General features: G+C 36.3%; 3 protein-coding genes, 1 long non-coding RNA gene and 1 pseudogene across 6 annotated transcripts in view; 4 read left to right on the top strand and 1 right to left on the bottom strand.

Moving 5' to 3' along the window:
* Positions 1-2,191: 2,191 nt before the first annotated feature.
* LOC120426828 (superoxide dismutase [Mn] 1, mitochondrial-like) lies at positions 2,192-5,367 on the top strand (annotated as a pseudogene).
* A 1,345-nt stretch (positions 5,368-6,712) lies between these two features.
* LOC120426818 (terminal nucleotidyltransferase 4A-like) lies at positions 6,713-71,716 on the bottom strand. 3 transcript variants are annotated; one of them, XR_005606761.2, is made up of 8 exons: positions 71,240-71,716; positions 50,180-51,048; positions 17,590-17,768; positions 17,075-17,524; positions 16,873-17,010; positions 12,708-13,336; positions 11,179-12,643; positions 6,713-7,206 (listed from the first exon to the last, which is right to left on the bottom strand). XR_005606761.2 is itself a non-coding variant. In XM_039591601.2 (7 exons), the coding sequence occupies exons 2-7, from the start codon at positions 50,728-50,730 to the stop codon at positions 12,065-12,067; spliced, it is 2,526 nt and encodes an 841-aa protein (XP_039447535.1). In that variant the 5' UTR covers positions 50,731-51,048; positions 71,240-71,716; the 3' UTR covers positions 6,713-12,064. The 3 variants fall into 3 exon arrangements, 2 of the variants coding, with proteins under 2 accessions (XP_039447535.1, XP_052565990.1); XM_039591601.2 differs by having other exon boundaries at positions 6,713-12,643; XM_052710030.1 differs by lacking the exon at positions 71,240-71,716 and adding an exon at positions 62,496-62,985 and having other exon boundaries at positions 6,713-12,643.
* Positions 71,717-76,232: 4,516 nt separating this feature from the next.
* Positions 76,233-79,034, top strand: LOC128093469 (uncharacterized). Its single transcript, XR_008212512.1, has 4 exons — positions 76,233-76,548; positions 76,605-77,182; positions 77,243-77,787; positions 77,845-79,034. It is a non-coding gene; the product is annotated as an uncharacterized LOC128093469 (long non-coding RNA).
* Positions 79,035-79,584: 550 nt separating this feature from the next.
* Positions 79,585-100,953, top strand: LOC120426827 (glycerol kinase). The gene is made up of 11 exons (XM_039591614.2): positions 79,585-79,941; positions 80,017-80,362; positions 90,296-90,554; positions 90,624-91,168; positions 91,233-91,400; positions 94,372-94,463; positions 99,348-99,461; positions 99,530-99,621; positions 99,910-100,006; positions 100,073-100,218; positions 100,291-100,953. Exons 2-11 carry the CDS (start codon positions 80,294-80,296, stop codon positions 100,383-100,385), a joined length of 1,677 nt encoding a protein of 558 aa, XP_039447548.2. The 5' UTR covers positions 79,585-79,941; positions 80,017-80,293; the 3' UTR covers positions 100,386-100,953.
* A 9,585-nt stretch (positions 100,954-110,538) lies between these two features.
* LOC120426822 (uncharacterized) overlaps positions 110,539-123,178 on the top strand; it is a 23,848-nt gene continuing 11,208 nt past the window's right edge. Inside the window, exon 1 of the mRNA XM_039591609.2 lies at positions 110,539-111,194. Within this exon, the coding sequence (XP_039447543.1) occupies positions 111,056-111,194 (139 nt within the window). The 5' untranslated portion in view covers positions 110,539-111,055. The remainder of the gene's footprint in view (positions 111,195-123,178) is intronic.

Genomic DNA, 123,178 nt, shown 5'->3' with positions numbered 1-123,178 from the left:
TTTAAATTCTTAACTTCTAAAATTCTAATATTCTTAACTTCTAAAATTCTAAAATTCTGAAATTCTAAAATTCTAATTCTAAAATTCTAAAATTGTAAATTCTAAAATTCTAAAATTCTAAAATTCTAAAATTCTAAAATTCTAAAATTCTAAAATTCTCAAATTCTCAAATTCTCAAATTCTAAAATTCTAAAATTCTAAAATTCTATAGTTCTAAAATTCTTAAATTAAAATTCTTAAAATTCTAAAATTCTAAAATTCTAACATTCTAAAATTCTAAAATTCTGAAATTCTTAAATTCTAAAATTCTAAAATTCTAAAATTCTAAAATTCTAAAATTCTAAAATTCTAAAATTCTAAAATTCTAAAATTCTAAAATTCTAAAATTCTAAAATTCTAAAATTCTAAAATTCTAAAATTCTAAAATTCTAAAATTATTGAATTCTGAAATTCTTAAATTCTTAAATTCTTAAGTTCTTAAATTCTTAAATTCTTAAATTCTTAAATTCTTAAATTCTTAAATTCTTAAATTCTTAAATTCTTAAATTCTTAAATTCTTAAATTTTTAAATTCTTAAATTCTTAAATTCTTAAATTCTTAAATTCTTAAATTCTTAAATTCTCAAATTCTTAAATTCTTAAATTCTTAAATTCTTAAATTCTTAAATTCTTAGATTCTTAAATTCTTAAATTCTTAAATTCTTAAATTCTTAAATTCTTAAATTCTTAAATTCCTAAATTCTTAAATTCTTAAATTCTTAAATTCTTAAATTCTTAAATTCTTAAATTCTTAAATTCTTAAATTCTTAAATTCTTAAATTCTTAAATTCTTAAATTCTTAAATTCTTAAATTCTTAAATTCTTAAATTCTTAAATTCTTAAATTCTTAAATTCTTAAATTCTTAAATTCTTAAATTCTTAAATTCTTAAATTCTTAAATTCTTAAATTCTTAAATTCTTAAATTCTTAAATTCTTAAATTCTTAAATTCTTAAATTCTTAAATTCTTAAATTCTTAAATTCTTAAATTCTTAAATTCTTAAATTCTTAAATTCTTAAATTCTTAAATTCTTAAATTCTTAAATTCTTAAATTCTTAAATTCTTAAATTCTTAAATTCTTAAATTCTTAAATTCTTAAATTCTTAAATTCTTAAATTCTTAAATTCTTAAATTCTTAAATTCTTAAATTCTTAAATTCCTTAATTCTTGAAACTTTTATTTTTTAATTCCAGAAATTCTTAAAACTTTTATTTTTTAATTCCAGAAATTCTTAAAACTTATTACTTATTATTTCTATTATTATTTTTATTATTTCTTATTATTATTTCAGAATTCTAAAATCCCTAAATTCTTAAATCTCAAAAATTACAAAAAAAAACCCTTATCTTTAATTATGAAATCCTCTAAGTCCTTATATTCTAGGATTATAAAATTCAGATGTTGTAAAGCCTCGATTATCCGAAGTTTCGATTATCCGACGGTTTGTATGAGACTTCGGATAATCGAATAACGAACAAAACATTTTTTTTTCGTTTTATTCTTTCTCTTGTATTTATCATCAAATTTGAATAGTCGATTGCCTATTAAATAATTAAATTCAATATTTCTAGACTTAATTTTCAAAGGGTCCTTTCTGCATAAGAAACCCTAACTCATAGGTTGTTTTGAAAATTTACTCTTGATTTCAATATTTCGTTACCACCATATTGGCCGCCATCTTGGATTTGATAATTTCTTAATCACTTTAGCGTAGTTAAGGAGCTATACTATTGATTTAAAAAAATAAAAATCAAAAAATTTAAAAAAATATGAAAAATAAAAAAAAACTTTAAAAATTGAAAATATTTGAAAATTGTGAAAAATCTAAAAATTACCAAACTTGCAGCTATCCAATACGTCCAAAATTATACAAATATTCTAAAAAATCTTGAATTCGAAAATTCTGGAATTCTAAAATTATTTAATTCTCATATATTGTAATAATTTTGTAAAGAAATGTAAATTTCTCGTTGGAATGCAAAATTAAAATGTAAATATTCTCGTTGTAAAAGTCAACGCCAAATTACGAAAATTGGTGGCGCAATATCCTTTACAGTTGGCGCATTTTATGCGCGTTAAAAAAATCACGTAGTGAAAAAAATACGACTAGCGGGTTGGCATTGCATGCAACATAGGAAGTTTCGGTAGTTTTAGCACGAATGAAAACGAATTGTAATTTTTTTGTGTTTTTTGGCTTAACTGCCATGTAGGTTTCGACAATTTTTTTTTGTTGTTTCTCTTTATTTACAGCATTTTATTTTAACGTTTTTTTAGCTTTTTTGTTTTAAGTTAAATATCATATGTTACAGATAAATTACACTGCGTTGCTTTGCTTTTCACTTAGTTTTAAGATTTTTTTTTGTTTGTTTTTGTACTGGAAATGACTGCGTTTTCCCATTCATCAACTGTCTCTGTCTGTCTGTCTATCTGTCTGTGTGTCCCGTGTTTCTTTCCCACCATCGACGGACGCGCGATCCGTCCTTCACTTCCAATTGCTTCATTCTCGCGGTTGTTTGGTTTTCTTTTTGTGTGGAAGATTTGTATTTAAAAATAGGTCTATTCCCGTACTGCAGAATTCTGCAATTCTGCACAAAAACGGCAGCAAAGCGTTCCCGTACTTTTCTGCAACAAAAGTAACTTTTCTGTCAGGCAGAATTTCTGCAATGAGAGAGGTAGAAGTTGCAGCAAAACCGTTCCCGTACTTTTCTGCAAGCTCTCTCTTCTCTTTCTTGTTGAAAAGTTACTGCAATTTGGTGTGATGGATGTTGAGTACACGCTTACGTGAAATTTGCAAGTTGGGTGAAATCAACCTTTTTTTATTATTTGTAATAATAAATGATTTTGGGGTTGTTTTTTTTTGTCTGGATTTATTGAGAACGATTTTTTTTATGTTAGCGATTTCAGGCTTAGTTCATTCATGTAAATAATAAAGCGATTTTTTTAGTGTTAATAGTTTTACCTGATAAAACTTAAGCCATAGTGTTACAGCATGGCTAGTACCCCAACAAAAATGTACTAAAAAAACAAATAGTTTTTAAAAAGTTTTAAATACACATTTCCTTTGAGTTTAATAATTTCAAATAAATATTAGTTTAGGAATTATTCTTGATCATAAATTGATTTTGAAGATACTCAATATGTGTGTTAAAATAATAGGTAAATTTAATTGGCAAATCATAAATTGTACCTTTAACGGCGCTACCAATTTGTATTCTTATATGAACCAAAAAAATGATGTAATTTTGTCGAAATTAAAATTCTGAAATTCTGAAACTCTGAAATTCTTCAATTTTTAAATTCTTAAATTCCTAAATTCTTAAATTATTAAATTCTTAATTTCTTCGCCATCTTGAATCATAAAAATACACATTTTTTGGAGTCATATTTTAGGTTAGAAACACAAATTTAGACGATTTAGAGGTTGGAAATTTTGACTGTTTCTATTTTATTTATATTTTTGTTTTAAAATTTTTGATTGACAGAATTTTTTAATTTTACTTATTTTTGAAGTTATAATTTCTTTAATTTTCTATCTTATTATTTTTAACTATAGCTTTTGAATTTTTGGTGTTCTGCACTCATAAATATTCAAACTTTTGTTTTTTATTTCGATTTTATTTCGAACTTTATTATATTTATTTTGAAATTTTAAAATTAAGATTTTTTGAAATTTTAAATATTTTGAAATATTTAGTTATTAATATTTTGAATTTTTAAATTACGAATTTGTTATTTATTATTTTTTGATGTAATTATTTGCATTTTTAAAATTCTCAAATATCTGATTTGTGTTTTTTTTAAGTTTCTCAATTTGAAAATATTAGTTTTTTATATTTTTAATTATAGATTTCTTAATTTCCAGATTTCTTAATTTACGATTTTTGAGTTTGTGATTCATTTTTTTTAATTTGCCAATTTCGCTGCGACACCGTTGTTCTCTCATGTGACATCCAGTCATAATTTATTTATGCTAGGGGTCGGACAACTCCGTCAATAGGTTAACAGTAGCTGGTTAACATGTTTATATTTCGTCAATATATTAACGCGACCTTACCTTGTATTATGGAACCTTGATCCAAGAACGTTGTCAGGTTGAATTGTCAAAATAAATGTAAACACAACACAAGCACCTGACTCAGGGAGTGAAATTACGGAAATTTTTACCATTTGCGTTTGCCGTTAAATGCACACTCTTGCCGAACTTGCCGTAGGATTCCGATGCCCTGGAGCCGGGAGATCATGGAGGTTCGTCACCAGAAGAACCACAAAGTCTACGTCACGAATCTGCACCTCTCTAACGATTATTATCCAACTGGACGGTGCCATCAAGTTCTACCGCGGTGGTAACATCATCCACTCGATCTTCCGGAAAGACTTCTCGCTCGCGACCAGTCGGATTCGTTGGCCAAGCTGAAGAATACCCTCGAGCGGGACTTTCATAGGCTGGAGATTACCAAGAAGTAGACGGAAGTCACCGCCGTGACCGTCGAGGGTTTGAGTTGGGCCTCAAGAAGACGAAATCTCTTTGGTTATGGCCTGCCCAAACCAGGATCCACTGGAGGCCACCTCTATTCAGAACCAACTTCGCCGATTCCATCTGGGACGTGAGCAACTTGAAAGATGTCTCCGAGTGGTTCATATTTTGGAGCGTGGAAACGCAATCATTTAGTTTAAATTGTTATTGTTCTATAAAAGTCGGCATGAAATCCTCAAATAAAGTGTTGTTTTTGGAAGTTAAAATTAAACAAAATAAATGTGGTGTTTTTTGAAGAAACAAATGTAATGGATAATTTGGATTTTTACTGTGACCGGAATTGGGCATGCCAACATAGACCGGTACAAGTCATGTCGCTTTTGTCCACCTTCATGGCGAAATCTTGCCAATCCTGCACTGGTCGAGAGACTACATCCTGCTCCTGCTATGGACCTTCCTCCTACTGTGGACGTTTTCTTGCGTGGCCCTGTGCGAACCGTTCTGCAGTCAGTGCATTCTGGCCGTCAGCTGCGCGTGTTCCGGCACGTCAAGTTAGACCACGATATGCGTCAGAGAACGCCGGGTTCTACAATTGAGGGCACAGACGCGGAAAAGAAGAAAGTTGAGCTTGCGCTTTCCTATCCTTCCCACAATATTGAAAAGAACCTGAGAAATCCTGCCGACCGAGAAACCCGTTAAAATCCTGCCTCCTCCTTCGCAAGCTGTACTGGAGGTGCTTTTTTGCTTGCTGCTCTGAAACATTCTCCCGTTTTAACTACGTTTAACCCGGCAGATTGTACGATGCGATACGAGCTCTCTCTTCCGATGGCCGGAGTTGACCCAACTTTGGAATAAGCAAGTCTATTTTCCAATAATTTTAGAATGTTGCCAAAGATTGCTCGAAAACGCAAAAAAAAATTCTGTTGTCAAAATGCGGTTGTTATTTTTGTCTGTCATCTGTCAAACCAAGGTGTCCAAATGCAGGTCGAAAAGTTTTTCGTCAATATATTGACCAATAGATCAATAACAACGTCAATATATTGACGAATGGTAAAATTTTTTACTCTGTCCAACCCCTAGTATTTATGTTATCCTCAATAATCTTTTAAACATTCTGCTATTAAAACATGTGTTTTGGTCCCTTCTATATTAAACCTTTGTTTGTCTTTTTTTAAATCATATTTATTAAACGTACCTGCCACTCTCATTTGTAAAATTGTTCACCTATGGTAAAAGTTTTGAGTTGTTTCTAATATATAATTTCTACCTAAGCATAATAAGGCTTTCTAGTCAGAAATTTACCAACACATTCAAAGTATGTTTACATGACAGCTGGACGTTTGTTTGCATCAGGTTTCCTATCTCTTTCTAGCATTTTTTTTGTCAAGCGACTTCTAGCTGGTTTATTTGACTGACTGCCCGATATGTCAGCCAACATACTTCGCAGGGCTGTGACAGCTACAGCTCGATCATTGTTTGCATCAGGACACTGTGACGAGGAGTTCGTCATTTTTGAGTTAAATTATATTTTTTTCACTGGGCCTAGAAAGCCTAATTAATTTCTGGTTACTGAATAAATAATACATCCTTGATTTTTTAAATAAAATGTTGTGCTGCATAAACAAATAATTTCCCTTTCCTAGAGGTGTGTTGTTTCAATTACTTTTTTGGCAAGCATTTTTTTAAATATTTTGAAATAATAAAAAAAAACATTAATACCCAATTTGAGTAATTTCACTCAACTGTGTACAATATTGCAGAAAAAGTACTGGAACGCGCTACCCAGGCAAAAGTTTTGCCGCTTCTCTACTTGCAGAGCTTCTGCAAAAGAGAGAGATGAAGAGAGCGAGCTGAAAAGTACGGGAACGTGCTGCAAAAAAGTGACTTATGCTGGCTGCAGAATTCTGCAGATCCTGCAGAAATTCTACAATTCTGCAAGTACGGGAATAGACCTAATGATTCGCTCTGTTTTTTAAGTAAGTAGAGCAAGCCATGTCAAAATCAACTTTTTGTTTTGTATTGCAAATTTGCAGAGGAGGAGGAGGAGGCGGAGGCTTTTGGACTTTTTTTTAACGTTTCGATACTACTACGAGCAATAATAAAAGGGTAGCAATGTTGAGAACGATAGTATGGTAAATTTATACTAACTGGTCGGTTTGTGTGTGTGTCAGAGTAGCTAGTTCCACAAGACGTTTGTTGATTTTTTTTTTCGCGTCACACAAAGGGCTTTATTATTTAACCGATAACAACTATTTTGCGAATGAAATCCTACTTAAAAAAAGAGCTAGTGTGAGTAGTTGGTTGGTTTTTTCCTAGGGCAAAAAGGCATCCTTTAAAATACACATTAAAAGTCTAACAGAAAAAAAATCATATACATACAGTGTGCCGCGATTTAAATATAAATAATTCATCTCATATTGTACTTAAACTTAGTGGATTGTTTTACATCGTGTGTACGTGTGTTTGTGTGTTGGTGTAGTTTTCAAGTTTACAAAAACGTTAATAACTTAGTGTTTTTTGAATGCTTTCCTGGGTACTTGTTGTTCTCTATAGCTACGTATTTATAGATTTTTTATGATTTTTTTTTTTGCTTATTTTTGATGTTCTGTTTCATTGCTTTCTAGGGGTGTTTTGTATCATGAGTGAAACGAAACGCCAATCGATAATGTTAGGATGTTGTCGGTTGTTGTTGGTCTGGAAAAAGGTTAATTTAATCTCTTAAGATGGAATTCGTGTTCCGTTTTCGTATGATTCCGCACTTGGGCAAACGAAAATTACCTCCAAGGATTCGCACAAGAAAACTGTGTAAAACTGAATAAATTGCAAATAAAATATTGCACATCGAGTTGACGATAATTGGTGCCTTTCAACGGGTGGATTGGATGTTACAAAAAATAAAGGAAAAACCCTTTTTCCTTCATCTACAAAGTAGTTTTCAGTAGATTTGATTTGATTCCAAAACAGAATTAAATTTATGATTTTTTTTAATAAACTTTTTTCATCATTTTTTAATGTTTAAAACGAAAATCAGTATCTTTAAACCTATTTTAAGATTTGTTGGTATTTTAAACAAATTTGTAACCTTTAAACCATTTACAATTGTGAAAGATGTTTTTACTATCCTTTTTCTAAAAAAAAATGTCTTCATTGGTAGTCATTTTAAATAATGCTCCACTTTTTTAATGGGATAAGGGAAATTTTCCGTGGTATCTCAGAGTAAGTTTCGCTTGGAAGTACAATTTTGGCAGCTGTCCAAACAAAAATCTGTATCTGTAGTTGTAGGTACACTTTTTTCCACAAAATCAGTATTTCTCTCTTTTATTATATTGATTTTTTTAAATGTTATAAAGGGACAACAACTCGCAACTAGGTAGTGAAAAAAGAGGTCAGTTTTGAAGACATTTTCTGAAGTTTTTAAAAATTAATTTTTTTTTATAAAGCCAATCACTATTTATAAAAATAGAAAACTTATGTTTAAAATTGAAAATGAATGTTTAGGGAACTTTATTTTGAAACGTCAAATTTTATCCAAATTTCTGTACAATACTTTTTGATACGTAATTTATAAATTGATGACACATCAAATGTTTAGTAAAATTTTTTTAGACCATAACTCGGCGGCAAAAATGTTTGTCCGTACATTTATTTTGCTCAAAAGTTGCATTTTTTACGGTTACACAAATCCAAAAATTAAAAAAAAACAAAAGTAAAGATTTTGGAAAAACAAATGCATAAAAAAGTAGATTAAAAGTCGGCAACATCGGTGTATTTCAATTTTCTGAGTATGTCTCATAATTTTGTATGGACAGCTTCCAACATTGTGTGGGGCCCTGTATGGATGAACCCAAGACACAAAATGGCTTTTTTTGGTCATATAAAAGACATCCACAAAGTTTGAGCCACAAAAAATTTATACAAGTAAAATCCATTTCCGAAGTTTGGGGAGAATTGGGTCCTAAAGCCCCATGTCAACGGAAAAAATACGATTTCTGATCACTTTTTTTTTCTTTAAAAACTCATTTCAAATTCTTTGTGGCCGTACAAAGGGTCATTGTACTCAGAAAAATGTGTGAACAATAATATCAGCAATCTGAACATAATTTTAGGACCCAATTGCTCATTTAACTAGTAGTCTAGTTCGATTCTTAGGGTCCATTTTCATAACTCCAGAATTCTTGTTTCTTGCTGCTGAATTCTTGTCAAACCGGTTCCGAACCGGTGCAACGTTGTATGCAATTTTATAGCAACGCAGCCAAAACGCGTTGCGTCTTTTGTGAAAACTGCTGAGCAATGTCATGCTCCTGTCAAGACCAGCTGGTGAAAAAACAAACACAAACTCAGAAAATGTTGGAAAATAGGCCTCACTTTGATGAAATATTCTTGTAAATAAATAATGTTACTAAATTTTACAAAAGTTCCGAAATAGGGTCTCAAGGGGCAGGTCTCAAAACAAAAATCCACTGACTTTGTCATGATTTTGCTTTGTTCGGACCAGCTTGTGGTCGGAGTTGGATAATCTTGGCCACTCTACCTTTTATCGACCGACTCCGACTAAGAACCTGCGGACAGCGGACTATGTCCTGGATGGCGGCAGCAAAAACAAAAAACTTTATTCCGGTGGTCAAGACAGATGAAACTCTGCCATCCGATGTCGAAATAATCGGGGAGACCATCCTCGTGTAACCGTCCTTCCGCGCGACAATCTTTCCACCGGACAAAACTCTGCTCACCTTCCGAGTCGAACCTCAAATCGTCACTTCCACCCAGTTTGTTTCCCAAATGGCCGGCGGAGTCAAACCACTGATCTGGACCAAAAAGACGAAAAAATTTCAAACCCGATGGAAGCTTCGAACTCGCTTGACCCCTCGGAATCGACAAACGACCCAATTCTTGGTCGACCAGCCCAAGCACTCCGCATCTACCGCGGCCTTCGTCGACTATCCGGACGCTCTTCACGAGTACTGAAACGGCGTCCAAAAAAGGAAAGATCGCCAAAAACTGACCGTCGAACAAAAGATGGAAAACAGCCGGGTGAATCGCCGTATGGAAGTGATGTCCTACGCGATGCTGGGGGAGATGGGGCCGAACGGAACACGTTCCTGAAGAACACGACCTTATTGGGGCGCAGATTAATTTCTACAGGAACATCATGCGGCGTCTCGAGCTGGCGCATAGGCATATGTCCTGGATGGCGGCCAGATGAAAAAACTTTTCCGGATCAGGATCGTTGTAATTCTGCCATCCGACGCGAAGTGAAAGGAACTTACTTTGTCTGTGGACCAGAACTGGCCAGGAAGGGACGCCGTAATTAGGCATCCACAATATTTTGAAACAAAACGAATCAAATGACAAAATGTACACAAACATCTGTCAAATCGATTTATAGCACGAATTTTTGTTTGCTATAAACTGATTCTTGCTCGACAAGAATTGAATTCTTGTACGACAAGAATTGATTTATTGTCGAACAAGAATTCAATTTTTGTCCCGCTCACTTCGAATTTTCAACATCAAATTTTTCAAAGATTTCATTACGAATTTATGAAAAAAGTATGTGAATCACTTTGTTTCAAGTAAGCAAGCATTTTTCCGAGTTGCTTCATCAAAAATAAACGGAAAATGACTGAAAAATAATTTATGTTAAAGTTGAACCGGTAACAAGAATTCAAGAACATGAATTCTGGAGTTATGAAAATCCACCCTTATATTCAGCATTAGTTTTTTGCTTACCAATCGACGCCCCAAAAAAGGAGGTATTAGACTATGAAAAACGCTTGCTAGCATTGTTTTGTCATAGTCTAATACCTCCTTAAGATATTTTTTTTCTCTAGATTCTAGAGAGAAAGAACATCGATATTTATATTGCAATCTATTTAAATCGAAAATGGTTTTTTAAGTAGTGCCAAATATGCACAGTAAGACTAGTTTAGAAGATGTTTTCATCATAATTAAAGATTACGAATATGACAAATTATAAAAAAAAGTTAAATATTGATAAAATTTGCTAGGGTTGCCAGATCTTTGACATCTTTTTACCATTCCAAAGTGCAATATTTTGAAATTATTTTTGTTGAACAGAGCAGAACATTTCACAGAAATTTCACCTTTAAACATTAGTTTCCGAGATATCTCGAGTTGAAAAAAGGACTAATTAGATGACACTGAGAAAAACTCATTTTTTCACAAAATTTAAACTTAAAGGGGTTGTGATACATCAACCAGCAGTCTGATCAACATAGTCAAGAAAGAAATTGCAGAATTTTTTTTCAGATCATCGAAATTTTTTGCAGGCCCCCTCTTAGAGTTTTTTTATTTAAAAAAAAAATAAACATTTTTCGCAAAAATACATTTACTCAAAAAAAAATGTAAAGCAATTTTTAATGGTTTTGGCAATTTTTTTTCGCGTTTTTTCCAAAAATGTGTTGCTTTATTTCGCAAGAGATACTCTTTAATAGTCCCTAAAACATATAAGAAATCATTGGAAATTAAAAAGTAATTAAGAAGACGGAAATTTTGAATGCTCCCATTTTTTAATGGGGTAAGGGAAAATCTATTTATCCCCCGCCAAAAGACACCGCCCATCGCACATATAAAACCAGACCAGCTCAATCGAGCGTGTATAAAACCAGGTGAAACAAAAGTTAAATATTGTGAAAAAGTACTTACATAAACCGGAACTTTAGACCTTCTCTTGTTGGGGGGGATCCGCCCTGGGGTCGACGCTTGCTGCTGCTTCTTCCTGATTTTCAAACGTTCTCTCGCTCTGCGTTTGACTTCCTCTTCTCCTTCTTCCATGATCATAATTATTGCCTTACGTTATTGGGAGCTCGCAAAAAAACCAACACTTTCCCTTTTGTTTTCTCTCGTCCCTCTTAATAATTGGCTACACGACGTGTTTTTGTTTCTTCTTCTTGTGACTACAGCTGCTGCTACTACTCTATCAGTGATTTAGTTTGTTGTTTTTTGTTTGTTTTTTTTTTGTTTGTTTTTTTCTATACTCAATTAAAATCAAGACGACGAAAAGTTTAATCACACGCACACTTAACAATCGCGGCGTTTTTTTTTGTTTTGTCAAATGATCCAACGATTTCCGAAAAAAAAACTCAATTCCCGGACATGCGAGTGCGTGCGTGCGGCGCGCAATTTCTGGGTGGGGGTGTGAAGATGACGGCGGCGGCGCCGTCTGCGACGACGACGGTGGTGGCTTTTGCGGAAACGAAACAGCGCAAAAATGGTGAAGAAAGCCTTACCTAATACTTCTACCTTCTTTCGTGGGCGCCTTCACACACACACATGCTTAGTTTAAGCCTATATAATGTATATAGTTTTAAATCACTATAACTCTCTCTTTCTCTCTCTTTTCTGCATGTACTAGCCAATGTTCTAGTAACTTTTCCGTCTTAAATGTAGAGTGCGCGCGGTTCAACCGGGACAAATATTTACAAAGAAAACGACGCACACACACACACACTGAATGAGAGAACGTGTGTGTGTGACTTTAGAAGCAATAGTGCACGTACCGCGCACAGTGCTGGTGCCTCGCGTGCAGTCATCATCGGCTGTCCATGCCGCTGCCGCTGTTGCTGCCCCCACCACCGATCGGGCCGCCCTTTTTGTCCGTCGGCGAGATGGTCTTCTTGCGCTTGGACGACGAGGACGAGTTGGCGGCGTTGTTGGCGGCCACCGTCGAAGCGACCGCCGCCGACACCGTCGTCACCAGAATCTGCGACTGGGACTTTTTCTGGCTCATGCTGTACAGCGGTTGGCTCTGCTTCCGCTCCGGACCACCCGGACCGTCCTTGATCACCACCACCGTGTTGTTATTGTTACTGCTGCCGTGTTGCTGGTCTTGCACGTCCTGCTGCTGCTGCTTGGCGTTGTTGGCACTGTTCATCTGCTGCATCGCGCTCTGCGGGTTGATGATGTAATGGCCCAGGTTGTTCATCACCGACCGGCGGGGGTGTTTACTGTGCTGACGGATGTTGCTGGACTGGTTGTTGTTGTTGTTGCCGCGATCGCCGTGCGACATCCGCTCCGAGCTGGCGCGAGGCGTGTAGATATTCATCAGCGCTGCCTTGCCGCCCTGGCCTACGATCTGATGCGGGGAAGAGGCGCTCCGTCGGTTGTTCATCTAAAAATCCAAAATCCATCATTCCCAATCCCCGAAAATCTACCCACAACAACAAACCACTTACATTATAGCTAATCATCTGGTTCTCGTTGATTCCGTCCAGTAGTTGTTGCTGTTGCTGCTGCTGCTGTTGTTGCTGTTGCTGCACCAACGCAAAGTCCTCGATCAACACCTCCGCGTGCTGGTGGGTCGGAATATGCGTCGTCAGCACAATAGTTCCGCCGTTCTGCTGCTGGTGATGCAACTCCGGTGACCGGTTCATACTCGTCGGCGAAATGTCCCGCGAGGCCGAGTTCGAGTCCCCGTCGCTGTCTATACTATCTTCGGACGTGTCTACGCTGTAGCTGTTCCGCCGCGAGCTGTACTGTTGCTGCTGCTGTTGTTGCTGCACGTGCTGATGCTGGTGCTGTTGGTGGTGGTGGTGGAGGTGCTGCTGCTGCTGCTGAATGTGTAGTGAGAGGTGCGGGTTGAGCGGGTCGTTCAGTATCGTCGGAACGATGGCCTGGGCCGCAATCAGTCTTGACTCGAAGGTTTCCTTGATCCACGTCCGGTAGTCGATGACCTCGTCCGTGACGCGGATTATCCGACCGAGGATGCTCTGGCGGGTGCAGTCGTTGAAGTATTTGTTGAGCGAGACGGCCTGCATCAGCACAATGTACGCGTACTCGAAGGCCTGCTTCACCTGGAGGGCACCTGCGGGGAGGGGGAGAGCGAAATTAATCCAATTGATTTGGCGTTGGCAGGCAGGTCAGAGGGCTGATTCAGACTCTCTTTGAAAATATGACATTTAAAAAAAAATAAATTTAAAGAAAACACCGCTCAGATATTTTCAGCGTTTTTTGGGTAGCGTTGTTCTTTCAGACGCGGTACAAAGAGGTTCAAAAGGTCCAAAAAACAAAATTTAATTAATTTTTTTTGGTATTTTTCTAAAGGCGGTGGTTTCAAAAACATCCAAAAAGCAAAAAAAAAAATATTTTGTTTTTGTTTATTAAACCTTCTATACACATAAACTTTAGATATTTGCATTCATAAAATAGTTGAAGTTTTTACTACAGGAATACAAAGGTATTTTAGAATTTTCAAACCTCAGAACTTATAAATTTTTTACCCTTACAACTTTTAAATTTATGAATTTTTAGTATATTGAATTAGAATTTCATAGGAAATTTAATTTTTAAGCTATTGATTAATCAAATTTATGAAGTCTTTAGAATATTTGAAAATATAAATCTATAAGTTTATAAATTTTATTATTTTTAATTCATGAATTAAAAAATTATTGAATTTTAATTTCATTGAAAATTACATTTTTAAGTTATTGATTTTCAAGATTTCTAAAGTCTTAATTGATTTTAATGTTTAAAACACAGAATTATTGAGATAATTGATTTATTAATTTTAAAATTTTATTTTTTTGAATTCTTTAGTTACGAATTGTTTGATTTTTAATTTTTAAATTTTATTGATTTTTCAAATTTCTAAGGTGTGACTTTTTTAATGTTTGAAACTGTAAGTTTTTTGAAAACTTTTTCTTATTCTTGTCTATTATAGTTATAAGTAATAATTTTTCGATTAAATTACGATGTAAAACACAGCTGAAAGGAACACCAAAACTCTGTTGTGTACTTAAATGAACTCATTGTAACTTGATTATTCACAAATAAAACCGAATTGAAAAAATTAATGTTTGAAATTTAGAAATTTTTAATTATTAGTTTACAGGTTTAAATTTTCTTCGTTCGTTTTTCTTACGAAAAACCAATATCAAAAACACTTGAGATTGTTCATCTACACGTCCTTGAAATGCCCTTAACTTAAAATAATTAAATTTTGTTTAATTTTGGAGAAAACCGAAAATTAGTGTCAGAGATCACGGTAGCTCTTACGGCTTTTTGAAAATTCACCCGAGAATTGTTGAACTTGAATTTCTTCAAAAAGTAAATTGTTAAGTAAAATTTTATAACTTTAGATTTTCAGAAATTTTTAATTTAATGGTTGTCTTTTTAAATTATTTTAAATTGCTTTATTAGGCTGGTCCAAGTTTTTGTCCCCCCGCGAAATATATAAAAAAACATTTTTTTAAAAAAATCTTTTATATTTCAATGAAAATTTAAGTGCAATAAGATTAAATCTGTATAAAATGCATTCCCCTGCGTTTAAAATAATTTTGAGCATGTTTGGGTTAATTTAAACATCTTTTGAATTTTTGAAAATTTTCGATGTTTAGTACAGTCCAGACTCGATTATCCGAAGGCCTCGGAAAAATTTCACTTCGGATCACGAAAAAAAATTTTTTTTTCGTTGTCCAATTTTTGATTGTCGAGCTAAAGTATGACCCATAAGCTACTCTAAAATGATTTAAAATTTTAAAATCCAAGATGGCGGCCAAAATGGCCGGGCTGAAATATTGAAAAAATGCATTTTTTGATTTAAAATGCAATCAAATATTCAAATTTGACTAAAATGGGGTCGCAGAACTCAAATTTCAGGTTAAAAGTAAAAAAATAAAAAAAAATATGAAAAATATATTTTTTTTCATGATTCGATTATCCGAAGTCCCATACAAACCATCGGATAATCGAGTCTGGACTGTATCGCAAAACGTTTTTTTCGCTATTTTTTTTTTTGTTTTCGTCAAATCTTACTTTTTTTTGAAAACTGTTGATTGCAAAACAACTAGTGTAAAATGCATTTAAAAACACTTTTTGCATTCAAATGTTGAGATTATGGCTTGTTATTTCAATTTTAAAAACTTTGAAAAATGTTTGCATCGGAATAAATTAACACATTTTATATTTTCGAATTTTAAAGTTTTTGATTTTTCGAGTTTTCAAATATGAATGTCTTCAAAAATTTAATTAATGAGTAACCTTTTATTTTTTTAAAGAATTTGCTAGTTTAATATCTTAAAAAATAAATTGCTGTTAACATTTTTTGAATTATCTTACATTTAATTTTTTTTTTAATTTTGTTTTTTTATTTAGGAATGCATGATTTTAAGTTTTTAACTTTTTGTTTTATTAAATCTTGAATTAAACAATTTATTGATTCTAATTTCTTCAGAAAATAAAATAATGAGTAAGTTTTCTAGATTTCTTTTTGATTTCCAGAAATTTTGAATTTGAATTTCATTAAAAATTAAAATTTCAAGGTTAATAATTTTTCAATTTGAATTGCTGAATTCTTAACATTTTTAAATGACTGGATTTTTACATTTGAAAAATGTTTTTTTGCATATTATTTTTTTCAACATTTTATTTTTGTATACAAGTTTCAATTTTTCCATTTTTAAAATTTCTGTTTTGTTTTATTTTTAAAATTAAGAATTTAAGATTTTTGTATTTTTGATTTTTTGTTAGGCAATAAATACTGAGTATGTTTTTGTCAAAACATTTGCAGAACAAATTGTTTAAACATTGAGAATCTGCAAATTGGACGGAATTAGGACTGAATTCTTAACCTGTCAAAAATACGAGAATTACCCCAGTTGATTATATTAATATATTAAATTACATTTATATTATTTATTTCGTTACTTATTTATTACACTAACCAACATTTTCATAACAATAATTCAATAATAATCCGGACCGTTTGACACGGTATGTCCACGAATCTCTCTTCCCCTGTAAATTCTGTGTTATTTGATCGGTTCACTGAATCCTCTCAGCCGTAAACACAACGCAGAAGGATAACGTAGAAGGGATTTTTTTTGTGAAAATATAATTATTCAGTTGCAAAAAATCTTTAACAGTGAAAATGCATTCAAAATTAGTGCAAATTATGAAAATTTGAGTAATTTAAAAAATATTTTGTGAAAATTTAAATATTTTGCTCTAAACACTCAAAAATATTGAAAACGCATACAAAATTTCTTACCGTTTGATACCCATATTGCAAATTATGAAAATTTGTGTATTTTAAAAAAGAGTATTTTGTAGAAAAAAGGGTATTTTACTCTAAAAACACTGAAATATTGTAAATGCATACACAATTTCGAATCATTTGATACCCGTATTGCATTGTAATTGTTATCGTCACGACGATAACTATAACAACTTTTTTTAACCTTGGACGTTTTCCAGCAATGTTAGGTTCTTTTGAAAAGTTACCTTGGAAATGATGGCGTCGATTTTACGTTTTTTTTTTTGTTTTTACTTTTTTTTCAAGCTAACAGGGATAAAATGGGCCGTCGAAGGATGTAGGCACTGCAAAGGTCGTAGACTTACCATAGGATGATCGACCAATGTCGTTGCCGGGCGTCAGTGGATCCTCGATGCAGAGCAAGCTCGGCCGATGACCGTCGATCATCTCGCGCTGCAGCTCTTCTTTGGGTATGTATCGGCCACCATTTTTAACACTAATTCCTGCAACGGAATAAGATTGATGTGAGTTGTGAGTTTGCATAGCAAAGATAACAAAACCATTTACCAGTCTTCATGTAGTTGAACTTTCGTCCGTACAGTTCGAGAAACTCGAGCAGCAGCACGCCCAGGTTGGTCGTCTGGCTCTGGTTGGCCCGCGGGTGCAGCTGCAGAAAGCTGATGCACATCAGGATCAGCGAGTACGACGAAATGCCACCGGTGAACACCTCGTTCAGGTCACGCTGCAGCAGGAACTGCTTCAGCACCAGCACCAGCTTGGCCAGCACCGGGTACTGGCGCTTAAAGTCCTTGATCAGCTCGGCCGACTGCACCCCGGACTGCATGTTGAAGGAAATGTCCACCTTGACCTGGGTCTCGCGGTCCGTCAGCTTCACGATCGGCACCGATGCCTTGTCCAGGACGCGCACCGACATCGGTTCCGCGATGCCGCGGCTGATCAGTTCGTTCTCGAGCGTCCGCAGCGGAAGCTTCTCCCACCGTCCAATCACGACCAGATCTGGAAGAAGTCAGAGAACGTTGAGTCAAGCGTTTACTCAATCAATACACCGAAGATCAACTCACCGATATCACTCGTTGGCAGGTACAGTCCGGTCCGGAACGAACCGAACATCTCCACCCGGGCCATCGGCCAGAGATTCAGCACGATGGCCTCTATCCGGGCCACCACCTGTACCCGCAGGGTGTGCTCCGTCCCCGTCGGTATCATGTGGGCGTAAAATTGCTCAATCTCCTCGTGAAGTCTGGAAGAAAACGTAGAAGAAGAAGAAGAAAACGGTCAAACCACATGTTGCGCTCGACTCGCACACACAAACGCGCGCGCTCACGAAATGAATGGGAAGCTGCCTGCTGCACGAAAATCTCGCACGCGGCGCTCCTCCGTAGCGAATCCGTAATTACTATACAATAAACACTTTCTCTTCCCGGCGTTCGTCCGGCGAGATTTGCTGCTTTTTTTTATCTTATGTTCATGCAACGCAGAGAAAGATCGAAAAGTCTTCCAAACTGGTCAAATGACGCGGTAGCGGACGACACCTGGACCTGCCAGCGGCGGCCGTCGTCGTAACTGTCGTGAGTCATGCATGACGTTTGCCGTGAATAACGCGACGTGCGTTCTATTTTTGGGGGACTGTCCGCGTACAGCGATATATCAAACCGCGACTTTTCCATCGGCAGAGGTGGCCAGCATCCGGCGCAAACAATGGTGTGGAGGGAGCAAGGAATACAGCACATTTTGAAAAATTTGTCTAGTATAAACCTCCGCTTGGAAACGCTGATGATATGACGCATGGCCGGGAGTAAAACGTGAACATAAATGGTCAAAACTTGAGCACTGGCTTCGTGGGGGTAATTGTTGATGCATACTAGGGTGAAATAAAAACTCCTCCTGGCTCAATTCATTAGACAATGTAATTATCTGTTAAAGTTTAGGGGTCGCTGTAGAACATTAAAGTTGATGAAAAAATCTGTTCATTCAAATACGTCTTTTTAAATTGATTAATTTTAAGGATCAACTCGGATCGATTTGCACCCTTCGACAAAATTGAAGAGAGTTAATTTTCACTCTAGAAACTTGCTCTAGACAATATGTTCACACATTTTTGCCTTTATACATTTTTTTTCTAAAATTCCCATACAAACTGCACTCTCAACAACCCCTAAACCTTAACTGATTTAATTCAAAATTTACCCACATGCTTAATGTTGAAAAAAGCCAGGGGAGTCCAAATATTTTTTTATCCAAATTTCAATTTTTCTTTGCCACTTTAACGCATACAAAATAGCTCACAAAAAATGGGGAACACACATCATTTTTCAGCCAAATTTTATAAATATAAAATTAATATCTCGCTTAACTTGTGAGACAGCTTTTTAAACTTTATTGTAAGAAGGGGAGTCCACACAAGTTTCCATACAATTTTGAGGGATGGCCATTTAAAGTACACAACAAAAAATCCGATGGTAAAATCGCATGCACATCACCTTCGTCAAAATAAACACTTAATATTACACACTGCATGTACAATTTTTGCAAACCCAAAAAAAAGTTGCAATCGGCGGGATTCAAACCAAGCACCAACAGTAAGGACTGGCGCCTTAGCCCATTCAGCCATCAGATTGATGAAAAGCTGTAAGGATAAACGCATATATGAGCTTGACATTTCGGTCAAGTAGGTTTCCCATACTGATGGGCTACATATTTTAGGGTGTAAAATCACATAAAATTGCATAAAATAATGCAATATTTATTTTACACCCAGGCCTTTTACACGCAGCTGGATTACTACTTTTTTAGCTGTGTAAGGTATTATAATATTCGAAAATCTGTATCTTAAGAAAGAATTCTCTGATCGATGTCAAACAACCTTTGACAACATTTAAATATTGTTAGAATGGGCAAACAGATACAAGTTTAATTACATTACTTATAACTGCAAACAGGATATTTTTCAGTGTAGTTCAGTGCATGGATGGGAAACAACCTTACCTCAATAAGAATAACAAAAAGAAAACTTGTAATGCTTTCAAAGACAAACTTGTTGGAAGTTTTTTTTTAGATACTGTAAAATCAATGGCCAAAAAAGCACCACAAAACGGCCACTGTTTTTTCAACACTTTTATTTTTTTAGGCTGCTTTAACTTCACAAATTTCCTTCAATTTTGTCTTTAACCACTTTTTAAAACGATGCAACAGCTTCGAGATACATACATTACGATACAAAAATATGTAAATAATATACAACCTTCTCAAATGTCACTCCCTAGTGCAGCTGGCTTCATATACACAAAAATGGCTTATATCACAAAATTAAAAAAAAAAACTTCGAGAAAATACAAAAAAAAAATCGTTACGTGACTGTTAAAAATCATGCCATTTTATGGGAAATTTAATGTACTTTTTTTGAAAAACCCGCAAAGTATTTTTTTTTTTCAATTTAAACAAAATTTAACACTTAACATTTTTTAAGTAGCGTTATTCTCAATTATTTTGTGTTTTGAGTGTCAATGTTCAACGAATTTTTTGACCAAACAATTGCACTTGAAACTAGAGGTGGGTAAAACCGCTCTTTTAAACGGCTCTTTCGCTCTTTTTTAAAATATTGATGAGAAGGCTATTTTGAAGAATGATGTGATTTTTTATGTTTTTATGTGATTTTCATAAATTATTTGAGCAAGAACTTTTTTTATAAAACGTACTTAATCCACCTTTAACTGGTTGGTGCCTTCCTCGCATTCATAAAGTGAGCCTCAAAAAAGTGTACAAATAACTGTTTTTTATCAAAATATTTGAGATCCGGACTAAAAAAGTGTATTTAAAACACTAAAGTACTTGTAACTTTTGATAGAGTTGTCAGATCTTCAATCTTTTGGATCCGTTGGAAGGGTCTTTAAAAACCATTCTAACAATATAAAGCATGGCGGGTTTTCTTACAAAAACCACCTTTTTTACAATATTTTCAAAAATTTAAGATCAAGACTAACATTTCAAAAGGGCGTTATATTGAATGTTTTGAAATGTTAGTCTTGATTTAAAAATTTTGAAAATATTGTTTTCGTAAAGATCGGAAAATTTCACGAATGTTTCATATTTTAACATTGTAAATCGGATCATTAGTTGCTGAAATAGCGACATTAGAAAATAGTGGGTTTTTGCGACCAATATTTCGATTTTTTTTAAAAATCTGTATTGATTCAAAAAATCATAACTCGGTCAAAGATTTTTTGCCCATTCTGGAATTTTCTGAAAAGTTGGCATTTGATGCCTCTAAAACAATTCAGAAAATAAAAAAAAAGTGTTTTTTTGCAAATCAAGTTATAGTGACAAAAAGTGAAATTAAAAATCACCAAATTTTTTACCGTGTATAATTTTTGTTCAGTTACTTCAAAAGATACAGATTTTTGAATTTTCACAAATCATTTTTGTATGGATATTTGCCAAATTTGTATGGAAAGTTGTATGAAAGAACTAGCGATGCAAAATGGCTTCTTTGGGCATACCGAAGGCACCAAAAAAGTTTCAGCCGGATTAAAAAAACAGAAAAAAAAATTTTGTCTGATCTTTTCAATAACAATAATTTTGAGATGTTAAAACCAACCCTAACATTCAAAAATGTCCAAATTTAGCAGTAGAGCAACTCTCTACGAAATCGGCCGATTTCGATCATTTTTATTTTTTTGTATTTTTTGATTTGGCTCAAACTTTGTGGGGGCCTTCCCTATGACCAAAGAAGCTATTTTGTGGCATTGGTTCACCCATACAAGTCTCCATACAATTTTGGCAGCTGTCCATACAAAAATGGTACGTAAATATTCAAATAGCTGTAACTTTTGAGTAAATTTTCTGATCAATTTGGTGTCTTGGGCAAAGTTGTAGGTATTGTTGAGGACTATTGAGAAAAAAAAGGTACACGGAAAAAATGCAGATTTTTTAATCAACTTTTTTTCACAAAAACTCATTTTCCCAAAATACGTATTTTTTGATTTTCGAGATTTTTTTGGTATGTTTTAGAGGACAAAAATCCGCAACTTTTGAGCCATAGAGAAACATGGTCAAAAAATCTGCCGCCGAGTTATGAATTTTTGAAAAAATAGTGATTTTTGGAAAAAAATCGAAATTTCATGCAAAAACAAATTTGACGTAATTTTTAATGTAAAATTGAATTTCCAATCGAAAAGTACTTTACAGATTTTTTGATAAAGGGCTCTGTTTTCAAGATATAGCCACCGAAAGTTTGATTTTAGCGAAATATTTGCAGTTTTTCGACCATGAGTGACCATTTCTGAAAAAAAAATTTATGCGAAAAGTTCATAAAGGCATACCGAAGGAACCAAAAAAGTTTCAGCCGGATTAAAAAATACAGAAAAAAATCGATTGACCGAAATCATAGAGAATTGTTCAAGTATTATTTTTGTCTGATCTTTTCAATAACAATAATTTTGAGATGTTAAAACTAACCCTTACATTCAAAAATGTCCAAATTTAGCTGTAGAGCAACTCTCTACAAAATCGGCCGATTTCGATCATTTTTTTTAATTATTTTTTGATTTGTCTCAAACTTTGTGGGGGCCTTCCCTATGACCAAAGAAGCTATTTTGTGTCATTGGTTCACCCATACAAGTCTCCATACAATTTTGGCTGCTGTCCATACAAAAATGGTATGTACATAGGGGAGAGTGGGGAGACTTGATCCCCTTTTTTTGTATCGCACATAACTCTATCAATTTCTCACAAAACTATAAACTTTTTGCATGAATTGAAAGCTTAAACATTCAACTATGTTTGGCTGATAAGGGTATTTCATCAGATAAACTCTTCGAATCATGCCAAGCGTTTTAAAAAAATATTTTAAACCGGCATTTTCAAAATGTTAGGGGTAATTTGATCCCCCTTTCAACATTTTGAAGAAATCTTAAGCAAAATGTTTCTTATTCATCCAAACTTTTAATTTTCTATAAGTTACAGCAATTTCACATTAAACCTGTACGTTTGTGTTCAAAATATAACAAGTTTAGCATGAAAAATATTTAAAAACTTAAAATTTTCTTTTTTAGACCAAAATTGAGCATGTTTACAAAAGCTGGTAATTTTTGTTTACAAAACTTTTGAAAAATGGTTCAAACTGCAGTAAGTTATGTACAACTATACTAAAGGAAACTATGTACGAAAACCCAGCCCAATTATTTAATCTTAAGGCTGATTCCAGTGACTGTAAATATGCAGGGATCAAGTCTCCCTAAACGCACTTTTTTAAACAATTGATTGTAAAAATAGTATGACGATAAATTTAACGTCAAATGCGTAAGGGTTTTGGAGTTGATATGTTTATCAAACAATTTACGTATAAAAAATATTTTTTTGAATAATTTTTGAGTGTTTTCTATACTTATCAAAACAAAGAAAAAAGATCTCTTGGAAGTTTTTTGCAGCACTTCTTAGAAAAATGTGTGTAACTCAATCTAAACATTTTTTAATTTTTTTCTTTGTTTTCTACAATGAGTTTTAGTCAATTTCGCACAACTTTCTAGAACAAAGCTAATTGTTTTACCCACATGCTGACGAGATACAGGCTTGGGATCAAGTCTCCCCGGGGATCAAGTCTCCCCACTCTCCCCTAAATATTCAAATAGCTGTAACTTTTGAGTGATTTTTTAATCAACGTTTTTTTCACAAAAACTCAATTTCCAAAAATACGTATTTTTTGCTTTTCGAGATATTTTGATATCTTTTAGGGGACAAAAACCCGCAAGCCATAGAGAAACATGGTCAAAAAATCTGCCGCCAAGTTATGAATTTTTGAAAAAATTGTGATTTTTGGAAAAAATCAAAATTTCATGCAAAAACAAATTTGACGTAATTTTTTAATGTAAAATTGAATTTCCAATCGAAAAGTACTTTACAGATTTTTTGATAAAGGGCTCTGTTTTCAAGATATAGCCACCAAAAGTTTGATTTTAGCGAAATATTTGCAGTTTTTCGTTTTTTTTTAAATAGTGACCATGAGTGACCATTTCTGAAAATATTTTATTTGAAAAGTTCAGAAAATTTGCTATAAAATTGTCTAAGAGACATTGAAGATTGGACCTCTGGTTGCTGAGATACAGCGGCTTAAAGAAATAGAAACAGGAAAATTGAAGTTTTCGAAGTCTCTCCTCTTGTCTAACCCACCATTTTTTTGATGTCGATATCTCAGCAACTAATGATCCTATTTTCAATGTTAATACATGAAACATTCGTGAAATTTTCCGATCTTTTCGAAAAAAATACTTTGAATTTTTTTAAATCAAAACTAACATTTTAAAAGGGCCAAACATTGAATATTACGCCCATTTAAAATGCTAGTCTTGATTTAATTATTTTCAAAATATTTTTTTCGAAAAAAAAGATCGGAAAATTTCACGAATTTTGGGAACATCGTTCAGATGAAAAATGAGTGCTAATTAGACGGAGAAAAACTGAAACAAATACACGATGAAATTAAAAAAAAACAAGAAAAAGAATAATTCTAGTAGAAAAAAATGTTTAACCCCCCGAAAATGTGCAAAGATGTTTTAATTGAGCTGGAACCTGAGTGCTGCCCATTCATCAAATCGAATAAACTAACGCCAATCGCATACATTGCGGTGCTAGAGCTAGTGCACTGATGTGTGAATTAGAAGAAGATCCACAGACCCGGAACCTCGCACACACTGCCGGTTGCCGGTTTGTTGCACAGTCGTGTTGCTTGGGCCGAAAGAAGACCACGTGGTTTCGATTTCGAGTTCGAGCAGCAAAAGCCGGCGCCGTGAATTGATTAACCCTTGAGTGTCGGGGAGGGATTTTTTCTTTTTTGATTTTGTTGATATCTTTTCATGGTTTTGGGGATTAAGTGACATTGTATGACGAAAAACAACATTTAAAAATGTGCGTTCTTTTCTATTGAATGGGATTACATATATTTAGATATGTGTGTATCTGTAATGTTCGGCCAAATATCATCACACGCCGTCTCTTCATAATTCTGTGCACACAATGTCGACCGCATTCCACCGCATCGTGCGTGGCGAGATCGAGCACCGTTTCGTTGAATGGCAGCGAGTTAGAATTATATGTAAGTGCGAGAGAATCATTCGAACAGGTTGGCGAGAATTATTATTTAAAACCAGGGTAAAATGGTGTTGGAAAGTTTTGGCATTGGCTGCGGCCTTTACGACTTAATGGACTCTTTTTTTTTGTTTGATACAAAAGTAGTGTCAAATTATCGTTCAAATCGTGAGGAAGGTCTTAATTACTTTTTTTTAACTCGATCCAATCCCAGAATACGGGGTGGCTTACATTTACCACATGACTGATTCTTAACCATGGTTAGTCGTCCGTCCAACCAACCCTGTGGTCAACCTTGATCTCCAGCGTGACTTGGGAATGCGATCGATGAACTGAACTCCTTTCAAATTTTTGAACCAGTAGCAACTCTGCTGCGGTTTACTTGAGGTCATAAAAATGAACCCTTCGAAGCGTTACGAGGACGTCAATGACGGGGAAGTCGATGGCTGTTTGGTGGTAGAATTTCTCATTGGGGTAATTCCATCGATTCGCTTAACATTTATGAATGACCCACGTACAAATTAATGTAAACAGATGAGCAACTCTCTACGAAATCGGCCGATTTCGACCATTTTTATTTTTTGTATTTTTTTATTTGACTCAAACTTTGTGGGGGCCTTCCCTATGACCAAATAAGCTATTTTGCGTCATTGGTTCACCCATACAAGTCTCCATACAATTTTGGCTGCTATCCATACAAAAATGGTATGTAAATATTCAAACAGCTGTAACTTTTGAGTGAATTTTCTGATCAATTTGGTGTCTTCGGCAAAGTTGTAGGTATTGTTGAGGACTTTTGAGAAAAAAATAGATACACGGAAAAAAAATTTGCAGATTTTTTTATCAACATTTTTTTTACTAAAACTCAATTTCCCAAAATACGTATTTTTTGATTTTCGAGATTTTTTGATATGTTTTAGGGGACAAAATCCGCAACTTTTGAGCCATAGAGAAACATGGTCAAAAAATCTGCCGCCGAGTTATGAATTTTTGAAAAAAATAGTGATTTTTGGAAAAAAATGAAGTTTCATGCAAAAACAAGTTTGACATTACTTTTTAATGCAAAATTGAATTTGCAATCGAAAAGTACTTTACAGATTTTTTGATAAAGGGCTCCGTTTTCAAGATATAGCCACCGAAAGTTTGATTTTAGCGAAATATTTGCAGTTTTTCAATTTTTAAAAATAGTGACCATGAGTGACCATTTCTAAAAATATTTTTTTTTGAAAAGTTCAGAAAATTTTCTATAAAATTGTCTAAGAGACATTGAAGATTGGAGACCTCGGGTTGCTGAGATAGAACCGCTTTAAGAAAAAGAAAAAGAAACACGAAAATTTAAGTTTTCTAAATCTCACCAAAACAACCCACCTTTTTCTAATGACGATATCTCAGCAATTAATGGTCCGATTTTCAATGTTAATATATGAAACATTCGTGAAATTTTCCGATCTTTTCGAAAAAAAATATTTTGAAAATTTTTAAATCAAGACTAACATTTTAAAAGGGCCAAATATTGAATATTACGCCCATTTAAAATGCTAGTCTTGATTTAAAAATTTTCAAAATATTTTTTTCGAAAAGATCGGAAAATTTCACGAATGTTTCATGTATTAACATTGAAAATCGGACCATTAATTGCTGAGATATCGTCATTAGAAAATGCTGAGATATTTTTAGAAATGGTCACTCATGGTCACTATTTTTAAAAATTGGAAAACTGCAAATATTTCGCTAAAATCAAACTTTCGGTGGCTATATCTTGAAAACGGAGCCCTTTATCAAAAAATCTGTAAAGTACTTTTCGATTGCAAATTCAATTTTGCATTAAAAAGTTATGTCAAACTTGTTTTTGCATAAAACTTCGATTTTTTTCCAAAAATCACTATTTTTTCAAAAATTCATAACTCGGCGGCAGATTTTTTGACCATGTTTCTCTATGGCTCAAAAGTTGCGGATTTTTGTCCCCTAAAACATATCAAAAAATCTCGAAAATCAAAAAATACGTATTTTGGGAAATTGAGTTTTAGTGAAAAAAAAGTTGATAAAAAATCTGCAATTTTTTTTCCGTGTACCTTTTTTTCTCAAAAGTCCTCAACAATACCTACAACTTTGCCGAAGACACCAAATTGATCAGAAAATTCACTCAAAAGTTACAGCTGTTTGAATATTTACATACCATTTTTGTATGGACAGCAGCCAAAATTGTATGGAGACTTGTATGGGTGAACCAATGATACAAAATAGCATATTTGGTCATAGGGAAGGCCCCCACAAAGTTTGAGCCAAATCAAAAAATACAAATAAAATCCATTTCCGGTTTTGGTAGAGAATTGCTCAGATTTTTTTTGTGGTTAATGCACTTAGTCAAAAATGATGCCTTTTAATATTGTTATCATGCTATTCCTCACTTTCCCTAAATCCTCTTAATCTATCAACTGTCTGTGGTACATTTTCCAATTTGTGAAGCCAATTCAGATGACGTGATTTTGGTCGGTCCATCGCTGCATCCGACACCATTAACGAAATTAAAACAAAAAAAAACGAAAAACGGAGCGCAGCATAAAAGTAGGGGAAATCTACCCATTTTAATCCTAATAAGCGGTCGTGTTTGAATGATGCTGGATAATCTAGAGTCTCCCTTGAATTTTACTAAAACCAAGTACACCAACGAGTAGAGCAAGTTTTTGTGAACACTTCTGTTTATTTTCACTTTCACTAAAAGTTATTCTATTTCTTTACCAAGCATTTAACAAAAAAAAAATCCCAAGGGTATTCTAATCGAGGCGAATGCATTGGGCCACGCCCATTTTTCTAATATCGGCTTAGTTCTTTTTTCTTCCAACACTCTGTCGAGTGTTGCCATTTGCGCTGACAGTTCAAACGAACACTCACGAAAAGTGGCATTTATAGGGAAAGTTTCCTGGCATCGCTGGCTGTGCTGCTGGTGGTGTCGAGGGTGGTGTTGACGGCCAGCCTTTGTTCTTTTTGCCTTCGTCTCTCGCTCGGTTTTCTTCAGCCTTCGATTTTAATGCAAAGTGAAAATTGAAACGTCAAACGACTTGGCGCGTTTGTTTTTTTGATGGCGCTTGCTAATTTATTACATTTTTCGGGATTATTCTTCAAGTGAGTGCCTTACTAATGATCAAAAGAACATTTTGCCGGTAGTTGGAAGCAATTTCATATCTTAAGCGCCATGAAAAAGTAAGCGAAAGTGAATAGTTAATTTTGGCGATATTCATTAAGCGTTTGAAGGATTCTCGTGTGTGTCACTGTGTGTGCCAACAAAATGATGAGAAGTGGTCTCGCAAAATACAAATTATGATCAAAAGTGCATTAAACTCTCCATATGACGAAGATAGGTGTTTGATTGGAAAGGGTAGATTTCCCCTAACAAAAAAAACCAACAACAAGGTAAATATAATAATCTCAATAAAATGCTGCCGCTTTTCCTTTTTTGGTCACGTTGATTTGATTTCGGCTGTTGGTGTTAATTCACGTGTGGTGATGCAGCTGCTGCGCTTTTTTATTATTATCGCGATCAATCAACGATTTTTTTCAATTTTTGTTTCTCTCCCATCATCTATCTCTATCTCATTTCTCCCACTGGAGTCGTCCCCTCTCTCTTTCTACGTTTTTGTTTCATTAGCGCAAATTACCACCCCGCGTGTCCGAGCTTGCCTGCTTTTTTTTGGAGTTGGAGTTGTGGTGGAAATAACCACTTCCGAACGATTCGTTAGCTGCAAATTGGCCTAAAAGGTTGAATCGATCGATCTGTGACGCAGTGATCTTCATTTTTCAGTTGTTTTGGGGGCTCTCTCGCTCCAGTTGAGGGTCCAACGAAATAGCTTAAAATTAAGGTTACATTTTATTTTGAATCAATTGTTGGCTTAGTTTTACCTTTATTTAAAACATGATTGAATTAAATTTATTTTTAAGATATTCCGACAGATTTTTTTAACGATAGGCAGTCCAGTAACTGTGATAGACTGTTAAGGAGCTATTAGACTATGGCAAACAAACAAACTCTCACTTTTCGCGTTTGACAGTTTGCCAAAGTCGCAAACTTGTTTGCGGCAAACTCGCAAACAAGACAAAATGTATGCAAGCTGACGTTTCTGCTAGGGCGTCCAATTTTACCGGGTTTTGAATTTCCCGGGAAACGTGAATAATATTTTTGAAAATCCCGGGATCCCGGGAAATTTTCAAAACAGCCATAAATCTATGTTTTTATTACCGTAAACTGGGGTGACTTTGATAGGTTTTTCAAATGCCCGTCAAATTAATATCTAAACATTTTTGAGAATTTTGAGTATGCAAACATTAAGGGATAGCTTATTATCGAACATATATGCAAAAATATGACTGTTACATTGGATGTATCAAAATTAGTGGCCAAATCAAATTTCTATCAATGTCACCCCGGGCTATCAAAGTCACCCCAGTTTACGGTATATGCTTTAAATCATAGAATTCGCTCAATAAGGTCAATTGGTGATAATCTACACTTCAATCTAAAATAGGACACCAGTTTTTTGATAGTTTAAAATACATGAAAATTGTTTTTTTTTTTGTTCTTTGATGTGCTTTGAGTTTAATTGAGCCAAAAATTTTAATCAAGTGAAATAAGTTTGTTCTTGAAATATTTATTTTTTACAAAAGCTTAAACAATTCTTCAAAACTGTCTGAAAAACAAGAAACGAATAAAAATATACCAGACAATGTACAATTTTGGGTAAGTTTATGTTTTATATAAAACATTTTTTTTTAAATAATCTTTTTTTAAGTCACTACCGCCAATTGGGGAAAATCGGAACTACGGTCTGTAAAGGTACAGCACATTTTAGAGCAATAAAATTAGAAATCGGTGAATTAACACAGCACAGTGGGCGAAATGGAACCCAAAATCGGACTTAATTGAACGCGGCTGGTTCCCTGGTATGAAAAATAATGTTTATTATGTAAAAAAAAAATCCTGGGAATCGGTTGGTGATGGTTTCATCCACCGCACGAAACGGCAAAGGGTCCATTTTGCCCCAATTCCCCATTTTTTACATTTTTTCTTAAAAATCAGTCTGTATTTAGAGCGGAGGCTTCATGCGGCCATCCAAAATGCACTTAACTTATGTGAAAATGTCCCAGGAATCCAGTAAAAATAACCACTTGCACCGCAAAAATCATCTAGGGTCCATTTAACCCCAATTCCGCTATAAAAGCATTTTTGGCCGTTTTCAAATGTTAGGTCTGATTTAAAAAATCTGAAAATATTTTTATCGTAAAGATCAGACAATTTTACATAAGAATGACGATTTGCACTTGATAGTTTGATACATTTATGTTGATTTAGAATTTAAACTAAATAAAAAGATTGAAGAATCAGTTTTAGACCAATTTTCCCAAACGCAGAATAAACTGCCTTTTACATATTTTTTTATTTTTATCAACATAAATGTGTCAAACTATCAAGTGCAAATCGTCATTCTTATGTAAAATTGTCTGATCTTTACGATAAAAATATTTTCAGATTTTTTAAATCTGACCTAACATTTGAAAAAGGCCAAGAATGCTTTTATAGCGGAATTGGGGTTAAATGGACCCTAGATGATTTTTGCGGTGCAAGTGGTTATTTTTACTGGATTCCTGGGACATTTTCACATAACATAAATTAAGTGTATTTTGGATGGCCGCATGAAGCCTCCGCTCTAAATACAGACTGATTTTTAAGAAAAATGTAAAAAAATGGGAATTGGGACAAAATGGACCTTTTGCGACACTATTTTTCATGCCAGGGAACCAGCCGCGTTCAATTAAGTCCGATTTTGGGTTCCATTTCGCCCACTGGGGATCGTCCAGGAATAGTTGTTTAAAGCAAATAGAATCAAGGAAGAGATCCTTCAAGCAAGAGAAAATATCGAGGAATAAAGACAATCGAAGTATGCAGTTTGAAGGGACTGAAGAATTCATCGGTACATGGAACAATATTGATATCAAGAAGATCGACAGCCAGAGAGTCGACTGCATAACCTAAAAAATGTGTAAAAATGTGAATCTGATGAACCAGAAACTGATGTAAATTCATCATCTTTCGATGTAACATTACACTTTTTTTGCCACAAAATCTGTCACCATTTCCTGAAGAATATTACCATCATTTTTTTTCTGTGCAGCTGTCTTAACTCGTTATTTTTGTCCAGATTCGCTCCAGATGCCGTTGTTTCAAGAAAATAATTAAATATGTTTTTAAAGTAAATATACGTAAATACAATACGAAGTCTTTTTTTATTAAAATTTAAAAAAATATATTTACAGCGACATTTTGCGGATCTTTAAACTAAAATTTTAACAAATTTCCCTAATAATCCCAAATTAATGCTGATACATGCCGAATACAAATTTTAATATTTTAAAATTCTTTTAGATTGTTAAGTATTTAACTGTTCAACTATTTCCACAACCAAATCTGAATTTCCAGACCGAAATTTCATTTTTTCCAATTTCGAGAATTCCCGGGACAAATTATTAAAAAAATCCCGGGATTCGAAAATTCTCAGTTTTGGAAAATTTCCGGGATTTTTGTCCCGGAAATTTCCGGGATTATCCCGAAAATTCTAGGGATAGACGCACTTGTTTCGGCAAACAAATGTTGGTGGAAAAAAACACAGACAAGCTGGCAAACTGTCAAAATGTGCGAGTTTGTTTGTTTGCCGTAGTCTAATACCTCCTTTAGTTTACAACCAACGTTACGCTCTTTCGAAAAGTTGGTACGATAAGAAACTATACAAAAATATGATCGGATCAAGGATCGGATTGAATTATACAAAAAGACTACCAAGATAGTCTCATTATGATACAGTCTAGACTAGATTATCGAAGGTTTCGATTATCCGAAGTTCGATTAACCGAAGTTTTGTATAGGACTCGAAAAATCGAATCATAAACAAGGCCTTCGGATAATTGATTCTGGAATATCTAGTTTGGGTTCTCTGAATGTATTTTCGACAGAATATTTCAGTTAAAATATAATTGAGGTACTTCTCTTAATATTGTGCTGAAATTGTAAACTAAACGGATATCCGGAATACGATTCGCAAAGCTTTGTGAAAGTGCCTTTTAATTTATAATTATTAATTCCCGACAAAAGTGAAGGGTTCACTCTAGTTCGACCTGAAGCAAAACCAAAAAAACAGGTTCGAAAGTTGTCCCTTCCTCAAATATAGGTCAAATATTGCCGACAATGCCTTATACAAGTTACTTCTTCATTGTGTGATCTGACATTCAGATCGCCGAGTATCACATATAAGTGGTGGCCAGGAACTAGCGGCAAACCTGCTAATATCTCAAACTTTGCGCGAATCCTCAAGGTTGTTCTGACTGCTGACGAGAGATTACCGCGCAGCACGCGAAACAAGTTTCGCCGATCATAAGTTGCTTTCAATCGGCGGTTGGCAACACTGGACTGGAATCAACTTACTGCCTGAACTCACTTTCGCTTCGTTGGTTCCGTCCCTTTTTTTAATTGACGTGTATTCCTTCTTTAACTTCCTTGACTTTTTCGTGAGTTTTGTTGTCCCCCTCTCACGAAGCATAAACTCGTGCCAAGTCTTGTCTTTTAAACATTTTTACACAAACACACAGACACAGTCAAGTGTCTCCGGTGAAACCAGAAAATGGAGCAACATAAAAAAGTGTCCGCAACCAGTTTTGGATGCATTCACTTGTTTAATGCCTCTTTTTTTTTGTTTTGTTTACATGTTTGACACTGCAACGACAGGTAAGCAAACATGTTTTTCAGAAGAAGAAAAAGCAAAAAAAATCCTTCAGAGAGGTTGCTCTTGACGTTGCCCACTTTTCAAGGCTCAATTCGCGAATTATTGTATGGCAGTATGATGATAAACAGCCGATTTAAGCACGCCTGAGCATGTGTGAGCGGACAATTTTCACACACTGCTGTTGTGCGCACCATTTAGTATACCGTGGCGACACGATAAATTAAATTGAACAAGAAGTGGCAAAACATGGGACAATAGGGTGTAATATGGTTGTATGGAAAAAAATAAAGTTGTTCAAATTTAGCGAGCACAGCAATTTTTCAGTTCCTTTTGGGGTCCTAAACAACTCCCCAAAGTTTGGGAACGATTGGTTTAGTCCTCACATTGCGCAAAGCGATTCAATTTTCCATATAAATTTGTATGGGAAAAACCATTTTTTTGGATTTTGATATTTATAAAATCCACGTTTCACACTGTACTAAAACCGGATTCATATTCGGATGCTCTGGAAGGTGCTCTACAACTTTCCCGAAGAGAGTATGGTGCTAACTTGCTCCTATAAAAAGATACAGCGTGTTCAAAACTCGTCTAAAACGTGTTTTTTGCTCGAAAATCACGTTTTAGACGAGTTTTGAGGACGCTGTATCTTCTTTCAGGGACAAGCTAGCACCATACTCTTTTCGGAAAAGTTGTAGAGCACCTTCCAGAGCATCCAAATATGAATCCGGTTTTAATACAGTGTGAAACGTGGATTTTATAAATATCAAAATCCAAAAAAATGGGTTTTCCCATACAAATTTATATGGAAAATTGAATCGCTTTGCGCAATGTGAGGACTAAACCAATCGTTCCCAAACTTTGGGGAGTTGTTTAGGACCCCAAAAGGAACTAAAAAATTGCTGTGCTGGAAAATCGATTTTGATATTACACCCTAATGGGACAATGTGTGAAACGATGACTGAGCAAAAAAAAGCACATTTTCTCCTGGTAGAAAACAAGATCGAACAGTTTGTAGAGTTAAATCACTAAGTCCAAGATGCTTTTATGACCCAAAAATGGCACTTTTACCCTGCAAATCCTATATCGGTACGCGCTAATAAAGATAAGAATAGAAAACGCCGCAGGTGTCCCGTTCTGACCCCGAATCCCACGCATTTTCAATGGCATTCCCAAATGGTCCCCCACGCATCCATCTCTACTATAGGCTTGTATTCCGTATTATAGCTCTGAACCAGAGACGCCATCCGGGCCGGCCATGTCCACAGTCCACGTCCCTCCATTCATCGTATCCCGGCGAGCGAAACTCGAAATCACTCGTCGACATCCGACGCGACCTCGTTTTTTTTCTTTTCGAGGGGAATTTGCAAACAAAGTTTGCAAGCTGCGATCTTCGCGACACTTTCGTAATGTCTCATTCATATACTGACCGTGCTAAGTACGTTTGTAAAGATGTATTTGTTACTACAAAGGTATATACGTTGAATATTTGTGTTTGTGAATTTTCAAAAATTCTTCTGAAGGATACAAACAAACGAATATATCTGCGAACTTTACAATGGTTTTAAAATATTCATAGTAGCTCTTCCCATAACAAATCCATCCTGGTGCTTCCGATGGTATTTTTTAGGATCCCCGGCCAAAAACACTACTCTACTAACATTCCGTCCGATTACCCTACTGATCAGCTTTATGGGATAGTGAGGATGTTGGGAATACGGGGCTGTTCAGCAACACACTTGACATGCGCATTTCGCAGGATGTTTAGTGCTTCCTAGCGTCGCAAAACTTCAAAATGGGTTGTACAGTACATTATAAATTATGTATATAAATCTATGGCCATAACTGAGCAATTCTTCACGAATTCTGGAAATGATTTTTCTTTTTATTTATATTATTGGTTCACCCGTACAAGGCTCCATACAATTTTGGCAGTTGTCCATACAAAAATGGTACATAAATATTCGAATATCGGTATCTTCTGTAGGAATTTTCTGATCGCTTTTGTGTCATCGTCAAAGTTGTAGGAAAAAAATGCTAGTTTTCCAATTAATGATTATTTTGGTATGTTTTGAAATACAAAAATTCACAAGTTTAAGCCAGTATGGAGAAAAAATTAGTTTTTCAGAAATATTTAAGAAATCTTACTAAAAATTTAGTTAGACGTCAGTTTATAATGTAATGTAAATTTGTCAAATCAATCAAAAAATTCTGTACAGAAATGTTGATAAAATGCGGGATATACTTAGATTTCAATTAAAAAACTAACTTAATTCACCTTCTTCGCTACTTACCTAAAAACGGATCACACAATAGATACGGGAAAATTTCATCTAAATTATTTAGTAATTTAAAAAATATATAAAAATTGAAATAACAAGCCATAGTCTCAACATTTGAATAAAAAAGTGTTTTAAAATGCTTTTTACACTAGTTCAGTTGTTTGACAATCATTAGTTATCAAAAAATTTATGATTTGATGAAAACAAAAATTTAAGCGCAAAATATTTTCGATACCGTACATCAAAAAATTCCAAAAGTTCTAAAGAATTTTGAATAAACCCATTCTTAAAAAATATTTTAATGCTCTTTTAATTGCTTTCAGCTGATTGCACATGTATTTCAATTGAATTTTTTTTTGTTTTTTTTTTGGAAAAATATTTTTTTGCTCGAGACGTTTTTGAAGTTTGAGAAAAACTTTTAACAGATTGTGTCACGTTCCCCAGAAAACCATTCCCCAGAAATCCATTCTCCAGAATGAACCGTTCCACAGAAAACCATTCCCCAGAATGTACCGTTCCCCAGAAATATTTATCGTTGTAATTACTATTATTTCTAAAATTTAAAAAAAAAATCAAAATTTCAAAAAAAATTCAAATTTCCAAAAATTTTAAAATTTTCAAAACCATAAAATTTTTTTTTTTCAAAAGCTTCAAATGTTTCAAAGTTTTTAAAATTTCTCAAATTTCCAAAATTTCCAAAATTTGTGAATTTTTTAAACTTTTCAAAATTATATAAAATTTTTAAAACTTTCAATATTTTATAAAATTTTCTAAGCTTTCAAAATTTTCAAGATACTAATAAAAATATGTATTTCATAAATTTGGATTTATTTTAATTTCAAAATTTTAATAATTTCTATATTTTGTTTTTTTGATCTTGATTTTTTTTTGAGAATTTTAAAAATGTTAAGACGTTTTTGAAGCTGTGAATATTTTTTGAATTACCATTGACAAATTACGATCGTAATATTAAGATCGAGAAATCTCGGTCCTGATGCGTGAAATAAAGATTGAAATATTATGCCCAAGTGCAACAATCACTCGGGCGTGATTATTAAACTATGTTGACTGTCTCGAGTTGAATTTTAACTTTAAAAGGGAGAAGGAGAGTTTTCCCTTCGTTAAGGGATACAGATATAAGCTGAATACATTACTCATAATTGAAAAAATAATATTTTTTCCAGGGCTGTGGAGTCGGAGTCGGAGCCGGAGTCGGAGTCGTCAAAACTCGAACAGCTGGAGTCTGAGTCGGAGCCGGATTCAGCTAAATTTTATTAGCTGGAGTCGGAGTCGGAGCCGAAAATTTCTGATTACCCGGAGTTGGAGTCGGAGTCGGAGTTATCTTAAATTCAACAAAAATTTTGTTTTTTTTTTATTTATCAGTATTTGCTCTAAATCAGCTTATTTTACAAAACTTCTTTTATTTTTAATTGTTTTTCAATGCGCTTGCGTTGCCATTTTTCATTTTTTAGAGATCTATGATCACTAAATAATAACCTGTTAATCAGCTCTAACCCAAGTATGTAGTATCATCATAACTCAAAAAAATTAAAACAATATTGGTTTTGTAGTCAGAAATATTTAATTGCTTTTTGACTGCATCCTTTTGCCGATATTTATATACCCTGTAAATTCAAATTTAACCAAATTTAATCCAGTTCTTTCTGAAAAAAGTTCACACACAGTGGAGGTTTAAAGTAAATCAATGTTAAGGAAAAAAGTTACGAGGTACATCAAAAGATAAAAAATAATAATCACTATTTATGAAAATCCGAAAAAAATACTGACAGTATAACTCTTCTTACAAATATTCAACGATTATAACAATCTATTACTTGGAACTCAACATGCGTATTTCGAATATAACTATGTACATAAAAATCAAAGTGTCGCGCTTAACATATTTGAAACTGACAACAAATATAAAAAAATTGCAACTGATTTTGAAATAATCACTTAATATGTTAAATATATCGATTATCGTAATGTTTACTATTTCTCTACTAAAATCTGAGAATGTTGATTCTCAGGCAAACAATTTTGATATTGTTGCAAATTATCGTTGAACAAATTTCAAGATTTCTGGATAATATAGAATTTCAAGATACAAAATATATATAGAAAAATGATAGTATTTTAATTTATATTTCGAATATTATTCAAAAAAATCAAAATCAAAATATTGTTGAACCGGTAAGAATTTTCTCATACTGTTTGTCCCACGCCAATATCACGGAAGGTGATTATCATTGCACTAAATGTATCTAAAAAATGCTTCTTGGAAAGGTAGCTTGAGGATCTTTTTGAATATCCGTGACCTAGAAAATATTTAACCTGTGGATTTTAGTTATTTATCCAAATCTAAGTTTTTTTTTCCATATATTTTGATGGTGGCGAACGCCCATTCATAAAGTTTCGTTTTAGGTGAAGATGCAAGAAGTATCGCTCGCCTCCTTTTGAATATATAAAAAAAATTAAAAATTCAAACAAATCCAAAATTCCAAGGTAAAATATTTTCTAGGTCACGGATATTTGAAAAGGACCCCTTAAGCGTCCTTACCACGAGGATTTTTTTAAGATACATTGATTTGTAATAATAATCTTCTTCGGCCATGGCGTGATGTCCTTGTACGTCTTAAAAATATCAATGGAGCTTTAAAAAATAGTTTCGTTTAAACGTGAAGACTTCCATCATTGTCATGATTTTTGGTTCAAAGATATATGCGTCGCTTTCAATATTTTGACAAAATGCCTTCAACAAGTTGTTTAGAATGGTGCCATACACATGCTGATTCCTTTTGGTAACGATTATCCCATTCCTTGTAAAGTTATGGAAATCGTCATTAATCAATGATTGCCAACAAGGACGTCAATGACTGTGCCACAAAATTATATAAATTTTGAAGCACAATTGATTTAGATCAAAAATTCCTTCAGTGGCTTCAAGATGGCAACAACCGGCACATGCTGATTCCTTTTGGTGCTGAAATTCGTTAAATTGAATTTAATACAGAATATTTTATAGTGATGATCAAATTTCTTCGAAAATGATCAACGGCTTCACCTTAAAATTGATATTTAAAAAAATAAGGTGACTATGATAGTCACTGTCCTTCTTATAAATGTCAACCTAAAAGTGAGCAAATTGAATTTATATGTTAAATCGATCATTTAATGATCATTCAAAAAATAACAATTTAATATTTAAGCTTTTAATAAATTTAATTAAAAAAAATTGAGGTTAAGTAAATAAATCCAAATTTACTTACCAAACTTTTTTTTCTGAAAATGCCTTCAAAACTGGAGATTTTTTATTGTTGTTTCAATAACGTCTAAAACTTGTAAAACTAGAAACTTTTTTCCGTTTTTTCCACTTAGAGAGTTTTGAATAATCCTATTTGTCAATGTTTTCGAAATAATTAACTAACTTTTGAAACATTTCAAAATATGTGGAGTCGGAGTCGGAGTCGGAGCCAACCATTTTTTAAAGCTGGAGTCGGAGTCGGAGTCGGCTAGAGTTGGTATACCGGAGTTGGAGTCGGAGTCGGAGTCAGTTGGATCTGGAAGCCGGAGTCGGCGTCGGAGTCGGAGTCGCTTGAAATATGACCCGACTCCGCAGCCTTAATTTTTTCAGTGTAGTATAATAACCTGGATAGTAAATTAGCTCATATCTGTAAGCCCATGCATCCAATTGAAATGTGGTCAAAGACAAACTTATGAGAAATTGGACGAGCTTTGTGTGTGTGTGGTCCAATCCAATACCCGCTAACCGGTAGCGAAATTATGGGAAAGTATAATTTGTATCAGACTGTGTACATGCCGAATGCTGATACAGCTTATCTCAGTCCCGGGTATTAGGTGGTGATAGCCCTCGCGCTGCTTCCAACGACCCATTTCAGAATGACAGAGCTCCTTGCGGTCCAATTCCGAGGTCGCTGGGCATTATTCGGCCCCGCCTAAACATAGAAGCAAGCATCTGAAGGAAACTCGATCTATATTTAGACTTCCAATCCCCTCAGGCAAATCAGGGATCAGCGCGTATTTAATAATATGAGAAGAAGAGAAGATAACATGTTTCAACACAACGGATCAATTCACTTCTAGAGTGTAAACCTTCTGATGGCCGACTGCTTAGCGTCCCAGACCACCAATCCAAAGGTGTGAGTTCGAATCCCACCTGATTCATTTAAGTTTTTATTCATATTCAAATTCCTGATTCCAAATTTCAAAGGTACCGACCGGGATTAGATCCCTGAACCTTCTGCTTGGGAGACAGAAGCCGTAACCATTAGGCCACGTAGCCGGTTGAATGGGACGTGGTTCTCTGTATGGGGACCATCCATAAACCACGTGGACACTTTAGGGGGGGGGGGGTATGGCGATTGTCCACGCTCCATACAAAAAAGATTTTTTTTGTATGGACAATTGTCCACGAGGGGGGGGGGGGGGGGGTGGTTCAGATTTCCAAAAAAGTGTCCACGTGGTTTGTGGATGGTCCCATGGCTTTTTGCGAGATGAGAGCAGAGGACAACAATCATCTCAACGTTTCCAATTTACCCGGGCTAACGACCGGCAGTTCCAGTTCACGATGTTTTCCCTTCATATGTTAAAAACCACTTATGATTTTGGCACATATTCCGTTTGTCAGCGTTTCCTGTCATTACTGGCGGGAAAAATCTACGTGGAATCAGCTGTGCAGACCTCATGTGTGACAGGAATGCAGGTTGAGCGACACCCACGGGCATGAGAAATTGGACGAGCTTTCCGGTAAAAATATTTTCGAGACTGAAAAATCAAGTCTGTCATATAGAAATTGTCAAAAACTATCAAAAAACCATTTTTTTCAGCATTTTTATTTTTAAAACCGCTGTAACTTCACAAGGATTGGACTTAGGACAATGGTCAATATGAAGACTTTTATGTAAAATTGTCTGGAGAATCGATTCCCTCTATCGGTTTTTGCAAATTTTGATGTTTAGAGCACTTTTGAAAAAAAAAATGGTTTCAGTAAATGATTTTTGTATTTTTTTAGGTGAGTTGCTCCATCCTGTATTTTTCGTGAGTCTTTTTGTAACATCTTAGGCTATTTTCACAAAAATTTTGAACGAAAAAAATCGTGGGCTCACCTTCAAATTTGACTTTTAAACTTAAAAATCAAAAAATCTCATAAAAGTGAAGTGTTTTTTTGTTCCAGTGTATTTTTCTCGGAAAGTCCGTCAAATTTCCTAAAAGTTTGTCTTTGACCACTTTTTGATACGATGCAACGGCTTCGCGATACAGTAATTTTTGAAATACAAGATACAAAAATATTTAAATAATTTACGCCCTTCTCAAATGGCATTTTCGAGTACCATTGGTTTTATATACACAAAAATTGCTTATATAAGCGTAGGATAACATGTCTACAAAGTTTCATTGAAATCGGAGAGGGTCGAGAAAAAAGTACCTAAAAAAATCCTGTTTTGGGCTCAATAGGCTCTTTTGAAATGTTAGTTGTGATTCCAAAATACTGTTTCCGAAGATTTCATAAAATTTCACAAATCTTTTTAAGTTTTTTTTCTTTTTCTACAAATCTTTCGACAACACAAAACAAACTTGAGCATTGTTTGATTTGCTAACATTCAAAATTGAACCATTAGTTGCTGATTAGAAAATGGGATAAATTTCTATTTTCCAACAAAACCACTATTTTTGTTCAAAAAATCATAACTCGGCGACTTTTTTTTGTCCGTGCTTCTCTATGGCTCAAAAAATTGCGGGTTCAAAGGGCCAAAGACCGTTCTGCTAGTTTCAATACATTTAAAAGACATTTTTTTATACATCCATCCATCAACATTTGATTCTGAGTCGATATTCATTCGTGTTTATTTTTCGAGTGATTCTATAGCCGAATATATATAAGAATTATCTACAAACATCAATATATCGTTAATTCTATCGAGAAATTAAAAGTGAGAGTGTGTGCGTGCAACATGGAGTTAAACTTTTCAAAGTGCAATGGTAATCTTCACAGCAACTTCACAGAAAGTTTAACTCCATGTTGAACACACTCTCACTTTTGATTTCCCGATAGTTAGGGTTCGGTTACGATTTCATTTTTGTGGATTGTCATAAATATCTCTTAGACTTATAAGTGTTTCAGGGTGTCATAAACCGCACTTTCCGTTACATGTATGAACTAACAAGAATGTAAGGCTCAAATCCTACGGCATACCCAACGAATATGACGACGGCGGTCACCCGTCGTCGACACGGACGTCATTTGCTAATCTTTTGTTATGGTCGTCGCCCATCGTGACATTTCATTCAGCAGTTCTGAACATTCCACCGTCGCACCACACTTCACCCCTCGGGCGCAGGTTGAGTAATCATGACCAATTACCGACCGACCGACGACTCTGCGAGGTGTTTTCCGCAGTATCCCTATACACCGCAGCATAACATACGAAGGTACCCTACATGTGTAGTTCACCTTCGGATCGGCACACGATGATTGGTGGTGAGCCCAAATTCTTCATGTACGAGCGTATTTGTTTACAACTAACTAGTTGAGTCACGTGTCCGATACATGGGGAAGGGATCGGAATTTCACGGCTACATTTAGTTTATGTTTACGTTTTTTCTCTTCTTTTGGGCGTGTGAAGTAGTTCAAATCTCGACCATCTTGGTCACGATCGGTCAGTGTGTTCACTTCCGCATAAGCTGGGAAGAACTTTACAAAAACATCGTCCTCGGTCCTTTTAAACTCGAAAGATGTATTACGTTTCAGTTGAATAATCAGCAGCATCAAACAGCGAGTGTGAATGCTGTAACACGCAGCGAGCTGGCGAGATAACGACGACGGCGTTCTTTTTTATCGGTCCAAAAATAAACAGTTTTACGTCGCCCTCGCCCCGTCAACGTCTGGCCCAAGCCCCAAGGAGACCTAGGTACGGCGCTGCTGCTGTTCGCAAAAAAAAAAAAAAACACACTGACAGAAATGTTTCGTTACACCAGATCTATACGTCTGGCAGCCGTGAGTGACGACGTTACGTTCTGGGGTAGATATTTGGGGTAGCAACACCGCGACGACCTTTATCAGTGGCTGGTAACGGTTCAACCGTTGACCGCTGAATTAAGTAGCATGTGCGTTTTGTTACAAATACCAAATAAACTCTTGTTAGTGACTGAATACTTTCTTTAACTTCGTTGTTCCACTTTAAAAAAAATACATACATCCCTATTTCGATTTCGAAATCCAAGCTCGACCATATTTTGCTGCCAAACAGTTTGTGTACTTTGTCACTTTGCGTGTGGCTTCTAACTCTCCTCTTCAGCAGTAGATTCAAGAAATGGAGCCCATATCAGAAGCGCTAAGAAATCCCCACCAAAAGTTGTTATCTCGTGTCCGGAAAGTGGCGTCAATGTGCGTTCATATTTTTTTTTGTTTTTGTTGCTCTCCACTGGGGACTTTATAGCACCTGAGTGCGAGTGTGTGTGTTTGTCCTTCGGCTAATTTATGGCTAAACATGTGGAAATTTCGGTAAATGGTTAGCAAATGGGAACGGTGACGATGCAGTCAACCGTCTTATCAAACATTTAACAACGCTGCAAGTAAGATCCTTTACTTAACAGGCAGATTTGACTTATCAGACCCTTACTTATGATACGTTTTCATCTTCTAAGATTTTATTCTAGAAGTTTTGACAGAAAAAAATGATACACGGTAAAAAAAAATTGGTGATTTTTTTTATTTAACTTTTTATCACTAAAACATGATTTGCAAAAAAAACACTATTTTTATTTTTTTTTTATTTTTTGATATGTTTTAGAGGACATAAAATGCCATCTTTTCAGAAATTTCCAGGTTGTGCAAAAAATCATTGACCGAGTTATGAATTTTTTAATCAATACTGATTTTTTCAAAAAAACGAAATATTGGTCGCAAAAATTTTTCAACTTTATTTTTCGATGTAAAATTGAATTTGCCATCAAAAAGTACTTTAGTGAAATTTTGATAAAGTGCACCGTTTTCAAGTTATAGCCATTTTTATGTAACTTTTTTCAAAATAGTCGCAGTTTTTCATTTTTTTAAATTAGTGCACATGTTAGCTCACTTTCGAAAAAAATATTTTTGAAAAGCTGAGAAAATTCTCTATATTTTGCTTCTTCGGACTTTGTTGATACGACCTTTAGTTGCTGAGATATTGCAATGCAAAGGTTTAAAAACAGGAAAATTGATGTTTTTTAAGTCTCACCCAAACAGCCCACCATTTTTCAATGTCGATATCTCAGCAACTAATCGTCCGATTTTCAATTTCAAAATATGAAACATTTATGAAATTTTCCGATCTTTTCGAAAACAATATTTTCAAAATTTTCAAATCAAGACTAACATTTTAAAAGGGCGTAATATTGAATATTTTGCCCTTTTGAAATGTAAGTCTTGATTTGAAAATTTTGAAAATATTGTTTTCGAAAAGATCGGAAAATTTCATAAATGTTTCATATTTTGACATTGAAAATCAGACCATTAGTTGCTGAGATATCGACATAAGATAATGGTGGGCTGTTTGGGTGAGACTAAGAAAACGTCAATTTTCCTGTTTTTAAACCAGGGGTGCTCAAAGTTTTTAGAGGCCGGGCCAAATTTGAAGCCCAAATGAGCTTGCGGGCCAAATTTGCAAAATAATTAATTTAATAAACGAAATTCCGTTATTTTAATTTAAAATAATTGAAAATACATCTTTAGTTGTTTTTTGATCAAAAAATTTTTTTTTCACAAAACTGGAAAATTTCGATGGAAATAGAAGTCTAATCAACTCAAAATAATCTTAAATTATGTTTTCTGCATTGATAATATTATTTAGCTTGTTTGGGCTCTTTTATGAAATTACTATGTTCAGCACCACAAAATCTTTTTTTCTTCCAAAAAAAAATTTCTTCAAAACTTAGAAATTTTGGAAATTTATGATTTTGCTATCAACTTGACAGGTATATAATGCATTTTAAAACACTTTTTTCATTTAAAATTTAAGCTGAATGTACTTGTGATTTTAATCAAATTTTTTGTTTAGTTTTATGTTTAGGATTTTATGTTTTAGGAACAAGTAAATATAAATTCAAATCATTATTAAAAAAAGGAAGATTCAACAAAAAAACATTTTAACGAAAAAACATTATGCATCGAAAATTCACTAACATTCAAATTACTTTTGAATAAATAACCCGAACATTCTCAAATGATACCAAACGCAGAGGAATGCATTTTTAATTGATTTCAGTTGATTGCACTTATATTTCTGTTGATTTTTTGAGGTTTTTCAAAAATACATTTTTGCCCCTTATTTTTTGAGCCAATTCTTAATGATTGGGTGAGGAGAGGGTTGGTCGATAAATTGTAAAATAGTTGCAACAGCCTTATTTCTTCGATTTTAATATTTTGTCTGACTTGTTATCCAGCTGTCATGAGTTCGAAACCCGAGGGAAGGTTTCTAAGTACACAGTAAGTTTAAGGGTCAGTTCATGAAAGGGTCATTATGACTTTTAAATTAATATAGAATACTATTATTCTTGCAATCATTAAAGATTTCTACGTAAGTGAAATTTAAACGTTTTATAAATATTTCCAAAAATGTATTATGAAAGTTTACTAGTTCTACTCACTTCGAAACTTGTGAAATTGTTTCAATTATTAAGATCTTTGAACAACATATTTTTGTCCTTAATTGGGTATCAAAATATTGAAACCTCATTATTTTTTACTAACAAAAAATAAAAAAAAAGATTATCATAAAAAAGTTCAAAATGAACCTTGATTTTGGAAAAGTATAAAATCACTTGACAAGTGGTCAACGGGCCATTTTACATTATTATTCAAAATGGGTCCGCGGGCCACAAAAAATCACCTCGCGGGCCACGTTTGGCCCGCGGGCCATACTTTGGTCACCCCTGTTTTAAACCTTTGCATTGCAATATCTCAGCAACTAAAGGTCGTATCAACAAAGTCCGAAGAAGCAAAATATAGAGAATTTTCTCAGCTTTTCAAAAATATTTTTTTCAGAAGTAGGCAAACATGTGCACTAATTTAAAAAAATGAAAAACTGCGACTATTTTGAAAAAAGTTACATAAAAATGGCTATAACTTGAAAACGGTGCACTTTATCAAAATTTCACTAAAGTACTTTTTGATGGCAAATTCAATTTTACATCGAAAAATAAAGTTGAAAAATTTTTGCGACCAATATTTCGTTTTTTTGAAAAAATCAGTATTGATTAAAAAATTCATAACTCGGTCAATGATTTTTTGCACAACCTGGAAATTTCTGGAAAGATGGCATTTTATGTCCTCTAAAACATATCAAAAAATAAAAAAAATTAAAAATAGTGTTTTTTTGCAAATCAAGTTTTAGTGATAAAAAGTTATATAAAAAAATCACCAATTTTTTTTTACCGTGTATCATTTTTTCCAGTGTAGTCCGTATCCAAGCCTACAACTTTGCCGAAGACACCAAATCGATCAAAAAATTCCTTCAAAAGAAACAGATTTTTGAATTTTCATACATATTTTTGTATGGACAGCTGCCAAATTTGTATGGAAAATTATATGGACAAACTAATGATGCAAAATGGCTTCTTTGGGTATACCGAAGGCACCAAAAAAGTTTCAGTCGGATTAAAAAATACAAAAAAAATCGAATGACCGAAATCCTAGAATACTGCTCACCTCAAGTCCTACCCGGGCATACGGTAATAACAAAATTAATAATATTTCAATAACAAATCCTGTTAAAATAACAAAAAGTGTTATTATTTTATCCTGAACTTCAACTTCAAGAAGAAAAAATAATAACAGTTTCTGATAAAATAACAAAAATTAGGTATTGAAGTGATATTATATTGAAAATGTTTAATAACACGCTAATAAGAGGAAATGTTATACATTTCAAAAACTCTCCTAATAACAAAATTTGTTATTCGTTCGGTATTCTGACTTAGAAATAAAATCACCATAAATCGCACAAATGGAAATGTTGTGTCCATAACACAATTTGTTATTATTTTTTCTTTTGTTAAATATGTTTAGATCTTTGGGATAATTTTGTCTAATTTCGTCTAAAGCTAAAATTATTCTAAAAAGTTGAAATTTTGAAAGTTGATTTTTTTAATTATTTGATATACGCCCTAAGGGATTTTACTAAAATTGGCTAGAACTATGAAATAATTTTGACCAATTTCATCGGGGTCATTTATTTAACCATGAAATGGGGTTTCAAGCTAACTTTTGAGAGTTCATTTTTTTTATTGTGTTATATTCCCTAACAGAATTGATTTATTTATTGAAAATTTTTGAAGTGTGAATAACAAAAACTGTTATTATTTTCACAGAGCCAGGAAGACGGAGCTGACGTTGAAGTTCGAGCTGGAGTGAGACATCGGAGACTGCATCGGGTTCAGCAAATTTTCAGCAACTTTTACTTGGAGTCGGAATCTGTGAAGTCGGGTATTTTTGGAGAGCTGAAGTCGTCATTGACGTCATATCCTGCATCCAGAGTCGGAGTTGTCTTCAACGTATGGATTCAAAGTCGCTTGGAGGTACCCGACTCTGCACCCCTGACTAGTACAGAAGAGTTATGGCAACTGCAGGTTTATTTGCAGATGGCAAATAAACCAAAACAATAACTTTTTTTGTTATGGAGACATACCAGTTCAATAACATTTTTTGTTATTTTGCTGCTCCACCTCTCCGCACAAAATAACAAATCTTGTTATTCCTTCATGATTCCTTCCTTGTTATTAGTTTGTTATTGCAATAACATCATAATAACAGTTTAAGTTATTCTTCGAACAAATCTTTGTTATTGATTTTTGTTATTTTAACAACTAATCCGATCATCCCAATAACATATTTCGATCTTCTCACAATATCAAAAACTGACCTTCCCAAGTTATTTCCGTCTGCTCGGGTTTCTTGTCAATATTCATGATTACAGTACATCCGAGTTACCCCGAAAATGTATAGCAAAAATTAAAGCGGCCAGGCCTACTGCGTTGCATTAACCGCAGAGACAGATTCTGTGAACGGACCACATTTTACAGAATCATCAGGGGAGGAAGGATGCGTGGACATACCGTACCAAACTCTCCAAATCAGTTGTGGTGTGGTGTGTATGAGTAAATTTGGCAAATAATAATATTCAGGAACAGGGGGGAGGGGGGAGGGGGAGGAAATGAGACTCCGGTTAAAACAGTGAAATCGAACGTTTTTAAAAATTCAAATTCCCCTATCTTTAGGCGAATATTTTTAGGAAAAAAAAAGTTAACAAAATAATTCCATCTCAAATAAAAATATCATTGCAATACACAGCAAAACATTGTGTAAATTTGGAAAGTGTAATTTTTTAAGGTTGAATATTACCTCTTTTATGATGTAATTTTACCTCAATTTAGACTGAAAAAGTGACATTCAGCGATGGAATAATCATCATCAATAGAAAACCATTGGACGTTCATCAAGAGAAAAAATCAGAAGGGAGCCTAGCGCACGAAAGATCGGTTAAAGGAATCTAAAAAAATCATCATCTTGATTATTCAGCAGAACATCTTTTTCACTACTACACTTGCATGTGTAACGTCACAAGTCGAAAAATGAACTGTCACTTTTTGTAGATGGGCAATGAGTGTAAACAAAGCGATACAAATAATTTTAAGTGGTGCTAACAAGGAAATTCACAAAAAATCATCAACAGAATGATTTTTTTGAGAAGTTCGGGAGCAATTTTCATTTGCGTGATTTGCCTCCCCTCTCTTTCGCGGGTGAAAAAAGTTCGCAAGCGAAAATGATTTTTTGCGATTATTCCATCCCTGGTAAACTTTGAAAAATATTTGACCTAATTGTAAAAAAAAACCTGAATCCCTGAAAAACTCACATTCAAGTTTTTGTTGTTGAAAGAAATATTACTATTCCTAAATTCATTTCTAAAAAGAATGAAACCTGAGAATCTTTTCGGATATCAATTATATCAGACTTTCAAAATAAAACTGCTGAAATTCAAGAAAATTCAACTGCAATTGGTTTTATTATAACAATGATTCGTCCAATTTGTGTTACAAGAGACTGTTTTTTTGGGCTCACCATTAATCTTTTCAATTGAAGAGCAAGTTTTCAATTGAAAAGCAACTTGAAGAATTGTTAGTTAAACAAACAGTAACATAAAATTGTTACATTTTTTCTGAGCAGTGAATACTACGAATAGTTCAATGATGTTAACAAAAATCAGTCAAAGTAAAAAATGTAATCAAGTTATCACAAGAATGATATGATCAATCATTTGATTGCAGTTATTCTGATACCAAAAAGCCAACATTAGGCTTTATTTTTAAACCAAAACATGTTAAAATTGTCTAAACAGGTTTTTTGTTATTAGTTCTTGAAGATCGCACAGATTTTCTAAAATAAATTGATTTATTTAAAAGATTAAATCAATAGTATTTTTGATCTGTTAATGCAACAAGTTGCAAAAAGAGGATTTTTTCAGCACGAGTCGTACATTTATCCAACGAGGTTCACCGAGTTAATGGAACACCTTGAAATGTGTTAAACTATTCGCAATTCAATTCGCAATTCGCAATTTTCAGTGTAAGAACGGGCCTTGACCGATCTTATGCACTAGGTTCCCGACGAACACGCACTGCCCTTACACCTACATCTCACCCTTGCTCTGAGTCAGTACGAGCAGCACGCTAGAACACGCTTTGAGTGTTCGTGCCAGGCATGCACACCTTCTTTTCCGGTTACGCATTTTAACTCGGCCGGGGATGGTACATTACGTAGGGTTTGATGTAAGTATAAGCGCCTAACCATTTAAAGTGTGCCTAACAACTTTCATTAAAGATTTTTTGATTTTTTATTTTTAGTTTGAATTCAAAAACTAGTTGTTATTTTACTGTGTTTTGTTTTCTCCTGAAATCTTTCCTAGTGTTGAGTCGTGTTTTTATGTTGCTATTTCTTTTGTCACGGTGTTTTGTTACAATTTTTGGTCCTAAGCATTTTATAAAAGTTTTTCAAAAGTACAATAGTAATATTTGTGTTAATTCTTTCATCACTCCAAAAATTGAGTTAGGGCTCGAACCTCATTTGTTTGAAGAAAAGATTGAAAACAATGGACAGTGAAAGAAATAGACTAGTTGAAGAATCAATAGTAAAAGAAAGATAGTAATTTTTGAAGTAGATAAAGAAATTAACAATAATTAATAAATAGAGGTAACAAACAAGCTTAGATTGTATTGAGGGCAATTTATAGGGCAGATGAAAAATTATTCAAATAGATAAATAAAGAAAAGGCACATGATAAACAAAATTGACATCGCTGCGAAATTAAGGGAAAGCAGAATGTATGTTACAGCAGCATCAATTGGTAAAATAGAATGAAAAAGCGTTGAGAAATAAGAGAATCAAATGAATAAAATCGAAATCAAATGGAGGATAGTAAACAGAAGCCGCGTTACAAAATCAGTGAAACAAAATAAACAGAAGATAGGTGGTAGATGAAATGGAAAGAAGAGAAACCCCGTTGTGCGATGTTTCAGGTACATCCACAGCAGTTGACTCAACATACTGCGAATCAAAACAATACCGTCTACAATCACAAATTACTTCCCTTTCCCACATTGTCGCGCCCCTTTCTTTTAGCCGTCTCGACTCTGACCCGCGGTGGTCAAAGGTTTACGATCCGTTTCCACAGGCCACCAGCTAGGTCATCATGAAAACCAAGCAAACGTGGAGGTAAGAAAATAGGACACTTGCAAGGAACCAGAGCTATACTGTCTTGACCAAGTATGATCTAACAGGACTACGGACGTAGTCAGTGACGCTCCTTCCAGGATGTTCCTCGCCTGAGCGTCAACTGAAGAGGTATCATCAGCATCATTCGCACTTGGCCTGCACCTTGAAATGTGTTAAACTATCCTGAAAAAGTCGTACGATCATTGAGACCGGTCCCACGGATTTCCAGTGAACGCATCCGAAACCGTAATTGGCAAATATCATAAACTAGATCGTCTGTGAGATACTCATTTGTCCTCTGAATCGGCCCCACGAAATCCTCAGCTCATTGGTTTTTAAAACCGACAAAATATTCTTGGATTTTGGCCAATCCCCACCATTTGAGTGTCCGCAGTTAGCACTCAACAGAACCCAGAATCAAAACAAAACCACACATTTGGGTGCGTCAATTCACTCTGCCGATCGATTGCAATCAGTTTGTTTATGTGTTTTGTCCACCTTATCAGGCATTCCTAACGCGCTGGTGCAACTCTCGTACGTGCAACCTGTAATTGCATTCGAGTTGCTCCAACAATGTTCACCAGTTCCAGTGCTCTTGCAACGCAAAAAAAAGAACTCGATTCACCCCCCGAAAAAAAAAGATCGTGCTATCAGCGCAACACACAAGTGTTTTATGTTCTCCTCAAATTCGCTTATCAGCAGCTCTCTTTTAGGGGGTTGAAATGTGAAAATTACGTCTTAACGTCCGAAACACAAAACTTACCCAACAATCCCCCGCTTGTACTTGTAGCCCGGCGGACGCCACGGACAACCCCCGTGGGCACCGATCAGCCGGTGGTGCTGCTTGTTCATGTTGAAAGTGCTGGCCTTGTTGTCGCCGGTGCTGCCAGCTTTCTTCCGCGTCGGATTGTAGTTTTTCTCGTTGTTGTTGACTAGAATGGTGCCGCCGCCGCCTCCCGTTGTCGGTGTGTTGTTGCCGTTTCCGGTGCCACCACCGTTGTTGTTGTTGCTGCTGTTGTTGTTGTTGTTATTGTTTTCCGTCAACGCGTTGCTGTGATGGTGGTGATGATTCAGATGTGCTGGATGGTGGTGCGAGTCGTCACCGCCGTTGCCACCACCTCCGGCGGCATTGATTAGCCGGTTTTCGCCCACGCCGCGGTTCGGTTTGTCTGAGCCGGCCCGCTGGGGCTTCTGGTTCTCCACCGGAATCGTCAACGGGGGGTCCAACTCGGCCATCGTTTCCCAAATGCCCATCCACACGCGCTTGGCCGGTCCTTCCTGCTCTTCCTGAAACCAAGCGACCGACGGATCCATCACCACTTGTCGTTCCACTCGGTTCCCGCGGAACGATCGCCGTTTCGATTCCTCCGCACTATTGTCCTTTTCCTCGGAGTCTTCTTCTGCACTCACACACACAACACACACTTTTCCAGATGTCCACAAAACTGCCCCCCGAGAATAACCCCTCCACACAGAACCCAACCACTGTTCAACGGGCTTGACCTTCTTCTCAATTCAGTTCAATCACTGTGACACATTCTCTTCCTTTGATCCTGGATCCTCTCAAGTCCGCACAGCCGCCGTCACATGCCAGGTTGTCCGAGACGCAATGTCTTACCGCAGCTGGTGCACCTATGAGAAAGATTGAAACGAGATAGCGAGTTAGTGTAATTTAGTTATGAGCTGTAAGATTGTCGGGAAATAGTGTAAGCTAATCAAAAATATCTTGTGGCCTCCAAATTGGAAATATTTAATACAAAAATACTCGTGCTTACGGCGAAGTTCGATCCCTCTTCCGTTGGATTAAAGTAAACACTCAAACCACCCCAAACCATCCAACTAAAAGTGAAACTTACTGGAAGATTGTGGGGAGAATTTCGCTTATCCTCTTAAAAATGTGGAACATCAACAATTCCTCTCTGACAAACCCCCTATTCTTGTCCCTTGGAGATGGGAGCGGCCGGAAATATACGGCTCTCAATAATCTATCCCCAGGCAACCTACGATCTTGGACAATCATCGCATAAACATGACGAAACCCATTATGCAATCCGCTAAAATTACCGTCTGCAAGCGAAGCGGCGAATTACACCTTCGCATAATTTAAGGTCTTTTAAAAACCTTTCTAACAATGCATAGTAGCAAGGTATAAAAAATCTGAAATATCTGAGATCTGGCTTCGAATATTGTATAATTAACACTTAGTGCTCATAACTTTTGATAGGGTTGTCAGATATTATCTACTTGACTCATTGGAAAATCCTTTTGATAATCTATTTTACGATAGATCTGGACATCATTTTCATCCAAATATCTGAGAACCGGTATAAAAAAACTAGGAATTATGCAAAATGTGTATAAATAACATTTGAGTGCTCATAACTTTTGATAATCTTCCGGATTTTCAGCCAAATAGTTTTATTTGTTTAACTTTTAAAGCAGTTAACTAAATATAATACTTTATAGCTAGTGACTTTTGTGTCGCCAAGAAAAATCAAATGAGACCAGATCGGCAAAGCCAGTGCCGAAAGAATTGAGTGTACAGACACATAGTCTTTCCCCATGGGAAGGCAAAAAATATTAAAAAAATATAAAGAAGAAACCTGAGCAGTTCTCTAGGATTTCGGTCATTCGATTTTTTTTATATTTTTTAATCTTACTGAAACTTTTTTGGTGCCTTCAATATGCCCAAAGAAGCCATTTTGCATCATTAGTTTGTCCAAATAATTTTCCATACAAATTTCGCAACTGTCCATATAAAAATGATGTATGAAAATTCAAAAATCTGTATCTTTTGAAGGAATTTTTTGATCGATTTGGTGTCTTCGGCAAAGTTGTAGGTATGGGTACGGACTACACTGGAAAAATGATACACGGTGAAAATTTGATTTTTTTATTTAACTTTTTATCACTAAAACTTGATTTGCAAAAAAAAAACAATATTTTTATTTTTTTTATTTTTTGATATGTTTTAGAGGACATAAAATGCCAACTTTTCAGAAATTTCCAGGTTGTGTAAAAAATCATTGACCAAGTTATGAATTTTTTAATCAATACTTATTTTTTTCGAAATATCGAAATATTGGTCGCAAATTTTTTTCAACTTCATTTTTCGATGTAAAATCAAATTTGCAATCAAAAAGTACTTCAGTAAAATTTTGATAAAGTGCACCGTTTTCAAGTTAAATCCATATTTAGGTGACTTTTTTGAAAATAGTCGCAGTTTTTCATTTTTTTCAATAAGTGCACATGTTTGCACACTTTTGAAAAAAATATTTTTGAAAAGCTGAGAAACTTTGGACCAGGGCTGCGGAGTCGGGTCATATTTCAAGCGACTCCGACTCCGACTCCGACTCCGGCTTTCTGAGATTAGACGACTCCAACTCCGACTCCGGCTCCGGCTTTCAGTCCCAACCGACTCCGACTCCGACTCCAACTCCGGCCTACCAACTCTAGCCGACTCCGACTCCGACTCCGACTCCAGCTTTCTACAAATTGTTGGCTCCGACTCCGACTCCGACTCCACATATTTTGAAATGTTTCAAAAGTTTGTTAACTATTATTTTGAAAACAATGATAAATAAGATTATTTAAATACTCTTTAAATGCTATGTTTTTCTCAAGGAAGAATCAACGGAAAAAAAGTTTCTAGGTTACAATTTTTATACGTTGTTGAAACAGAATTCAAAAACTATCTCCAGTTTTGAAGGCATTTTCAGAAGAACAGTTTTGTAATTAAATTGGGTTTTATTTACTTAACCTCAAATTAGCTTGTTTGTTTTATTTACATTTAAATCATAAAAAGCTTATATATTTTAATATTAAATTGCATTTTTTTAATGAATCATTAAAGGAAACCTGGCCTTAATGATCGATTCAACATATAAATTCAATTTGCACACTTTTAAGCTGACATTTATAAGAAGCACATTGACTATCAAAGTCACCTTGTTTTTTAAATAACAATTTTAAACGAAACTGTTTTTTTGCAATTCCGCTGTGAAACTTTTCAGCACTAGTATCGAAAAGTAACATTTTTCAATATTTTTTTGTTTTGAACGGTGAGTTTACTTAACACATGAATAATTGACATAAAATTCCATTCAAAAAGCGTTTTTCGGAATTGCAAAAAATGTTGTAAGCAACTCGTTGCAAAACTTGTTTTTTTGCATCACTCATCGTATTTGTCCAACTCGGTAAACCTCGTTGGATAAATGTACGACTCGTGCTTAAAACAACTTCTTTTTGCAACTTGTTGCATAAACTACTATTTAAAGATTATGATCACAAATCAAGGTATCTAAAAAATGTCTTCGTGGAAAAGATAATTAAGGGGTCCTTTTCAAATATCCGTGACCTAGAAAATATTTTACCTGGGAATTATTGATTTATTTTAATTTTAAAATTTTCAATATACATAGAAGGAGGCGCGCAATACTTCTTGAATCTTCACCTAAAACGAAGCTTTATGAATGATCGTGCGCCTCCTTCAAAATATATGAAATATCAAAATATTGGATAAAAACCAAAATCCACAGGTAAAATATGTTCTAGGTCATTTTAAAAGGACCTTTAAGCAATCTTTCCAAAAAACATTTTTTTAGGTACATTGATTTGCAATGATAATCACCTTCCGAAATATTGGCGTGGGACATACAATATGAGAAAATTATTACCGGTTGAATAATATTTTAATTTTGTGTACTTTTTGGTACTGAAATCTTGAGATTTGTTCAACGATTTTTTGCAACGATATCAAAATAGTTTGTCAAGGATCAACATTCTCATATTTTAGTAGAGAAATAGTAAACATTAAGATAATCGATATATTTAACATATTCAATGATTATTTCAAAATAAGTTGCAACTGTATTGATAATTTTTGTCAGTTTCAATTATTTTAAATGCAACACTTTGATTTTTTTGTACTTAGTTTAAAACAAAATGCACATGTTGATTTCTTAGAAATAGATTGTTATAACGATTGAATATTTGTTGGAAGAGTTATTCTGTCAGTGACTTTTTCCGATTTCCAAAAACAGCAATTATTATTTTAAATCTTTTTTTGTACCTCGTATTTTTTCCCTGAAAAATGATTTACTTAAAACCTCCAAGACATTCGCTATCAGGGTAAAAGATGACTGTGTGTGTACTTTTTTCAGAGAGAACTAGATTAAATTTGGTCAAATTTGAATTGAAAGGGATGCAGTCAAAAATCAATTAAATATTTCTGACTACAAAAAGTTATAATACTAAATACTTGGGTAAGAGGGAATAAACAGGTTATCATTTAGTAAAATAACACAATAAGAGTTTTCCAATCACAATAAATAGCTTCAAAAACATAATTACATCTGATAAATCTTTAGAAAAAAATGGCAATTCAGTGCATACGACTTAAAAAAACAGTTAAAAATATAAGAAGTTTTGTAAATTAAGCTGTTTTATAGTAAATACTGAACAACAAGATTTTTTTTTGTATTCAAGATGACTCCGACTCCGACTCCGACTCCGGGTTATCAGAAATTTTCGGCTCCGACTCCGACTCCGACTCCAGCTCATAAAATTTAGCCGACTCCGGCTCCGACTCCGACTCCAGCTGTTCGAGTTTTGACGACTCCGACTCCGACTCCGACTCCAGGTCCCCAAAAAGACCCGACTCCACCGACTCCGGCTCCGACTCCGACTCCGACTCCACAGCCCTGCTTTGGACTTTGTTGGTATGACCTTTAGTTGCTGAGATATTGCAATGCAAAGGTTTAAAAACAGGAAAATTGATGTTTTCTAAGTCTCACCCAAACAGCCCACCATTTTTTAATGTCGATATCTCAGCAACTAATGGTCCGATTTTCAATGTTAATATATGAAACATTTGTGAAATTTTCCGATCTTTTCGAAAACATTATTTTCAAAATTTTCAAATCAAGACTAACATTTCAAAAGGGCCAAACATTCAATATTACGCCCTTTTAAAATGTTAGTCTTGATTTGAAAATTTTGAAAATAATGTTTTCGAAAAGATCGGAAAATTTCACAAATGTTTCATATTTTAACATTGAAAATCGGACCATTAGTTGCTGAGATATCGACATTAAAAAATGTGGGCTGTTTGGGTGAGACTTAGAAAACATCAATTTTCCTGTTTTTAAACATTTGCATTGCAATATCTCAGCAACTAAAGGTCGTATCAACAAAGTCCGAAGAAGCAAAATATAGAGAATTTTCTCAGCTTTTCAAAAATATTTTTTTCAAAAGTGTGCAAACATGTGCACTAATTTAAAAAAATGAAAAACTGCGACTATTTTCAAAAAAGTCACCTAAATATGGATTTAACTTGAAAACGGTGCACTTTATCAAAATTTCACTAAAGTACTTTTTGATTGCAAATTTGATTTTACATCGAAAAATGAAGTTGAAAAAATTTTGCGACCAATATTTCGATTTTTTGAAAAAATCAGTATTGATTAAAAAATTCATAACTCGGTCAATGATTTTTTGCACAACCTGGAAATTTCTGAAAAGTTGGCATTTTATGTCCTCTAAAACATTAAAAAAAATAGTGTTTTTTTGCAAATCAAGTTTTAGTGATAAAAAGTTAAATAAAAAAATCACCAAATTTTTTTTACCGTGTATCATTTTTTTCCAGTGTAGTCCGTACCCATACCTACAACTTTGCCGAAGACACCAAATCGATCAAAAAATTCCTTCAAAAGATACAGATTTTTGAATTTTCATACATCATTTTTGTATGGACAGCTGCGAAATTTGTATGGAAAATTATTCGCAATTCGCAATTTTCAGTGTAAGAACGGGCCTTGACCGATCTTATGCACTAGGTTCCCGACGAACACGCACTGCCCTTACACCTACATCTCACCCTTGCTCTGAGTCAGTACGAGCAGCACGCTAGAACACGCTTTGAGTGTTCGTGCCAGGCATGCACACCTTCTTTTCCGGTTACGCATTTTAACTCGGCCGGGGGTGGTACATTAAGTAGGGTTTGATGTAAGTATAAGCGCCTAACCATTTATAGTGTGCCTATCAATTTTCATTAAAGCAAAAACTGTTTTATTTTTAGTTTGAATTTAAAAACTAATTGTTATTTACTGTGTTTTATTTTCTTCTGAAATCTTGCCTAATGTTGAATCGTGTTAATCTGTTGCTATTTCTTCTGTCGCGATGTTTTGTTACAATGTTTTGGACCTAAGCATGTTATTCAAAAGTTTACCAAAAGTACAATAGTAATATTTGTGTTAATTCTTTGATCGTTCCAAAAATTGAGTAAGGGCTCGAACCTCACTTGTTTTAAAAAAGGGTGAAGATTGAAAACAATGGACAGTGAAAGAAATAGACTATTTGAAGAATCAATAGTAAAAAAAAGATAGTAATTTATGAAGTAGATAAAGAAATTAACAATAGTTAATAAATAGAGGCAACAAACAAGCTAAGATTGTAGAAGGGCAATTTATAGAGCAGATGAACAATTATTCAAATAGATAAATAAAAATAAACAAAATTGACATCGCTGCCAAATTAAGGGAAAACAGACAGTTTGTTACAGCAGCATCAATTAGTAAATAGAGTGGAAAAGCGTTGAGAATTGAGAGAATCAAGAGAATCATGAAAGTAAAATCGAAAATAAAAAGGACGATAATAAACAGAAAGCGTGTTAGAGAATCAGTGAAACAAAATAAACAGAATATAGATGGTAGATAGAGAAGCTGGAGCCCGTTAGAGAACGGACATCTCAAATCAAAAACACCAATCGAAGCACGAGAACCGTCACAAAGGATTTTGCTCGATAGGCACCTTCGTTTGACAGCTCCGGTACCTCGATTGGCACCTCAGGCCTGAGATGTCCGTTCTCTAATAAGCTCCAGGCTCTCGAAAAAGAAGAGAAACCCCGTTGTGCGATGTTTCAGGTACATCCACAGCAGTTGACTCAACATACTGCGAATCAAAACAATACCGTCTACAATCACAAATTACTTCCCTTTCCCACATTGTCGCGCCCCTTTCTTTTAGCCGTCTCGACTCTGACCCGCGGTGGTCAAAGGTTTACGATCCGTTTCCACAGGCCACCAGCTAGGTCATCATGAAAACCAAGCCAACGTGGAGGTAAGAAAATAGGACACTTGCAAGGAACCAGAGCTATACTGTTCTGATCAAGAATGATCTAACAGGACTACGGACGTAGTCAGTGACGCTCCTTCCAGGATGTTCCTCGCCTGAGCGTCAACTGAAGAGGTATCATCAGAATCATTCGCACTTGGCCTGCAAAGGAGAATGGGCAAATTTGGTCCAAGGATGTACACGAACGGGACCAACTTTTTTCGAAAGATCTCGCCGAGACATGAAAAAAAGTCTTCTGGACCAACTCTCTAAACCCCGGGGTTCAAAAGTTACAAGTTGTTGAAGTTTAAGCATTTTGGGTTAAAATGTACAAAAAATCGAATTTTTGCTATTTCTAAAATCATTCATAAAATCTCTGTTTCATTATGGATTTCGATTTTCTTGACTTCATTCGACGCGTATCAGCAAAAACTATGAGTTCTGATATGTCTTAGCATGATTGAAACATGATTTCTCTTGTTTTTATCCGTTTGAACCGTTTGTGCAAGAGGCATCCCATAGAAACAAGTCGAAACTTCAAGGTTTTGAAACCGGATCCGACCCAGACTGCTTCAGTGAGTATGGAAGGCTTCAGTGCAATGTTGTAACAACTTATTGGGATGGTCTGAGTCATCCGAGAACTCCTTGGAGTTAAGACCGTTGAGTCTACCGCCGTAACAAGCAAGATGTCGGCGGTTTTTGACCACGGATCATACCCGCATGGCTTCAGTGAGTATGGTAGACTACTATGCTGATGTGTTGGAGTGTCCTGGGTTCTCCTAGGACTCCCTGGAGTTAAGATCTGTGGGTCTACTACCGTTTTTTTTTTTTTTTTACAAGGTCGGAACCGCAAAGATTCAGTGAGTATAGCAGACTGTATTGTTGTTATGTTGGGATGTTCTGGACCATTCCAGGGAGTCCTTGTAACAGCCGTAGACCTACAGATCATAACTCCAGGGAGTCCTTGGATGACCCAAGACATCCTAACACATTAGCAAAGCAGTCTACCACACTCACTGAAGCTATGCGGGTATGTTCCGTTGTCAAAACCGGTCGACATTTGGATTGTTACGGTAGTAGACCCACAGATCTTAACTCCAGGGAGTCCTAGGAGAACCCAGGACACTCCAACACATCAGCATAGTAGTCTACCATACTCACTGAAGCCATGCGGGTATGATCCGTGGTCAAAAACCGCCGACATCTTGCTTGTTACGGCGGTAGACTCAACGGTCTTAACTCCAAGGAGTTCTCGGATGACTCAGACCATCCCAATAAGTTGTTACAACATTGCACTGAAGCCTTCCTTACTTACTGAAGCAGTCTGGGTCGGATCCGGTTTCAAAACCTTGAAGTTTCGACTTGTTTCTATGGGATGCCTCTTGCACAAACGGTTCAAACGGATAAAAACAAGAGAAATCATGTTTCAATCATGCTAAGACATATCAGAACTCATAGTTTTTGCTGATACGCGTCGAATGAAGTCAAGAAAATCGAAATCCATAATGAAACAGAGATTTTATGAATGATTTTAGAAATAGCAAAAATTCGATTTTTTGTACATTTTAACCCAAAATGCTTAAACTTCAACAACTTGTAACTTTTGAACCCCGGGGTTTAGAGAGTTGGTCCAGAAGACTTTTTTTCATGTCTCGGCGAGATCTTTCGAAAAAAGTTGGTCCCGTTCGTGTACATCCTTGGACCAGCTCCCATACAAATTTGCCCATTCTCCTTTGTATGGAAAATTATATGGACAAACTAATGATGCAAAATGGCTTCTTTGGGCATACCGAAGGCACCAAAAAAGTTTCAGTCGGATTAAAAAATACAAAAATTAAAATTGAAGCAAAAAGACAGATTTCGTAGAGAATTGCTCACCTGTAAAACAAGTACAGTTTTTGTGAAAAAAAAAACGTTACTTAATCCACCTTAAGGTGGTTGGTGCCTTCCTCACATTCATGTTGTATTTACAAATTAATTTGTTTTTAATTGTTGATTTCACCAGAACAACAATTTTCAATTCTTTTTTTACCAACTCTCCAAAATAAAGGAGAAAATGGGGGGGGGGGGGGGCTGTGGCTGTAATTGAATTTAAAAGTGCTGATATGCCAACATTAGGTGCACGATGGAATTGCATGCTGTCCCCCTAGTCTTAGTAAACAATGTCTCATGAGTTGTATATTTCAGTAAAAAGTTCGTGTAAATCTTTGTCGAGACAAAATGATGTATTCAGCAACATACATATACATATACATATACAGACTTTTTCCAGAAGAGACGCAGACACTGCTTAAGCAGTCTGGCAAACCGCATGCTGCGCGACTCTCGCGCGTAAGCAAAAAGACCCGGACTTTGAGGTTATGCAAAAATCACCCTTTTTAGTAGCTACAAAAAAACTTTTTCATGGCATAGATTATGTTCAATTTAAGTTGTTGTCTTCTTATTCAAAAATTGTCAAACTTAAGGACCGAATCCTGCAGCAAACTGATTGTAAAAGTAGTCAAATTTTGTTGTTAACTATTTTGTAGACTGTACTTTAGGGGATGAATTAAAAATCCTATCGATAGCTTCCGTAGCTTTGAAGATACTAGAATGTCTGTAACAAAAATCTAGGTGCAACAGCTCTGGTTGATGTGCTCTATTAAAGAAGGTATTACATTATGGCAAACAAACAAACTCGCACTTTTTTGTATTTGACAGTTTGCCAAACTCACAAACGAATCCAAATGTATGCAGACTGACCTTCCGGCAAAAAAATATGGAGTTTTTTTTAAAAGGTCCAATAAACCAAATTTTCAGTATTTGCTTTTTGGGTGTTTTTTAATGCCCCTGACTCAAGGCGATTTAAAAAACACCCAAAAAGCAAAAGCTGGAAATTTGGTTTATTGGACCTGCCAAACTGTCAAAAAGTTTGTTTGTCTGCCATAGTCTAATACGTTTTTTAAGGAAACCAACTCGAGATATCTACTTAATTATCCAACAAATTACTAAAACAATATTGATTTCAATGTCTAGAAAACCTTAATCCTCTAACGTCCAATTATATTTTATTCTCGTGTTCAGGAGGTAATTTTAAGTTTACTTTCCTTGATTAAGCACAGCCTATACCCAGTCCAGACTCTATTATCCGAATAATATTCGGATAAAAAAAAATATTTTTTTTTTCGTTGTCTTATTTATATTTGATTGTTTATCTGAAGTATGACCCGATTTTGAAATTTTTTAATCCACGATGGCGGTGTATCTCGAAGCTGTTACATTGTATCAAAAAGTGGTCAAAGACAAACTTGTAGGAAATTGGACGGGCTTTGTGAAAGAATACACTGAAAGAAAAATACACGCCTCTTCTATGAGATTTTTCTATTCTTAAGCATAAAAGTTAAATTTTTAGGTGATGTCACGATTTTTTCCGTTCAAAATTTTTGAGGAAATGGCCTAAGATGTTACAAAAAGACTCACGAAAAATGCAAGTTGGTATGTATCCCAAAAAAAATAATACTAAAACTGTTTTTCGAAGTGGTCTAAACGTATTTTTTTTAACAGATGGCGGGAATCGATTCCCCAGACAATTTTACATAAAAGGTTCAGTATTGACCATTGTTCTATGTTCAATCTTCGTTTAAATACAGTGGTTTTAAAAAAAAAATATAGAAAAAATAGGTTTTTTGGTGGGTTTTGGCAATTTCTATATGAAAGACATGATTTTTCAGACTCGAAATAAATTTTACCGGAAAGCTCGTCCAATTTCCCATAAGTTTGCATTTTTCGTGAGTCTTTCTGTAACATCTTAGGCTATTTCCTCAAACAGTTTGAACGAAAAAAAATCGTGACATCACCATAAAATATGACTTATGCTTAAAAATTTAAAAATCTCATAGAAGTGGCGTGTATTTTTCATTCAGTGTTTTTTTTTTTTCAGAAAGCTCATCAAATTTCTAACAAGTTTGTCATTGTCCACTTTTTGATACGATGCAACGGATTTGAGATACAGTAATTTTTAAATTACAAGATACAAAAATATTGAAATAATTTACGCCCTTCTCACATGGCTTTTTCGAGTATCATTGGCTTCAGATACACAAAAATTGCTTAAATAGGCCTAGAATAGCATGTCTACAAAGTTTCATAGAAATCGGAAAGGGTCGAGTACAAAAAGAAATATTTCTGATTTGAGCTGGAATTGCTATTTGATATTTTTTGAATTCAAATTTTGTATGAAGTTGAATTGCAGAATTCGAAAATTGTTATTATTTTCATATCATTTTTCGCAGTCCGCGTATCATTTTTGAACCAAAATAATGCTCCACATAGTAAACCGGTTCTCAACAGAACTACTCAACGCAGCCCTTTAACTACGACGACCAAGACCATTCTTGACCATTCTCACAGACACGATCTGCGTTGCTCCCCACGTGAATCAGCCCAATGCTCAACGTGCACCAGACTTCCCCTCAGCCTCCCCCCCCCTCCCCTTCTTCACGGTACCCCCCACAAGTCCTCCTCAAATCCCCCCAAACTCGTTATTCTCTCGCTCTCTCGCTCTCACTACTAGGCAGCCAGTGTGTATTCGTTCGTGTACTACACTATCACTCCACATTCTGCTTCACACACTCGTTTGCACACATACACTAACCGGACAGCTCCCCAAATCACACACCAACACACGTACAGCGCAAGACGTACAGTCTTCGAGCGAATTATACGCTATTTTTTCCTGCTTCGTGCTTTACTTTTCGCAAATTTACACTTTTTTTTCTCTCTTCGTTCCTCTCGAGTGTGCGAATACTTTTTCCTCGTGTGTCTTTTTTTTCTTCTTCTTGTTGTTATTCTTCGCTTCTTCTTTTTCTTTTTATTTGCCCACTAGTGACCGTCATCCGTCGTGGTGACGAGAAAATTTTTCGACCAATTTAAAGGTAGTGGCGATTTTCTTTATCGAGTGAGGAACCCACCTCCCCTACACGTCTTACCTCTTTCTTTTTTTTTCGCAAATTTTGGGGAGTTTGCTCCACTTCTTCTTCCTTCTCTTGGTGCTCGACTCCACCAAGCAGCACTACGCTAGTCTCGTTCACTTTTTTATGCTGTTCAACTCGAACTTTTTTCTTCCTTCCTTCCTGGCTCTAGTCAGCAATTGGGTGCATGCAATTATCACATCAAAATCACATGGCACTTGCTCTCTCGCGCTAATCAACCGGAACAATCAACCTTTTCCCGTAGATTCAAAAAAAACAACGAGAACCACTCGGTGGTACCTCCCAACCCCGGAACACGCACAGCAGCAGGGCTAATCCTGTGGATCCAGTGGAAATCACGACGACGACGACGACGGGGAAGTTGGTCTGCGCTGCAGAACTGCCACTGTCACTGGTGGTGGCCACTGAGCACTGTGCTGCTCTGACTCTGGCGAAGGGGGGCGGCCGTACGTGCGATGGAGATGGCTTGCGAATGGTTGCTCCTTCTCTATCTTTTTCCCGTCCGTCGCGTTGACTTTGACGGAACGGAACTGTCAGTGGGAAGGGCGCGCGCCAATGGTGCCAGATTGGGGCGTAAAATGGGATTTAGTCTCTAAAGTAAATGCGAAGTTGTTATTATTTTTGTCTATTACTCCGTAGATATAAATTACATGTTCTACCAGTAATTAGGTGTTTGGTTCGAACATTACTGTTGATGTTCAACTCTTGTCACATAATGTCGATGTACATTTAGTAGGTATTAGCTGGTAGGGTGGATTTTCATGGATTTTTCGATGACCGACATCGAAAGCGGCTTTCGATGCTCGTGGTCATAATTTGCCGAAAACTCATTTTTATCAATCAGGTTAAATCGCAAAATGGTTTGGATTGATATTTTATGGTAGTATAAGCACAAACAAACACATACCCATCGCCGGAAAGTTGCGAAAATGCGATTTTCCGACTTTTCATTTTCGATGCACGAGCATCTTTAGACGATCGACATCGAAAGCATACTCACGACCATGCTTTGCTAAAATGTCCGTGCATTGAAACTCGATGCTCGTTCAGTGCGTTTCTGCTACCTCAGCGGCACCCTAGACACAAACCTAAATAACGCTTTGAAACGCTTGGTACGGGATGGGAATGAAACTTGACGAAACAAATTCTATCTGTCAAACCAGACCTTGTCAACAATCAAAACAGCTGATTTTGCATGGTGAAATGAGGTGAAATGGAGTTAATCTTCTGGCCGTTGTTTTGCATGCGGAATCCGTCCACCGGTGGACGGATTGCTTGCCTAGGTTAGCAAGAGGAACTGATCCACCGGTGGCCGGATTTCTGGACATTGTTTTGCAGGAGGAATCCGTCCACCGGTGGTTGGATTTCGGAGCATTGTTTTGCCGGAGGAATCCGTCCACCGGTGGTCGGATTTCAGGGCATTGTTTTGCAGGAGGAATCCGTCCACCGGTGGTCGGATTTCAGGGCATTGTTTTGCAGGAGGAATCCGTTCACCAGTGGACGGATTGCCTGGCCAAGTTGACAAGAGGAACTGGTCCACCGGTGGTTGGATTTCGGGGCATTGTTTTGCAGGAGGAATCCGTCCACCGGTGGCCGGATTTCTGGACATTGTTTTGCAGGAGGAATCCCTCCATCGGTGGTTGGATTTCAGGGCATTGTTTTGCAGGAGGAATCCGTTCACCGGTGGACGGATTGCCTGGCCAAGTTGACAAGAGGAACTTGTCCACCGGTAGAAGGATTTCGGGGCATTGTTTTGCAGGAGAAATCGATCCACCGGTGGCCGGATTTCTGGACATTGTTTTGCAGGAGGAATCCCTCCATCGGTGGTTGGATTTCAGGGCATTGTTTTGCAGGAGGAATCCGTTCACCGGTGGACGGATTGCCTGGCCAAGTTGACAAGAGGAACTGGTCCACCGGTGGACGGATTGCCTGGCCAAGTTGACAAGAGGAACTTGTCCACCGGTAGAAGGATTTCGGGGCAATGTTTTGCAGGAGAAATTGATCCACCGGTGGAAGGATTTCTGGACATTGTTTTGCAGGAGGAATCCCTCCATCGGTGGTTGGATTTCAGGGCATTGTTTTGCAGGAGGAATCCGTTCACCGGTGGACGGATTGCCTGGCCAAGTTGACAAGAGGAACTGGTCCACCGGTGGTTGGATTTCGGGGCATTGTTTTGCAGGAGGAATCCGTCCACCGGTGGCCGGATTTCTGGGCATTGTTTTGTAGGAGGATGCCGTGCACCATTAGACGGATTGCTTGCCTAAATTTTGCTTAAATTTCTTAATTCCAAAATTTAAAAAAAAAATAAAATTTTCTTAAACTTATAAATTAACTAAGTTTTTTAAAATTTCAAAGTATTCTAAAATTTCAAAGTTTTCTAAAATTTTTATAATTTCTAAAATATATAAAATGTCTTTACTTACTTTAATTTCTTCAATTCCTTTAATTTCTTAATATTTATAATTACCTGAATATCTTAAATTTCTTAAATTTCTTAAATTTCTTAAATTTCTTAAATTTCTTAAATTTCTTAAATTTCTTAAATTTCTTAAATTTCTTAAATTTCTTAAATTTCTAAAATTTCTAAAATTTCTAAAATTTCTAAAATTTCTAAAATTTCTAAAATTTCTAAAATTTCTAAAACTTCTAAAATTTCTAAAATTTCTAAAATTTCTAAAATTTCTAAAATTTCTAAAATTTCTAAAATTTCTAAAATTTCTAAAATTTCTAAAATTTCTAAAATTTCTAAAATTTCTAAAATTTCTAAAATTTCTAAAATTTCTAAAATTTCTAAAATTTCTTTAATTCTTTTTATTCCTTAAATTTCTTAATTCTTTTAATTTCTTTAATTTCTTAAATTTCCTCAATTTTCTAAATCACTAAATTATTTCTTTAATTTCTCATATTTCTTGAATTATTTATTTTTTCAAATTTCTTAAAATTTTTAAATTACTTAATTTTTTTGAAATTCCTGAAATTTTTCCAATTTATAGTCCACTCTATAGAGAATTTGCAGCTAAGCTAAAAGACACATGTCGCCACCAATGAACAAATAGCGTAAACCTATGATTTTTTTTGAAAATGTGTTTTTTCCTTCATAATCAACATTTTTATTAAACTTATGCCGGATTCGGATGAGAAAAATTATTTCCAAATTCCAAAGTCTGTCAAAAATCAATAAAAATTGTTGAATATACGTAAACACATCTGTTATCAATTATAAAACTGTTTTTTCATTGATATATACGGGGAAACTCATTTTTAGTGTTCCAAAACATGTTTTTTTTAAAGAAAAAGGTCACAAATTTCTGCGCGCCCAAAAAATAATGTTCATTATTTTAAAGCAAAAATATTTTCTCGTCTTTTGCAACCAGTTTCATTTCTCGTCTTTTGAGAAATAAGTAATTTTGTTCTTCAATCCAGCAGAAAGAAATACGATTTTTGGCAAGTAACCTCCTTTTTGGCGCCACCTACATTTGAAACACAGTCGCGCTGCAAAACCTCAATTATCTCTCATCTTTTTTGCATGATTTTTCGCAACGAACATGAGGCAAAAGGTTTTATTTAATTAAATTATGCGCTAGTCTAATCATACGCCTCTTTGAAAAAGATTTATTGAACAACATCAGCTTATTTCAAAAGTTGTTCTGGAGTTCCGATCGCCACGCAATGCTGCTTTGTTTAGTTAAATTATGCGCTAGTCTAATCATACGCCTTTTTGAAAAAGATTTATTGAACAACATCAGCTTATTTCAAAAGTTGTTCTGGAATTCCAATCGCCACGCAATGCTGCTTTGTTTACGTTTGAATCTGTCATTTTCCATTCTTCGTTAACTTGCATGCAAGTGTTCCTTAATCCGGAAAGTCGATTTTGGGGTTGTGTCTAAGCTAAATGAAGTAACGCAAGCCACGAGCATCGAGTTGGTTCGATGCTCGTGCTCTCGATGTCGTTGCACAATCCATGAAAATCCAGCCGTATTAGTATCCGAGCTTCAGTTCAATCATTCTAGCGACAAGTCAAAGGCCTTGGAGTTCACTTTGGCAGATTTATTGAATATTCAAGCAGGCCCTATAATAGTAGTTTATGCAACAAGTTGCAAAAAGAGGATATTTTCAGCACGAGTCGTACATTTATCCAACGAAGATCACCGAGTTGGATAAATACGAAGAGTGCTGAAAAAATCAAGTTTTGCAACGAGTTCCATACAACATTTTTTGCAATTCCAAAAAACACACACTGAGTGAAATTTTATGTCAAATTTTTATGTATTTTGTCAAGAAATCGTTTAAATCAAAAAAATGTTGAAATGTGTTACTTTTCGAAACAAGTGCTGAAAAGTTCAACTTTTCAGCACCCATTTGAGTGCTGAAAAGTAGAACTTTTCAGCATTTATTTTGAAAATTTTTGCTATTCGATTCTGTTATTTTTGGTACAGAAAAGTAGGCTATTTCGTCGTTCAAGAATGACAGGAAAAGTAAGTAATTTCACGACGGAATTGAATTGAATATTGAATATTGAACCATTGTTATTATATTTACAATCTACAATCTTCATGATTTGGATCTTGCATAAAGTTTAATAATGATCAGATCATGTTTATCAAACTTTAAGAAGTCCAGACAATGAAGTTCATAGAAAGCTCGTAGACCCACCTTCATGTAAACCTATCGAATCAGAATCGAAAACTGAACAAATGTCTGTCTGTGTGTTACCAATAATGTCACTTAGTTTTAACAGCACTGGTCGAACCGATTTAACCCTCTAATCTCGAACGCTTATGGTAGGACCAGTGCACCAAGACTTTGAGATCCAGTTTCTTGAAGATGTGATAATGTTTTCAACTGCTTCTAGGGACCCATTTTAAGCCTAATAAGCGGTCGTGTTTGAATGATGCTGGATTATCTGGAGTGTTCCTTGAAATTAACTAAAACCAAGAACACCACCGAGTAAAACAACTTTTTTTTTTTTTTTTAAAAATATGCTTTTTCTTTTACAAACATTTAAAAAAAATATTTCCCAAATGCATTCTAATCAGTCGAGTGCATTGGGCAACGCCCATTTTTCGATTTTCAGCTTGGTTCTTTTTTTCTTCCAGCGCTCTTTTGGGTCTACTTCGTGCTACCAAAATTGATGAAATGTTAAGCGAACACTCACGAAAAGTAGCATTTGTAGAGAAAATTTCCTGGCATCACTGGCTCACTCCAACAGGCGCTGCACCAGCATGTTGGTGGTGTTGGTGGCCACCCTTTGTTCTTTATTTGCCTTCGCTTCTCGCTCGGGGTTTTCCAGCCATCGATTGGAATGGGTAGTCAAAATTGAAACGTCAAAAGACTTTGCGCGTTTGTTTTTTGGATGGCGCTTGCTGATTATTTACATGTTTCGGGATTATTTTTCAAGTGAGTGACTAAAGAATGTGCCAAAGAACATGTTGCCGGTAGTTGAAAGCAATTTTATATCTTAAGCGCTTTGAAATCGTTAGCGCAAGTGAAAAGATATTGATGGCGGCTTTCGTTAAGCAGTTAACCTCTCATCTTGCGTGTGTGCCATCAAAATGATGAGAAATGGTCTCGCAAAATAGAAATTATGATCAAAAGTGCATTAAATTTGATCTTTTTGGCCAGTAAATGGCATAAATTTGCGTGCTTACTCGAGGCGGTGCCGTTGCTGGTAAGTTTATATCTTAAAAAGTATTTTTTGAGCTTCAATCGAGCATCAAACTCTTCATATGACGAAGATAGGTGTTTTTTATTTAGTTTTTCTTTAATTTGTAATTTGTCATTTATCTTGTTTAGTTTATGTTTGTTTTTGGTAGTATTTGCTCTATTTGGGTCTCCTACGAAAGGCAGAATCTCAAAAGGCCGAATCCCGAAAGGCCGAATTACCCGAAAGGCAGTATTTTCATGAGGCCGAATCCCAAAAGACCGAATCTTATAAGGCAAACCGACGAAGTTTGGTACGCGTTTCCGCCTTTTCGGGCGCGGTTTGCTATTATTATTTTTACAAACCATAGTTATGTAACAAAAATTGATTTCGAAATAAAGAAGGCATAATTTTCTAGCATTGCTGCTAACTAAATTTTTAAAGTTTCTATTTATTTGCTTTTTGCGGCAAATAAATAGAAACTTTAAACATTTAGTTAGTAATTTATTGCAATAATTTGAATTCATTTATGTACTTGGTGGCGAATTTTCAAATTTCGGTTATCGTCACCATAATTCAATAAACAACAAGATTGAAACACTTTTGAAATACTTGAATTCATTCTACTCTATTCACTTGTATGCATGGTAACAAAAAGAAGAAAAAGAACACAGTTTGTTAGTTTACCGGATCTTTGAACATCATCGTGAAAATATGAACAAAATTCTGAAATCCATAATTATTCTGCCTTTCAGCCTTTTGAGACGTTTTGCATTCTGGGCAAAAAAACAAAATTCGGCCTTTTGAATTTCGGCATTTTGAGGCAACTTTGGTCTATTCTACCACCTCCTATCATTACATATTCAGGGTGACCACTCAAATTCCATTTTCAAATTCCCGACTTTTTTCCAGACTTTTCCAGAATGCTCAAATAATAGGCATTTCTTATCTAAAGAATGATTTCAAACAAAAAACTTTCTATAAGAAAAGTCAATATTAACCACCGAAAAAAAAATCTCAATGAATTAAAAAAAATCCAAATATAGGCGTTTTTTGAAAATACACAAACTTAACATCAAAATTTTGTTTAAAAAAAAGAAAAAAAGAAAAAAAAGAGAGAAACACAAATAATTAATCGAAAGTTCAACAATACTTACAACTTCCATGGTATTTTTTAAATTGGCAAACGTATAGTTTTTGATATTTTTTTTAACTTCATCATCATTTTAAATCAAAGAATGATTAAAACGTAATTGCTGTTATTATTCATTCAAAGGATTTAGAAAAATGTCAAGGAATTCATAAAAGAATTTTTTTTTTTGTTTAGTTCCCTTTTTAATAATGTAATTTTTGATATTGAAATTTTTAATCAATGTTAATTTTTCTAGTGGTCAGTATTTAACTGTTTCTTTTTCAGTGAAAATTCAGTTTGATATGATTTTATGTTTTCCCACTTATTTTAAGCGACTGTTTGAAGAGACAATTTTTTTAAATAATTATGCAAGAACTCAAAATTTCTTGGATTATTTTTTTTGCAATTTCAATATTTTCTTTATGTTTTCAAAACGTAAAAATCTTTTTCAATTTTGGATTTTATTCGATATTTAAGTTTTACGAAAACTTTATCAATGTTAGGTAATTTACCCATACTCACAAAAAAAAAGTTCAAGGGCAACATTTGGAAAAAAAACACATTTTAAATTACTTAATGAATTTAGTTAAACAATTACAAATATTTACCCAAAAAAAAACTATTGCCAAACTCAAGTTCGAATCCTGTTTCAAATATTCAATTATGTGACAAAATGGAATAGAATCATAATTCTAAGCTGGCCATTACGCTCTATTTTTATATTAGTTTTTCATCAACTTTACCTCTTGTTTTGTGAACAAAAATTAAAAGCGATCATTTGATTCACAAAAAAAATATTATGAAAATCTGTGTCAAAGACTCCAATATTCACAAAGATTTTAAAGGTCTAGAGTAAACAGCTTTTCCATACTCAAATATATTGAAATAGTGAAAATAACCTTAAATTTAAAGTAAGTTACTAAAGCAGAAATGAGTGAATTCAATTTGAAAATTGTACAAAATATTACAAAATTTATTCAAGAGTTAAAAAAGCTCAGAATTCCCGACTTTTTGACATAAAATCATAAATTCCCGACTTTTTCCCGATTTTTGGCGGATTTTGACGAATTCCCGACTTTTTCCCGATTTCCCGACTTGAGTGGCCACCCTGACTGCTACAAAATGGCACCACTATCATTTAAATTGTTAAAAATGAGTAGAGGCATAGTCGGGGACACTAGAAAAATTACTGCATACTTCTTTTTATAATATCAAGAGCCAAAAAAGACCAGGTCCTTGTGTTTAGCGAAGCTGATGTAACCCATTTAACGAATCAAAATAAGATGATGCTCATTTTAAAGGAAAAGAACATAAAAAAATGTAATTGAATAAAAGGTTATGCTCGACTTTTAATAACTGTTAGTGAAGTAATTTCATCATTCGCCCATATATTGCTTATTGCGAGATAAAATCACGTTTCTCCATCGCTGTGAGTGACAGGAGATTATTGCCGCCTAACCACCGCAGTGTAAAAATCAGCAAGTTGAACTGAAATTCTGCGTTGATTTGGCTGTCAACTTGGTTTGTTTTGAATATTTTCCAAAAAGTCAGCTGAAAACTCAAGGCAACCTTTGACAACAGCCAAAAATTTGTTCTGCGGCTGTCATGCGGCCATTATCCTGCGGTCGTATCACCGCGCGTGAACTCTAATTATTAACGCCCGCGATAATACATTGTTTTGATTTATAACATAACGTTTTTGTTACAAGTGACTAATTGTTTTGAAAATTTACTCAACATTTCAAAACAAACACGACATTCACAAAACTGGCCTCACTGCTGTCACAACACAACCACAACTCACGCACACACCTTCAAGTTTTGACACATTTTTATGATTCACTTCTGGTGCTCGCACAAACACACTCACTCAAACACACGCACACACACACATGTCGTCCCTCTCTCACCCTAACCACCCGCTCTCCCCCTTTCCACTATTTCTCTCTTCCTCTTCCCCTTGCTCACCTTTTCGCCTTCACGAACAAAAGAAGGTGGACACCACCACACGACTTTTTTCAAGGAATTTTCCTTCCCCAAAATGCGATCGCTCCACGCAACACACACTTTTCACTGGTACTTCCGGTTCCGCCGGCAAATTGTCCACCGCTCCCGCTCTGCTCCGGATGGTTCTGGTGCACTTTGACCGCACTCCTCTGCCGGAAAGATCCGAGCGAAGAGGAAAACCAGCAAAAAAAACGCCAAGAAAAAGAAAAATGGTGCACCACGGAATCGGTCCCCGGCGGGAACGAACGACGGCCGGATCAACACGGCGCACTCCTCGCGATGTCCGTAACGCGAGCGACAGTTCCGGAATCCGTGAAAAAGGGAAGAGAACCGCACGGCGAGGAAAAATTTTCCCGATGAAAAATACTCGAATCGGATCAATCCACCAAAACCACGACGACGACGACGAGATCTCGAGCGCAACGCATACGCACGAATGAGAGGAACGAACGACGGTTGCTCGCGCGAGATGTCAAACGCGCAAACCTGACACTGACAGATACGCAAAACATTAAACAGGGATGCCAAAAATTGATTACTGTTGGAAACTGTTAAAACAGGAATAAAATCGTTTTTATAAAGGCACACAAACGATGCATGCGGAGCATGAGTTGAGTGAATTTTCGTAAAAAGTTTTAAAATTACAAATCTAACTATCAACAATATCCTGCAAATCATGCAAACAAATCGAATATTCGGCATATGGCCTGTTCATGCTGGCGAGTTAAAACATGTTTTTTGGCATCACTGTATTATGGAGACACAAAACGGCAGCAGTGACACCTGGCGGAATGTACGACAACAAGAGCACGAGAAATGAGAGATCGTGAAATATTTTTATGCTGTGCAGTGAGAAGTGAGAAAATCGAAAGTATCACCAATGTTGCGTGCTGCGCCCTACAGCATAAACTCAACAAGATCAAAACAATTTTTTAGTTTTTTTGTAATTTTCTTCCTCAAGGTTTCGTTGGTGAGTTTGAAATTATTCACAAAGCTTGGCTTTAAAAAACTTGGAAAATCAACACAAATATGAGATTTTCGGAGAGAATTGAGAGAAAATTTAGTCAAAATGAACAGACTCGATTATCCGAAGCCTCGATTATCCGTAGGTTTGTATGAGACTTAGGATAATCGAATCACCAACATTTTTTTTCGTTTCATTTCTTTTTCTTGTTTTAAACATCAAATTTGAGTTCTGCGAACCCATTTTAGTCAAATATGAATAGTTGATTGCTAGGTTGATTGCCTATTAAAAAATAAAATGCCTATTTTCAAAATTTCACTACCGCCATATTGGCCGCCATCTTGGATTTAAAATGTTTAAGTAACGTTAGCGTAGTTTAGGGGTCATACTCAAGCTATACAAACAGAAATAAGACAACGAAAAACCTTTTTTTCGTGATTCGATTATCCGATGAGAAATTTTTCCGAGACCTTCGGATAATCCATTCTGGACTGTATTTACAAAAACAATCTTGCATTAATCATTACGTTTTGTCTCAAATAAAAATGTACACGATTTGAACTTTTTATTGAAAAGTAGAATAAATGTTTTTTTTTTTCTTACTACGGTTGTATGCTACCGTATTTTTTGCAGTGTAATTTAAAAAAAAAATGTTCCGCTATTTACATTTTTACCTTAATTTTTGAGTTACATCACTCCAAAATTGATCTTAATATTAAAAAAAAACTATGTTGAAACAAATATTAAATTTCGTCTGATTTTTTAAGGCTATTTTAAAAGGGAAAAAGAACAAATCTCTAATTATTTTTCAAAGAGACGTAAGAGCCAATGCTCTTTTTGCAACAATATTCGATCTACTTACGAAAAACCAATTTCAAAAATGTTTGAGATTGTTTGTCTACACGTTCTTTAAATATCCTAAACTGAAATTTCATGAGACTCGATTATCCGAAGTCCTTGTCAAAATTTCACTTCGGATAACCAAACCTTCGAATAATCTAAACTTCAGATAATTGAAATATTTGTTTTGGCATTGGTATTTTTTTGTTCTTTTTTATAAAACTAGGTACAAATTTTTTTTAAACGGATCCAAACATGCTAAAGATTTATAGTGGTTTGGTTGATATAATTATCAATGCAAAAAATAGATTCTAGATTGTTTCCAGTTGATTAGACCAGGGCTGTGGAGTCGGAGTCGGAGTCGGAGCCGGAGTCGGTGGAGTCGGGTCTTTTTGGGAAGCCTGGAGTCGAAGTCGTCAAAATTCGATCAACTGGAGTCGGAGTCGGAGCCGGAGTCGGCTAGAGTTCGTAGACCGGAGTTGGAGTCAGAGTCGGTTGGATCTGAAAGCTGGAGCCGGAGTCGGCTAATCTCAAAAAGCCAGAGTCGGAGTCGGAGTCGCAGTCGCTTGAAATATGACCCGACTCCGCAGCCCTGGATTAGACTTCTATTTTTATAAAAAAATATTTTTTTGGTTAAAAAACATTGCGATAGAGAGAAACGTCTCAGGCCAACCCTTAGCAGAGTATGGACATTTTTCTTTGAATATATATTTTTTGTCTCTCTTTTTGTCTCACCGTATGCATCGTTGTTTGACGTGTTTTCCATTATCATTTTCCTTTTTTTTAATTTCTTTTGACAAAGAACTTTTTTCCGTCAAAATTTTATCCCTTTTTTGTAATAAGTATTACCATTAGTAAATTATTTTAAAAGTATTTCAACCATATAATAATAATTTCTATGATTTCAACAATTTTCTCGATTAGTTTTGATAAGCCAGGCTTACTAAAAAAAAATATTTAAAACAAGTTAAAACGGACAAGTTTCGTCTTGTCTTTTTTTCGTTTCTTGGCGTTTTAAACTTGTGCCTATTCAGCCTCCTATGATCAAAATTTGATTCGACGTAACTTTCCCCATACGATCTGCTGATTTTCCGGAATCGGTTCCAGAGTGGCCAAAGTTGTCACTTTTTGGCGTAAGAACCTTTCTTGGACTTATACGAACCCAACGCAACAAAGAGCACCTCGAACCGATTCTCCGTATTGAACTGATTCGCGTTCGAACAAAACCGTCGAAATTTTTTATATCCCAGTCAAATCAATCCGAATTCTGAAACGGAGTCTAATTAGAATCGTATACAAATTCCGTGTTCGAACCGGTTGTAGCGTTTGAAACGGAATTTGTATACGATGCTAATTAGATTCCGTTTCGGAATTCGGATTGATTTGACTGGGATATAGGTATACAGCAATGGAGCATTTCCATTCGAGCAGTTTTTGCTTTTTTCTACAATGTATTTCTTATGGAGCGAACTGTCAAAAACTGCTCGACTGCGGGTGCTCCATTCTCCACGAAAACAGCATGGAAAAAAAAAGTGCTCGGATTGGGCTCCAAAATTTTCTGGGGGTTCCTTGGCCGAAATAATGGAGCACCCGCAGTCGAGCAGTTTTTGACAGTTCGCTCCATAAGAAATACATTGTAGAAAAAAGCAAAAACTACTCGAATGGAAGTGCTCCATTAGACCCGTATTTTTTTTTTGTTTGGCCATTAGGGTGACCTACGCCGTGTTAGGGTGATCTAAAAAATTGCCATTTCGTCGATTTTCGCAAAAACCACTTTTTTCGAAAAGCCATAACTCCTCGCCATTTCAACCGATTTCAATTGTCTTATATGCAAAGCAAATGAAAGGTGATAAGTTGGCCTTTCAAAGAAAAATAGTTACAAGTTTAAAAAATCTATCCTAACATTTGAAAAGGGCGTATGAAACTTTAAAATGCCGTTTTGACTGTGTCTGGACCAAAGAGCCTATGTCTGGAAACATTTTTATCGGATTCCCCCGATATTTTTACATACCATACTAAAAAATGGGAGGAGTTCATTAACAGGATCCCGAGATATGATTTTTAAAAATAAAATCCGTGTTTTTCGACGCGCCACGCGCAAAAACCGGAAAATTACGAAATCGGCAAAAAACAACTTTTTTCACTAAAACTCCGATAACTTTAAAATTTCAGCGATGACCTATAGATGTTTTGGTACCGTAATTAAAAGACGCAACTTTTGGTACCCAGACATGTGTAGGTCATCGCTTTGACAGCACTTTGATGTAGAGGTATAATATTTAGAAGGCTTATTCAAGAAATTTGTTTTTTGAGTGAATTTACAGCCTTTCGTCAGCGAGCAAGGCAACAAGGAATACAAAAATGCATAATTTACAAAGAAATAAATTAAAGCAACATTCAACCGTATGTAAAGATGTCAATTTACACCATCAAATTCGAAATCGCCCCAATGGTTGGTCACTTTTTCGTTGGGGTGTCAAATAAGAAATAGACTCCGATGGTTTGACAACAATCGGTGTCAAACCATCATGGTTTCAGTGTAATGGTCTGTGCACTGATCACACAGCTCATGTTTGCCTGAATGCCTATTTTCAGCCTATCTCAATTTGCTCACTCACTATTTGAATCAAACACGATTCGTGTGTAGTTCAAATAATAACATTGTATTATTAGGTTTATAATGGCAAACAAAGTAATTAAGGCAAGTCTCATCCACCAAGCACCACTGATGACGACGATGACGAAGCTCAACCTTCTCCACCCCACAAAATGCAGATAAGCCACGTGCGTCAGCGACTGCTTCAGTTGCCGGCCAAATTTTTTCCACGGAGGTCGAACGTAATTTTATTGCACTTCAGCAAGTTCGAGGTACCGCTCGGAACGGTGTGGACTTTAAACGTTGCTACGGAAAGGAATTATGTGTGAAATATTTTATAAAACAGTGGAGTTATTGTTCAAAGTAATTTAAAAATTATGTCATTTGGTAAATGATTTTTAATATAATATTTTAATCTTAAAATAAGATAAAATGGCAAAGAGTAAAATAAATAATTACCGTAAAATTGTAAATATGTACCCAAAACCAGTATTGGAAAGGCTCTCCTACGCGTGACGTCATCGAATACTCGCGCGCCGATTGGTCAGCTACCCAGATCGAAAGTCCGTAAACCCACGATGTTTTGTAGGGCAACGATGTTTTTCGAAAATTTCGATGAACTGAATGCTGCACGTTAGAGTGAAAGAGAAAGCATGCTTTTATTTTTCATCGATGTTTCACAAAGCATGCTATCTCGCTCTTGCAAATCTCCGAACATTTTCGAGACTTCTGTCAAAGTTGCAAACGCAAAAAAATGTCACCTCGTGTGCACGTCGAATCACGGTCGGAAAAAGAAAATTAGATTTAATCTATTTGATTAGCCGTCTTTTCCTGGATTATTCGCACATTTGCACGAAACGGATTTGAAAAGTAAGTACAATTCAAATTAATTGCGCTAATTTACTTATTTTCTCTTTAATTTTCAGCCGTAATCCGCTGACATTTGAAGGAAATTGAGAAGGAGATTCCAACAATCATCCGGTAGACCCGGATGATAGTTCCAAGATGGCGGTCGTGGACGATGAGAAAGAAAAAAAACACGCAATGCGTCGCCGGACGTTCCCAAGCTGAGCATCCCTTCCATTGCGAGCTCGCCGATTCCGAGAGGTTCCCCGTTTAGTGACTGCAGTTACGTCCGCCTAAGGATTTTTAATCGGGCTGCAAGCTCCGGGACTTGCCCACGAAGGCAGCGGAACTGGCCGCGGAAACCAGCTGTCGGTGTCCGGAACAGTGCAAAAGCTTCAGAAGAGCACTAACCTTTGACCAACTGATCACACATGTGGGAATACGCGAACGCCGGTTCCTGCGACGATGGAGGAGAGCTTGTCATTTGTTGAGAAGGAGGAGGAGGAGCAGCAAAAGCAGGAGAGAGGCGAAGAAAATTAACGAGCGCGAGAACATGATCAAAGCCGGGGTCGGTAACATGAGCCGATTAAAACGTCGGTCTGTGCCCCTCAGGCACGATTGCGAGAAGGCTGCGGTTGTCCTCAGAGAAACAAAAGTGGTAAAGAGCTCGAGCAGTTTAAATGTTTAGAAAAAGTTATTATGTAATTTGTCTTTTCAGAATTTCAACAAAAACATCTCGAGAGCTGTGCAGGACTGTCGGGTCGCCAGCTCGTCAGCCCTGTCCAGCAATAACAACACCAAACAAATCTCGCGGATGAGCACCTGCCGTACTGATACATTTGGCGAAAGTTGTCCATAAACATGAATCTGACGGCCCCGTTGGTCAACCGGTGGATGTGGAACCGATGCTGCGAGAGCACAGGCAAAACAATAATTCGTTAAATCACCCAACCTGAACTAATAATCCCCTCTTGCAGAGAAGTCAGATCTGGAGTCCTGTCCCAAGAATACCACAATGGAAGCGATTTCCGAGGCAGACGGAAGCTGAGTTCGAGGAGGTCGCGAGGATATGGCCACGGCTGCACCAACCACCTGGTTAGTCGACACCGCGGGCAGAGTTCTCTGAAGCTATCCTGCTGGGTGGTTCCAGTGTCCTACCGGCGGTCAGCACGTTCATTAAATCATCGGCCAACGTGACCGTTGTACTGGATCGGGAGGTGACCAAGGAGCTTGTGGTGGCAGCGGGACCGGTGCTGAACGCAGGTAAAAAAAACTCATTTTTGAAATCCTACAACCCCAAAACACTTTTCCCTCTTCTAGTCGGTAGGCGGCCAGTTGAACGTAAAACGACAGCTCTTTTGAACACCTGACGGACCAGAAGTTTTAAGGCCTCCAATAACATCTTACAAGTGCGACCACCACGCGGGGTCAAGATGGCCAGCGCGCACGAAAGACTTCTGAAAAAGTTGACCAGGGCACTTTCATTGGGCTGGGAACACCAAAGAACAAACAAAGCGAGTTCGAACCGGTTTAGTCGGAAGCATGACACTTTTGTTAGGTCGCAGGGAGTATGTCAGCGTACAGTAATCCGATCTTTCCGATCAGGACATTCACTCGGACTTGCCGGTTCCGAGAGGTTCGCCGACGGACCACTTCCGTTGAGTCCAAAACAACGGAACTGTTGTATTCAAAATTAAACAGCCGGTGCGGTGGTGACTGGGAGTACCACAACAGTCGGTGTCCGGAAACGCCAAGAATCGGCAAAAGGGCATTCGAAATGCTGAACACATCCGTGCGCCGGAACCAAGTTTGGCAAGAAGGAGTAGGAGCAGCAGTGCGCGAGAATATGGCCAAGGCCTGGGTCGGTGTACCGCCGGAAGGCGACGTCTAATCTGCAAAATATTTCATGTTTGGACGTAAACATGTTTTTCTACTTTACTCATTCCGGTGCGTTCCAGAAAGTTCACCCTACGCATCGTCCAGTTCCTGTCCTTCCGGTGGTGGATATGTGGGACACCCTGCTGCTGACCGGTTGCCCCGATCCCGGCGAAACGAACCTACTCCGATGATTCCGATCCGGTGAACTAAACATGTCCCATCATTTTTTTCTGTTACAACACCAGAGGCAGCGAAAGTTAAACTTAATTCCTACAAGAATTGAAAAAAAAACCATTTTTTGGCTAATAAAGTGAAATTGAGTGAAAAAAAACCAAAACCAAACAAATTATTTCAACCAAAACAAATCATGAGTTTGACAGATGACAGAAAAAGAATAAGAAGAACCGAAAAAGATAGGTTGACGCGCGTCCGATTTTTCACCTTTACATCGTTCTTACATCGGCCCCGTACGTAGGCCTCTTGCGATGTTCGAACAACCTTGACAGGTTGACGTTTCGGGTGCAAAATACCTTGATTCGGGTCTGATGCGTGTCTCAAAATCAGACCCGCATCGGCCCCTGTAGGTCTGATCGTCGTTCTTACGGTCAGACCCGATCGGCCCCGTATTTCTTACTGGGTAGCGAGGGGGCACGTCTCGCGAGAGATTTTTTTCCACTGATTCTGCTTTGCATACAACATTCGCGGTTTTACTCGCGCTGACAGTTGGACGGACACGGGGCACGCGCTTGCGCCTGTGGTGGTAGATTCCGCGGTCGACCTTATTGGCGATGGTTCGCTGAAGATTTTTTTTTTACGAAACTATGGTATTTTTCATAATTTTTGTAATTTATATGTCATGAAATAAAATTATAATAACTAAAGTAATTTTAAAATTTACATGTTTATTGTTTTTCACACATTATTTATTTACTTCATAATTTATTGGTTTATTAATTTTAACTGCCGTATTGTTTGCGTAGTTCTTATGTATAATAGTGTATGATTATGATTGTTTTTAATCTAATTAGAAATAACTCCCATTAGGGCATCTCCATTGGTGGTTTTCATTTCAGGAACGATTTTAGCAACCGCCTATTTTTTCCTAACCTAAAAAAACGTCAACCGCTTCACTGCGGTGTGTCGTGTGCGCGTTCAAGCAATAATATAACACCAGTTTTGTGCACATCACACAGGTGACCGGACTGTGGTTCGTATCAGTGGTTCAAAGTGCACCTCTTTATTTTATCAGAAAGTGTTGAAAATTAAAAAAAAATCGATCAGTGATGGACCGGTAGAATCCGCACACTGTGGCTCTCCCCTTATCAGTGTGTCGCCTTATCGCACTGGATCGACTGGGGCTGGTCTGGGCAATTAATCACTCTGGGTTGTACGCCCAAGTTCAGCGCTGTAAACAAATCCCCCTCGTAATCGTAATCATGTCGCAGAGCACGGCTAGTGGCTTCTACTAGTTTAGTACCACGGCTGACACCGAGCGATACGGTTCACGGCGAGCCTCACTCAATAGTAAACAGCTGCAGGGTAAGACGATTAAGTCCATTGATGTATTCGTGAGTGAGTTTTTGCTCTAAAGTTCATTCTTTTTTTCATTCACAGAGAATATCCTAAGTCAAAGCCGCGCGCAGTAGTAGGCCGAATTATGCAACGTGTGCGACAGAACGTGGCGAGCAAAACATCGAGTTGACATTCTGATATTTTTTTTTAAACACGGAAATTATCACAAGTGAAAGTTTTTTTTTATCTTCGAGTGAGTAAGCGCCAGTATTTCCCCGCGACTGGACCTAAGGAGGCTGTGCGGGACGTGGGTGCTGTGTGATTGTGACTAGCGCGACTGAGCGGTTTTAAGGAAGAAGAAGGAAAAAAAACACGCGAGATGGGTTCGACCGAGCGCAGCAAGCTGATTGGTGTCATCGATGAGGGGACTAACATTGCACGCTTTGCGGTAGGTTCAAGTCTTAGAATAGAGAATAACTTTTTTTTATTAATATAAAACTTGTTTTTTTTTTTTTGACATAGGACTATGTCTTTACTTACTATATTGGGGGGCCAGTTCAGAAATTCGATCCAAAGCGTCACTTTTAAGCGTTAAAAAAGGGGACATTTTGAACGCTTATATCTTTTTTCCCTGTGAATCAATCCAGATGGTTGGACCACCAATCGAAAGAGGAAGACTTCAGCTATTGTTTAACTACATAGATAGTCTGACTAAACATAGTTAAAGCACTTAAAACATGCAATCAAAATGAGTAATTTTTCAGTACAAATCGGACAGATGACCAATCAGAGCGAGCGTATGCATTCGAGACCGCGCCCCTTTTGTGCCGTTCTCCGGCTGTGCCGCTATTTAAGCAGAAAATTTCGCAAAAGCAAGTCACTTTGGAACGAGCACTCGAACTGTGCACGTCGGGCCGGCGCGGAGCAGCAGCAGCAGCGGCCAATAGAAGAAGAGGACCAGCAACCAGAAGGAAGAACCACCGGCAGCAGAAGGAGGAAATTCGAGCGAAGCGGACGGCGTGGAAGTCGCTATGATGCGGCGGTTCTCATGAAAAATGGCCAATTCGACAGTGGTGGCCAAAACCAGGAGTGGCCGGTGGCCTCAAAGAAGGTTCCCCCGGGGCCTGGGGGGACATTTACAGAAACATACGAGTTGTGGCAATATGGGTATCAAAATTCATGGTTTTTGATACTGAACATAATAATGGCCATTTCGACAGTAGTGGCCAAAACCAGGAGTGGCCGGTGGCCTCAAAGAAGGTTCCCCCGGGGCCTGGGGGGACATTTACAGAAACATACGAGTTGTGGCAATATGGGTATCAAAATTCATGGTTTTTGATACTGAACATAATAATGGCCATTTCGACAGTAGTGGCCACAACCTGGAGTGGCCGGTGCCCTCAAAGAAGGTTCCCCCGGGGCCTGGGGGGACATTTACAGAAACATACGAGTTGTGGCAATATGGGTATCAAAATTCATGGTTTTTGATACTGAACATAATAATGGCCATTTTGACAGTAGTGGCCACAACCTGGAGTGGCCGGTGCCCTCAAAGAAGGTTCCCCCGGGGCCTGGGGGGACATTTACAGAAACATACGAGTTGTGGCAATATGGGTATCAAAATTCATGGTTTTTGATACTGAACATAATAATGGCCATTTTGACAGTAGTGGCCACAACCTGGAGTGGCCGGTGCCCTCAAAGAAGGTTCCTCCGGGGCCTGGGGGGACATTTACAGAAACATACGAGTTGTGGCAATATGGGTATCAAAATTCATGGTTTTTGATACTGAACATAATAATGGCCATTTCGACAGTAGTGGCCACAACCTGGAGTGGCCGGTGCCCTCAAAGAAGGTTCCCCGGGGCCTGGGGGGACATTTACAGAAACATACGAGTTGTGGCAATATGGGTATCAAAATTCATGGTTTTTGATACTGAACATAATAATGGCCATTTCGACAGTAGTGGCCACAACCTGGAGTGGCCGGTGCCCTCAAAGAAGGTTCCCCCGGGGCCTGGGGGGACATTTACAGAAACATACGAGTTGTGGCAATATGGGTATCAAAATTCATGGTTTTTGATACTGAACATAATAATGGCCATTTCGACAGTAGTGGCCACAACCTGGAGTGGCCGGTGCCCTCAAAGAAGGTTCCTCCGGGGCCTGGGGGGACATTTACAGAAACATACGAGTTGTGGCAATATGGGTATCAAAATTCATGGTTTTTTATACTGAACATAATAATGGCCATTTCGACAGTAGTGGCCACAACCTGGAGTGGCCGGTGCCCTCAAAGAAGGTTCCCCCGGGGCCTGGGGGGACATTTACAGAAGCATACGAGTTGTGGCAATATGGGTATCAAAATTCATGGTTTTTGATACTGAACATAATAATGGCCATTTCGACAGTAGTGGCCACAACCTGGAGTGGCCGGTGCCCTCAAAGAAGGTTCCCCCGGGGCCTGGGGGGACATTTACAGAAACATACGAGTTGTGGCAATATGGGTATCAAAATTCATGGTTTTTGATACTGAACATAATAATGGCCATTTTGACAGTAGTGGCCACAACCTGGAGTGGCCGGTGCCCTCAAAGAAGGTTCCTCCGGGGCCTGGGGGGACATTTACAGAAACATACGAGTTGTGGCAATATGGGTATCAAAATTCATGGTTTTTGATACTGAACATAATAATGGCCATTTCGACAGTAGTGGCCACAACCTGGAGTGGCCGGTGCCCTCAAAGAAGGTTCCCCCGGGGCCTGGGGGGACATTTACAGAAACATACGAGTTGTGGCAATATGGGTATCAAAATTCATGGTTTTTGATACTGAACATAATAATGGCCATTTTGACAGTAGTGGCCACAACCTGGAGTGGCCGGTGCCCTCAAAGAAGGTTCCCCGGGGCCTGGGGGGACATTTACAGAAACATACGAGTTGTGGCAATATGGGTATCAAAATTCATGGTTTTTGATACTGAACATAATAATGGCCATTTTGACAGTAGTGGCCACAACCTGGAGTGGCCGGTGCCCTCAAAGAAGGTTCCTCCGGGGCCTGGGGGGACATTTACAGAAACATACGAGTTGTGGCAATATGGGTATCAAAATTCATGGTTTTTGATACTGAACATAATAATGGCCATTTCGACAGTAGTGGCCACAACCTGGAGTGGCCGGTGCCCTCAAAGAAGGTTCCCCCGGGGCCTGGGGGGACATTTACAGAAACATACGAGTTGTGGCAATATGGGTATCAAAATTCATGGTTTTTGATACTGAACATAATAATGGCCATTTCGACAGTAGTGGCCACAACCTGGAGTGGCCGGTGCCCTCAAAGAAGGTTCCCCCGGGGCCTGGGGGGACATTTACAGAAACATACGAGTTGTGGCAATATGGGTATCAAAATTCATGGTTTTTGATACTGAACATAATAATGGCCATTTCGACAGTAGTGGCCACAACCTGGAGTGGCCGGTGCCCTCAAAGAAGGTTCCTCCGGGGCCTGGGGGGACATTTACAGAAACATACGAGTTGTGGCAATATGGGTATCAAAATTCATGGTTTTTGATACTGAACATAATAATGGCCATTTCGACAGTAGTGGCCACAACCTGGAGTGGCCGGTGCCCTCAAAGAAGGTTCCCCCGGGGCCTGGGGGGACATTTACAGAAACATACGAGTTGTGGCAATATGGGTATCAAAATTCATGGTTTTTGATACTGAACATAATAATGGCCATTTTGACAGTAGTGGCCACAACCTGGAGTGGCCGGTGCCCTCAAAGAAGGTTCCTCCGGGGCCTGGGGGGACATTTACAGAAACATACGAGTTGTGGCAATATGGGTATCAAAATTCATGGTTTTTTATACTGAACATAATAATGGCCATTTCGACAGTAGTGGCCACAACCTGGAGTGGCCGGTGCCCTCAAAGAAGGTTCCCCCGGGGCCTGGGGGGACATTTACAGAAACATACGAGTTGTGGCAATATGGGTATCAAAATTCATGGTTTTTTATACTGAACATAATAATGGCCATTTCGACAGTAGTGGTCACAACCTGGAGTGGCCGGTGCCCTCAAAGAAGGTTCCCCCGGGGCCTGGGGGGACATTTACAGAAACATACGAGTTGTGGCAATATGGGTATCAAAATTCATGGTTTTTGATACTGAACATAATAATGGCCATTTCGACAGTAGTGGCCACAACCTGGAGTGGCCGGTGCCCTCAAAGAAGGTTCCCCCGGGGCCTGGGGGGACATTTACAGAAACATACGAGTTGTGGCAATATGGGTATCAAAATTCATGGTTTTTGATACTGAACATAATAATGGCCATTTTGACAGTAGTGGCCACAACCTGGAGTGGCCGGTGCCCTCAAAGAAGGTTCCTCCGGGGCCTGGGGGGACATTTACAGAAACATACGAGTTGTGGCAATATGGGTATCAAAATTCATGGTTTTTTATACTGAACATAATAATGGCCATTTCGACAGTAGTGGCCACAACCTGGAGTGGCCGGTGCCCTCAAAGAAGGTTCCTCCGGGGCCTGGGGGGACATTTACAGAAACATACGAGTTGTGGCAATATGGGTATCAAAATTCATGGTTTTTGATACTGAACATAATAATGGCCATTTCGACAGTAGTGGCCACAACCTGGAGTGGCCGGTGCCCTCAAAGAAGGTTCCTCCGGGGCCTGGGGGGACATTTACAGAAACATACGAGTTGTGGCAATATGGGTATCAAAATTCATGGTTTTTGATACTGAACATAATAATGGCCATTTCGACAGTAGTGGCCACAACCTGGAGTGGCCGGTGCCCTCAAAGAAGGTTCCTCCGGGGCCTGGGGGGACATTTACAGAAACATACGAGTTGTGGCAATATGGGTATCAAAATTCATGGTTTTTTATACTGAACATAATAATGGCCATTTCGACAGTAGTGGCCACAACCTGGAGTGGCCGGTGCCCTCAAAGAAGGTTCCTCCGGGGCCTGGGGGGACATTTACAGAAACATACGAGTTGTGGCAATATGGGTATCAAAATTCATGGTTTTTGATACTGAACATAATAATGGCCATTTCGACAGTAGTGGCCACAACCTGGAGTGGCCGGTGCCCTCAAAGAAGGTTCCTCCGGGGCCTGGGGGGACATTTACAGAAACATACGAGTTGTGGCAATATGGGTATCAAAATTCATGGTTTTTTATACTGAACATAATAATGGCCATTTCGACAGTAGTGGCCACAACCTGGAGTGGCCGGTGCCCTTAAAGCAGGTTCCCCCGGGGCCTGGGGGGACATTTACAGAAACATACGAGTTGTGGCAATATGGGTATCAAAATTCATGGTTTTTGATACTGAACATAATAATGGCCATTTCGACAGTAGTGGCCACAACCTGGAGTGGCCGGTGCCCTCAAAGAAGGTTCCCCCGGGGCCTGGGGGGACATTTACAGAAACATACGAGTTGTGGCAATATGGGTATCAAAATTCATGGTTTTTGATACTGAACATAATAATGGCCATTTCGACAGTAGTGGCCACAACCTGGAGTGGCCGGTGCCCTCAAAGAAGGTTCCTCCGGGGCCTGGGGGGACATTTACAGAAACATACGAGTTGTGGCAATATGGGTATCAAAATTCATGGTTTTTGATACTGAACATAATAATGGCCATTTCGACAGTAGTGGCCAAAACCAGGAGTGGCCGGTGGCCTCAAAGAAGGTTCCCCCGGGGCCTGGGGGGACATTTACAGAAACATACGAGTTGTGGCAATATGGGTATCAAAATTCATGGTTTTTGATACTGAACATAATAATGGCCATTTCGACAGTAGTGGCCACAACCTGGAGTGGCCGGTGCCCTCAAAGAAGGTTCCTCCGGGGCCTGGGGGGACATTTACAGAAACATACGAGTTGTGGCAATATGGGTATCAAAATTCATGGTTTTTGATACTGAACATAATAATGGCCATTTCGACAGTAGTGGCCACAACCTGGAGTGGCCGGTGCCCTCAAAGAAGGTTCCTCCGGGGCCTGGGGGGACATTTACAGAAACATACGAGTTGTGGCAATATGGGTATCAAAATTCATGGTTTTTGATACTGAACATAATAATGGCCATTTCGACAGTAGTGGCCACAACCTGGAGTGGCCGGTGCCCTCAAAGAAGGTTCCTCCGGGGCCTGGGGGGACATTTACAGAAACATACGAGTTGTGGCAATATGGGTATCAAAATTCATGGTTTTTTATACTGAACATAATAATGGCCATTTCGACAGTAGTGGCCACAACCTGGAGTGGCCGGTGCCCTTAAAGCAGGTTCTCCCGGGGCCCGGAGGACTTTTTACAGAACCATACGAGTTGTGGCATATTGGTATCAAAATTCATGGTTTTTTATACTGAACATAATAATGGCCATTTCGACAGTAGTGGCCACAACCTGGAGTGGCCGGTGCCCTCAAAGAAGGTTCCTCCGGGGCCTGGGGGGACATTTACAGAAACATACGAGTTGTGGCAATATGGGTATCAAAATTCATGGTTTTTGATACTGAACATAATAATGGCCATTTCGACAGTAGTGGCCACAACCTGGAGTGGCCGGTGCCCTCAAAGAAGGTTCCTCCGGGGCCTGGGGGGACATTTACAGAAACATACGAGTTGTGGCAATATGGGTATCAAAATTCATGGTTTTTGATACTGAACATAATAATGGCCATTTCGACAGTAGTGGCCACAACCTGGAGTGGCCGGTGCCCTCAAAGAAGGTTCCTCCGGGGCCTGGGGGGACATTTACAGAAACATACGAGTTGTGGCAATATGGGTATCAAAATTCATGGTTTTTTATACTGAACATAATAATGGCCATTTCGACAGTAGTGGCCACAACCTGGAGTGGCCGGTGCCCTCAAAGAAGGTTCCTCCGGGGCCTGGGGGGACATTTACAGAAACATACGAGTTGTGGCAATATGGGTATCAAAATTCATGGTTTTTTATACTGAACATAATAATGGCCATTTCGACAGTAGTGGCCACAACCTGGAGTGGCCGGTGCCCTCAAAGAAGGTTCCCCCGGGGCCTGGGGGGACATTTACAGAAACATACGAGTTGTGGCAATATGGGTATCAAAATTCATGGTTTTTTATACTGAACATAATAATGGCCATTTCGACAGTAGTGGCCACAACCTGGAGTGGCCGGTGCCCTTAAAGCAGGTTCTCCCGGGGCCCGGAGGACTTTTTACAGAACCATACGAGTTGTGGCATATTGGTATCAAAATTCATGGTTTTTGATACTGTACATGAAAATTGACATTCCGACAGTAGTGGCCACAACCTTGAGTGACCGGTGATCTCAAAGCAGGTTTCCCCGGGGCCCGGAGGGTCTTTAACAGAACCATACGAGTTGTGGCAATATGGATATCAAAATTCATGGTTTTTGATACTGAACATGAAAATTGACATTTCGACCGTAGTGGCCACAACCTGGAGTTGCCGGTGCCCTCATAGAAGGTTCACCTTGGGAGAACATTTATGACAATTTTGCCGACAAATCTATGAAACAAAATAAAATAATCTTATTTCAGATTTCACTAGCAATCCAAAAACACATTCAAATTGTTTGGTCCTATGTCTTTCGGTTATGTCTCTGACATACCATCTTGAACTTTTTAATTAAATCTCATCTTAACATTCAATCAGATAACGATTTTTTAAAGCTTTGCGTAAATTTTGTAATCAGGGCCTCAAGACTTTGCTCGTGATTAGTTATTATGAATGCCATTGTTTTCAAGTGTTTTGCTGACGCAAGGGGGAAACAATCTGAGGTGTGACGTCGAAGTGATAGAAGCATTTTGAGCGATGGTTGTATTTTGCTAAAGTGCAATAACGATTTCTATACTATCTTATCTTACTGCAACAGCCTTAACTTTTTGTCGGACCAATATAAGGATAATAATTAGCGAGAAGTTTAAAAATGTCCAATTTAGACAAACCAATATTATATAAATTTGGAAGTAAATTTGAGTTTATTTAATATTGAAAAAAATAATTTAGTCGACGATCAATGCTTTGACCATGCCTTGCGCAGCCATTTATTATGTGAAAAACATGCATTTTCTGGAGTCTTAAATTTTCACCAATGGAATATTTCCCAATTTTCTACGTAACATTTTTCCATAGGGGGCTTTGTTCCCAAAAAAATCCCGATTTTATATTCGGCTTCTTACCTCAAAAAAAATAATTCACAAATACGTATTTTTTAACATTTTTCCATAGGGGGATTTGTTCCGAAAAAAATCCCGATTTTATATTCGGCTTCTTATCTCAAAAAATTTAATTCACAAATACGTATTTTTTAACTTTCGAGTTATTAACTTTTAAAAAATTGTAATCTTTGAATAAAAAATTAGAGAAAAATTAAATTATTGTCAAACATGATTTTAAAAATCGTGTTTAGATGTAGAATCAAATTTGCTATTGAATATGACTTTACACAGAAGTGTACTGTTCTAAAATTATGACACAGGTGATTTTTTTCGAAAAATGTTTAGTTTTTTGCAATTTAAAATTAAACAGATAATTACAATTTCCCTTTTGACATTGTTTGGACTGCTGGTTGATGAGATACAGCCTCTCAATGTTTATATTTTGTGAAAAATGAGTTATTCTCAGTGTCATCTTATTTTTCTTCTTTCATCCTCCAACTCGCGATAATTCAAATACAATTATTTTTGAAATTTTGAAACGTTGGGTTTTTTTCAATATATATTGAAAAAAAAAACGAAAATTCCACCAAAAAAAATATTTTTTACATTGAATAATTAACAAATAGTTTCCGAGATATTGCCGTTCAAGAGCCAAACGACATACGACACCTAGTGTTGAGTAGCAAAACAGAGCGAAGAATGTCGATTGAATTTTTCGCCCTTTGAGGTTATGTATGCGAATTCTGTTTTGTTAAATTCCAGCGTTCAAAACAACTTTTGAGCACAAATTCGATCTGATACTTTGTTAACTTTTGATGCTTTATCATTTTAAACAATATTATTTTTTCAAAAATATTTTTTTTTCAATTTTTTTTATTGCGTTAATTTATAGAGGGCAAAAAGTTTACACTCGTACTACTTGATTTTTTTCTCAAAAGTTGTTCTAAGAGCTGTAAATTCAATTTTAAGTTTGCATTCCTATGTAACCGAACAGCGAAAATTTGAATCGTCATTCTTCGATGCTTTGCGCCATCTGTCGGAATTTTTGAGCTTTTAATCGCGAATTTCGCCCAGAAAAATGAAGCCGATAAAGTAGTCGGTTTCGATGGCCCGAGTCATCTGCATTACCGATCTATGTATGTACAATTTCGTTAGCCAGAGAAAGGTATTCGCTTTAAAGGTTCAGTTGAAATATACTGTGGTCATGGCCAAGTCCTGCCAAGGCGGGGGTTCAAATACATACAAGACTCATAAAAACTAGAGATCCTAAATAGGGAGACTGGACGAAGTGAATTTGACGTACCCAAACAGACGCGAGTTTCACGTATCCAAACGAGCAAATTTGCCTTTACGCCCAGCAAAACTTATCAGTGTTGCCAAGCTCAAAACATACGTTGCCAGATCGATTTAGCAAGCTTAGACCAGTCTCCCTATTTAGGGTCTCTAATAAAAACGTATGAAATGTCATTTTTCCCTAACTTCTAACAAGGTTTTAACAAAGGTTTTATTAAGGCTTTAAGGAGGTTGTTAGGACTCAGTTGTAAAGCCTTGAAATCATATGTCCTTTTGGGTTTAAAGTGGGGTTTACCGAGGTTTTGGGGAGTTTGTTACGACTAGGTGGTTGTAATGTTGCTTTTGGCAGATAGGTTTTATAGCGGTTGTGACAGTTTTGATAAAACCTAAAATGTTACTTGGAAAGGCAACTTTTGAGAGAAGTATTTGCCATCAAGATTATGATTTCATGATCTTTTTAAAAAAAAAAAACTTCATCCACCTGTTTTAGTGCCTTACTCACTTCTAACCAAATATGGGTCATGCAAAAGAACCGAACATATTTTTTATTTGGTTTTTAACTGTTTTGGAAACAACACAGACACACACAGACAGACAGACGTTTGTAAAGTATTCGATTCTGAATCCCTAGGTGTGCGTGGAGTTGGGTCTACTAGCGTTATGTGAATAAGTTCATTTTCAGAGCAGGTTTGTAGCAGTGAGACTAACTCAAATGTTCAATAATTATCTAAAAATAATCATTGGATTGGTTCAGCCTGAACTTTAACATCTAAGTAATGTAAATTTTATTCAACATTTTCAGCATAAAAAGACATCCGTGGAGACGCACGGTCATGCTTGTTCCAACCAATATAAAATAAATCCATTTCCTCCCACCAGGTGTTCAAACTACCCGACCTCGAGGAACTGTTCGTGCACGAGGTAAAAATCACCCAGATAACGCCCCGCGATGGATGGGTCGAGCAAAATCCGGTCGAAATCCTAGAGGGCGTTCGGCTCTGCATGGTGGAGGTGTGTCTCCAGCTAGAGCAGCACGGTTACCAGGTGAAGGATATCGCGTCGATCGGTATCACGAACCAGCGCGAAACGACCGTCGTGTGGGATAAAAATACCGGCGAACCCCTTCACAATGCTATCGGTAAACCGCTCAAAGGTTTTAAGCTCCGATTCTTATCTTAAAGTAATGATGCTCTTATCGCAATCGCAGTTTGGAACGACATTCGAACAAATTCCACCGTGGACAAGGTGCTGGCCCGGCTGCCCGATCAGAACCACAACCACTTCCGGTCGATCGCGGGTCTGCCCGTTTCGCCCTACTTTTCCGCGCTCAAACTAAACTGGCTCAAGGAGAACATCCGGGAGGTGCGGAAGGCATGCCGCGAGAAGCGATGCTACGCGGGCACGATCGACACGTGGCTCGTTTGGAACCTAACCGGTGGTATCGACGGGGGCGCGTTCATAACGGACGTCACGAACGCATCGCGCACGCTGCTGATGAACATCGAAACGCTGCACTGGGATGCGTTGCTGATCAAGACCTTCTCGTTGCACGTGGATATGCTGCCGGAGATTCGCAGTTCGTCGGAGATCTACGGCCGGATCAAGAGCGAAAGCGTGCTGGACGGCATCCCGATCAGTGCGATCCTCGGCAACCAGCAGGCCAGCCTGGTGGGACAGCGGTGCATGCGGGAGGGACAGGCCAAAAACACCTACCGGAAGGGGTGCTTCCTGCTGTACAACACGGGAACGAGGGTAAGTTGTAAATTTTTGCTGAAGGAATCCCAAACAAATAATAACTTCCAACTTACTTTAACAGTGTGTACATTCCACGCACGGCCTGGTCACGACGGTGGCCTACCAGATGGGACCGGACCGACCGCCGGTGTACGCGCTGGAAGGGTCCGTGGCGGTGGCCGGCGTCGCCATGAAGTGGCTCAAGGAGAACCTGGGACTGCTGAAGGACATTCCAACCGATTCGGAGGCGGTAAGTTCTGCAAAGAAAACGTTGATTAACAAAAATTGGGTCCTAAAATTAAGCTTAAATTTGTGATATTATTGTTCACAACGATAAAGCTTATTTTTCTGAGTACAACGACTCGTTGAACGACCGCAAAGGAATTAAAATTAGTTTTAAATTCATATTTACTTTACGGCCCTTCTTGACAGAAAAGGTCCTACTTGACAGCTCGGGAATTATAGTTGATCCATCGAAATAATGTTGTCTTGTCAATTTATTTTTTTGCATTAAAATCAGTAGCGTGCCAAGCCCCTCGAGGAAGGTGGGGCAATTATATGGACGTTTAGAAAATTTCGTCGTTTATGGACACCCCCTGACTAAAATTAGAACAAATTTCTGAGGATGATGGGGCAGTTGCCCCACCTTGTACACGCTAGTGATTAAAATGACAAAAATGAACAAAACCATCTGTGTTCATGTTTTTGTCATGTTTTTTACAGAAATTTTTTTTATTCGGAAAATTTACTGCATTTTCCGATTCTTTGATTAATTTTACACCAAGAACAGAACAAATTTGATGCCATGTTTTAAGTGTTATTGAAATATTTTCATATTTACATGCATTTTCGGCAAACCAAGTTTCTTAGTAAAATTGAAAAAATCGGGTTACCATCAATAAAAAATTTTTAAATTAAATTATATTTAAAAAAAAGATTTCAATTTGATTTTGAAATTTTTCAAACAAAATCAATTCTTAGAAATTTGAAACAAAAACGTAAAAAGGTCTCTGATCTGAAATATGATTTTCTCAATTTTTATATTTGACTTTTACAAAAATATAAAAACCCAAAAAAAAAACGTTACATTCAAATTTTGTTAACATTATTTTGGTTGAAAAAATCTGAATCTGAAATATGATTTTCTCGATTTTTATATTTGACTTTTACAAAAATATAAAATCCCAAAAAAAAACGTTACATTCAAATTTTGTTAACATTATTTTGGTTGAAAAAATCAGAAAATTTAACAACAGTTTAATTTTTTAACCAATTGTTTCCGAGACATCGCGAGACGAAAAATTAAGGCCAATCAGATGACACTGAAAAAAAAACTCATTTTTTAAACTAAAAAAAATGTATCTTAGCAACCAGTCCGATCAACACCACTCAAAAAACTAGTTGGAATGGTTTTTTTCAGCTTTTCCAAAATGTATTATATAGGATTGCCTTTTCTTGATAAAATATTTTTAATTTGCTAAAAAACCAAAAAAATCAAAAGCTTATAACTTGAAAACGGTGCACTTGATGTGAAATAATTTTCGATTGCATATTTGTTTTCGCATCTCAAATTTATTTTCAAAATTTAGTTTGACAATATTTTTTCCGAAAAATATTTTTTAAATGTTTAGCTCGAGTACTCTACCGCAAAATATGCTATTATTATAGTATTCTAGTAAAAAAAATGAATATAAAAATAGTAGTTTATGCAACAAGTTGCAAAAAAAGGATTTTTTCAGCACGAGTCCTACATTTATCCAACGAGGTTCACCGAGTTGGATAAATACGAAGAGTGCTGAAAAAATCAAGTTTTGCAACGAGTTCCATACAACATTTTTTGCAATTCCAAAAAACACATACTGAGTGAAATTTTATGTCAAATTTTTATGTATTTTGTCAATAAATCGTTTAAATCAAAAAAATGTTGAAAAGTGTTACTTTTCAAAACAAGTGCTGAAAAGTTCAACTTTTCAGCACCCATTTGAGTGCTGAAAAGTAGAACTTTTCAGCATTTATTTTGAAAAGTGTTGCTATTCGATTCTGTTATTTTTGGTACAGAAAAGTAGGCTATTTCGTCGTTCAAGAATGACAGGAAAAGTAAGTAGTTTCACGACGGAATTGCAAAAAATTACTTTTTTTTTGGAAATTTAAAAAACCAAAAATGTGAAATGTGATTTTTTTTTCGTATTCTTATTTTTTCTGGAAAGGTTTTATCATAAGCAACGGCCTTGACGAAGACACCAACACGATCAGAGAATCCTATTTTGAATTTTCACATACCCATTTTGTGTGTCGTTAAATTGGATGGAAAAACTGATGATGCAAAATTACTTTTTGATCAGAATAGTGTAAAGTTGTAGATATTAATGAGGACTGTTAAGGTGGAACACAGAAAAAAAATGCTGCCGATTTTTTTATTAAGTATTTTTTTAACAAAAAAAACAATTTCCCAAAATCCACACTTTTTATTAATTATTTTTTATATTTATGTTTTGGAGACAAAAAAACTACAACTTTTGAGCCATTGAAAAGCCGCCGAGTTAGGCTAAAGCAAATATTTTTCAATGTTTATGTTGAAATGGCCTTATGACTTCCTTAAAAAAAAATTGGAGAAATATAAATTTTACTCGAAACATTTTTTTGATTTCAGATTTTAACGTAATATCAAATTTGCAATCGAAAAGTACTTTATCATTATCATCCTGAACTGAACATTTTTTTTTTTCGAAAAGTTGAGAATGTTTCCAATAAAATTGCCTAATAACCATTAAGGATAGAATTTTTCGTTTTTAGAAATACAGTAAAAAAAAGAAAATGGATGTTTTTTTTAAGTATCATTTAAACAGGCTTTCATTTTCTATTACCGCAGAAACCTATAACCAATGTTAAAAAATTAAATAATTGTGAAATTTTCTGGTCCTTCCGATTTTTTATTTATTTTGAAATCAACTCTAACAGTCCAAAAGGGTGTAATTTTGAAAATTTAGTCAAACATGAATTCTTGAAACCTTTTTTTAAAGAAGAAAAAAAGGAATATTTTTGGATGGATTTTTGTGAGTATAATTTTAACTTAAAATGTTTAATTCAGTTATCTATTGTTTGCCAGAGTTTTTTTTTAATACTAAATAATGAAGTTTTGATGTCATTTTTGGTTTATTATGTTAAAATATGTTTAAAAAGGGAGTTCACCATTCAAGTAAATCTATTTTAATCTGTTGCAGATCGCCGGAAGTGTCTTCTCGACGGGCGATGTCTACTTTGTACCTGCTTTTACTGGCCTCTACGCACCCTACTGGAGGAAGGACGCCCGAGGGTGAGTACCTACTGAATCCGGAATCTGGTTTCAATTAAACGTGATCCCAACGTACTGATAACAGTTGAGATATACCGGTTAGGATTGAGAGGGAGACTGCTGCAACATATTTATGGTCACACGTGAGAACCAAACTGGTTTTGCGAAGCACTTGCTCATAGTCTAGCAATGTAAGCCATGCTTTTGGAATGCAGACATCACAGACAATTGGATGATTTTTAGTACATCCTGGACCGCATTGTAAATCAAACATTTGTCAACAAGACAATTGTCGTACATGTTTTATTTTCGAGCTAGTGATACGACATTTACGACATGATAAGCAATCTGCATGCAATTAAGTCTGCAAACCGCTCTTTACAATCCATTCGCAAGCTGTTAGCTAATTTGTCAATAAAAAAAAGAACGTTCGTGATGATATTCAGCGATTACCTAGTTTCGACCCCGCCCGATCCTAGTAGTCCACGCAAGTTGTCAGATCAAAACACGGCTGCGCAGAGGCGCGATTTAGTCGCAGCCTGCTTAGTTCGCCGCCAACTTTAATCCCGCGAGGCAGCATCGCTTGCTTCGGTCGGTCACCGCGGTGAGTTTCCGTTCCTACACTTTATTAGTATTGTTGTTGATGGCCACCATTAAACGATTCAACAAATTTCCAAGAAAAACACACTGATAACATTGGCCCGTGTGTCCTTTCTCATCTTGAGCTGCAATTTTCAATGACGTCCGCACGAAATATAAATTTAAAAAAATGTGGACTTTAAACTTGGCGGGATTTTTTGAATGTCGAAGGTGTTATCAAAATTTGAGTGAGCTTTTTTTGTTTCTGCCGGCTTTGCTCTGTGACGGATGCTGATTAACAGTATTTTAATGGTTCAATCCGTCCGAACCAGAGGGGTCTGTTGATAGTGGAAGAGTACTCTTCGATTGCATTCGTTTGACCGAGATTCGCCAGACAGGTTGTGTTTATACTGTGCGTTAGGGAAAAACATTAAAAAGCTGTTTATCTGATCATAAATTAAAAGTGTAGCTGAAAAGTGAGTAATCATAATATTAATGATATTAATTGAAACGAGTGATTTGTTTCAGTGTTAGAGCATGGAAGTGAAATTATCTGGTTTTAACTTAACTTAGGACAACTATATTTAAAAAATAAATAAAAAAAAGTGATTGCTAAAAACGAATGCTATATATGTAGAAAATTGAAAATAATTAGTTTAGAACAAAAATTAAAATTCAAACAAGTAAAATAACACGTGTCTTCCAACGGAAATATTGCGTCGCTGATCGTGTTTAGCAAATTAGATTATCTTAACGACTGGCGAGCGATTGTAACTATTTTTTCTCTCTCTCTCTCTCACTCACTAGAACTGTTTACAGTTGTAAGGCTAAACACGATGTCACGACAAAGGCACGTCCCATACCGATCGTTTTGTCGCAGGCGATCGCGCGCGCGTCTGACGTATTTCAATCGTTACAAAATTGCGATGCATTGCCAAGGGCGAAACGCCACAGACAAGGGGAGGTGAATGTGGAATGCTGTATCTTTGAGTCAAAGAATCGGTTACATTTTGTCGAGTGTCGTTACACCAAAAGTGTACTTTTTTATTTAATAATTATTTATTTATTCAAATTTAATTAAAGGTTTTTGTCTCCACCCTTCATTTTTTCTTCACAAAAAAGGAAGCAAAAAATAATGATTTGGACTACAAACTGAAATTTTTTGAAATTTTTATTTTATTAAAAAATATTTTTCCTTTTAAAATCATACTGTAAAATCTTAAGCAATTGTTATAAAAATTAATTTTGAAACAACCGATCTAGAAAAACAACAAAAAATTTAATAGGAAAGAAGAACTAATATACCCCTTCTTTGAGGACCTGTATCTCCGAAACGATGGCACCTAGCAGGTTGCTTCTGTTTGCATTCGACAGATAATAACTTGAATTTTAAGCCCCAGAAAAAATAATTGGTCCATAATGGCCACCGGTTCTGGTAACCCGGAACTTCCGGAAAACAGTCTTTTGAAACGGATTAATTTGCAAATCATTGCAAAAGGATACAACATACTACTCCTGACTGTTTGGTGTCGGTTCTGGCCAACTGTGGCCAATCCGGAACCGGTTCCAAGGTACTACTAAAACGGTTCCAATAATTGTAACGCTACAAACCCGTCATGTTGCTTATCAAATTTCATGGAATTGCAAGTTATGACCATATGACCATCATGCCTATTTCCCTCTGACCCAAACTGGTCACCCCGGAACCGGTTTCCGATGACCACTGGGGGACACTATCGGAACATGTAATGAACCCTGTCTTCCGACGCATCAAACTTCATGAAATTGCAAGTTATGACCATCTGAAGTCATGCCGATGTCCTCTGACCAAATCTGGTCACTCCAGAACCGGTCACCGGAGCCCACGTGGGGACACTATCGGAATATGCAATGAACCATATCATCCGACGTATCAGACTTCATGAAATTGCAAGTTATGACCATCTGAGATCATCCCGATTTCCTCTGACCAAACTAAATGGCTGGAATTTTGACTTAATGCATGTGACTTTACAATGTGTTGAATTATTGTTCCCCAAAAAGTAAGTCAAAATAAGCATCAAAAATTTGTGAGCAATTCTCTACGAAATCGGTCTTTTTTCTTCAATTTTAATTTTTGTATTTTTTTAATCCGGCTGAAACTTTTTTGGTGCCTTCGGTATGCCCAAAGAAGCCATTTTGCATCATTAGTTTGTCCATATAATTTTCCATACAAATTTGGCAGCTGTCCATACAAAAATGATTTATGAAAATTCTAAAATCTGTATCTTTTGAAGGAATTTTTTGATCGATTTGGTGTCTTCGGCAAAGTTGTAGGTATGGATATGGACTACACTGGAAAAAAATGATACACGGTAAAAAAAATTTGGTGATTTTTTATTTAACTTTTTATCACTAAAACTTGATTTGCAAAAAAACACTATTTTTAATTTTTTGATATGTTTTAGAGGACATAAAATGCCAACTTTTCAGAAATTTCCAGGTTGTGCAAAAAATCATTGAGCGAGTTATGAATTTTTGAATCAATACTGATTTTTTCAAAAAATCGAAATATTGGTCGCAAAAAATTTTCAACTTCATTTTTCGATGTAAAATCAAATTTGCAATCAAAAAGTACTTCAGTGAAATTTTGATAAAGTGCACCGTTTTCAAGTTAAATCCATTTTTAGGTAACTTTTTTGAAAATAGTCGCAGTTTTTCATTTTTTTTAAATTAGTGCACATGTTTGCCCACCTTTGAAAAAAATATTTTTGAAAAGCTGAGAAAATTCTCTATATTTTGCATTTTTAAACTTTGTTGATACGACCCTTCGTTGCTGAGATATTGCCATGCAAAGATTAAAAAAACAGGAAAATTCCTTTTTTCTAAGTCTCACCCAAACAACACACCATTTTCTAATGTCGATATCTCAGCAACTAATGGTCCGATTTTCAATGTTAAAATATGAAACATTCGTGAAATTTTCCGATCTTTTCGAAAAAAAATATTTTCAATTTTTTTAAACCAAGACTAACATTTCAAAAGGGCCAAACATTCAATATTACGCCCTTTTAAAATGTTAGTCTTGGTTTAAAAATTTTGAAAATATTTTTTTCGAAAAGATCGGAAAATTTCACGAATGTTTCATGTTTTAACATTGAAAATCGGACCATTAGTTGCTGAGATATCGACATTAGAAAATGGTGGGTTGTTTGGGTGAGGCTTAGAAAATATGAATTTTCCTGTTTTTTACCCTTGGCATTGCAATATCTCAGCAACGAAGGGTCGTATCAACAAAGTTTAAAAATGCAAAATATAGAGAATTTTCTCAGCTTTTCAAAAATATTTTTTTCAAAGGTGGGCAAACATGTGCACTAATTTAAAAAATGAAAAACTGCGACTATTTTCAAAAAAGTCACCTAAAAATGGATTTAACTTGAAAACGGTGCAATTTATCAAAATTTCACTAAAGTACTTTTTGATTGCAAATTTGATTTTACATCGAAAAATGAAGTTAAAAAATTTGTGTGACCAATTTTTCGATTTTTTGAAAAAATCAGTATTGATTCAAAAAATCATAACTCGCTCAAAGATTTTTTGCACAACCTGGAAATTTCTGAAAAGTTGACATTTGATGTCTTCTAAAACATATCAAAAAATAAAAAAAAAATTAAAAATAGCGTTTTTTTTGCAATTCAAGTTTTAGTGACAAAAAGCTAAATAAAAAATCACCAACTTTTTTTTAACGTGTATAATTTTTTTTCAGTGTAGTCCAAAAAAATAGGTTGAAAAATATAAATCATGAATTAAAAATGCTCAATGCACGGAAGTAAAAAAAAAACGAGTTTTATTTCATTGCAAAAATATAAAATAGAAAAAAATGTAACGTTTCATTGCATTCAACTATTTGAAATAATTTCAAACCGACGACGTCGTCGTTTAAACTGTAAAAAAAAAAAACATCCAAAAAAGGTGATTTAATAACCATGAACTGCACAAATTTAATCTTCGATTTTTTTTTCTTTTGTCCAGGAGGTCCTTTTGAACTTTTTTTTTATTCTACGAAAAACATGACTTCTCTTGCTTCTTTCAATATTTTTTTGTATTTAGTTTTCAATGATCCAGTAATAAAAACCTAAAAAAGAATATTTGACCCGTTCCGTAATGTAATACAACTTGAGTATTTTTTTTTTAAATTTATTTGTAAGTCTAATTGTTTTTGAAAGTGGTGATCTCCGAACAACCGGTTTTACATTTACATAAAATTACTACTTCCGATAGTATTCAAGTCACAAATCCTATGAAAGGTTCATTTTTTAACTTTTTTTTTATTTTCTTTTCACGCAGCATCATTTGCGGGCTGACCAGCTTCACAACGAAACACCACATCATTCGGGCAGCCCTCGAGGCGGTTTGCTTCCAAACGCGTGATATTATCGAGGCCATGAAGAAAGATTGCGGGTAAGTACGGTTAAGCCCTATGTGACAAACAGTGAGTAATAACTGTATCTTTCGCCTTAATATTTTAGCATCAATCTTAACAAACTGCACGCGGACGGAATTATGACTGATAACAAGCTGTTAATGCAACTGCAGGCTGATCTGGGTGGAATTCCAGTTTGTAAGTTGCCATTTTATTTTATTTTTTTCACTTAAAAATCATTGAACATGTGTTGTGAACGCTTGAACATTTTCAAGCAACTGTCAAATGAGTGCAAACAAGCCGTGGTTTATTCGACACGACCGTGGTGAGTTTGAGATCTTTCAAATTGACCGTTAAATTGTTCATAGATGAAATTTAAACGAGATTTACGACTGTTTGTCTGTGAACGTGTATTTTGGCACTCGATCATCGTACGTAATCGATTGGTTTGATTTCCTACCTTCACTTCTCGTCTCGTCCCTTCAGTAAAGACCGAGTTTCGCGATCCGGCGGCACTCGGCACGGCGATGGCGGCGGCCCAGGCCAACGGAATCAACCTGTACGACCTGGAACCGGAGAGTTGGTGAGTCTCGGAAGCATTTTTTATTTGATTTTAAAATTGTTACATTTTTTTACAATTTCTCACCAGGAACGCCCAACGCCACGTAACAACCCACGAAACGTTCCTGCCCACGACGACGGAAGAGGAGCGGGACGCGCGGTACACCAAGTGGAAGATGGCCGTCCAGCGCAGTCTGGGCTGGGCCGTGACCAAGAAGAGCGAGGCCATGACCGGTGAGTAAACTCGCTTATCGCCTGAAGTTCAATGTCTAAATTTGACGTATTTTTTTTTCTTTTCTGTCACAGACGAGCGATACGCACTGCTGGCGTCGATTCCGGCCAGTTTGTTCCTGCTGTCGTCCTTCGTGATGCTGGTGTTCTCCCAGGTCAGCCGGAGGTGATAGACTTTGTCGACGTTATTTTAATTGTTGTTACAACTTTTTTTAATTGTTAATTTCTGCGGCTTTAACTATTCGATAGTTGTTGATTCGGTATTCTAAAAAAATAGGAACAGATAAGCTTGTAAAATCGGTTCAAAAGTGCACAAGGCTTCCACTTCCGGCACCACAAGATACCTCCACACAGCTTTAGAAGCTCGTCCTGCAATAGAAAAAAAAAACAGAAAATCAAAAGACAAAACTCCGGGAAATCGTCAATAGAAGGTTCATTCCATGGTCAAACGTTTACACTGAAATAATAGCTACTGCTAAGTAATTTAATCCTGCATGCCAAACGCAAATCTGGAACAAATTGTAAATTGGCAAACATATTGTTAAGACGTTGAATTAGGTTTATCAGTTTTGCTCAAACGGACACACCAATCGTGATTGAATTCGAAACGAATGTTTTTAAATAGGCTTTATTGTTTTATTATTTTAGCTAGGCAGGCTACGAATTGGAAAATTTTAATAATTGTACTTAAAATGATTTTAAAATTGTGTAAAATTTAATGAAGTTATTGCTTTCAAATTGTTTTTTCGTTTCTCTTGAATAATCCGAAAAAGTCCTTCAACTCTACACCTCCTATTCGTTAGTCTAAATTGGCTGAACAGGTTCGCATTTGCCCCACTGTCCTTATTCATATCCCGCACGGCACTTACTCATTTCGAAGAAGACTCATTCTCCGGCTCTCTCTCTTGAGTGCGGTTAAAGTGAGTGAGAATCAAGCTACTGATAACAAGTGCCAAATATTGCATCACAGATAAATTTGCTTGACAACAATTACTTAAAACTAAGTATTTTTATCAAATAAACAAATCATTTCGCTCGAAAAAAAAAAAACAAAAAAAAATTATTTTCAAAATTTGTTTTATCCAATTGTCTGTGGTCCCCTCTTGCCTCGAGGACCGACTCTGTCACATGACGACGGAGACAAGGACCGACGACGACAACATGGTGAGAACAAAATAAAGCTCAAGCTCCTAGAAGCTGAAACCGCACGACACCACCCACCGCAGGGCTTTTACCACCCTCCTGCGCCGGACAGGAAGGAGAGATTTTTGAAAAAAATAAATTAAAATTTTCGAGTATTGATGGAGGCGAATGGTTGATTATGATTTCGATGGAGATGGAGGTTTGATAGTTTTTTTTAAAGGATATTGTTATAGGTTGAATAATACAAATAATGATAATATTGATAATAATATAAATTATAAATTATCTTGAATAAACAAGGTTATTTGATTTAATTAATTTTCAATTTCAAGTCTTTAAACTAGTGCCGACTAGTCTTCTTCATGTAAAAATTTTCAATGAAGATTCAGGAATATCATAATCACAGATCACAGAATTTAGTGCTGTAACAAAAGCAAAAAAAGATACTTTTGAAAATTGACCGTACACACGAAATAACAAAAAAAAAGTTTTTAAACCTTCTTTTTTAACAAACTATCACTCAAAAAATCCAAAAACGGGTACATCTAGCTAAAACATTAGTAGATTTCACTGATTCATTTGCTGAAAATACTATCCGCTTTGAAAGCAGGCTGTGTTTAATCACTCTGAGTTTTCGGCAATTGGATGTTATTGCATTTTTAGATTTAGCTGAAACTGTGTGGGTGCCTCCCGTATGTTCAGAGAAGACATTTTGCATCATCAGTTTGTCCATATCATTTTCTATACAATTTTGGCAGTGGTTCATAGAAAAATGACATGAGAAAATTTAAAAATCTTTAACATTTAAAGTAGTGCGTCCATCCCGGGAATTCCCGGGACAAAATTCCCGGGATTTTTTCAAAACCGATAATTCCCGAATCCCGGGATTTTTATAATTTGTCCCGGGAATCCCCGTAATTTATAAAACACAAATTTTTGTCTGGAAATTCAGATTTGGTTGTGGAAATAGTTGAACAGTTAAATACCTCATAATCGACAATAATTTTTAAACATTTTAATTTTTATTCGGCATATATCAGCAATAATTTGGTTTACTTAGGAAAACTGTTAAAATTTTAGTTTAACGATCTGCAAAATGCCTAGCGCATTTTAATGTTTCCTATTTGATTTTATATATTTTTAATAGATTGAAATATCAAAATCAAATCGAATTATTTTTCATCAATCACCGGCATGCGGGGCAAATCAGTACAAATCAGTACAAATGAAAATGTGTTTTTTTTATTTGCAAAAAATCTTTTGTGAAAGTTGTACTTTTCAGCACTAGTGTCAACAAGTAAAATTTTTATTTTTTGTTAAATTTTAAATGTGAATTTATTTGACACATGAAGATTTGCAAAAATTCCATTCAAAAGGCGTTTATTCGGGATTGCAAAAAATGTTGTAAGCAACTTTTTTTTTTTTTTTTTGCGGATCGAGGTGGGATAGCCAGGATCAAGTCAGTCCAAGTCCGGTTGTGTAAAGGAACGGTAATGGTCGTGTCAATCACATGCGGATCGCTCGCACTCCATGGGAGCGGGGATTGAGGACATGATTGGGTAGGTTAAAATGAGATTGTGTTTGTGAGAGTATGTAATCGTGTAATGATGTAAATAAGCTAAATCGAAACTTCGTGCTCAATCGCCGCCCCCAATGTTCATTAAAAACCCCGTTCGCACGAGCTTCCCAAAATCAGCGCTATAGGTTTAAACTGTCGAGACTGTTAAACCCCACAGAACTGACTCCAAGGAACCCTAGCGAACGGAGTACACTATCCACGCACAAATGGACCTTTACTAACCGATTATTAAACCATCCCAACAAACGCAAAGTTATCAAAATGAATTTATATGTTGAGGTTTACAATCAATCAACGAAAGTAATTAATTATCAGAAGCAAAGAAAACAACAGGAAACAATGGTTAAAAGCTTAACAGGCCCTCGTCTTGTCACGTCCGTCATAAGTCTTGTTTGCTGAAAGTTTAAATGGTTAGTGTTGTAGTTAATCGTATTCAACATGACCATAATAGGCAGGCCTGTAATACGATTACTTTACTGATTTGTTACTTAGCTTTTGAGAGGACGACCCCGCAACCGCCGTCAGATGTCCTAGATCACCTTCGCCAGTTGATGTCGGAATTGGTCAGTAACGAATTTGACCTGGTCATCCTTTGACCAGCTCCGCTGATGAGGCTGGGTACCTGCAAATATTAAACAAAGGTGGCGGCAGTATCTTTTTTCTCCTAATTTCTAAGGAACGAACTCATTAGGGAGAATAAACCCTACAAATCTTCTCTAAATTCGCAATTCGCAATTTTCAGTGTAAGAACGGGCCTTGACCGATCTTATGCACTAGGTTCCCGACGAACACGCACTGCCCTTACACCTACATCTCACCCTTGCTCTGAGTCAGTACGAGCAGCACGCTAGAACACGCTTTGAGTGTTCGTGCCAGGCATGCACACCTTCTTTTCCGGTTACGCATTTTAACTCGGCCGGGGGTGGTACATTACGTAGGGTTTGATGTAAGTATAAGCGCCTAACCATTCAAAGTGTGCCTATCAATTTTCATTAAAGCAAAAACTGTTTTATTTTTAGTTTGAATTCAAAAAATATTTGTTATTTTACTGTGTATTGCTTTCTCCTGAAATATTCTCTAATGTTAAGTCGTGTTTATCTGTAGCTATTTCTTTTGTCGCGGTGTTTTGTTACAATTTTGGTCCTAAGCATGTTATAAAAGTTTACCAAAAGTACAATAGTAATGTTTGTGTTAATCCTTTAATCATTCCATAAATTGAGTAAGGGCTCCAACCTTGCTTAAGAAAAAGGTGAAGTTTCAAAACAATGGTCAGTGAAGGAAATATACTATGTAAAGAATCAAAAGTAAAAGAAAGATAGTAATTTATGAAGTAGATAAAGAAATTAACAATAGTTAATAAATAGAGGTAACAAACAAGCTTAGATTGTATTGAGGGAAATTTACAGGGAAGATGAGAAATTATTCAAATAGATAAATAAAGAAAAGGCACATGATAAACAAAATTGACATCGCTGCCAAATAAAGGGAAAGCAGACAGTTTGTTACAGCAGCATCAATTGGTAAAATAGAGTGGAAAAGCGTTGAGAAATAAGAGAATCAAATAAGTAAAATCGAAATCAGATGGAGGATAGTAAACAGAAGCCGTTTTAGAAAATCAGTGAAACAAAATAAACAGAAGATAGCTGTTAGCTGAAATGGAAAGAAGAGAAACCCCGTTCTGCGATGCTCAGGTACATCCACAGCAGTTGACTCAACATACTGCGAATCAAAACAATACCGTCTACAATCACAAATTACTTCCCTTTCCCACATTGACGCGCCCCTTTCTTCTAGCCGTCTCTACTCTGACCCTCGCTGGTCAAAGGTTTACGAGTCGTTTCCACAGGCCACCAGCTAGGTTACACCTTGTCATCATGATGACTAAACCAAGCCAACGTGGAGGTAAGAAAATAGGACACTTGCAAGGAACCAGAGCCATGCTGTTTTGTCCAAACAGCACTACGGATGTAGTTGGGCTCTTTCCGGGATGTTCCTCGCCTAGGTGTGACAACCGACGAGTATCATCAGTATCATGCACCCTTGGCCTGCACAAATCTTCTCTAAATAATAATAAAAATAAAACTGAAGCTCATGGTTAAAATAAGTGTGCCTAAACCTAAATGCACTTCTAAATTTCTAAATGGTCTAGCTTAATTCCGCTTAACACCTAACATTTCTAAATTGTCTGTTGAACAAGCAAAAGGCTTATGTAACAACAGAAAGTATTCTTTTTAAAACCTGTTATAGAAAGTAATGTGGAGATAACAAACAGATAAATATTGTAATGTTGAAAATAATTATCCCAAATACTCTAATCATTGATTTCAAAATTGTATGGCAAGCAGTAATTTAGACCCTAGAATGCCTAGAAGAGGCCTCGGTTTCTGTTGTTGTGAGTAGACGCTGGTTTCAGAGTTCATTTTTCAATTTAAAAGGGGTGGGAGACGACTAATTTGCTTCATGAACTCCTAATCGACCCTGGGATCACCTCTTGTGTTTGTCCACTGATCGCTCCTAGCTAGGTGTTACCTAGACACAGTGTTAGAGGCCCGCTTCGCATGGCAAAAATGTTGGCTGGGGGGAGGGTGATATTATCCAATGAATTTTATTTTTAAGCCAACATTGCTAACGGCGTTGAGATCTCTACTCATGCCCAGGGCCTTCTAAGCTAAGCATTTTTACAATGAAAAGAAAATAATATCATCTCGCAACGTAGCTTATCTTGTGAGTACTCGCGCTAGTACTACAGAGTAAAAGCACTTTCCATCGAGTGATGATCCGGTCCGCGTGAGCGCTTTTCTTCAAAGAGGTCGTTTTGTTCTTAAGAGAACATCTTTGTAAGCAATGCCCATAGGATAGCTTACTGTTTTGAAGACTGCTGAGGATCCGGATCCCTTGCAGCCTGTCACTCCAGTTAACTCATCCCTTTATCCTCCATCCGCCACCCGGAGGCACGCGCCGTAGGGCTGCCAAAGTCCTGACGACCCACAGGACCTGGGAAAACCAATCTTATCATCCCTAAGCGTAAAGACTTTAAGACTAGCTTTCATCATCAAAGCCCACGGCAAAAAATGTTGTAAGCAACTTGCTGATAAACTTGATTACTTTTTCAAAGAAAAGAAAAAATCTTTTTTTTTGCCACTTGTTGCATAAACTTTTTTTGTATAAAACATGAAGTTCAAAAATTTATCTAAAATTTTACATTGACTGTGGTCATTTTATTTGTTGGCGCCACTTGTTTTTTTAAGAATAGATTTATATAAGACTCATTTAATTTGAATCACATTGTAGTTCATTTAAAATCCAAAGCATAACGAAGAACAAAAAACATATTTTAATTTCATTTAAGCTATTTAAAAACTGTCTTCCTTGTTTAGGTTGAAGTATACAGTATCACCAATTAAAATGATTGAGCTAATTCTATGATTTTAAGCTTGAAAAACATAACAAATATAATAAAAACATAGATGTTATGACTGTTTCAAAAGTTTCCCGGGATCCCGGGATATGACCCAAGAGCATGATAAAAGTTATCGTAACTTTTGACCTTTGGCACTTACAGAGCTGAAATTTTATGACTTTGTGTATCTCACCAAGACACACATTTGAGCCAAAAATGGACTTCCGGTGGCCACCGGAAGTGCCCCCCAGAAAAAAAGTCACAGTTATGGTACTCGGGTCTATATGACCCAGAAATGTTTTTGGTTACCAAAATTCGAAATCTTGACCGATTTTTGATGTCTTGACCGCAAATGAAAGGTCAAAATGTTTACTTTGCGATTCCGACTGGCAGCACCGGTTTTGGGCACTGTGGCCACCGGGAACCTGCTACAACCGAAAAAAGTCCTTTTTGAGGCCCCGACTTTGAGGACCTGTACCTCCGGAACGATAACACATAGCGGGTTGCTTCCAGTTGCATTTGACGGGTGATAACCTCAACTTTAAGCTCCCGTAGAGATGATTTGTCAAAAGCGGACACCGGTTCCGTTAACCCGGAACATCCGAAAAACATGATTTTTACAACTTTTGTTATAAAATCAACACACTAGTCAATTTTTTCAACCGGATTTTTTGTCAAACATCGTACACTACATACTACTCCAGACTGTTTTGGTGTCTTCTGCGAAGTTGTAGGTATGGATGAGGACTACACCGAAAAAAATGATACAGAAAAAAAATTATTTTAAAATCACTTTTTGTCACTAAAAATGTGTTTCCATAAAACAAACACTATTTTTATCTATTCAATGACATCTTGTCAGAAAAGGTCATCATTGCATAATTGGCAAAGGGAGCACGTGGTCGTAAAAACATATTCGGAGTGAAAAGTGATTTTTTTTGTGTGTGCTTTTGTTTCGTATTTTTGTCGTGAATTGTGATATAGTTTTCGATAAAAACTATCCGAGTTCGTTAGGTTTATCGCGTAACAAAATTATGTGTGTTAAGCCCTCTCCATAGCATCGTAGCTCGAGAGGCAACGAAAATCAATACCTTATCTAGCTAACAGAAAGAAGATCGGAAAGCACTTGATGATTGAGTTCGTCGCGTCTATTCCGTAACAAATTCATGAACTTTATGATTATATAATTAAAAATCAGACTACGCTATCATTGCAGCATTGCGTTTAACACCTCATTTTATAAATAAATATTATTTGGTTTTATCTTTCCACAGCCGGCTGTCTAAGATTAAACCATTTCATTAAAAATTTAACAACCGATAAACGGGAAATGTCTCATCCGCAGCATCCGATTGTTTGCCTTGAGAATAAAATATAATATAACCTTTCAACAAACACTATGATTTTGGGTCGCATCATCATCTTCTATGATGAATCCTGACCAAACACCCTATCCTACTAACCAATTTTCAGGTTCCTGGCGCTCGTGGGGTGTAAGCACAGAGTATATCAGCTGCCCTAGTAGCAACCTGCGCTAACTAACATTCCCGACCCTTAAAATCGAGATCTACAAACTGACATGGCGGGCGCCGTTGGTGGCCAATGACTGTTACCTATTCGCAACTGATGTTGTTCTGAAAATCATGGTGTTTTATCTTTTCAGCGCATTCATACATGCTGTTGATAAGAGAAATACCACTTGATAGTCGATGCCTATGATCAGTAGTGCTGAAAGGATATTACGGTTCTGCTCAGCAACGGAGAAGGACAACCATGGGTGGTCTCTCATGCTCATGCTCATGCTCATGCTCAATGACATCTTGTCAGAAAATATCAGAAAGGGCAAAAAACTTTGACCAATTAAAAATTTTGCTCAATTCTAAAAAAGCTACGTTCGAAAAGCTGAGAAAATTTTCTACATTTACATTACATAAATGAAAAACCAAGAAAAAAAAGATTTGCTCAGTGCCCTTGTTTTTTGAACACCGATATCCTGGGAACTAGTGGTTTAAATTTCAATGTTAAAAATAAACAATTTGTAAAAATTGCTGCTCTCCATAAATAACCTATATTTAGTTCTTTCAATGTATTTTTTACCTGTTTCTTGACTTTTTTTGTTATTGCTTCAGCATAGTGTATTCTCTTTTCAGTAATATTTTTGAAAAGTTTTTGGTTCTTTCAACCATGAAAAGTTATTTAAATACAAACTTAGATTTTTAAAATTCAGGCATATTCATAATTATCTTTTAAAATAATAAATTAAAGTCCGGCAAATTTCTGTGATTTTTTTTCCATTTTCAAAACTACTTTTCTGTCTTCTTTAACAATTTTTTTTGTGAGGTTTTCCATGCTTTCAAAAATAAGCAATTGTTTGAAAAGTTTTATGATTGAAGTCGAACTTTTTTCAAAGTATTTTACTAAATCTTTCAATAAAATTTATTATTTTTTCTGAAAAACTGTGTCATCTCAATACAAGCAGTTCTAAAAAAAATGAAGTCTGATGTAGTCTGATGATCTCTCAAATTCAATTTGGCATTAAAAAATAATGTCAAATTTGTTTTTGCACAAAACTTCGATTTTTTTTCCAAAAATCACTATTTAAAAAAAATTCATAACTTGGCGGCAGATTTTTTGACCATGTTTCTCTATGGCTCAAAAGTTGCGGATTGTTGTCCCCTAAAACATATAAAAAAATCTCGAAAATAAAAAAATACGTATTTTGGGAAATTGAGTTTTAGTGAAAAAAAGTTGATAAAAAATCTGTAATTTTTTTTCCGTGTACCTATTTTTTTCTCAAAAGTCCTCAACAAAACCTACAACTTTGCCGAAGACACCAAATTGATCAGAAAATTCACTAAAAATTTACATCTGTTTGAATATTTACATACCATTTTTGTATGAACAGCAGCCAAAATTGTATGGAGACTTGTATGGATGAACCAATCACACAAAATAGTTTATTTGGTCATAGGGAAGGCCCCCACAAAGTTTGAGCCAAATACAAAAATACAAATAAAATCCATTTCCGGTTTTGGTAGAGAATTGCTCATATGAACAATTCTCTGAGATTTCGATCATTCGTTTTTTTTTTGTATTTTTAATCCGGCTGAAACTTTTTTGGTGCCTTCGGTATGCCCATAGAAGCCATTTTGCATCATTAGTTTGTCCATACAATTTTCCATGCAAATTTGGCAGCTGTCCATACAAAAATGATTTAAGAAAATTAAAAAATCTGTATCATTTGAAGGAATTTTTTGAACGATTTGGTGTCTTTGGTTAAGTCGTAGGTATGGCTAAGGACTACACTGAAAAAATGATACAAGGTAAAAATAATTTGGTGATTTTCAAGTTCACTTTTTGTCACTAAAACTTAATTTGCAAAAAAAAAAACACAATTTTTTTTATTTTCTGATATGTTTGAAGGGACATCAAATGACAACATTTCAGGAATTTTCAGAACGGACAAAAAATCTTTGAACGAGTTATGACTTTTAAATCAATACTAATTTGAAAAAAATCAAAGTATTTGTCGCAAAAATTTTTCAACCTTCGATGTAAAATCAAATTTGCAATCGAAAAGAACTTTAGTGAAACTTTTTGATAAAGTGCACCGTTTTCAAGTTTCAGGTAACTTTTTTGAAAATATTCATGTTTTTTTAATTAGTGCCCTTGTTTGCCCTCCTTTGAAAAAATATATATATATTTTTGAAAGGGTGAGACAATTCTCTATATTTTGCTTTTTGAACTTTGTTGATACGACTCGAAATGGCTTCTTTGCTGAGATATTGCCATGCAAAGATTTAAATACAGGAAAACTGATGGTCCGATTTACCAAGCCCTTAACCATCGGATTCAACCAAATTTGTTGCAACTTAAAGGTAAGAATAGAAGAAATAATTTAATATCAGTAAAAATATCAAGTTAAAAATTGAAAAGAAGATGTTTCAAGGTTGTGCAAAAGCAACAACGACGAAATTTTCCATTTCCGACCCAGCGCTCGCATTCCCCCGCTTTGTTGTGTGCTTTTGGGGTGGTAATTTGCCAATATCCCTGCCAGGTCTGCGGGTCGGTCGGTCTCGGTGGGAGGTTTTTCCGACAACGTGTGTTCTCATTCTCATTCTATGGTTGTGTGTTGTGTACTCTCACGCTCTCTCACACGACGTTGGTATTGAAGGATAATCGTGCAGAAAATTTTCCCTTCTTTCCACACTTTTGGGGGCAGACTGGCAGCGATTTCGAAGGACGACGGACTGCTACTATTTTGGGCGACGATTTTTCCTCGCGAAAAATAGGCACAGTTTTTAACCAGATTAGAAAGAAAAGTGTGTGACACACATGTCGCAGCGGGGTTGAGTTTAGGCTTAAGAAAATAAAAACCTTCAAATAACCACGTCTTCCATTCGAGTAAGGAGCGCCGCGACACCAGAACCAGAAGAAGCCAAACCATTACAAAGTGGGAGCATATTTTTCTATGCTCCAAAACAGATTTTACAAATTTGCCTGAGCTGCTGGTTTGCGTTGCAGATTAGTTGTGATTTTTTAATTTGGTTCCTTTTCTGTTCCTCAATTGACGAGTGCGGCAAAAGTGAGTCCAACTGCAATAAAGTGAAATGTGAAAGTTATTTGAATATTTTTTGTGATAAATTATAGAAAAAAAAAGTTATTTAAACAAGTGATTCCGCATCGTAACCGGAGCAACAAAAAAGAAAAGAAAAAATATGGCAATATCCAGACAACGAAAGGGAGGCAACAAAGTATGGCTGTGGTGGCCCCGGAAAGGTTCCTGCCCTGGCGGTGGTGACATCCCGTTGTTACTTGTCCTCGGCGCCGCCGTCCTTGGCCCGGTCCTGCTGGGAAGTAAGTACCAATAGCAAAGTGATTGGTTTGGGTTTCTTTCCGAAACCCGTTTTATTTGAGCAAGCTGATGGGAAAACGGTTCGTGCATATTTGATAGTCGAAGTAGGCGGTGTACCAATAAAAGTGAAATTGGATTGATTTGGACGTTTAAGAGCGAGTCCACGAGCAAAGCATACCCATCTCGCATCGACCTCACCAATCTGCCTGAAATTTTCAGGGGTTGTTTGTACATATAAAACTAGCATCTGGCCAAAATATGAGCACTCTAGGTCAACGGGAAGTGGGGCAAATCGGGACACAAAGTTTGAAGGTTCAAAAACGTAAAAAATCTTAAAAAGGCTATAACTTAGGCAAAATTCAATTTAATTTCGAAATTCAAAATGCATCTTAAAGGGCTTTAAAAATGCAACAAAATGCAGGATAGAACATCCAAATTGGTTAATTCTAAAGGGAGTTATTGGCATTTTAGTGAAAAAATAGCATAATTTTCAAACTGAAATAAAAAAGTGTTCCATCCAGATATCAACTCGGATCGACCTGCAGCTTGTAGGGGACATCTGGGACTACCATCTGAGACTGAGACCGCTTTGGGTAAGGCAGTTTAACATATCAAATAGACACTTTTACTTTTAGTGAATTTTTTGGTAGTAAATTTTTGCTCGGGGGACCCCTTAGATCCCATTTTCTGGTGATAATTTTATCATAATCGTGTTCCTGAGACAATTTCACAGAAGAAACATGCATTAAAATGTTTGTTTTCATCCATTTTAACCCTTTAAATAATGAAAGTTAAAAAAAACTTTGATTCACATTTATTGAAAATCAAGTTCGTTTCCAAGGATACTAGATGACACCAAAAAAAAGCAGCTTCTTAATTTTTTTTATCTTTCATTTTTTAAAGGGTTAAAATGGATGATAATATACATTTTTAAGTATGTTTCTATTGTGAAATTGTCTCAGGAACACGAATATGATAAAATTATCACCATAAAATGGGATCTAAGGGGTCCCCCGAGCAAAAATTTACAACCAAAAAATTCACTAAAAGTAAAAGTGTCTATTCAATATGTTAAACTGCCTTACCCAACCCGGTCTCAGTCTCAGATGGTAGTTCCAGATGTCCCCAACAAGCTGCAGGTCGATCCGAGTTGATATCTGGATGGAACACTTTTTTATTTGAGTTTGAAAATTATGCAATTTTTTCACTAAAATGCCAATAACTCCCTTTAGAATTAACCAATTTGGATGTTCTATCCTGCATTTTGTTGCATTTTTAAAGCCCTTTAAGATGCATTTTGAATTTCGAAATTAAATTGAATTTTGCCTAAGTTATAGCCTTTTTAAGATTTTTTACGTTTTTGAACCTTCAAACTTTGTGTCCCGATTTGCCCCACTTCCCGTTGACCTAGAGTGCTCATATTTTGGCCAGATGCTAGTTTTATATGTACAAACAATCCCTGAAAATTTCAGGCAGATTGGTGAGGTCCAAACGACGTCCCATACAAAGGGGTATGCCCTGTTCGTGGACTCGCTCTTAAATATGGTTGGCGGGGGAGACGCAAGGTGTTGGAAATTTAAATTTGAAGTTAATTCCATTGGTTTTAGCTAGATTATCCGCAACGTTTAAAAATTCAAACGGATGATAAAAATATATGAAAAAATGCAATAGTACTGCCAACAAAGTTAAATTTCTTCACATAATTGTTCCAAACTAGTCATTGACTCATAAGTCGAGCCAAACATTTCATTAGGGCACAAAACCAAAACGTAAACATTCGGGATTATTCCAATATTCCATTCCTATTGAAAAAATCAAAAACACAAAAGGGTACGTAACCATGTTCACTGCGAACCAAAAAAAATTCAAATGTGCCCTTTTATTTTTCGTTAGATTCTTGTACTGGAGGAACTTTTTGTGTTATAAAGTGAACTTTTCATACATTCTTAACACTAATTCACTTCAAAAAAAAGTTTGGTTTTCTTTTCACCAAGGATTTCTGCAGAGAAAAACTTCGTCAAAAAACAATATTTAATACGGTCCCACGGCTGCTGTTCAGTACACTTTTGAAGAATTTTTATGTTTCACAATAATCAAAATTTCTACTGAATTCCTCATTATTTCTAATTAAACAAAAGGGCCCGTAAACATCATTCAAAACAACAATCCGGTGACGACGCTTTAGTGCCCTTTTAGCTCTCTTCGAAAAGGGCCCATTATGAACAACAGTTGGAAAGTTAAAAGGGCCCAATAACGTTTTTTTTTAAATTCGCAATTCGCAATTTTCAGTGTAAGAACGGGCCTTGACCGATCTTATGCACTAGGTTCCCGACGAACACGCACTGCCCTTACACCTACACCTCACCCTTGCTCTGAGTCAGTACGAGCAGCACGCTAGAACACGCTTTGAGTGTTCGTGCCAGGCATGCACACCTTCTTTTCCGGTTACGCATTTTAACTCGGCCGGGGGTGGTACATTAAGTAGGGTTTGATGTAAGTATAAGCGCCTAACCATTTATAGTGTGCCTATCAATTTTCATTAAAGCAAAAACTGTTTTATTTTTAGTTTGAATTCAAAAACTTATTGTTATTTACTGTGTATTGTTTTCTCCTGAAATCTTCCCTATTGTTGAGTCGTGTTTATCTGTTGCTATTTCTTTTGTCGCGGTGCTGTGTTACAATATTTTGGTCCTAAGCATGTTATAAAAGTTTACCAAAAATACAATAGTAATATTTGTGTTAATCCTCTAACCATTCCATAAATTGAGTAAGGGCTCAAACCTCACTTGTTTGAAAAAAAGGGTGAAGATTGAAAACAATTGACAGTAAAAGAGAATTTATTTTATAAAAATCAAGTATCAATAGTAGCCTGTCCCATTTTGAGGTCATGTCGAGGAATTTCAGGTGCTCACTTCTTAAATCATAGATTATGATGTTAGGAACAATGTTTTCTTAGACAAGAAAAAATAATAAAATACTTTCTCGATTTACTGAAAAAAGTCACTTTTTTGAACAAATTTTCTAAAATCGCTTGGACATCAATACTGTTTTGATCAGATGTGTATTATCTTCAAACGATAGGTTTTTGTCCATAGATTAAGATGCACTATCAATATTGGACCAAAATTTAAGTTTTTGGACTCTTCCAGACGGATTTGTGTCGATAAAATCGCATTTTTTCGAAACTTTTTTTCAGAAATGTGCATTTAATTTAGGGTAGCCTATTTTTCCCAGTAATACCAATGCATCCAGCTTGTAGGAAATTTCATGGCGAAAATTTTTTCCTGTAAGAAAATCTAATTTCGACACTCCAGAGCCGAGATATTTGAGTTTTAGTGAGGAAAAAAGTGCCAATTTTCAAAATTTCTCAGAATTCAGAAGCAAGGCCTACTAATTACACGATATAGCAAGCATATGTCTCAAAGGTCAGGGTATGCTTTTTATATTAATTTTGGCCACTGAATCCGAATCTGAAATCAAATTTCGTGTAAACAGTGATGTTTTGGAGCTACACCCTTTTGGAATGATATTTGCGTGTTTAAGAGGCAGTTTTTTTTAAATATTGCTCGGTTTGTTCTAGAGGTCGCATCGAGGTGCTCCGATTTGGATGAAACTTTCAGCGTTTGTTTGTCTATACATGAGATGAACTCATGCCAAATATGAGCCCTCTACGACAAAGGAAAGTGGGGTAAAACGGACATTGAAGTTTGAGGTCCAAAAAACATAAAAAATCTTAAAATTGCTCGCATTTTAGTAAAACTTCATCAATTCCAACTCTCTTAGATGCATTAGAAAGGTCTTTTGAAGCACTTCAAAATGAGCCATAGACATCCAGGATTGGTTTAACATTTTCTCATAGCTTTTGCAAATTAATGTTGAAAATGTTTTTTTTTAAACCTCAATATCTTTTAGCAACAGCCAGTAATACCCATACTCTTTTAGTTCAAAAGTTAGGGAATTTCATGGACTATAAGCCTACGGTAATAACTTTTTGGCCAATCGCAGTTTTTCGCATAGTTTTTCGATTTTTCTATAACAAACATTTTACAACGTTAGTTATTGTCCTGTAAGCACTTTTGTCATATTCGAAATCCTCGGAAAATTCAAACTTCAATGCCCGTTTTACCCCACTTTCCTTTGTCGTAGAGGGCTCATATTTGGCATGAGTTCATCTCATGTATTGACAAACAAACGCTGAAAGTTTCATCCAAATCGGAGCACCTCGATACGACCTCTAGAACAAAGCGAGCAATATTTACAACAACTGCCTCTTAAACACGCAAATAACATTCCAAAAGGGTGTAGCTCCAAAACATCACTGTTTACACGAAATTCGATGTCAGATTCGGATTCAGCGGCCAAAATCAATATAAAAAGCATTCCCTGACATATGCTTGCTACATCGTGTAATTAGTAGGCCTTGCTTCTGAATTCTGAGAAATTTTGAAAATTGGCACTTTTTTCCTCACTAAAACTCAAATATCTCGGCTCTGGAGTGTCGAAATTAGATTTTCTTAGAGGAAAAAATTTTCGCCATGAAATTTCCTACAAGCTGAATGCATTGGTTTCACTGGGAAAAAGAGGCTACCCTAAATTAAATGAACATTTCTGAAAAAAGTTTCGAAAAAATGCGATTTTTTCGACACAAATCCGCCTGGAAGAGTCCAAAAACTTAAATTTTGGTCCAATATTGATAGTGCATCTTAATCTATGGACAAAAACCTATCGTTTGAAGATAATACACACCTGATTGAAACAGTTTTTGTATTGATTCCAAGCGATTTTAGAAAATTTGTTCAAAAAAGTGACTTTTTTCAGTAAATCGACTAGGGGGTGCGAGAAAGTATTTTATTATTTTTTCTTGTCTAAGAAAACATTGTTCCTAACATCATAATCTATCATTTAAGAAGTGAGCACCTGAAATTCCTCGACATGACCTCAAAATGGGACAGGCTAATCAATAGTAAGAGAATGATGAGCGTATTTTGAAGAATAAAAATGAGAAACTAGATATATTAGATCTAAAGTTAGACAATAGTTAATAAATAGAGATACAAAACAAGCTTAGATTATAGTAATGATAATTTATAGGACAGATAAAGAATTATTCAAATAAATAAATTCGCAATAAAATCAAAAAAGATTAGGCGAATGATAAATAGACTTAATATTACTAGTACATTAAGGAAAAGTATATTTTTAAGGAAAAAAAAACAAAACAAAGTTTGTTACAGCAGTATCAATTGATAGAAAAGAGTGGAAAAGCTTTGAGAGATAAGAGAATCAAAAGTTAGTAAAATTAAAATCAAATGTTGGATATTAAATAGAAGAATCAGTGAAGAATTGGGAATCAGAAGAGCAAAATAAAAATAGGAGATAGGTGGTAGCTGAGAATGAAGAGAAGAGAAACCCCGTTGTGCGATGTTTCAGGTACATCCAAAGCAGTTGACTCAACATACTGCGAATCAAAACAATACCGTCTACAATCACACATTACTTCCCTTTCCCACATTGTTGCGCCCCTTTCTTTTAGCCGTCTCGACTCTGACCCGCGGTGGTCAAAGGTTTACGATCCGTTTCCACAGGCCACCAGCTAGGTCATCATGAAAACCAAGCCAACGTGGAGGTAAGAAAATAGGACACTCGCAAGGAACCAGAGCTATACTGTTCTGATCAAGATAATTCGGATGATCTAACAGAACTACGGATGTAGTTAGTTACGCTCCTTCCAGGATGTTCCTTACGTGGACGTCAACCGAAGAGCACGCAACAAGGTCAGTGCCATTGCATGCTCTTAGGTATCAATCCTTGGCCTGCAAAGTTTTTTTTTTTTAATTATGAGTTTTATTGCGAAAATCAACAAAAATTAAGAAGCATTTAAGCAGAGTTGAAGATAATGATGTGTTTTATCGTATCATCAGTAAAAATACCATCAGTCAAGCTTCTTTTTTAAATAAGAATTGAAACAAGTTGTCCACTTTTGCAAGCGATTTTCTCGAATCGCGGTTTTTGGTTTTGTGCCCTAATGAAATGTTTGGCTGGAAGTACTTAAAAACCAACTTTCGGTACTAAGATATATGTTCTTTATATCTCCAACTTTATTTGAAAAAAAAAACGGATTTTTAAGTTTCCAAATTAAATAATCAATAATTTGAATCAATAATTTGAAACTTATAATAACTGCTGCACAAAAGATAAAGATAAGAAACAGAGAATTTCCAACAAATTTATAGCATCTTGTATTTTGCAAACTTTGATGGCACTTAAACTTGCAGAATCCTCCAATCTGCAAAATACCTGCAACCGTTTGGCGTGCAAAATTTATCATTTCTTCAGCTGAACGACAACTTTTCATCCTGTGCAACTATTTTACAAAACTTAATCTGCTGTCCAACTTCCCCCCGTCCCCAAGAACTTTGCATGCAAATGCCTTTTCCCCAACTTTTCCAAGGAATTTCCCTTCTGCGTCTTCTCGTCTCTTCATTTCCATGTTGACCCACTTGAGGCAAACTATTTCATCCCTTATATTTTTCCGCCGGGAGTTTCGAGTTTGGGAAGGAGTGCCTCCCGTGTTTTTGTGCCATTTTGTAGCACGAACACCCTCTCGAGAGTCTCGAGGAGCCGCCAGTGCAGGGGTGGTTCTTCATGAAGTGGAGTTGTTTTCTTATTCTTCTTTTTCACACCGGCGTGGAGCACTCTAAGTAAGTCCTCCTCAAGTGGAACGACGGCTTCCGTCGACATTACCGAGTGGCGGGTACTGTTTTTCTGTACGCCGACTTGTTTTTGTCAACTTTTATTTTACGCTCCCACGATTGATCAAACTTTGGCTTGCAACGTTCGGTTTATGCTCGCATATTTTAAGCTATAAATACCATATTTGTTCACGCGGGGCTTGTTTGGCGGGGAGGCACATTTTATTACATTGCAAATTTTGGATTTCCCAACATTGCATGAGAAGAATCGTACGTTCGATTTCAAAGAACAAACCAAAGAATCAATGAGGTTATCATAATTATGCGCTTTGAACAATCATCCCACAATCATCCCCATAATCGAATCACGAACAATTTTTTTTTCATTTATTTTTGCTATTAATATAAAATTCATTTTCAGCGAACTCATTTTAGTCAAATTTGAATGGTTGATTGCCTATTAAATTAAAAAATGCATTTTTTCAATATTTCATCTCCACCATTTTGGTCGCCATCTTGGATTTCAAAATTTTTAATCACTTTGGAGTAGTTTAGGGGTCTTACTACAGCTCAACAATAAAACATAAGACAATAAAAAAAACGTCCGTGATGAATGTCTAGGTATTTATTAACGGTTTAAAAATTAACCCAACACATGAAATTTTCAAGCTAAGTATAAAAATAGCATAGCATTGCACAGTGGTTCAAAAGGCTGTTTTGACGAACTTAATTGATTAGAGCAAAAAGTAAGCATTTTCGTGCTTTGACATGTTCTACAACTTTGTTTAGCGTTGTCATGGCATACTTTTGGTGAAATTTGTTTTTCAAAACACTCATCACAGCAGGCTATGGAATTTCTAACTTTTGACAGTTAAGAGATAGAGCTTTGGTGTCTTCGGCAAAATTGTAGCGCTGAAAATTTCCACAAACTTTGTCGAAGACGCCAAAGCTCTATCTTTGCGTTGAATACCAGTTTTGGAACCTTTTTCATAAATACCTGCCAAAAAACAGTTTTTTGACTAAAACTATGTTAAACTTTGATTTTAGACGATTACAATGTTCAGAAGAGTTGTTAGTAATATCAAAACAAACTACTTTGTCGAAGACGCCAAATTGAAAGGAGCTATATGTGATGAGTTATAGCAAGATTTCGTGATAATTTAGCTAGTTTTCGAGCTCGGTATACAAAGTCTCGGGCAAATTTGGGCAAAAACCCATACAATAGGCTTCAAGTATGACTATTCCACTACAAAATATCGGGTGAATCATTCGTCCGAAGGTTTACGGTCATAGATTTCCGAGCATTTTAATTTATTTTATTTTTTATGACTATTTAAATGCATTTAGGACACTTTTAAGGCACATAAGCCATTTTTGCGATTTATTCGAACACACGAAGCGTGTAGGCCAGACTCTTGTGAAAATTTTGATGTATTGGAAGTCTATCTTTGGAACTTATTGGCTAATAAATAATATGAATGTTTGAAATAATTTATTGTCTTTGCAACACCAACGTTATGACGATGACTAGATGTCTAGATTCGCCGATAAGCTCTTTTGGAAGGGATTTTTTTTCAGAGATATTCCCAAAAATACACTGGATAGCCTCAAAAATTGACTTCCAATACATCAAAATTTTCACAAGAGTCTGGCCTACACGCCTCGTGTGTCCGAATAAATCGCAAAAATGGCTAATGTGCCTTAAAAGTGTCTGAAATGCATTTAAATAGTCATCAAAAATAAAATAAATTAAAATGCTCGGAAATCTATGACCGTAAACCTTCGGACGAATGATTCATCCGACATTTTGTAGTGGAATAGTCATACTTGAAGCCTATTGTATGGGTTTTTGCCCAAATTTGCCCGAGGCTTTGTATACCGAGCTCGAAAACTAGCTAAATTATCACGAAATCTTGCTATAACTCATCACATATAGCTCCTTTCAATTTGGCGTCTTCGACAAAGTTGTTTGTTTTGATATTACTAACAACTCTTCTGAACATTGTAATCGTCTAAAATCAAAGTTTAACATAGTTTTAGTCAAAAAACTGTTTTTTGGCAGGTATTTATGAAAAAGGTTCCAAAACTGGTATTCAACGCAAAGATAGAGCTTTGGCGTCTTCGACAAAGTTTGTGGAAATTTTCAGCGCTACAATTTTGCCGAAGACACCAAAGCTCTATCTCTTAACTGTCAAAAGTTAGAAATTCCATAGCCTGCTGTGATGAGTATTTTGAAAAACAAATTTCACCAAAAGTCATGGCCTACAACGCTGAACAAAGTTGTAGAACATGTCAAAGCACGAAATTGCTTACTTTTTGCTCTAAACAATTAAGTTCGTCAAAACAGCCTTTTGAACCACTGTGCATTGGTGTCTACCCGTAGCTGCTACTTCGTTATTGACCAAGACCCACAAACATTGCTCCGTAGACCACAGATGAAAAGTAGGAACCAATCATCACCCCTTCGCAATTTTCAAAGGTCCCTATCGTGCTGATCAATACCGACGCCGGCCACGACCAGTGGTAAGACACGGGGAAGTGGATGGGAATGTTAGCCGATACTTGAGTGATGGAGACCGCTAAATCGGCTGCGTCTCCGACAAAGTATCACATGAGTTTTGAGGGGTTAGTAAGATGGGTATGAGGTCAGGATTCACTGTGGTAGGTGATGCGACCATAAGCAATTTGTTTATCGGTTGAAATTTTAAAAGTATTAATTCGACCGCGATTCTCCAGAAATTCTCCGTCGGCGTGCCTTCCGATCAACGGTGATGTAGGAAGGGCTTCATTTATTAAATTAATTTTATATCATAAGCCTTAAAAAATATTCGACGGCGTGCCTTCCAATCCTTGATGATATGGAAAGAACTTAATCCAGCAATACGACTTGCTTGTTTTAAAAAAACAAAAATCGGATCGTTTCTATCGAAAACTATATAAAAAAAAACGTTAAATTCATAATTACAGTTAACTGCCAAAAAATATAAAAATAGTGTCTCAATTGAGAAAAATAAAATAAAATAAATAGTATTCAGCATTAAAAAAAACATAGTATTTTCAATAAAAAACTATTTTTTCAAAGTATAGTAAAAAAGTTAAAAAAAATTAACTTACAGGCAACGGTGTCAACATTAGAATGAAAAAAGTGTTTTAAAATGTATTATACTGCCGTTCTACGCATAATTGTCCCATGTTAGAAAAAGTGCAACTGAGAAAAACGCGATTGACATTTTTCGACCGATTTCTGCGTTTCTACGCATAATTGTCCCGTGGGTTCCTTTTCGCCCTATGTGTCCATAATCGCCCCAGTTAGCAGTTTATCACACTTATTTGTGATTCTCTTGCTATAAAACAGACATAATGCTTCGTAAAAATAATGATTCCGTGTAAGAAAATAGTTGGTGGGACAATTTTGCGTAGAAGTTTAACGATGAGACAAACAGACTTGGTGTTGTTTTTAATGAGTTTGCGAACAAAGTACTAGATTTTATGTGTTTTTCTTAAAGTACACATCAAACTAAACTTATAAATGTCATAAAGTCAAATTCGTCCAAAACTGACATGGGACAATTATGCGTAGAACGGCAGTATACACCTGCCCAGTTGTTTTGCAATCCAAATTTTGGAGTATTGACGTAAGTTTCATTTTTGTGAGAAAAAAAAAGATTTTGCGGTGCTGTAGGGGAGAGTGGGGAGACTTGATTTAATAAATTTTGAGTGTTTTCTATACATATCGAAACAAAGAAAAAAGATCTCTTGGAAGTTTTTTGCAGCACTTCTTAGAAAAATGTGTGTAACTCAATCTAACCATTTTTTTTCTTTGTTTTTTACAATGAGTTTTAATTAAATTCGAACAACTTTCTAGAACAAATCTAATTTTTTAACCAACATGCTGACGAGATTCAGGCTTGGGATCAAGTTTCCCGGGGATCAAGTCTCCCCACTCTCCCCTACACTGTAATTTCATAAAGGTTCAACATATTTTTAAACGAGCCCAAAATTGCTAAATATGATTATGAATGCAGAAAAGGGCATTTTAGATTGTTCTCAGTTGATTAGACTTCTATTTCCATTGAAATTTTGATGTTTTTTGAGAAAAAATGTTTTCAGCCCCCTGATTTTTCGGACCAATTTTGAAGGGAGGGGCGACATAAACCTTGAAAAAAATTTCAATTGCCTAAGTGTCATAGTGCTCAGAAAAATAAGCATTATCCTTAGGGACCATCCACAAACCACGTGGACACTTTTTTGGAAATCTCAACCGTGCGACAAAAAGTACATGGGCATTGTGTGTAGTACTCCAGTACTTGTTTTCAAACAATTCTTGACACAAGCCTTAACTTTTTAAACAATATTTTTCGATTTTTTTAAATGTCTAAAAAAATATTTTTCTCACTTTTTAAGTATTTTTTGAATAACCCTGACTCAATGCGGTCTCAAAAACACCCACACGGAGAAAATAGAGTTCCCAAAATCGTGAACATGCGTTCATGAAAATGGGAACCACGAACAAATTGAACACTTTCGCATGGTACGTTTCTGAAAATCGTACCGTAAACTGGGGTGACTTTGATAGCCCGGGGTGACATTGATAGAAATTTGGTTTGGCCACTAATTTTGATACATCCAATATAACAGTCACATTTTTGCATACATGTTCGATAAGAAGCTATCCCTTAATGCTTACATACTCAAAATTCTCAAAAATGTTTAGATATTAATTTGACGGGCATTTAAAAAACCTATCAAAGTCACCCCGGGCTATCAAAGTCACCCCAGTTTACGGTACCATGCAAATTGAACACTTTGTTCGTGGTTCCCATTTTCATGAACGCATGTTCACGATTTTGGGAACGCTTTTTTCTCCGTGCAGGTAGCAAAAACAGAAAATTTGGTCCAAAAAATCCAGACTTAGTTTCTATCAATGTCCCTCGAGTTATAGTTACAGAACATTTCAACAGACTTTTTTCTCCAAAATTTAAGTTTTTTCTACAAAAAAACGCGATATTTGGAATTTAAAAGAAACTTCTATAAGCGAAAAATTTCATGTTCAAAAACTAAGGGGTATGTTTCATTAAAACTAAAAACTAACAACTAAGTTACAATGTATTATACTAACACGCTACCGTTTCCAATAAATTACAAATTACAAACTAAAAAAAAGAATGAAAAATTACTTGGAAACAGCTGTAACAAGCCAAAAACTAAATTTATCGTGCGAAAGGGAAATGAATCCAAAGATGATTGAACAAACATTGACGTGACTGCAGTAAAATGATCGGGAAAGGATCGAA

The sequence above is a fragment of the Culex pipiens genome, chromosome 3 (genome assembly GCF_016801865.2).
Source record: "Culex pipiens pallens isolate TS chromosome 3, TS_CPP_V2, whole genome shotgun sequence".
In the NCBI taxonomy this organism is placed as follows: Eukaryota; Metazoa; Arthropoda; class Insecta; order Diptera; family Culicidae; genus Culex; species Culex pipiens.
The sequence above is the reverse complement of the archived record's forward strand: the minus strand, read 5'-3'. Positions and strand labels throughout refer to the sequence as shown.

Excerpts from the sequence above, each read along its gene's own strand:
- LOC120426827 (XM_039591614.2), top strand. The coding sequence starts at position 80,294 with ATGGGTTCGACCGAGCGCAGCAAGCTGATTGGTGTCATCGATGAGGGG. Across the intron at positions 80,363-90,295 it reads CTAACATTGCACGCTTTGCG|GTGTTCAAACTACCCGACCT; the intron begins GTAGGTTCAAGT and ends TCCTCCCACCAG. Across the intron at positions 100,007-100,072 it reads GACCTGGAACCGGAGAGTTG|GAACGCCCAACGCCACGTAA; the intron begins GTGAGTCTCGGA and ends ATTTCTCACCAG.
- LOC120426818 (XM_039591601.2), bottom strand. The coding sequence starts at position 50,730 with ATGGATCCGTCGGTCGCTTGGTTTCAGGAAGAGCAGGAAGGACCGGCC. Across the intron at positions 17,769-50,179 it reads TACAAGCGGGGGATTGTTGG|ACTTCACGAGGAGATTGAGC; the intron begins GTAAGTTTTGTG and ends GTTTTCTTCCAG. Across the intron at positions 13,337-16,872 it reads CATTGGTCGATCATCCTATG|GTGCCCTCCAGGTGAAGCAG; the intron begins GTAAGTCTACGA and ends CCCTCCCCGCAG.